This window comes from Carcharhinus amblyrhynchos, chromosome 14 (genome assembly GCF_965287045.1).
Source record: "Carcharhinus amblyrhynchos chromosome 14, sCarAmb.v2.hapA, whole genome shotgun sequence".
Classification (NCBI taxonomy): Eukaryota; Metazoa; Chordata; class Chondrichthyes; order Carcharhiniformes; family Carcharhinidae; genus Carcharhinus; species Carcharhinus amblyrhynchos.
The window spans coordinates 44,686-166,581 of NC_137337.1; the positions used below are offsets into that span (position 1 = coordinate 44,686).

At 44.4% G+C, this 121,896-nt stretch overlaps 2 protein-coding genes across 2 annotated transcripts; one reads left to right on the forward strand and one right to left on the reverse strand.

The window, feature by feature from the left end:
* Positions 1-3,346: 3,346 nt before the first annotated feature.
* On the forward strand, positions 3,347-4,555 carry LOC145352333 (putative G-protein coupled receptor 139; the record flags this gene model as incomplete). Its single annotated transcript, XM_080202088.1, has 2 exons — positions 3,347-3,696; positions 3,951-4,555. Coding segments are annotated over 2 exons (948 nt in total), but the record flags the coding sequence as incomplete, so codon positions are not given.
* A 7,235-nt stretch (positions 4,556-11,790) lies between these two features.
* Positions 11,791-114,231, reverse strand: syne3 (spectrin repeat containing, nuclear envelope family member 3). Its single transcript, XM_080202116.1, has 13 exons — positions 113,976-114,231; positions 113,323-113,474; positions 108,731-108,903; positions 108,198-108,507; positions 103,486-103,644; positions 87,300-87,626; positions 60,758-60,894; positions 57,234-57,408; positions 56,787-56,969; positions 47,117-47,263; positions 33,931-34,086; positions 20,764-20,799; positions 11,791-18,310 (listed from the first exon to the last, which is right to left on the reverse strand). The coding sequence occupies exons 2-13, from the start codon at positions 113,458-113,460 to the stop codon at positions 18,113-18,115; spliced, it is 2,139 nt and encodes a 712-aa protein (XP_080058242.1). The 5' UTR covers positions 113,461-113,474; positions 113,976-114,231; the 3' UTR covers positions 11,791-18,112.
* Between the last annotated feature and the right edge of the window lie 7,665 nt (positions 114,232-121,896).

Here is a 121,896-nt window from a genome sequence, read left to right on the forward strand (position 1 = left end):
CACTGCCTTACCCCCATCCACCTCTTTGGTCACTTTCTCAAAAAACTCAATAAGGTTAGTAAGGCACGACCTACCCGCCACAAAACCATGCTATCTCCAATCAACTCATTACTCTCCAAATAACTATAAATCCTATCCCTAATAATTTTTTCCAAAACCTTGCCCACAACAGAAGTGAGACTCACCGGTCTATAATTCCCAGGGAAGTCTCTGTTCCCCTTCTTAAACAATGGGACAACATTCGCTAACCTCCAATCATCTGGTACTATACCAGAGGCCAACGATGACCTGAAGATCAGAGCCAGAGGCTCTGCAATCACTTCTCTTGCCTCCCAGAGAATCCTGGGGTAAATCCCATCCAGACCAGGGGACTTATCTATTTTCAGACCCTCCAGAATATCCAGCACATCCTCCACATCCTCCTTATCAACTGTAACACTGTCAATTCTACTCCCCTGCAACCCAGTGTCCTCCTCAGCTATATCCATGTCCCCCTGCGTGAACACCGAAGAGAAATATTGGTTCAATGCTTCACCAATCTCCTCCGGTTCCACACATAACTTCCCTCTGCCGTCTATAACTGGCCCTAACCTTGCCCTAACCAACCTTCTGTTCTTGACATACCTATAGAACGCCTTAGGATTCTCCTTAACCCTATCAGCCAAAGTCTTCTCATGTCCTCTTTTAGCCCTTCTTAGCTCGCTCTTCAACTCCCTCCTAGCCAATCTAAAGCTCTCTAGTGCACTATCCGAGTGCTCACGTCTCATCCGAACATAAGCCTCCTTTTTCTTTTTAACCAACGAATCAACTTTTTTGGTGCACCACGGTTCCCTAGCCTTACCAAATCCTCCTTGCCTGACAGGGACATACCTATCACAGACTCGCAGTAGCTGCTCCTTGAAACAACTCCACATTTCGGACGTTCCCAATCCCTGTAATCTCCTAGTCCAACCTATGTTTCCTAATTCTCTCCTAATAGCCTCATAATTACCCTTCCCCCAGCTAAAACCACTGGCCCGAGGTAGGAATTAGTGGCCATTGATTGGGAGAGGCTGTTCGAGGGTAAATCCACATCTGGCATGTGGGAGTCTTTTAAGGAGCAGTTGATAAGGCTGCAGGACAGGCACGTGCCTGTAAAAAGGATAGGAAGTAGGATTCGAGAGCCGTGGATAACCAGGGAAATTGAGGGTCTGATCAAAAAGAAGAGAGGCGTATGTTAGTTCCAGGCAAATAAAAACATATAGAGCTCTGGAGGAATACAGAGAAAGTAGGAAAGAACTCAAACGGGGAGTTAGAAGGGTAAAAAGAGGTCACGAAATGTTCTTGGCAGACAGGATTAAGGAGAATCCCAAGGCATTTTATTCATACATTAGGAACAAAAGAGTTGTCAGGGAAAAAAAAAAGACCTCTCAGGGACAAAGGAGGTGAATTATGCTTAGAACCCAAGGGAATAGGGGAGATCCTAAATGAATACCTTGCATCAGAATTCACAAAGGAGAGGGATGTGTTGACTAGGAGTATCTCAGAGGGAGATGTTGACCCATTAGAGAGAATCTCCATTACAAGGGAGGAAGTGTTAGGTTTTTTAGGGAACATTAAAACTGACAAATCCCCAGTACCTGATAGCATCTATCCTAGACTGCTCAGGGAGACAAGAGATGGAATTGCTGGGCCTCTGACAGAAATCTTTGTCTCTTCACTGGTCGCAGGTGTGGTCCCTGAGGATTGGAAGATAGCGAATGTGGTACCGTTGTTTAAGAAGGGTAGCAGGGATAACCCAGGTAATTATAGGCCGGTGAGCTTGACGTCCGTGGTAAGGAAGTTGTTGGAGAGGATTCTTAGAGATAGGATGTATGCGCATTTAGAACAGAACGATCTCATTAGTGACAGACAGCATGGTTTTGTAAGAGGGAGATCATGCCTTACAAATTTGGTGGAGTTTTTTGAGGAGGTGGCAAAAACGGTTGACGAAGGGCTGTGGATGTCGTCTATAAGGATTTCAGTAAGGCGTTTGACAAAGTCCCTCATGGCAGGTTGGTTAAGAAGGTTAAGGCTCATGGATACAAGGAGAGGTGGCTAGATGGGTAGAGAACTGGCTTGGCCACAAGAGACAGAGGGTAGCAGTCGAAGGGTCTTTTTCTAGCTGGAGGTCTGTGACCAGTGGTGTCCTGCAGGGCTCTGTACTGGGACCTCAGCTATTTGTGGTATATATAAATGATCTGGAAGAAGGTGTAACTGGTGGTATCAGCAAGTTTGCAGATGTTATGAAGATGGCTGGACTTGCAGATAGCTATGAACATTGTCGAACAGCACAGCAGATATAGATAGGCTGGAAAATTGGGCAGAGAAATGACAGATGGAATTTAATCCAGATAAATGCAAGGTGATGCATTTTAGAAGAACTAATATAGGCGGGAGCTATACAATAAATGGCAGAGCCTTCAAGATTATAGAAACACAGAGGGATCTAGGGGTCCAAGTCCACAAATCCTTGAAGATGGCAGCACAGGTGGATAAGGTGGTGAAGGCGGCATATGGTAGGCTTGTCTTTATAGGAAGGGGTATACAGTGTAAAAGCTGGAGTCTGATGTTGCGGCTCTATAGAATGTTGGTTAGGCCACGTTTGGAGTACTGCATCCAATTCTGGTCGCTGCACTACCAGAAGGACGTGGAGGCTTTGGAGAGAGTGCAGAGAAGGTTTACCAGGATGTTGCTTGGTACAGAGGGTATTAGCTTTGAGGAGAGATTGGGTAAACTGGGGTTGCTCTCCCTGGAAAGACGGAGAATGAGGGGAGACCTAATAGAGGTGTACAAAATATGAAGGGTATAGATAGGGTGAACAGTGAGAAGCTTTTTCCCAGGTCGGAAGTGACAATCACGAGGGGTCACAGGCTCCAGGTGAGAGGGGCGAGGTATAACACCGATATCAGACAGATGTTTTTTAAGCAGAGGGTGGTGGGGGCCTGGAATGTGCTGCTAAATAGAGTGGTGGAGGCAGACACGCTGGCAACGTTTAAGAATTAACTGGATAGTCACATGAGCAGCCTGGGAACGGAGGGATACAAACGAATGGTCTAGTTGGACCAATGCGCAGCACAGGCTTGGAGGGCTGTGCTGTTCTTTGTTCACGTTAACAACAATGACATCACTGAATCTGTCAGAGCTGCAGAAATCATTATTTTTAAAAACTCTTTCTTAAACTAACATCACAATATTCATGCAAAAGCTCTTACAGTCTGTTTTATACTTAGGGTCAGTTTATTCTCACATTCTATTTTTCAGTGCAACAACAGAGCTAGAAATGTTCCACCAGATTGTGATAAACTGCTTCATGTCTGATCAGTAATCTGCCGGCTTTCTTCTCTCTCTTACAGTTAACTTGGTGGCAATTGTGATCCTGTCTCAAGGGAAGTGTGGTCTCTCCAAATGTATCACTTGGTACCTCGTGGCAATGGCAGTAGCTGATCTCCTGGTTGTTGTAACTGATCCAATTTTGAACTGGACTGCTAAGATCTATTTCCCAAATTCATTTATGGAAATTACTCCTGTGTGCAGTCTCATTATTTTCTTTAGGTTTGCAACCACTGTAGTTTCCGTCTGGCTCACAGTTGCTTTCACCGTTGATCGCTTTGTGGCCATTTGCTGTGAAAAACTGAAAACAAAATATTGCACAGAAAAGATGGCAGCTGTAGAACATAGAACATAACAGCGCAGAACAGGCCCTTCGGCCCACGATGTTGCGCCGACCAGCTTTTAAAAAAAACAACACTAACCCACTAATCTAAACCAATCCCATTTCGTCCATAAACCTATCCACAGATCTCTTAAACGCCCCCAAACTAGGCGCATTTACAACTGCAGCTGGCAGGGCATTCCAGTCCCTCACCACCCTCTGGGTAAAGAACCTACCCCTGACATCAGTCCTATAACTACACCCCCTTAATTTAAAGCCGTAAAGCTGTAGTTCTCGGAATAGTGAGCATGCTGGGCTGTTTAGTGCCTGTTCCCTGGTACTTTACATATGAACCAAAATACGTAATTAATAAGGTTCCCTGGGGTTGCATCTACAAACAGAGCTTTCTTACATCTCCTGCATGGGCAGCTTACGAATTGTTTCACCTCATTCTGACGCCTTGTATCCCACTATTTTTGATGTTGCTGCTCAATTTTCTGATGGTCAGACGTATTTTAGTGACCGGTAGAGTCCGCAAAAGACTCCGGGTTCACTGCGATGGAGAGAAAAATCAAGATCCAGAATTAGAAAACCGTAGGAAATCTATCATTTTACTCTTTAGTATATCTGGCAGTTTTCTGCTGTTATGGGTGACAAAGGTTTTATATCGGATTTATGTACGAATTACAGGTATTCGGTATTACAATACTCATACTGACCCTCGCTTTATCACACAACAGTCAGCAGCAATGCTGCAACTTCTTAGTACCTGCACTAACACTTGTATCTATGCTGTGACCCAGACTAAATTCAGAGAGGAACTGAAGAACATGATGAAATACCCATTCAATCTCATTGTTAAATTGGTTAAATAATAGAATGAGTCCAAACAATGGAATTAAATCCCATTTCATACACTCTCCCCAGGACGGAATGTGTATTGTACACTGTAGATTTTGGGATGGGTTTGCAGTAATCATTGTCATAGGTGTGAGTTTTGAGAAATGTGTGCTTTGCAGTTAACAGGAACAACAGAAACGGCAATAGCAACACTGCACAACGTGGAGTTTCTCAGAAAGTAAGTTTAATAGGGGGATTTTATTCACTAAATCAGGATATCTAACTAAAGGAACAACAGTAACAGAAGCAGTAACCTTTCAAATGTTAAAAGTATGAGTGAAGGTCAGAAATTACAGAAACATTGTGAATATGGTACTTACTTAATGTAAAAGGACACTGGTTACTGAAATTTGTAATTATTGATGGTAAACAGCATTTATAAATGACCCAACTTAAAGGGAGTAGGGTCATGATGTTTATATGTTTAGAAATGTTACAATAAACTATAATTAAAAGCAAGTATTGTGAGCAATGGCTACTTTCCCAACTTGGATGGATTCATAAGATCATTTGAAAACATGAATTTGGAGCAAGAATAGAACACTTGGGAGCACCAGTTCCCCCAGCCCTGATTAATAAAGAGAGAGGGCCATCAAAACTCATTATATCCACAGAAACACGAATAGCCCTTCCGAAGATGAACAATGCATTTTGATCAAAAATATCGAAACTAATTGTAACCAGAAACTGCGTGATCAATGGGAAACCTTACATGGCCAAGCTCCTTTGGCTTTTGGAAACTTTCCATGTTATATTCCTGGAGACCTATCAGAGATAATGAAGGGAACTTGTGTGTAGATGCAGACGGTGTGGGAAAGGGTTTTAAATGAATATTTTCTGTGTGTTTACAAAGGAAAGGGATTATGCAGATTAAGTATCCCAGGAGGAACACAGATATTGGACAGGATAATCATAAAGAGAGAGGAAGTACTCAAAGGGGTGGAATCCTTGAAAGTTGGTAAGTCACCAGGACCAGATGGACTGTTTCCCAAGATGTTGAAAGAGGTCAGGGAGGAGACAGCAGATGCTCTGAGGGTGATTTTCCAATTCTCACTAGATACCAGAGGAATGGAGAAATGCAAACCTAGTTTCATTGTTTAAAAAGGGATCAAAGAAAATGCTGAACAATTATAGACCAGTTAGCCTTACACTGGTAGTGAGAAAATTGTAGAAGAATCAATCCTGACAGATAGGATTAACTGCCACATAGAAAGGCCAAAAATTAACCAGCCAAGGGTGGCCAGCATGGAGTCATTAAAGGAAGATTTTGCCTCGCAAACTTGATCAAATTCTTTGAGGAACTGACAAAGGTTGTTGAAAGAGTGTGTTGGATACATGGACTTCAGCAAAGCGTTAGACAAGGTCCCATATGGCTGATTTGTCAAAAAAGTTAAAGCCCATAGGATACAGGGTAATGCGGCAAACTGGGTAAAAGTTGGCTATGTAACAGAACAAAAGGTAATGGTCGATGGATACCTGAGAATGGAAACATGTTTCTAGTGGGGTTAAAACATAGAAACTAGAAGCAGGAGTAGGACATCTGGCTCTTTGAGCCTGCTCCGTCATTCATTTTGATCATGCAGATCACCGAATTCAATACTCTGATCTCACCTTCTCCCCATATCCTCTGATCCCTTTAGCCCCAAGAGCTATAATTATTTCTTCTTGAAATCAGGCAATGTTTTGGTTTCAACTACATTCTGTGGTAATGAATTCCACACTTTACCACCCAACGGATGAAGAAACTTCTCACCTCAGTTCTAAAAGGTTTACCCCTTACCCTTAAACTATGACCCCTAATTCTGGACTCCCCCACCATTGGGAACATTCTTTCTGAATTTACTCTGTCTAACCCTGTTAGAATTTTCTATAAGATTCCCTCTCTTCTAAACTCCAGTGAATATAATTCTAACCGACTTAGTCTCTTTTCATATGACAGTCCTGCCATCCCAGGAATCAGCCTGGTAAACCTTCACTGAACTCCTTCTATAGAAGGACATCCTTCCTCAGATAAGGACACCAAAACTGCACACTACTCCAGGTGTGGCCTCACAAACTCCCTATACAATTGCAACAAAACATCCCTATCCCAATTCTCAAATCTTCTCGCTATGAAGGCCAATATACCATTTGCCTTCTTTATTGCCTGCTGTACCTGTGTGCTTACTTTCAGTGACTAACGTATGAGGATACCAAGCTTTCGCTGAGTATCCACCTCTCTCAATTTACCCCCATTCAAGTAATAATGTCTTCCTGTTATTGCTACCAAAGTGGATAACCTCACATTTATCCACATTATACTGCATCTGCCATGCAGATGCCCACACACACAACCTGTCCAAATCACACTGATGCATCACAACTCACCCTCTCACTCAACTTTGTATTGTCTGCAAATTTGGAGGTAACAGATTTAGTTCCCTCTTCCAAATCATTTATGTATGATATGAATAGTTGGGGACCTAGCACAGATCCCTACAGAAGCCCACTGGTTACTGTCAATCAGAAAAAGACCCATTTATGCCAACTCTTTGCTTTTTATCTGCTAACCAATTTTCTATCCATCTCAAGACATTACCTTCAACCCATGTGCTTTAACTTTACACAGAGATCTTGTTGAAAGCCTTCTGAAAGTCTAAATAAACCACATCAACTGGTTCTTCTTGGTCAATACCAATTACATCCTCCAAGAATTCCAACTGATTCATCAAGCATGATTTTTCTTTAGTAAATCCATGATGACTTTGTCTGATTATACCACTGCTTTCCAAATACCAAGTTACGAAATCCCTGAAAATGGACTCTAGCAACATCCCCAGCACTGATGTTAGGCTCACTGGTCTATAGTTCCCTGTTTTCTCTCTACCCACCTTTTTGAATAGTGGGTTTACATTAGCTACCCTCCAACCTGTAGGAGCCAGTCCAGAGTCCGAGGAAACCACCAATGGATCTACTATTTCCAGGTTCACTTCCTTAGGTACTCTGGGCTGAATATTATCAGGATCTGGAGATTTATCCTCCTTCAATCCCATCAATTTCTCCAAAACCATTTATCTATTAATGCTGATTTACATCAGCTCCTCGGCACAACCATAGAGTCATAGAGGTTTACAGCATGGAAATAGACCCTTCAGCCCAGCTTGTCCATGCCACCCATTTTTTTAAAACCCCAAACTACTCCCAATTGCCCACAATTGGCCCATATCCCTCTATATCCATCGTACCCATGTAACTATCTAAATGCTTTTTAAAAGAAAAAATTGTACCCACCTCTACTACTACTGCTGATAGCTTGTTCCACTCACCGTTCACTGTATGAAAATATTGCCCCTCTGGACACTTTCGTCTCTCTCTCCACTCACCTTAAACCTATGCCCACCAGTTTTAGACTCCCCTACCTTTGGGAACAGATATTGACTATCTAGTTGATCTATGCCCCTCATTATTTTATCAAATCCCAGTAGCATCCCAGTAAATCTTTTCTGCACTCTTTCTAGTTTAATAATATCCTTTCTAAAATAAGGAGACCAGAACTGTACACAGTATTCCAAGTGTGGCCTTACCAACATCTTGTACAACTTCAACAAGACGTCCCAACTCCTGTATTCAATGTTCTGACCAATCAAACCAAACATGACGAATGCCTTCTTCACCACTCTGTCCACCTGCAACTCCACTTTCAAGCAGCCATGAACATATACCCCTAGATCTCTTTGTGCTGTAACTCTCCCCAACGCCCCACCATTAACTGAGTAAGTCCTGCCCTGGTTCAATCTACTAAAATGCATTACCTCTCATTTGTCTAAATTAAACTCCATTTGGCATTCATCAGCCCACTGGTCCAATTCATCAAGATCCCGCTGCAGTTGGAGATAACTTTCCTCATTGTCCACTATGCCTCCAATCTTGGTGTCATCTGCAAACTAACTAACCATGCCCCTTATATTCTCATCCAAATCATTAATATAAATGACAAGTAACAGTGGGCCCAGCACTGATCCCTGAGGCACACCTCTGGTCACAAACCTCCAGTTTGAAAAACAACTCTCTACAACCACCTTCTGGCTTCTGTCAAGAAGACAATTTTGTAACCATTTAGATACCTCATCCTGGATCCCGTGAGATTTATGCAAGATACCATGCGGTATCTTGTCAAATTGAAAACCAGAGTTCCCATTATTCACTTCTCAGTACACAATTCCCATTCTAGAATGACCTGCTCTCTCGTTGGTTCCTCAACATTGGTCCAGAAAACCAGTCTTATACACTCCAGGAATTCCTCTTCTAAAGTAGTGTGACCAATTTCATTTGCACAATCTGTATGAAGATTAAAATCACCCATAATTACAGATATTCCTTTATTGCATGCATTTCTAATGTACTGTTTAAGGTATGACAACACGACAACAGTTTGGGGGCATATATACAACCCATACTTCAGTTTTTTGCATCATGGTGTTTCTTAGCTCTACCCAGAGTGAGATGGTAAAGTCACTATATTCCCAGTTGACCATAGTCTACTCTATCCTTTGAAGGGAAAAACTGACTAGTGGTGATTTAACCTGAGAACCATTACACATCAGGCAAGGGGCAAGGTTGAAAAGATGGAGCCTTCATGAATAACGTCAGCTGCTTTAGGAATTGAACTCACGCTGTTGGCACCACTCCACATCCTGAACCAGTTTTCCAGCCAACTGGAGCACCTTAGGCGGATGGCTCTAATAGGGATGAGAGAAGCCTCCTTGTTCCAGGGGAAACATCCGCTCAGTTCTATCCAAAACTTAATTAGATCATGCTGATCTATATCTGAATTTCATTTATTCACCTTCTTTCAATTTCATGCAGCACTTCTCATAGAACTATTGTTTTGCAGCAGGCCATTGTGTCTGCAATGTTTCTTCAAATGGGTTTCATGATTTATCATTCCTCACCTTTTCCCTACACATTGTTTTGATTTAATTAATACCCTTTTGAATGCCTCAATTGAACCTGCCTTCATCACACTTCCAGGCAGTACATTCCAGACCTGAACCATTGGTGTGAAAAAGCTTTTTCTCAGATTGTATTTGCTCCTTCTGCAAATCATTTTAAATCTGTACCCTCTCACTCTGAATCCTTTTACAAACAGGAACAATTTCTCCTTATCTAATCTATCCAGTCCCCTCATGGTTTTGAGCACTTCCATCAAATCTGCTCTACAAGAGAAAGATCCAACCTCTCTTCATAACTGAAGTTTCTTAATTCTGAAGCCATTCTTGTATACTTCTACACTCTATCCAACGTGTTCACATCCTTTCTATAATGTGGTGCCCAAAACTGTACATAATATTCCAGCTAAGGTCTAACTATGACAAGGTCCCTCATGGCAGGCTGCTGAAAAAGATTAAATCACATGGGATCAAGAATGAACTAGCGAGCTGGATTCAGGACAGGCTTGGCCATAGAAGACGGAGAACAGCACTTGAAGTGTGTTTTTCTGATTGGAGATCTGTAACTAGTGGTGTTCTGCAAGAAACAGTGCTGGGACCTCTGCTGTTTGTATTATACATAAATGACTTGGAAGAAAACGTAGCTGGTCTGATTAACAAGGTTGAGGATGATATTAAAATTGATGGAGTTGCGGATAGTGATGAAGATTTCAGAGAATACAACAGAATATAGACAGGCTGGAAAATTGGGCAGAGAAATGGCAGATGGAATTTAATTCAGATAAATGCGAGATGATGCACTTTGGTAGATCCAATACAGGTGGAAGTTACAAAATATATAGCAGAACCATCAGGAGCATAGACACACAGAGATCTGGGAGTACAGGTCCACAGATCCTTAAAAGTGGCAGCACAGGTGGAGAAGGTGGTGAAGAAAGCATGTAACGTGCTTGCCTTCATCGGACGGGGTATTGAGTACAAAAGTTGACAAATTATGTTAGTTATATAAAACGTTAGTTATGCCACATTTGGAATACTGTGTCCAATTCTGGTCACCACACCAACAGAAGGACATGAAGGCTTTAGAGAGAGTAAAGAAAAGGTTTACCAGAATGTTGCCTAGTATGGAGGGTATTAGGTATGAGGAAAGATTGAATAAAGTGGGATTGTTCTCCCTGAAATTTGGAGGCTGAGAAGCGACCTGATAGAAGTTTATAAAGTTATGAGGGGCATAGATAGGGTGAACAGTTGGAAGCTTTTTCCCAGGGCAGAAATGACAATCACAAGGGGCACAAGTTCAAGGTAAGTGGAGGGTAGGGGAAAGATTCAGCGGAGCTGTTCGGGGAAAGTTTTTTTTTACACAAAGGGTGGTGGGGGCCTGGACAGCACTACCAAGTAAGGTGGTTGAGGCAGATACGTTAGTAACATTTAGGACTTATCTGGATAGACACATGAACAGACGGGGAATAGAGGTTTACAGTTGGTTGGTTGAAATAGAACAATATGATCAGCACAGGCTTGGAGGGCCGAAGGGCCTGTTCCCATGATATACTGTTCTTTGTTCTTTATACATGTTTAGCATAATCTCCTTGCTTTTGTGCTCTATGACACTATCAATAAAGCCTAGGATGCTACATGCTTTAACTGCTCTCAGCACCTGTCTTGCCACCTTTAATGACCTATGCACATATACACCCAGCTCCCTCTGCTCCTGCACACGCTTTATAGTTGAACCCTAAATTCCTTTTGTCTCTCCATGTTCTTCCTACCAAATGAATCACCTCACACTTCCCTGCATTGAACTTCAACCGCCATCCATCTGCCACTCCACCAACTTGTCTATGTCCCTCTGAAGTTCTACAAAGTTCGCCTCACGGTTTTCAATATTCCTAAGTTTTGTATAATCTTCAAACTTTGAAATTTTCTTGCACACACACAGATCTAGATTATTAATACACATTAGAAACAGCAAGAGTCCCAATACTGACCCCTGGGGATCCCCATTCCCAATCTTTCCCCATCCTAAGAAATATTCATTAACCATTACTCTGTTTCCTACTATTCAGTCAGTTGTGTATCCATGTTGCTACCCTTTACCCAACAAGCATCTCAGTTTTGACATTTTCAATTAATCCAACAGCTTTTTGGAAGGGAAAAAGAATTCCAGGTTTTCCTTTGTGTGAATGAGTGTTTTCGTACATTACCCTTGAGTTGTCGCAAGTTAATTTTAAGATTAAACAACTGCTACCCACTGACCCCCCCACCCCAAATCATTTCTCTCTAACCACTCTGTCAAAACCTGTAGCATAAATAATTCAATTTGATCTCACAATCTTCTATATTCAAGGAATTATAAGCCTAGTTTAACTCCTCCCCTCAGGAATAACAATACTGTGATATACTGTTTACTGCTCCACTCGATTCCTTTATCCAATTCATTGATAACATTCAGTCCAAACTTTGGACAAAGGGTAAAGTCTTCAAATCAAAACTTTAATAAAGATATTAAAAGACACTATGAAATTGAAATATTTAATTGAGTTAGTGAAATATATATCATTTAACCTTTAATTAATTAAAAGCTTGGACTTATAAAACAGAACAAATAGCATCAGCACTCAAAACATTTTGGCCAGAATTTGCCGATCAGGATGAAGTCGAGTGGTGGGGAGACTCTCTGGAATTCTCTGCCCGTTGAAGTGATGGAGGCTGCCTCGCTAAATATATTTAAGACACGGGTAGATAGGTTTTTGGTAGGCAAGGGAATTAAGGGTTATGGGGAGAAAGCGGGAAAGTGGAACTGAGCCACTGCAGATCAGCCATGATCTTATTGAATGGTGGGGCAGGCTCGAAGGGCTAGATGGCCTATTCCTGCTCCTATTTCTTATGTTCTTCCCTACCGCTGAGCCATTGGAAATTGGCATGGTATGTTGTGACCCTGGCCTTATCAATTATGCAAAAGGGGATTTCCTACCCTAATGTTCTGTGCAGTGGGACAGTGAGCATTCCACCATCCTATCCAGACTCTGGCAGTTGAAAAATTGTGTCATGCTAGAGGGAAACCGATCTTTCAGCTCCCGCCACATTCTTTATCCACTCCTTCTCCCCCCAAACCCGCATTAACACCCTAAGGGGGAGAGGAGGTAAAACTGAAAAAAATCACTCCCTTTGAGTTTTCAACTGGTTTTCCAACAAATCTGAACAGCAAAATATTCACAGATGGAGAGAGAAGTAGGTCAGCAAAGATATTTAGGGAAGAAATTCCAAAGGTTCATTGAAATTATAGCACAGCCCAAACTGGACCATGCTGACAAAAATGCCCATCTAAGCTAACCTCTTTTGCCTGCTTTTGGCCAATATCCCTCTAAATTTCTTCTATCCACATATCTGTGCAAATGCCTTTTAAATGTTGTCAATATTCCTGCCTCAACCACTTCCTTCAGCAGCTCATTGTACATACGTACCACCCTCTATGTAAAAATGTTGCTCAAGTTCCCATTAGTTCTTTCCCCTCTTAACTTAAACCTGTGCCCTCTAGATCTTGACTCCCCAACCCTGAGAAAAACACTGAGTGCATTCACCCTATCCTTGCCTCTCATGATCTTATACCCTTCTGTAAGATCACCCCTCAGTCTCCTACGCTCCAAAGAAAAAGGAATCCTAGCCTGCACAATCTCTCCCTATAACTTATGTTTGTTTTTCGCGAGACTCTTCCGTCCTTAATACAAAAGCAAACATCAACCGCTGTCCGATTCAAAAGTTCTTTATTCTTCTTACATATGCAAGCTCGCAACCCTTTGCTACGTAACTTCCACCCAGTGCTGGGAATCAGGTAGCAAAGGTGCGCTGAATAATGGGACAGTACCCCTTTATGTAGCTTTTACAATTCTTACGATTATATGCAGTCTGAGACACGATACTTAATCGCAAGACACCTTTTGTTTAGTCAGGTTAACCATATCTAAGGTCGTAATATTGTTATGTTGAAAGAAAGAGAACTATTAAAGGGTAAGCTCGTTAATCACAGATGTCTTAACCTTGTCATTTTGAAAACAATACAAAAGTTCTTAGTTGCATGCCATGTTAATCCCTCAATATCTCATAATTCAGGCCCTTGAGTCCTGGCAACATCCTTGTAAATCTCTCTCCAATTTAATAACATCTTTTCTATTGCAAGGTGACCAAAACTGAACACAACACTCCAGGTGCAGCCTCACCAACGTCCTGTACAACTGCAACATAAGTTCCCAACTTCTACACTCAATGCCCTGACTGATGAAGGCCAGCATGCCAAAAGCCTTCTTCACTGCCCTATCTACCAGTGATTCCATCTTTACAGAACTGTGCACCTGAATTCCAAGGTCCCTCTGTTCCACAATAATCCCTAAGGTCCTACCATTCACTGTGAAAATCATATCTTGATTTGGCTTTTTAAAATACAACACTCCACACGTACCTGTACTGAACTCTTATTTGCTATTTCTCGACCTACTTCCCCAGCTGATCAAGTCCCTGTTGCAATTTTTGATAAAACTTCCTCCCTGTCTACAGCACCACCTATTTTACAGTCAACTGCAAACTTAATGATGATGCCCCGTACACTGTCACCAAAATCATTGATATAGATAGGAAACAGCACTAGCACAGACCCCTGAGACACACTAGTCACAGGTGTGGGTTTCCATGGGAACGTGTGTTTGCATATGGATTTTCAAAGTAAAATCCTCACTCAAAATTGGAATTAATTTTAGACAGGAAGTGAATAGGCATGTATATGTAATGTATATATTTGAGTATGAACCCTCCAAGCTGGTTAAGAGATTTATTTTAAGATTGCTCATTCTAAGTGTGATAGAGCATTTTACAGTTAGTCAGCTAACTAAATATCATTACTTGAAAATAATGTTGTTGCATCAAATTCACATTAGCAGTACTTTTTTTAAAAAAAAACAAGAACTGGCTTAAAACTATACTCACATCAGAAGCTTGCAAAATAGGACCCATTTTCAAAGCAAGTTAAAACAGATTTACAAGGATCCAGAATAAAATCTGCTTCTGCACTGTGAAGGTGTCATGATCAGATTATGAAATGCATGTATTAAAAGGACAGTGTTAGTGTGGATACAAAATTCACTATGCAGAGAGTAGTGGAAAGTATATATTGGTCCCCCCATATGTTAATAATCTGAACTTGGGTAAAGAGGGCAGCATTTTAGTGCAGATGACACAAAGCCTGGAAATGTAAAGACAGGGAGAAGAGACTTCAAAAGGGCATAATCTGGTGAAATGGGCAGGCAAATGGTAGGAAGTGATACATTTTGGGAGGAGAGACAATGCAAATCAAATAATATATTTTAAAAAAGGGATACAAGCATAGCTACTTGGGGTATATATACAATGGGTACAGTACAGCGCTTCTAGAAGTTGGCTCACCACCACTTTCTCAAAGGCAATAAATGCTGGCCTTGTTAGTTACAGCCACCTCCACGATGGGAAAAAATATATAATTCACTGGAAGTGAAGTAACTTGTACTTATATTTACTATATTAAAGCATCCCAAGATGATTCACAAGAGCATTAACAAAGAAGGTTTGACATGGGGTCACATAAGATATTGAAACATACGATCAAAAACTTGGCCAAAGAATTTAAGATGCATCTTAAAGGAGAGAGAAGTAGGTAGGCAAAGATATTTAGGGGAGAAATTCCGAAGCTTAGACCCTAAACAGCAGAAGCAGCTACCAATGGTAAAGTCATTAAAATTAGGGGTGTGCAGATGACCACAAATAGAGGAGTACAAAGATTTCAAAGCATAGTAGGAATGGAGGAGATTGGAGCAGAGAGGTTTTGATTTTAAAATTTTCATTCTTGATTTGATTTATTATTGTTACATGTATTAGCATACAGTGAAAAGTATTGTTTCTTGCACGCTTTACGGGCATACCATACATAGAACGGGAAAGGAAGGTGCAGAATGTAGTGTTATAGTCATAGCTAGGTTGTAGAGAAAGATCAGCTTAATATGAGGTATGTCCATTCAAAAGTCTGAAGGCAACAGGGAAAAAGCTGTTCTTGAGTCGGTTGGTATGGACCTCAGACTTTTGTTTCTTTTTCCCAAAGGAAGGAGAAAGAGAGAATGTCTGGTGTACATAGGGTTCTTAATTATGCTGGCTGCTTTGCCAAGGCAGTGGGAAATGTAGACAGAGTCAATGGACGGGAGGCTGGTTTGTGCGATAGACTGGACTTCATTCACAACCCTTTGTTGTCTTGCGGTCTTGGCAGAGCAGGAGCCATACCAAGCTGTGATACAACCAGAAAGAATGCTTCCTATGGTGCATCTGTAAAAGTTGGAGAGAGTTGTCGTGGACATTCCAAATTCCATAGCCTCCTGAGAAAGTAGAGGCATTGTTGGGCTTTCTCAACTAAAGCATCAATATGGAAGGATCAGGATAGGTTGTTGGTGATCTGGACACCTAGAAACTTGGAGCTCTCAACCACTTCCACTTCATTCCCATTGATGTGGACAGGAGCGTGTCCTCCACTATGCTTTCAATGACTATCTCCTTCATTTTGCTGACATGGAGGGAGAGATTATCATCACACCAGTTCACCAGATTTTCTATCTCTTTCCTGTATTTTGTCTCATCATTGTTTGAGATTTGATCCATTACGGTGGTGTCATCAGCAAACTTGAAAATTGAGTTGGACAGAAATTTGGCCACAGAATCATACGTGCATAAGCAGTAGTATAGGGGGCTGAGAACACAGCCTTGTGGGGCACTGGTGTTGCAAACGATCGCGAAGGTGGCGTTGTTGCCTACCCTTACTGATTCCGGTCTGTGGGTTAAGAAGTCTAGGATCCAATCGCAGAGGGAGTCGTCGAGCCCCAGGCCACAGAATTTGGAGATGAGTTTCGTAGAAATAATGGTATTGAAGACTGAGTGTAATCAATAAACAAAAGTCTGACGTAAGTGTCTTTGTTATCCAGGTGTTCCAAGGTTAAGTGCACAGCCAGGGAGATGATGCCTACTGTGGACCTTTGGCTGCGATAGGCGAACTGTAGTGGATCCAGGCAACATGGGAGGCCAAAGTTGATTCATGCCTTTTACTATCCTTTTGAAGGACTTGATAATGATGGACGTCAGAGCCACTGGATGATAGTCATTAAAGCACGCTGTCTGGTTTTCCTTTGGTATAGGCAATTGGTGGATCAGGAACCAATGTAGATCAGCGAGCACAGAAGTGCTAGTGAACAGGTCTAATTTCAGTCTAAATAGGCAAATTAAAATAAGGTCAGTAGAATGTTGGATGACCTCAAGTTTATGTAGATAGGAGGTTGGCAAAGACTGCATTAGAACAGTCAATAGGGAGGACAAGCTTTGCGAAGCCTGTTAAAAAAACATATACAATCCTTGGTTTTATTAGGAGAGGAATAGAAAACAAAACCAAAGAAGCTATGCTAAATCTGTGAGTTACTAGTTAGATCCCATTTGGAGCAGCGTGTCCAACTCTGGGTTTCAGGCTGGATGTCCAAACCTTGAGGAAGATACTGAAGCGATTCTTGAGCAATACTAGAACTGTACCAGGAATGAAGAACTTAATTTACGAAGAGAGATTGCAGAAGCTAAGAGTGGGAAAGGTTAAAGGGGAGATTTAATAGAGGTGTTAAAAATCGTAAAGAGGTTTTGATATAGTAAATGAGGAACTTTTTCCAGCGGCAGAAGGATGAATTATTAGAGGACATAGATTAAAGATAATTATCAGAAGAACTGGGATTGGGAGTAGGAAGAGAAATGTGGAGAATTCCTTTTTGTCCTGAGTTATGATAATTAGGAATGTGCTGCCTGAAAATAAGGTGGAATCGGATCCAATTATAACTTTCAAAAAGGGAATTGATAATTACTTGAAAAGAGGATGTAATTACAGGCCCGAGGAAAGAGCAGGAAATAAGGCAAGCCGTATAAGTTCTTTCAAATGTTGGCAGAGGCACAATGGATCAAATGATCCTCCTGTACTGACATGACTGAACTTTGTCCTAAACACCAAAGTCTCTGGAAATAACAAGAAGATAGTTGAACATCAGTGGCAAATTGTGGCTTATATTTATGATGCAACTCCTGCAATATATTTAAAATATAATACTGATTTGCAGTTTAGAACATTCCTTCATGTACTGGTTGAATGAGTAACTTCTGGTAACTTTGGTCAGCCACACTAAGTTACAAAAATACAAAGTAAATTCTCACCTTGGCAGTTACACCAATCTAAAATCAGATTTAAAATTGATCATTGCCCAAAGGAAGAGGAGGACTGGAACTTCAAACTTCAGTCAGAAACTGATATAAAAATGATTACTGGTTCTAAATAAATTACTTTCAGCTTCTGGCAACAGTTCATTATAGAGCCTTATCCTTAAGCAGGTATCTGTTAACATAAAGCTACAAATAGTAGGCTTCCTTAACAACACCTGCAAAATAATCAAGCAACTTCTGCCAAAGTTTGTCAGGAACTGAAATGTCAGTATGAACACTGACATTACAGCTACAAGAACAAGCTCTGTTCTCCAGCATTACTGAAGAACTGACTTTAGAGTGAATTCAAGGTGCCTGGCTATGTTGGAGGGGGACCCTGATATCTCAGTGTCAGGTAGAAAGAGCGTGCAAAGTTGTTAACCACGCTGCAGCTATCCTGTTCCTCGATCAGTGGCAATAGGAAGGCAAGGAGTAGTAAGAGGAGCAGGAATAGCTGGAGAGGGAGTGCGGCACAACAAGCACGGGACAGGTAGTGGTAAATCCCTCCTGAAGTCTTCTGGAAAACAAATCAGAAAAAGCAATTGATTAAAAGGCAGAGTATTAGATTTCAGAGTAGCATCAAGCATACAAACACTGCAATTTATCATAACTAATATTTTAACCTTCAAAATGTAATGTTTCATTAAACATTAAAGAAATTACTTTCCCAGCTAAAGTGTGGAAAGCATTGAACTATTATTTAATCAAGCTTTCCTCATTGAGTTTAGTGGCAAAGTTAAACAGTTAAACAAAATTATCTGGTCATTTATTTGATTATTTATGGGAGAAATAAAAATTACAATCATAGAATCATACAATGCAGAAGAGGCCCTTTGTCCCATTGTGTCTGCATCAACAACATGAGAAACACCTGAAACTCCCAGCTAATCCCATCTGTCAGCACTTGGCCCATAGCCCTGAATGCTTTGATATGCCAAGTGCTCATCCAATTACTTTTTAAAGGATTGGAGGTAACCCGCCTCCACCCTCTCCTATGCAGCGCATTCCAGACTGTCACCATCCTTTGGATAAAAAAAGATTTTCCTCAAAGCCCCCCCAAACCTCCTGCCCCTCACCTTGAACCTATGTCCCCTTGTGATTGACCCTTCAACTAAGAGGAACAGCTGCTCCTTATCCACTCTGTCCTTGTCTCTCATAATCTTGTACACCTAGATCAGGTCGCCCCAGTCTTCTCTGCTCCAACGAAAATAACCAAAGCCTACACAACCTCTCTTCGTAACTTAAATTTTCCATCCCAGGCAGCATCCTGGTGAATCTCCTCTGCACCCCCTCCAGTGCAATCACATCCTTCCGATAATGTGGCAATCAGAACTGCATACAGTACTCCTGCTGTGGCCTCACCGAAGTTCTATACAACTCCAACACGATTGCACTGCTTTTGTTGTCTATGCCTTGATTGATAAAGGCATGTGTCCCATGTACCTTTTTCATCACCTCACTAACATGTCCTTCTGCCTTCAGAGATCTGTGGATAAACATTTCAAGGTCCCTTCGTTCCACAGAATTGCCTAGTGTCATGCCATAACTATATAACTGTTATATAACTATAAATTGTCATAGTTATTAAATCTGTCGCCATATTTAATGTATTACATATTAAACAATTCGTAATACTAAAATTTTCTGAGCACCATAAAGGCAAAGATCAAAAGTAATAGGAAAAAAACAGTTGAGAAGGAGACATTATGAGTCTCTTAATTGTGTGTGAAAGTTTCATTTGACCATTGATCGGCGAGGAATGGGGATATTTAAACTTCAATTCTATTCAATTTGAATCACAGAATTACAAAAGTGCAGAAGGAAGCCGTCTGGCCCATCAAGCCTGCAATGGCAAATTGACAGAGCATCTTACTTACCCAGGCCCTCTCCCCTTCCCTATCCCCACAACCCCAAATATTTATCACAGCTAATCCATCTAACCTACATGGACAAATGTAGGTGATGTATCTTGAGGATCAAAGTCAAGTGTGAATTAAAATGTAAATGGCAGAATCCCAAGGAATGTTAACATAGAGGGATATAGGTGTCCAGGTCCACAGTTCCCCAAAAGTAGCAACACATGTGGCCAAGGCGATTAAGAAGGCATATAGTATGCTTGCCTTCACGGCTTCATCGACTGGGCATTGAGTACGAGACTTGATAATATAAAACCTTGGTTAGGTCACATTTGCAACATTGTGCGCAGTTCTGGTCCTCATTCTACTAGAAGGACGTGGCAGCTTTGGACCGGGTAAGGGCAGAAGGTTTAGTTTAGTTACAGCATCAGGATCAGCACGGACTCGGAGGACTGAATGGCCTGTTCCTATGCAGTACTTCTCTTTGTTCACATCTTGGGACACCAAGGGGCAATTTGGCACAGTCAATTCACCTAAACTGCACATCTATTGACTGTGGGAGAAAACCAGAGCACCTGGAGGAAACCCACACAGACATGGGAATAATGTGTCACAGAGACGGACAGTCCCCCAAAGTCGGAATTGAACTCAGGTCCCTGGTGCTGTGAGACAGCAGTGCTAACCAGTGTGCCACTGTCTCTCCAGTTTTGTGCAGCAACAAAACTGCCAGGGTCAGTGTTTCACACTGAATACACAATTTAAATTTGCTTTTGTTAGGTAGTATGTTCCAGGAATTTTAATCGTGCTTTAGAGAGCTCTATTCAATATTACCATAAAAATTGCAAACTAGTACTCTCCATATTGCCATAGAACTAGGCCTAGAGGCTACAGGTTATGGGTCCAAAGAATTCTCCACATAAGTCTTCTAATACTTGAAGGATGTGTTGAAATGAAAACCAATTAGTACACAACAGCAACAGAAAGTTGGTGAAAAACTTCCCTTCACTTGCCTCTTCAATGAGATCTCAGCAAAGCGCACCGTAACTTGACAAATTGGTAGGAACTGAATAAACTGATTCAAACACTCAAAAAAGATTTAACAAAATAAACTTACCTTCCTGAATTCATCTATCTCACCTTGGCCTTTAACCTGAAGAAACAAACACAAAAGTACAACACTGAGAAAGCAGCACACAGCCAGAGCAACGGAGAGGTAATAGGCAATGCAGTACAAATACTGGGCATTGTGGGGGCAACAACAATGCAGCAGAGATGGGGCATCACTTTGTAAGAACACCAACTGAAAGTACTACTTTGCACTATAATCAAGTAAAGATACTGTTACTTTGCCACATTTAATTCTACAAGGCCAAACATCATAAAACTAGAAGTAGGCCATTCGGCTCATCAAGTCTGCTCCACAATTCAATGATATTGTGACTGATCTGATGTGATAATCCTCAAAGCCACATTTTCACTTTATCCCCATAATCCTTATATCTAGATTAAAAAACTATTTCAGCCTTGAACACAACCTCTACAGCTTTCCGTGCTAAGGAATTCCCACAGATTAACTACCCTCATGAGAAAAAATTTCTCTTAAATGGGTGACCTTTACTCTTACTCAGATGGCACAGTGGTTAGCACTGCTGTCTCTCAGCACCAGGGAGCCGGGATCCATTTCCGGCTTGGGTTACCGTCTGTGTGGAATCAGCACATTCTCCCTGTATCTGTGTGGGTTTCCTCTGGGTGCTCCGGTTTTCTACAGTCTGAAAGATGTACTGGTTAGATGGATTGGCTGTGCTAAGTTCTCTCTCAGTTTACCTGAACAGGTGCTGGAGTGTGGCGATTTGGGGATTTTAACTAACTTTACTGCAGTGTTAACGTAAGCCTACTTGCTTACATTACTCGGAAACACTAATAAATAAACTTCAAAAACTTTAAACTTTAAAACTTTAGATTATGCTCTCTAGTACTAGACTTTCCAACAATGGGAACAACATCTCAACATCTACCCTGTCAAGCCCCGAGAATCCTATATGTCTCAATGAAGTCACTTCTCATTCTTCTAAATGCCAACGAGGACAGCCCAACCTATGCAACGTCTCTTCGTAAGAAAATCCTTCCATATCGGGATTAACTTAGCGAACCTTCTCTGGATTGCCTCCATTACCAGTATATCTTCCCTAAATAAGGAGGCCAAAACTGTTCTCAGTATTCCAGGTGTGGTCTAACTACTTCCTTGTATACATTTAGCAAGACTTCCCTATTTTTATACTCCACTCCTTTTGAATTAAAGGCCAAAATTCCATTTGCCTTTCCAATTACCTGCATGACAGCTTTTTGTGATTTATGCGCAGGGACCCCCAAATCCCTCTGTGCTGCAGCTTTCTCCATTGCTCTGTAGAACCTTTGTGTCATTCCTCACCACTTGCTGTCCCATCTATTTCTGTGTCATGCACAAACTTGGCAATAGTACATTCACTTCCCTCGTTCAAGTCATTAATATATTGTAAATGGTTGTGGCCCCAGCACTGATCCCTGTGGCACTCCACTAGTTACAGGTTGTCATCCTGAAAATGACCCTCTTTTCCCAACCTTCTGTCTTCCATCAGTTAGCCAATACTCTACCCAACAGAGTTGTCGTGACGGGAGACTTTAATTTTCCAAACATCAATTGGAATACCCCTAGGCTAAGGGGTTTGGATAGGGAGGACTTTGTTAGGTGTGTTCAGGGGGGTTTCCTGACACAGTACGTGGATAAGCCTACGAGAGGAGAGGCTGTACTTGATCTGGTACTGGCTAACGAACCTGGACAAGTGTCAGATCTCTTGGTGGGTGAGCATCTTGGGGACAGCGATCATAATTCTATCTCCTTCATGATAGCATTGGAAAGAGATAGAGTCAGGCAGGCTAGGAAAGTGTTTATCTGGAGTAAGAGAAAATATGAAGCCATCAGGCAGGAAATTAGACGAGTAAATTGGAAGGAGATATTCTTGGGGAAAAGTACTGAAGGAAGGTGGCGGATTTTCAAGGAATGTTCGTCTGAAGCTCTGCACGACAACGTTCTGATGAGACAGGGGGGTTTTGGTAGGTTACGGGAACCGTGGTGCACAAAGGTTGTAATGAACCTAGTCAGAAAGAAAAGAAAGGCGTACAGAAGGTTCAGGGAGCTAGGCGATGTTAAGAATCTAGAAGAGTATACAGGTTGTAGGAAGGAGCTTAAAAAGGAAATTAGGAGAGCCAGAAGGGGTCATGAGAAGTCTTTGGCGGGTAAGATTAAGGAGAACCCCAAGGCATTCTACGAATATGTGAAGAGTAAAAGGATGAGAAGTGAAGGGATAGGATCTATTAAAGGTGAAGGGGGAAAAGTCTGTGTGGAACCAGAAGAAATGGCAGGGGTGCTTAATGAGTACTTTGCCTCAGTATTCACTGTGGAAAATGATCTGGGAGGCTGCACTGCAAGTTTGCGGCGGACTGAAAAGATTGAGTATGTGAACGTTAAGAAAGAGGATACGTTGGAACTTTTAAATTCTATCAAGATAGATAAGTCACCGGGACCGGATGGGATGTACCCCAGGTTACTGTGGGAGGCGAGGGAAGAGATCGCAGAGCCCCGGCGATGGAGGCGGGACAGGTTCCGGAGGACTGCGGATGTAGTTCCTATTTTCAAGAAAGGGAACAGGGATAGCCCAGGAAATTACCGACCGGTGAGTCTGACCTCAGTGGTTGGTAAGTTGATGGAGAGGATACTGAGGGGCAAGATTTATGAACATTTAGAAAAGTTTATTATGATCAGAAATAGTCAGCACGGCTTTGTCAAAGGCAGGTCTTACGAGCCTAGCTGAGTTCTTTGAAAATGTGACTGAACACATTGACGAAGGAAGAGCAGTGGATGTGGTTTACATGGACTTCAGCAAGGCATTTGATAAGGTCCCCCATGCAAGATTTCTTGAGAAGGTGACAGGGCAAGGGATCCAAGGGGCTGTTGCCTTGTGGATCCAGAACTGGCTTGCCTACAGAAGGCAGAGAGTGGTTGTGGATGGGTCTTTTTCTGCATGGAGGTCGGTCATCAGTGGAGTGCCCCAGGGATCTGTTCTAGGACCCTTGCTGTTTGTGATTTTCATAAATGACCTGGATGAGGAAGTGGAGAGATGGGTTAGTAAGTTTGCCAACAACACGAAGGTCGGTGGTGTTGTGGATAGTCTGGAGGGATGTCAGAAGTTGCAGCGAGACATAGATAGTATGCAAAACTGGGTGGAGAAGTGGCAGATGGACTTCAACACGGATAAATGTGTAATGATCCATTTTGATAGGTCCAATGGGATGAAGGAGTACAATATCAAGGGGAGGACTCTTAGCAGTGTTGAGGAGCAGAAGGACCTTGGGGTCTGGGTCCATAGGACTCTTAAATCGGCCTTGCAGGTTGAGGTTGTAGTCAAGAAGGCGTATGGTGTGCTAGCCTTCATTAATCGAGGGGTTGAGTTTAGGAGTCGGGAGGTAATGCTGCAACTTTATAAGACCCTTGTCAGATCCCACTTAGAGTACCGTGCGCATTTCTGGTCGCCGCACTACAGGAAGGATGTGGAAGCTATTGAAAGGGTGCAGAGGAGATTTACAAGGATGTTGACTGGATTTCAGATCAGCCATGATCTTATTGAATGGCGGGGCAGGCTCGAAGGGCTAGATGGCCTACTCCTGCTCCTATTTCTTATGTTCTTATGTTCTTATTAGGAGGCATGCCTTATGACGATAGATTGAGGGAGCTAGATCTTTTCTCCCTGGAGAGACGAAGGTTGAGAGGCGACCTGATAGAGGTTTATAAGATGTTGAGAGGTATAGATAGGGTGGACTCTTATAGGTATTTCCCAGGGCTGAAATGGTCGCTACGAGAGGACACAGGTTTAAGGTGCTGGGGAGCAAGTACAGAGGAGATGTCAGGGGTAAGTTTTTCACTCAGAGGGTGGTGAGTGAGTGGAATCGGCTGCCGTCGGTGGTGGTAGAGGCGAACTTGCTGGGGTCTTTTAAGAAACTTCTGGAGGAGTACATGGGATTTAATGGGATTGAGATTTATAGATAGGCCTGGTAGGTAGGGATATGATCGGCGCAACTTGTGGGCCGAAGGGCCTATTTGTGCTGTTGTGTTCTATGTTCTATCCTTCTGTAGTGTGGCGAGCAGAAGTGAACACTATATTCCCAGTGCGGCTTAACTAAAGTTCTCTAAAGCTGCCACATGATTTGCAATCTTTAAACTCAATGCCCCGGCCGATGAAGGCAAGCATGCCATGTGCCTTCTTGACTACCTTCTTCACGTGTGTTGTCACTTTCAGTAACTTATGTACGTCCAGATCCCTCTATCAATCAGAACTCTTATGGGTTCTGTTATTTACTGTATATTTCCTATCTGTATTAGGCCTTTCAAAATGCCTCACATTTGTCCGGATTAAACTGAATCTGCCATCTCCCCACCAAGTCTCCAACCATAGAAAATTTCAGCTCAGAAACAGGCTTTTTGGCTGTGCTGAACCATTTTTTGCCTAGTCCCACTGACCTGCACTTGGACCATAATACGCCACACCCCTCTCATCCATGAACCCGTCCAAATTTTTCTTAAACGTTAAAAGTGACACCGCATTTACTTTATCTGGCAGCTCATTCCACACTCCCACCACTCTCTGCGTGAAGAATCCCTCCCCTAATATTCCCTTTAAACTTTTCTCCTTTCACCCTTAACCCATGCCCCGTGTTTTTTCTCCCCTAGCCTCAGTGGAAAAAGCCTGCTTGCATTCACTCTATATGTATCCATCAAAATCTTATACACCTCTATCAAATCTCCCCTCATTCTTCTACACTCCAGGGAATAAAGTCCTAACCTATTCAATCTCTCTCTGTAACTCAGCTTCTCAAGTCCCAGCAACATCCTTGTGAACCTTCTCTGCACTCTTTCAACCTTATTTACATCCTTCCTGTAACTAGGTGACCAAAACCGTACACAATACTCTAAATTTGACCTCACCGATGCCTTATACAACCTTACCATAACACTCCAACTTTTATGCTTGATAGTCTGATTTATAAAGGCCAATGTACCAAAAGCACTCTTTACGACCCTATCCACCTGTGACGTCACTTTTAGGGAATTCTGTACCTGTATTCCCAGATCCCTCTGTTCAACTTCACTCTTCAGAATCCTACCGTTTAGCCTGTACGTTCTACTTTGGTTTGTCCTTCCAAAGTGAAATACCACACACTTGTCTGCATTAAATTCCATTTGCCATTTTTCAGCCCATTTTTCTAGTTGGTCCAAGTCCCTCTGCAAGTTTTGAAAACCTTCCTCACGGTCCACTACACCTCCAATCTTTGTATCATCAGCAAATTTGCTCATCCAATTTACCACATTATCATCCAGATCATTGATATAGATGACAAACATCAATGGACCCAACACCGATCCCTGCGGCACTCCACTAGTCACAGGCCTCCACTCAGAGAAGCAATACTCCACAACCACTCTCTGGCTTCTTCCATTGAGCCAGTGTCTAATCCAATTTACAACCTCCCCATCTATACCTAGCAACTGAACTTTCCTAACTAACCTCCCATGAGGGACCTTGTCAAAGACCTTGCTGAAATCCAGGTAGACAACATCCACCACCTTCCCTTCATCCACTTTCCTGGTGACCTCCTCGAAAAACTCTAGTAGATTGGTCAAACATGACCTACCATGCATGAAGCCATGTTGACTCTCCCTAATAAGTCCCTGTCTATCCAAATATTTGTAGATCCTATCCCTTATCACACCTTCCAATAACTTGCCCACCACCGACGTCAAACTTACCGGCCTGTAATTTCCCCGATTCCTTCTGGAGCCTTTTTTAAGCAACAGAACAACATGAGCCACCCTCCAATCATCTGGCACCTCTCCCGTGAATATTGACTTTTTAAATGTGTCTGCCAGGGCCCCTGCAAGTTCAACACTAGCCTCCCTCAAGATCCGTGGGAATACCCTGTCCGGTCCTGGGGATTTATCCACTCTGATTTGCCTCACGACAGCCAGCACCACCTCCCCTTTAATCCGTAGAAGTTCCATGACCTCCCTACCTGTTTGCCCAATTTCCGTAGACTCCATGCTCGTTTCCTCAGCAAATACGGATGCAAAAAACCCATTTAGTAACTCCCCCATCTCTTTTGGTTCCATACACAGTCTACCACTCTGGTCTTCAAGAGGACCAATTTTATCCCTCGCTTTCTTTTTGCTCCTTACATACCCATAGAAGCTCTTTCGATTTTCCTTCACTCTGTCTGCCAAAGCAACCTCATGTCTTCTTTTAGCCCTCCTGATTTCCCTCTTAAGTATCTTCTTGCACTTTTTATCTTCCTCAAGCATCTGATCTGTTCCTTGCTGCCTGTACATTTCATATAACTCTCTCAAACTCTTAATCAGTGTTACAATCTCCCTCAAGAACCAAGGTTCCTTATCCCTATTTACTTTGCCTTTAATCCTGACAGGAACATACAAACTCCGCACTCTCAAAATTTCTTCTTTGAAGGCCTCCCACTTTCCATTTACATCCTTACCAGAGAACAGCCTGTACCAATCCACACTTCCCAGATCCCTTCTCACTTCATCAAATTTGGCCTTTTTCCAGTTCAGAACTTCAACCTGAGGATCAGATCTATCCTTATCCATGATCAGGTTGAAACTAATGGCATTATGATCACTGGATCCAAAGTGTTCCCTCACACTCACATCCATCACCTGCCCTAACTCATTTCCGAATAGGAGATTCAGTATCGTATCCCCTCTAGTTGGCACCTCTATATACTGATGTAGAAAATTCTCTTGAAACATTTAACAAACCGATCTATATCCTGCTGTATCCTTATCGCTTTACACAAATCCCCCAACCTTTGTGCCGTCTGCAAACTTACTAATCAAACCAGTTACATTTTCTTCCAAATCATTTAATATTACTAACAGCAAAAGTCCCAGCACTGATCCCTAAGGAATGCCACTAGTCATAGCCCTCCATTCAGAAACACACTCTTCCACTGCTATCCTGTCTTCTATGACCGAGCCAGTTCTGTATCCACCTTGCCAGCTCACTTGATCCCATGTGACTTCATCTTCTTCTCCAGTCTGCCATGAGGGACCTTGTCAAAGTTCTTAATGAAGTCCATGTAGACAACATTCACTGCCCTGATCAATCATCTTTGTCACTTCCTTGAAAACCCAATTATGTTAGTGAGACATGACCTCCCCTTCACAAAATCATGTTGCCACTCACTGATGCATCCACATATTCCCAAGTGGGAGTAAATGCCGTCTCAAAGAATCCTCTCCTAGTCCTGGACTCCCCGACCACTGGGAACATTCTTTCGGAATCTACCTTATCTAACTCCGTTAGAATTTTATGTTTCAATGAGATTCCCTCTCACTCTTCAAACGTAAAGCTCACCAGCCTGTAATTACCTGAATTATCTTTGCTACCCTTCTTAAACAAAGGAACAACATTGGCTATTCTCCAACTCTCAGGGACCTCCCCTGTAGCCAATGAGGATAGTTAGATGTAAATAAATGTTGCAGTTGTTCACCTAACTGGTGATCTGGAATTATTACATTGGCGACAGAATAAAAGAAAAAAGCGGTCTCAAGATCTTCAGTATTAAACTCAAAAAGTTCAGTTCAAGTTGAGAAACAAAATAGTGCAGATATTCCCCTATTTGGCTAGACCCTTTTGATGCTCTATAAAGGATTGGACATAATACATTGAATGTTTGGACTACTAGTTTCAGCCAATGGAATAGAGATGGAGGGGATGAGAAAAGCAATCCTTCTGAGCATGTGTGGGATCAAGGCCTACAACGTAGTATGCAGCCTCACATCCCCAAGCGCGCCCGATTCCCAGTCACTCACTGAAATATTGAATTGGTGAAAACACACAACCACCTGAAGCCAGTAATATCACAATGATTTAAACTCAACTCAACTGGGAGAGCTCCTGGGGAGACTATTGCAACTTATATTACCAAGAAAGATTTCAGATCATTGCGACTTCGGAGCCACTCTCAATGAGTATGCTGCAGGGATCTGTAGGGATAGGACATATTCAGGAATAGTGATGGTGGCGCCTGGGACATTGTCTGTAAGGTATGGTTCAGAGAATGAGCATGAATACGAACTAGTCAATGAGACAGCTCTCCCAGTTTTGGGACAAAACTTCCAATTTTGGCACAACCTCCCAGAGGAGGATTTGGTAACGGGACAGAAAATACCCAGAGATGATGTTTCAGATATTGTCTGTCAGGTATGATTTCAGAGTATGATTATGCTTGGCCTTTGTTTAAGTGGTCTGTGAGATAGCTCCTCCAATTTCAACAATAACCTGGAGATCATATTGACCAGAAATGGAACTGGACCAGTCATATAAATACTGGCCAAGAGAACACTTCTCATTTTATGATGGAAGGAAAGTCATTGACAAAGCAGTCAAAGGAAATTGGGTCTAGGGTCTGAGGAGCTTTTGCAGCAACGTCCTGTGGCAAAGATGATTGGCCTCCAAGAACTACAACCATCAGAGGCTTTAAATTCTGCAGCGAGTAACTCATCTCCTGTTCACCCTCTACAGGACACAAGTGTGATGGAATATTCTCCACTTGTTTGGATGAGTGAGCCTCCAACAAAACTTAAGAAGCTCGACAAGTCCAAGACTCTTAAATCGGCCTCGCAGGTGGAGGAGGTGGTCAAGAAGGCGTATGGTGTACTGGCCTTCATTAATCGAGGGATTGAGTTTAGGAGTCAGGAGGTAATGCTGGAACTTTATAAGACCCTTGTCAGGCCTCATTTAGAGTATTGTGCGCAGTTCTGGTCGCCTCACTATAGGAAAGATGTAGAAGCTATTGAAAGGGTACAGAGGAGATTTACAAGGATGTTGCCTGGACTGGGAGGCATGCCTTATGAAGTTAGGTTGAGGGAGCTGGGACTCTTTTCCCTGGAGAGACGAAGGTTGAGAGGCGACCTGATAGAAGTTTACAAAATGTTGAGAGGAATAGATAGGGTGGACTCTCAGAGGCTATTTCCCCGGGTTGAAATGGTCGCTACGAGAGGACACAGATTTAAGGTGCGGGGAGGGAGGTTCAGAAGTGATGTTAGGGGTAAGTTTTTCACTCAGAGGGTGGTGAGTGAATGGAATCGGCTGCCGTCAGTGGTGGTGGAGGCGAACTCGCTGGGGTCTTTTAAAAGACTTCTGGATGAGTATATGGGGTTTAATGAGATTGAGGGTTATAGATAGGTCTGTAGGTTGGTAGGTGATGATGTGATCGGCGCAACTTGTGGGCCGAAGGGCCTGTTTGTGCTGTAGTGTTCTATGTTCTATGTTCTAAGATAAAAGCAGCCCACTTGACTAGCACCACATCCACCACCTTACACATTCACGTCCAAGTGCATTGTGCAGCAATGTTTCCAATTTACAACCATGCAATTCTAACCAAGATTCCTTAAACACTACCTCCCTCACCCACACTCTGTACCAGCTAGAATGACACAAAAGCTGAACCACATGATAACACAAAAAACTGCAAGATCTCCTCCAATTCGCCCACCATCCTTCACTAACAATGGATCAAAATCCTGGAACTCCCTTTTTAACATCACTGTAGATGCACCAACACCATAGGCACTGCAGCAGCTGAAGAAAGCTGCTCACCGCCACATCCTCAAATATAATTTTCATTTTAACATTGTAAAACAGTTGACTCTAATCACACAATAACAAAATCAAGACCATAATTAAGACATTGTAAGAAGTCTTGAATAAAGTCCAACAGGTTTATTTGGTATCATGAGCTTTTGGAACACTGCTCTTTCATCACCGAATGAAGGAGCAACACTCCAAAAACTTGTGATACCAAATAAACCTGGTGGACTGTAACTTAGTATTGTGAGACTTCTTACTGTGCCCACCCCAGTCCAACGCCAGCATCTCCACATCATCTTAAGACATCAGTATTATTAGGTTCCAGCATTTATCATAAAAACATAGACACCAGAAGCAGGAGCAGGCCATTCGGACCTTTGAGCCTGCTCCACCAATCATTTTGATCATGGCTGATCATAAATTCAATATCTTGATCCCCCTTCCCCCCCATATCCTTTGATCCCTTTAGCCCAAAAGCTATATCTAATTTCTTCTTGAAATCACATAACTTTCTGGTATTTGGTTCTGCGGTAGTGAATTCTACACATTCACCACCCTCTGGGTGAAGACATTTCTCCTCACCTCAGTCCTAGAAAGTTTACCCCTTATCCTCAAACTATGACCGCTGGTCTTGGACTCCCCCACCACTGGGAACATTCTTTCTGTATCTACCTTGCCTAATCCTGTTAGAATTTCATAAGTTTCTACGAGATCCCCGCTCTGCTAAACCCCAGTGAATATAATCCTAACCAACATAGTCTCTCCTTACATGACAGACCTGCCATCCCAGGCATCAGCGTGGTAAACCTCTGCTGAATTCTCTACACAGGATGTCCTTCCTCAGATAAGGATACCAAAACTGCACACAGTACTCCAGGTATGGCCTCACCAATGCCCTATACAACTGCAGCAATACATCCCTATCCCTAGGCTCAAATCCTCTCGCCACAAAGGCCAACATATTATTTGCCTTCTTCACTGCCTGCTGTACCTGCGAGCTTACTTTTGCATGAGGACTCCAAGGTCCCGTCGAGTATCCACCTCTCTCAATTTGCACCTATTCAAGTAATAATCTGTGTTCCTGTTATTGCCACCAAAGTGGATAACCTCACATTTATCCACATTATACTGCATCTGCTATGCCGATGCCCATGCCCACACACACAGCCTGTCCAAATCATGCTGAAGCATCTCTGCATCCTCCTCACAGCTCACCGTCCCATCAACTTTGTATCATCTGCAAATTTGGAGATAATACATTCAGTTCCCTCTTCCAAATCATTAATACATAATGTGAACACTTGAGGTCACAGCACAAATCCGAGGAAACCCACTAGTCACTGACTGCCAATCAGAAAAAGACCCATTTGTGTCATTCTTCGCTTTCTCCCTGCATACAAGCTTTCTATCCATCTCAAGACAATACCTGCAATCCCATGTGCTTTAACTTTACACAGAGTCATAGAGGTTTACACATACGGAAACAAGCCTTTCAGCCCAACTTGTCCATGCCACCTTTTTTTTTGAAACCCCTAAGCTAATCCCAACTGCCTGCATTTGCGCCATATCCCTCCACACCCATCGTACCCATGTAACTATCTAAATGCTTTTTAAAAGATAAAATTGTACTCGCCTCTACTACTATCTCCGACAGCTTGTTGTAGACACTCACCACCCATTGTGTAAAAAAATTGCCCCTCTCGACACTTCTGTATCTCTCCCCTCTCACCTTAAACCTATGCCCTCTAGTTTTAGGCTCCTCTACCTTTGGGAAAAGATATTCACGATCTACCTTGTTTATTTTATAGACCTCTATAAAATCACTTCTCAGCCTCCTACGCTCCAGAGAAAAAAGTCCCAGTCTATTCAGCCTCTCCTTATAACTCAATCCATCAAGTCCCGGTAGCATCCTAGTAAATCTTTTCTGCACTCTTTCTAGTTTAATAATATCCTTTCCACAATAGGGTGACCAGAATTGCACACAGTATTCCAAGTGTGGCCTTACCAACGTCTTGTACAAATTCAACAAGACGTCCCAACTCCTGTATTCAATGTTCTGATCGATGAAATCAAGCATGCCAAATGCCTTCTTCACCACTCTGTCCCCCTGTGACTCCACTTTCAAGGAAGTATGAACATATACTCCTTGATCGTAGTAATCTGTTACGTGTGACCTCGTCGAAAGCCTTCTGAACGTCTAAATAAATCATAACTAGTGGTTCTCCTCAGTCAACTCTACTACTTACATCCTCAAAGAACTCCAAAAGATTCATCAAGCATGATTTCCCTTTTGTAAATCCATGCTGACTTTCTCTGATTATATCATTGTCTTCCAAATGCTAAGTTATAAAATCCTTGATAATAGACTCTAGCAACTTCCCCAGTACTGACGTTAAGCTCACTGGTTTATAGTTCTCTGTTTCTCTCTACCTCCCTTTCTGAATAGCAAATTTAATTAGTTACCCTCCAATCTGTAGGAACTATTCCAGAGTCCAAAGAATTTTGGAAACTAACCATCTGCTACTTCCAGGGTCAATTTCTTAAGTACTCTGGGCTGAAGATGATCGGGATCTGGAGATTTATCCTCCTTCAATCCCATCAATTTCCCCAAAACCATTTCTCTACTAATGCTGATTTCCTACAGCTCCTCATTAAAACATGCTTCTCTCAGCACTTCTGGTACATTATTCACGTTTTCCTTTCCATCTGATGAGAATCAGGCAAACTGTCCTGTAGTTTCTTCAGGGTCTCTCTCTGTGAGATAGTAGAGAGGTAGATTGGAGTCTTGTCAGTGTGTACATACGGAACCTGATCCTCTGGAATAAATCATGCCAGATATTCAAAGCTGACCCATACCACCTCCTGCACGAGCACCTGGGTTTGATTTATATCACCTGCATTAAAATGGCCACTTCTGTACAGAGACATGTGACACAGTGGTCAGCGCTGCTGCCTCAAAGCACTAGGGACCTGGGATCGATTCCTGACAGCATGGTGGCACAGTGGTTAGCACCGCTGCCTCACAGCACCAGGGACCCAGGTTCAATTCCTGGCAGCACGGTGGCACAGTGGTTAGCACTGCTGCCTCACAGCGCCAGGGACCCAGGTTCAATTCCTGGCAGCACAGTGGTTGGGCACTGCTGCTTCACAGTGCCAGGGCCCCAGTTCAATTCCTGGCAGCACAGCGGCACAGTTGTTAACACTGCTGCATCACAATTCCCGTTTTGATTCCTGGCTTGGGTCACTACCTGTGTTGAGTTTGCATGTTCTCCCTGTGTCTGCATGGGTTTCCTCCAGGTGCTCCGGTATCCTCCCACAGTCCATGAAAGATGTGCTAGTTAGGTGTATTGACGCAAACAGGCGCCAAATTGTGGCGACTAGAGGAATTTCACAGTAACTTCATTGCAGTGTTAACGTAAGCCTTACTTGAGGCTCATAAATAAACTTTAAAGACACACCAAGATCCATACAATTTTGTGAACTGAATTGTATAAATCACAAAGGACCGCTGACAAATGAAAAACTAGCATAATTCAGAGAAATGCTATTCAACAGCTTCTGTAAAATCAATTCATCGTACGCACCAAGAGCTCCCCAGCCTCCTTCAACTTTGCCTTATACAATATCCATCGGTATCGCAGATCTTCCAGCTTTGTCTCTTCTTCATTCATGCCAGCAAACTCAGCACTGATGAGCTTTTCAAACATTTTCTGGCCATTAGGAACATGTGATTGCAGCACCTGGAAACAATGCCAAACTCTTCAGAAAGGTTAAAAACCTCTACTACTTTATGCACGTAACTAGAACAAGTTGTTTATTGAACAAACAGAAAACTGAATCCTCCCTACTGGCATTGGGCCATTTTGAGCCCACAGCATTAGTGGTTATATTATGATGACACTAAATGTTTACTCCAAGCAATCAGAATGGTATCTACATCTCATCATTCTGTCATACAGCCTGCTGAGGAATATTTTTGACAAAAAGTATTCTGATTGGATTAGAACTCATGAGATTGCAATTATTATAAACATGCTATGAATACTGTGTATACGACTCTTACGTGTCTAGTGGATTATAGTTTGTGCGTCAATAGTTTCAATTCGTGGCTCCACCTACTCAAGACAAGACAACCACGTTCAAAGGTGCAAGGTCTGTCTTCAACACAAGTCTCTCAATATTTCCTCACATAAAGCTCAGACTGGCTTATGAAGGAGGCTAAGTTTGCTTCATGGAGTGGGGCCAGTAACAGCAAATCTGAGGAATTATTTTCCAAAGCATCCCTACAGTGCAGAAGGAGGTCATTCTGTCCATCAAATCTGCACCAACCACAATCCCACCTATCCCTATTTCCTTAGCCCCTATTATTTACCCTGCTAGTCCCTCTGACATAAGGGGCAATTTAGCATGGCCAATCAATCTGACCTGCACATCTTTGGATTTCTCAAATTAATCTGATTCTTTGTATTTTTGAACAAGTGTGATGGACATTACTCAACCTTGGTATTAACATTTCCTGAAACCATTTTAAAGAAAATATCTTTTTTTTTCGGAATTCCTTAGAGCGTCATTTACTGTCAGCCCCTCTTTAAACACCTCAGTCAGAAGAACCTTCTTGGTTCAGGACTGCTCAACAGTTGCTTTACCCTCCCAGTCACCCTGAAATCACAGGAACTTTGATTTAATTTTATTTGTTATCACGTATTGGGATACAGTGAAAAATATAGTCTCTTGCGTGCTCGTTCACAGAGAAGGAAAGGGCTATTCAAAAGTCTGATGGTAGCAGGGAAGAAGCTGTTCTTGAGTCAGTTGGTACATGTTTTCAGACTTCTGTACCTTTTCCCAATGGAAGGTGGTGGGACAGAGTATGTCCAGAGTGCATGGAGATTATGCTGGCTGATTTCCCAAGGCAGTGGAAAGTGTAGACAGAGTCAATGGATGGGAAGCTGGTTTGGGTGATGGACTGGGCTACATTCATGACCCTTCATTGTTTTGGACAGAGCAGGAGCCATCCCAAGCTGTGATATATCTGGAAAGGATGCTTTCCATGGTGCATCTGTAAAACAATTGTGGAGAATCATAGTGGCCATGTCAAATTTCCTTAGCCTTCTGAGAAAATAGTGGTGTTGGTGGGATTTCGAACTACAGTGTCAGTGTGGAGGGACCAGGACAGGTTGTTTGTGATCTGGACATCTAGAAACCTGAAGCTCTTGACCAGCTCCACTTCATAACCGTTGATGTACATGAGGCACGTCCTCCCACTACATTTCCTGAAGGTGATGACTATCTCCTTCATTTTACTGATGTTAAGGGATAGATTATTGTCGTTGCACCATTTCACTAGAATGTCTACCTTTCTCCACCGACCCACTGTGGTGGCGTCAATTTGAAAATGGAGTTGGACTGGAATTTGGATCCGCAGTCATAAGTGTAGAAGGAGTGTACTCAGTAGACTGAGCTATGGTCAACATAGAGTCAGACATAAGTGACCTTGTTATCCAGGTGTTCCAGGGTTCAGTGCAGGGCTAGGGAGATGGCTTCTGCTGTGGACCTGTCAAGGCAATTGGCGAATTGCAATGAATCTGGAAAACTGGAGTTGATGTGTGCATTAATAACCTTTTGAAGCACTTCATAATAGATGCCAGAGCCACTGGGTTGTAGTCACTAAGGATGGTATCTAGCTTTTCTTTGGTATCAGAATGACGGTCATCCTCTTGAGGCAGGTAGGAATCTCAGATTGGAGTAAGGTGAGGTTAAAGATGTCTGCAAATACCCCTGCAAATATGTCTGAAAGGCATGCTGATTAGGTGCACTGACCCGAACAGGCACCGGACTGTGGCGACTCAGGGAATTTCACAGTAACTTCACTGTGGTGTTAATGTAAGCCTTACTTGTGACGAAATAAATGTTACTGCCAAGTCGTCCGGGCCAGTCGCTTTACATGGGTTAACTTTCAAGAAGGCCAATCTAAAGTTCACGATGGTGACCTAGGATACCGGTTCGGCTTAGGCTTCTGGGACGTACAACATGTCTTCGCCTTGTAGCCTGTTCTGTCATACAGACCTTGCCATAATCGGTGGGTGTTTGTGTAGCTAGCCTGGGACTCTAACTTTGTCCGGTATTGTATCTTGGCATCTCTGATGATTCTCCATGGATTTTATCTGAATTTCCTGTATAGGTCAGGATTAGCCAACTAGAACACCTCAGACCTGGATTTCAGTAAGCAGTGGATGCCCCTGTTCATCCATGGTTTCCAACGAGACACTCTGGTTTAGTCTCTTTCTACGTACTTATCAACAAAGTCTGTCACTGGAATGTATCAATTCTATCAAAATCTTTCACAATTTAAAAATTTACTGCCAAAGTCATAGTGAAAAATCAAACTAATATACACGGACTTACAAAAGGCATTCGTACAGGAAAGAGATGGAGAATCACGTGAACTGGTGCAACAACTATACTCTCTCCCAATGTCAACAAAACAAAGGAGATCGTCATCGACTCCACGAAGTGCAGTGGAGAACATGCCCCTGTTTACATCAATGGGGGTGAAGTAGAAATGGTCAAGAGCTTCAAATTTTTAGATGTCCAAATCACCAACAGCCTGCCCTGGTCCCTCCACGTCGACACTACAGTTAAAAAAGCCCACCAACACCTCTACTTCCAATGGAGACTAAGGAAATCTAGCATGTCAGCTAAAACTCTCACCAACCTCTACAGATGCATCATAGAAAGCATTCTTTCTGGTTCTATCACAGCTTGGTATGGCTCCTGCTCTGTCCAAGATTGCAAAATCGTACAAAGGGTCATGAAAGTAGCCCAATCCATCACGCAAACAGCCTCCCACCCATTGACACTGTCTACACTTCCGCTGCCTCAGAGAAGGAGCCAGAATAATCAAAGACCCCATGCACCCCAGACATTCTCTCTTGCACCATCTTCCATCAGGAAAAAGATACAAAAGTCCGAGGTCACGTACCAGGCAGCACAGTGGCACAGTGATTAGCACTACTGCCTCATAGCTCCAGGGATCTGGGTTCGGTTCCTGGCTTGGGTCACTGTCTGTGTGGAGTTTGCACATTCTTCCTATGTCTGCATGGGTTTCCTCCAGGTGCTCCGGTTTCCTCCCACAGTCCAAAGATGTGCGGATTAGGTTGATTGGCCATGCTAAATTGTCCTGGGACGCACAGATTAATAGAATTAGCAGGGAAATGTGTGGGGTTACAGGAACAGGGCCTAGGTGGGATTGTTGTCGGTGCAGACTTGATGGGCTGAATGGCCTCTTTCTTCACAGAAGGGATTCTGTGATTCTACCGACACAAGAACAGCTTCTTCCCTGCAGCTATCAGACTTTTGAATGGACCTACCTCGCATTAAGTTGATACTTCTCTACATGCTAGCTATGACTGTAAGCATTCTGCACTCTCTTCTTTCCTTCTCTATGAACGGTATGCTTTGTGTAGTATGCAAGAAACAATATTTTTCACTGTATACCAATACATGCGACAATAATAAATCAAATCAAAGATAAAGTGCCAACTAAAAGGTTTGTCAGCAATATAGGGGTGGTGTTGAAGAATGTTTTTCAGACTGCAGAAGGGTACACAAGTTGCTTCCCAGTGATCGCTGATAGGATCACTCCTTGCCTTCAGAGTACATTAGGCATACAGGACATAATTTCAAAAGTTACATACAAAACAAACTTGTAATATAATGAACTGTGGGGAGGACAGTGATTAAAATAAAAGACAACAGGATCCTGGGCTAAAAGCAAGGAATTTCTGATGAACCTTTGAAAACTATAATGTACAGACAGCCTCAACAGAAATATAGAACACAGAACACTACAGCACAAACAGGCCCTTCAGCCCACAAGTTGCACCGATCACATCTATACCTACCAAGCCATAGAACTATCTGTAACTTGCAATCCCATTAAATCCCATGTACTCATCCAGAAGTCTTTTAAAAGACCCCAGTGAGTTCGCCTCTACCACCACCGACAGCAGCCGATTCCACTCACTCACCACCCTCTGACCGAAAAACTTACCCCTAACATCTCCTCTGTACTTGCTTCCCAGCACCTTAAACCTGTGTCCTCTCATAGTGACCATTTCAGCCCTGGGAAATAGCCTCCGAGAATCCACCCTATCTATTCCTCTCAACATTTTATAAACCTCTATCAGGTCGCCTCTCAACCTTCGTCTCTCCAGGGAGAAGAGACCTCGCTCCCTCAACCTATCTTCAAAAGGCATGCCTCCCAATCCAGGCAACATCCTTGTAAATCTCCTCTGCACCCTCTCAATAGCTTCCACATCCTTCCTGAAGTGAGGCGACCAGAATTGCGCACAGTACTCCAAGTGGGGTCTGACAAGGGTCCTATAAAGTTGCAGCATTATCTCCTGACTCCTAAACTCAATCCCTCGATTAATGAAGGCCAGTTCACCATATGCCTTCTTGACCACCTCCTCTACCTGCGAGGCCGATTTGAGAGTCCTATGGACCCGGACCTTCTGCTCTTCAACCCAGTGAAGACTCCTACCCTTGATATTGTACTCCTGCATCCTGTTGGTCCTGCCAAAATGGACCACTACACATTTATCCACATTGAAGTCCATCTGCCACTTCTCTGCCCAGTCTTGCATCCTATGTCACGCTGCAACTTCTGACATCCCTCCAGTCTATCCACAACACCAGCAACCTTTGTATCGTCGGCAAACATACTAACCACTCTGGATTACTACCTGAACTGCGTGCAGATGGGCGTAGGGTAGATAGGATTAAAGAGGTGAATGGGTGGCTCAGGGATTGGTGTGGGAGGAATGGTTTTGATTTATGGGGCACTGGCACCAGTATTGGGGCAGGTGGGACCTGTTCAGGTGGGATGGTGTTGGTCTGAACCGTGCTGGGACCAGAGTCCTGGCGAATTGTATAAATAGGACTGTGGGTAGGGCTGTTGTGGAATTACAGGGTCTAAAGTAAAGGAGAGGGTACAGGTACGGGAAGAGGCCAAGGATGTCCCAATAGTAAAGGGAGTAGGGGGCATGAGTAAGGTTGGTAGCGTTCCTTCAAATAGGGTCCAGGTGAAGGCTGGGATGAAGACACTTTATCTGAATACACGAAGCATTCGGAACAAATTGAATGAGCTGGTGGCGCAGATCAGCACAAATGGTTACAATCTGGTGGCCATTACAGAGACGTGGTTGCAAGGTGACAGGGACTGGGAGCTGAATGTACAGGGGTATCAAGTGTTTAGGAAGGATAGACAGGAGGAAAAAGGGGTGGGGGGGGGGTAGCTCTGCTGATTAAGGATAGTATCAGGGTGGTAGTAAGGGAAGATATAGGAGTCAAAGAGCAGAACGTGGAATCGCTGTGGGTGGAGATTAGGAACAGCAAAGGGAGGAAGACGCTGGTGGGTGTCGTCTATAGGCCCCCAAATAATGACCTGGAGGTGGGGCGGGCTGTTAACGCGCAAATAAATGCTGTGTGCAGAAATGGAACGGCAATAATTATGGGGGATTTCAATCTACATATTGATTGGTCGACCCATGTTGAACGCGGTGGGCTTGAAGAAGAGTTCTTGGAATGCTGCCGGGATAGTTTCCTTGAACAGGGTATGTTGGAGCCGACGAGGGAGCGAGCTATCTTAGATCTGGTGTTATGTAATGAGGCGGGTAGAATTAGGGACCTTGTTGTGAAGGATCCTCTTGGGAAGAGTGATCATTGTATGGTGGAGTTTCTGATGCAGATGGAGGAGGAGAAAGTAGGATCCCAGACCTGTGTCCTTTGTTCGAACAAAGGGGAGTACGATAGGATGAGAGAGGAATTGGCGAATGTTGATTGGGGGCGCAGATTGGGAGGTAGGTCTGCTGAGGAACAGTGGAGGATCTTTAAGGAGATCTTTCTTGGTGCTCAGCAGAAACTTATTCCGATGGTAAAGGAGGATCGTAGGAGAGGTGATAATCAGTCGTGGATAATGAAGGAGATAAAGGAGAGTATTAAATTAAAAGCTGATGCGTTTAGAGTGGCTAAAAGTAGTGGGCGAGAAGAGGATTGGGAGAGGTTTAAATATCAACAAAGAATGACAAAGAAGTTGATAAAGAAAGGAAGGATAGACTATGAATCTAGGCTAGCGCTAAATATAAAAAAGGATAGTAAGAGTTTTTATAAATATATAAAGAGGAGGAGGCTGGCTAGGGTGAATGTTGGACCCTTAGAGGATGAGAGGGGGGATTTAGTGGTGGGGGATGAGGAAATGGCTGAGGCCTTGAAGAACTTTTTTGCTTCGGTCTTCACGGAGGAGGACGCGAATAGTTTGCCGGGTGTTAACGATGGAAAGATGGTAGGAGTGGAGGGCCTGAATGAGATCATTGTTACTAGAGAGGCAGTACTCGACAGACTAGAGGGAATGATGGTGGACAAGTCCCCAGGACCAGATGGAATGCATCCAAGGATTCTGAAGGAAATGGCAGAGGTGATAGTGGATGCCTTGGTGATTATTTTCCAAACCTCGCTGGATTCCGGGGAAGTGCCGGAAGATTGGAAAATGGCTCATGTTACGCCACTGTTTAAAAAGGGTAGCAGGTAAAAGGCAGGGAATTATAGGCTGGTTAGTTTAACGTCTGTTGTAGGAAAAATGCTTGAATCTGTAATCAAAGAGAAAATAGCGAGGCATCTTGAGAAGAATTGTTTGATAGAGCAGACGCAGCACGGATTCATTAAGGGGAAGTCATGTCTGACGAATTTATTGGAATTCTATGAGGATGTGTCGAGTGCGGTGGATAGAGGGGAACCGGTGGATGTGGTGTTTCTCGATTTTCAGAAGGCGTTTGATAAGGTGCCGCACAAAAGGTTGTTACAGAAGGTTAGGGGGCATGGAGTTGGGGGTAAGGTGTTAGCGTGGATAGGGGATTGGCTGTCAAATAGGAGGCAGAGAGTGGGTGTCAATGGGTGTTATTCGGATTGGCGGTTGGTGACTAGTGGAGTGCCCCAGGGATCGGTGCTGGGGCCTCAACGATTTACCATTTATATAGATGATCTGGAGGAGGGAGCCGAGTGTAACGTGTCGAAATTTGCTGATGACACAAAGATAAGTGGAACAGCAAATTGTGCGGAGGGTGTGGAAAGTCTGCAGAGGGATCTAGATAGGCTGAGCGAGTGGGCGAGGACCTGGCAGATGGAATACAATGTTGGCAAGTGTGCGGTTATCCACTTTGGTAGGAATAATAGTAGGAAGGACTACTACCTACAGGGCGAAAAGCTGCAGCATGCTACGGTGCAGAGGGACCTGGGGGTCCTTGTGTGAGAGTAGCAAAAACCCAGCCTACAGGTGCAGCAGGTGGTCAAGAAGACAAATGGGATGCTGGCCTTCATAGCAAGGGGGATTGAATATAAAAGTAGGGAGGTCTTGCTGCAACTGTACAGGGCACTGGTGAGGCCGCAGCTGGAGTACTGTGTGCAGTTTTGGTTGCCGCACTTGCGCAAGGATATTTTGGCCTTGGAGGGAGTGCAGAGGGGGTTCACTAGGCTGATACCGGAGTTGAGGGGGTTGAGCTATGAGGAGAGGCTGAATAGACTGGGCTTGTACTCGTTAAGAGTTTAGAAGGATGAGGGGGGATCTCATTGAGACGTCTAAGATGATGAAAGGGATGGATAGGGTAGAGGTGGAGAGGTTCTTCCCACTCAGAAAGGTCAGCAGGACTAGAGGGCACAGCCTCAAGATAAGGAGGGGGCAGTTTAGAAAAGAGTTGAGAAGGAACTTCTTCACTCAAAGGGTGGTGAATCTCTGGAATTCTCTGCCCGTTGAAGTGGTGGAAGCTGCCTCGCTAAATATATTTAAGACGCAGGTAGATAGGTTTTTGGTAGGCAAGGGGATTAAGGGTTATGGGGAGAAAGCGGGGAAAGTGGAACTGAGCCACGTCAGATCAGTCATGATCTTACTGAATGGCGGGGCAGGCTCGAAGGGCTGGATGGTCTACTCCTGCTCCTATTTCTTATGTTCTTATGTTCTTAACCCATCCCTCCACTTCCTCATCTAGGTCATTTATGAAAATGACAAACAGCAAGAGTCCTAAAACAGATCCCTGGGGCACTCCACTGGTGACTGACCTCCATGCAGAAAAAGACCCATCCACAACCACTCTCTGCCTTCTGCAGGCAAGCCAGTTCTGGATCCACAAGGCCAAAGGCCCTCAGATCCCATGCCCTCTCACCTTCTCAAGAAGTCTTGCATGGGGGACCTTATCAAACGCCTTGAAGTCCATGTAAACCACGTTCACCGCTCTTCCTGCGTCAATGTGTTCAGTCACATTTTCAAAGAACTCAACTAGGCTCATAAGGCACGACCTGCCTTTGACAAAGCTGTGCTGACTATTCCTGATCATTCTAAACTTCTCTAAATGCTCATAAATCTTGTCCCTCAGAATCCTCTCTATCAACTTTCCAACCACTGAGGTCAGACTCACCGGTCGGTAATTTCCCGGGCTATCCCTGTTCCCTTTCTTGAAAATAGGAACCACATCCGCAATCCTCCAATCCTCTGGAACCTCTCCCGTCTCCATCGACGATGCAAAGATCATCGCCAGGGGCTCTGCAATCACTTCCCTCACCTCCCACAGTAACCTGGGATACATCCCATCCGGTCCCGGCGACTTATCTATCTTGATAGAATTTAAAAGTTCCAACACATCCTCTCTCTCAATATCCACATACTCAATCTTTTCAGTCTGCCGCAAACCTGTAGTACAACCTCCCAGATCACTTTCCACCGTGAATACTGAGGCAAAGTACTCATTAAGCACCTCTGCCACGTCTTCCGGTTCCACACAGACTTTTCCCCCTTCACCTTTTACAGGTCCTATCCCTTCTTTTTTCATCCTCTTACTCTTCACATATTTGTAGAACGCCTTAGGAGTCTCCTTAATTTTACCCGCCAAGGCCTTCTGTAGAAGAAATTAGATTCATATAAGCAATTAGGTTGCATAGAAAAGTAAGTCTGTTTTTAAACGGACTTGCTATAGTAGGGGCTAAAGCTGCAGCAGTAGCTAAAGGGTTAATGATTCACTATATACTCACCATTATACTGAAAATCAAGAAACTAGCTGAAGCAGGCAGGGTTAGAAAAACAGGGCCTAGCAGACACTCAAGGTCTAAAGGCCAGATAACGGGCCATCTGCCTTTAGGAGGATAGAAAAATAAACCACCATTCTTCTTCTCTATCTAGTTACGGTAAATCACAAGGGACAGGGACTGTAGGATGATTTAGGCCAAGGACACTATAGATAAGTCCTAGGACCATAGTTTTAATTCATGGGACAATGATTAAAGGGGTAATAGAGATAGTAAGGATAATAGGGAGTATTGTAACCTGCTTGCAGAGTTGTTTATTTCACTGTATAAAAATAGCGCGGGTTTGTTCAAAAATTCAGAGTTCTCTCGGTGTTGACTGAGGTGTACTCTCCGTGATATCACGACAATAAACTCTCCTGACGCCTGACTCTGAACGTCTCTGCCTGAGTTATTCTGAGCTAGGAATTTCCTTGACACCTTCTCATGTCCCCTTCTGGCTCTCCTAATTTCCTTTTTAAGCTCCTTTCTACAAGCCTTATACTCCTCTCAATCCTTAACATCTCTTCGCTCTCTGAACCTTTTATACACCTTTCTTTTCTTCCTGACCAGGTTCACCACAACCTTCACGCACCACGGCTCCTGCGACCTACGAAAACCTCCTTGTCTCATCGGAACATCGTCGTTCAGAGCTCCAGTCAAACATTCCTTGAAAATCCGCCACCTTCCTTCAGTACTTTTCCCCAAGAACACCTCCTTCCAGTTTATTCGTCCAATTGTCTGCCTAACGTCATCATATTTCCCCTTACTCCAGACAAACACCTTCCTAGCCTGCCTGATCCCCTCTCTTTCCAATGCTATCATGAAGGAGATAGAATTATGATCTCCATATTGTATTCAATTCCGGGAACCACAATTAGAAAGGGTTTGATGGCTTGAGTCAGGGTACAGAAAAGATTCACGAGAAACATTGCAGAGACAAAGAACTCACTTACGTGGAAAGACAGGAGAATAACCCCAGCTTTCCCATAGAGAAAAGGTTGAGAGGAGATTTGCTGAAGACATTCAAAATCATGGTGGGTCTAGATGGAGTAGATGGGGAGAAATTGTTCCCGCTGTGGAAGGTTCAGGACCCAGGGGAAACCAAATAAGGCAACAAGCCAAAGAACCAATGGTGACTTGAGGAAAAACATTTAAATGCAGTGATTAGGATCTGGAATGCACTGCCTGTGTGATGGATGCAGATTTAATTTGGCTTTCATAAATGAATTGAATAAGCACCTAAAAAAAGTTTTGGGAATTACAGAGAGGGGATTAGTCTGGGTGGGTTACTCTTACAGAGCACTAGCAAGGCCACATTAGGCTTTCCTTCTGTACTATAATCAATGAATTTATGATTCTTGATTTTACACTCAAAATCTCTTGCAATGGGGTCCAACGTTGCGTTGCCTTGCTAGCAATTTTACCACATTCAAGGTAGATTTAAATGATTTATCCTCTGGTTGTTTGACTTCCTGTTACTCTTCCACCTTTTGTTACTAGCCGTGCTAGCATTACTGCTAAACAAGTCAGATCTCAAGAGTGGAACCTGCTTGTTCCTAGTTGTTTGAAGAAACTGTGGAGGGCTGTTACTGAACATGTTCACAGGAGTTTGCCAGTGAACTTTTAATACAAAGAATAAAATGTTTGTTAAATAAAAAAAATGAACTATATTACACTTGACAAAAAAAAAGGTTGGAAAGATTTTAGTTGAGACACCAGTAAATAAGTCAAATCACATTATTCCTTCACCCCAACTATATCTCACAAATTTGTAAAGATGATACAATTTACAAAATCTAGCTAATACTATTCAGGATATCAGCACCTGTAAACTAATAGGTGAACTGTGGTCAGACACACCATGTTCCAAAATGAGTGACAGATGCCAACAGAATATCCAGGGATTTCTCAGCAGCTTCTCCAGGCCAAGTGGTCTCACTGAAACATTGAGTCTAACATCAGGACTTGTTGGCCACAGGAGGAGCGTTCATCACAAGGTTCAACATGCTGATAATCAGCTAGGAAATCCTTCCACCACTTCCCCTACAATTCCTTAAAAGATAAGGAGCAGTGTGTAGGTGTGAAGGTATGGTTAAAAAAAACCTGAAATTCGGTGTTTAACAAGAGGGCTTCCAATCTCCATGCTTGAAGAGCTCGCCTTAGAATTCTCTCCCAAAATCTCCCTTTCAATTGGACATCTTTAACAAGAATCCATCTCCAGGATTTGAAACTCGCCTCCCAATGTTTTTTCTTCGAGATCTCTGCACACACTTAATTTGCAACTTCCAGGCTCACTCTCAGATACTTAGCCATGCCAGGCTGAACACCACTGCTCCAGAAGTCTGCAGTTACACGTCAACAATCTTCAGCTGCCTCCTCTGACTTTTCCCACGACCACTTTATTTCAAGTCTACTCTCCGGAGTTCTGTCTTTAACTTGGAGATAATTGCTTCACACCTTTTTTTTAAAACTTAACAGGACCTGTTTCTGTCCTCTTTCTGTATCCTGCTCTTTAGGACACCTGCTTTGGAATGGCATCCCTTTTCCAGATCACCTGACCTCTTTTTTGTACTATTTCACGTTTGTTGTTTTTTCTTCTTCAGCCAGGAAACCAACCCTGCACCTGTGAGAAAAAAAACTCGAACTGCATAGGTCTCTTTCCTGGCCAGGAGACATGGGAATCAACTAACTACACATGTGCAAAAATCTCAATAAAAAGTCCCAGCTGGTCTAAGTAACATTTGTTCCAACAGAGCTCCCTCTTTGTCCAGAACTGGTGCCAGTGACCAATGAATCAAAACCCCTTATTTTCACATCATACCATGCATTCAACCTTGTGGTCTGTTTGACCCAATGCCAATTACCCATGGACTAGGCAATAAATCAATTATAACCCTTGTGGTTCTGCTTAACTTGGACCCTAGCTCCTCAAACTTCCTCAGCAGAACCTAACTCCTAATTTCATTCATGTTTTTGGTTCCTGTTTGGACTATGACAACTGGATCTTCTCTCGCCAACTCCGAGTTCTTTTCCAGCAGGAAAGGTAACATAACCAATGGAGCTGTCCGTATGGCTACATAGAACAGTACCTATTCCCTGGACTACACTGTCTCATTCCATTACCACATTTTTTTACTCTTTCCGCTTGAATGGCCTCTTGTTATATGCTGTCATTACCATTTTGCTCATCCATTCCAAGATTCCCCTCATCCACACAGACAAGAATCTGCTGGATAATGGCAAAGGTCAAATAATGCTTTCCCCCCCACTAATGTTCTGCCACAGGTTCTAACTCAACAACTCTTAGTTGACATTCCTCAAGGTGCAGTCATTTACTACAGTTACAGTTGTGAGGAATTGCAATGCTACCCACAAAATCAACATGCTGCAATTGCTGAGTTAGTAGCCTGTGGCTTCAAATCCCACTCCAGAGCCTTGCTTACAGAATCTACATCAGTGCTAGAAAGGCAGTGCAGATGGAAGACCACACTGCTGGACTGTCATAGTGCTCTCTGGCACAATTCTGTGCTGCAGCTTAACACGGTTTGGTAACATGCTATTGCATCACTCTTTGATACCACATTACCTTCTAGTAATACATAGACACTCACAAATATTACAGGTTAATGAACTGGCAACTTAAGGGTCCCAAATTTCTCTGACCTTTAGACTTTGTTTTCTGTTTTTTCTTCCTCTGCTGTTCCTGGCACTTCCATCAATTAAAATATTTGTCAGCTTCAGATCTTCATTCTTTAGCCACTCTTCAAACTTCAGCAACAGCTTATGATCAGCAGGATCTCGACAATTTACCTGTCAAAGAGTAAATTGGACTTTATGATTCATCTAAAACAGTATATGGACTGTAGACACTTGAAATAAAATCAGAAAATGCCTGAAATACTCAATATTAAGTCTTACATTTCTAATATTTACCACTTCTGATTAGAAGTCAATAACGTTAACTCTGTTTCGCAGATGCTGCCAGTTCTGCTGAACAACTCTACAGTTTTTGCTTTTATTGGTTTGAAAATCATGGACCATTGACACTGTATTCAAACTATGGAAATTAATCTTGTGAGATTAAGTTCCAAGAAAAGCAAACCCTGCAGTTAAGTCCGTCTTATAAGACCATAAGACATAGGAGCAGAATTAGGCTACTCGGCCCATCAAGTTTGCTGCGCCATTCAATCATGTATGATATTTTTCTCATTCCTATTTTCCTGCCTTTTCCCCATAACCCCTGATCCCCATATTAATCAAGAATTTATCTCTGTCTTAATGACACTCAATGACCTATCCCTCAGTGGCAAAGAGTTCCACAGATTCACCACTTTCCAGTTGAAGGAATTCCTCCTCATCGCTGTTTTAAATATATAAAGGGCAAAAGAGTAACAAGGGAGAGAGTAGGGCCTCTTAAGGATCAACAAGGTCATCTATGTGCAGATCCACAAGAGATGGGTGAGATCCTAAATGAATATTTCTCATCAGTATTTACTGTTGAGAAAAGCATGGATGTTAGGGAACTTGTGGAAATAAATATTAATGTTTTGAGGAGTGTATATATTACAGAGGAGGAGGAGCTGGAAGTCTTACAGCGCGTCAAGGTAGATAAAACTGCGGGACCTGATGAGATATATCCCAGGATGTTGTGGGAGGCTAGGGAGGATATTGCGGGTCCCCTAGCCGAGATATTTGAATCATCGATAGTCACAGGTGAGGTGCCTGAAGACTGGAGAGTGGCAAATGTTGTGCCTTTGTTTAAAAAGGGCTGCAGGGAAAAGCTTGGGAACTACAGGCCAGTGAGCCTCACATCTGTGGTGGGTGAATTGTTGGAAGGTATTTTGAGAGACAGAATCTACAGGCATTTAGAGACGCAAGAACTGAGTGAGGACAGTCAGCATGGATTTGAGAGTGGAAAATCATGTCTCACAAATTTAATAAGAACATAAGAAGTAGGGGCAGGAGTAGGCCATCTAGCTCTTTGAGCCTGCCCTGCCATTCAATAAGATCATGGCTGATCTGAAGTGGCTCAGTTCCACTTTCCCGCTTTCTCCCCATAACCCTTAATTCCGTTGCCTACCAAAAACCTATCTACCGTGTCTTAAATATATTTAAGAAGGTCGCCTCCACCACTTCAACGGGCAGAGAATTCCAGAGATTCACCACCCTTTGAGTGAAGAAGTTCCTCCTCAACTCCGTTCTAAACTGCTTCCCCCTTATCTTGACGCTGTGCCCTCTAGTCCTGCTGTCCTTTCTGAGCGGGAAGAATCTCTCTATCTCTACCCTATCCATCCCTTTCATTATCTTATACGTCTCTATAAGATCCCCCCTCATTCTTCTAAACTCCAACGAGTACAAACCCAGTCTATTTAGTCTCCCTTCATAGTCCAACCCCCTCATCTCCGGTATCAGCCTAACGAATCTCCTCTGCACTCCCTCCAAGGCCAAAATATCCTTGCGCAAGTGCAGCGACCAAAACTGCACACAGTACTCCAGCTGCGGCCTCACCAATGCCCTATACAGTTGCAGCAAGACCTCCCTGCTTTTATATTCTATCCGCCTCGCTATAAAGGCCAGCATCCCATTTGCCTTCTTGATCACCTGTTGCACCTGCAGACTGGGTTTTTGCGAATCATGCACAAGGACCCCCAGGTCCCTCTGCACCGTAGCATGCTGCAGCTTTTCACCCTTTAAATAGTAATCCCTCCTACTATTATTCCAGCCAAAGTGGATAACCTCACACTTGAAGTTTTGAAGGGGTAGATGAGGGCAGTGCAGTTGATGTTGTCTACATGGACTTTGACAAGGTACCGCATGGTACGTTGTTGGATAAGGTTAAACCTCATGGGATCCAGGGTGAGGTATCTAAATGGATACAAAACTGGCTTCTTGACAGAAGTCAGAGGGTGGCTGTAGAGAGTTCTTTTTCAAAATGGAGGCCTCAGGGATCAGTGCTGGACCCACTGTTATTTGTCATTTATATTAATGATTTGGATGAGAATATAGGGGGTATGGTTAGTAAGTTTGCAGATGACACCAAGATTGGTGGCATGGTGGACAGTAAGTATCTCCAAATGCAGCAGGATCTTGGTCACTTGGGCCAGTGGGCTGACGAATGGCAGATGGAGTTTAATTTAGACAAATGCGAGGTGATGCATTTTGATAGACTGAACCAGGGCAGGACTTACTCAGTTAATGGTTGGGCATTGAGGAGAGTTACAGAACAAAGGGATCTAGTGGTACATGTTCATTAGGGTTAGGGTTGACCCTAACCCTAATCCTTGAAAGTGGAGTCACAGGTGACAGAGAAGTGAAGGAGGAATTCGGCATGCTTGGTTTCATCGGTCAGAACATTGAATACAGGAGTTGCGACGTCTTGTTAAAGTTGTACAAGATATTGGTATAGCCACACTTGGAATACTGTGTGCAATTCTGGTCACCCTATTATAGAAAGGATATTATTTAACTAGAAAGAGTGCAGAAAAGATTTACTAGGATGCTACTGGGACTTGATGGAATGAGTTATATGGCAAGGCTGAATAGACTGGGATTTTTTTCTCTGGAGCGTAGGAAGCTGGGGAGTGACCTTATAGGGGTCTATAAAATAATGAGGGGCATAGACAAGGTAGATAGTCAATATCTTTTCCCAAAGGTAGGGAAGTCTAAAGGTTTAAGGTGAGAGGGGAGAGATACAAAAGTGTCCAGAGGGGCAATTTTTTCACACAGAGGGTGGTGAGTGGTTGTAACAAGCTGCCAGAGGTAGTAGTAGAGGCAGGTACAATTTTATCTTTTAAAAAGCATTTAGATAGTTACATGGACACAATGGGTATGGAGAGATATGGGCCAAATGCTGGCAATTGGGATTAGGTCAGGGGTTTTAAAAAAAGGAGCAGCATGGACAAGTTGGGCCAAAGGGCCTGTTTCCATGCTGTAAACGTCTATGACTCTAAAGGATCATCCCTTTTTTGCCCACTCTCCTAACCTGTCCAAGTCCTTCTGCAGCCCCCCTGCTTCCTCAATACTACCTGTCCCTCTACATATCTTTGCATCATCTGCAAACTTAGCAACAGTGCCTTCAGCTCCTTCCTCCAAATCATTAATGTATATTATGGAAAGTTGTGATTCCAGTATTAATCTCTGAGGCACACCTCTAGTCACCAGGTGCCATCCTGAAAAAGACCCCTTTATCCCCACTTTCTGCCTTCTGCCAGTCAGTCAATCCTCTATCTATGCCAGGATCTTACCCTTAACACCATGGGCTCTTAACTTATTTAACAATCTCCTATGCGGTCTTGTCAAAGGCCTTCTGGCCCAGCTCAGCTCCGCTCCTGGAATTACAACAAAACCTACTGTAGCATAACAGTTTACGCAACAAAAACACATTGATAAGTGCCTATTTAAATGAAATATTCTGGGCCATATTAGTCCCGCTGTCTCTGATTGACGAACGTGAAACACATTCGCTTAGTAGCAGAAGACCATTACTTAATGTGCACTGCTCCTTTTATTTGCTGCAGGACACTGTAAAAAGTTTGATAAATCAATGAATTCAGATCAATTAAACATCTGGACTGATTAATCTATGTTCCCAGATATCACGTTGCCCTATTTCAAATAAAGCAAAAGTCAAAACCAATCTCACTTACATTCCATCCATAACCTATATAACCTTTAAGTACTGCCAACTTTGTAACCTTTGTTAGTTTTAAGGTTATAAGCAATTTTATCACTCTATTCTTTGTTTTAAATTACAGTAATCATTCTAAATAATCACAGCAAGAAATAACATCACCCATCAAACGGCCTATCTCAAGGGTCTAATTTAATGAGAATCTTGCACCAATTTTAAAAAGTTTGAGACAGTGAGCTCAAGGTATTATTTATGAGGGCCCTAACTTACATAAATAGTAAGGAAGATGTCATTAAAGATCATTTATCTTAGCAAGATGTTACAGGAACAACCTTAAAGACATGGGTGAGATGCCTGAAGATTGGAGAGTGTCAAATGTTGTGCCTTTGTTTAAAAACAAAAAGTCTGGGAACTACAGGCCAGTGAGCCTCACGTCTGTGGTAGGTAAGTTTTTGGAAGATATTTTGAGAGACAGGATCTACAGACATTTAGAGATGCAAGAACTGATTTGGGACAGTCAGCATGGCTTTGTGAGTGGAAAATCATGTCATACAAATTTGATTTGAGTTTTTTGAAGGGGTAACCAAGAAGGTACATGAGGGCAGTGCAGTTGATGTTGTCCACATGGACTTTAGCAAGGTATCATATGGTAGGTTGTTGCATTAAGTTAAATCTCACGGGGTCCAGGGTGACGTATCTGAATGGATACAAAATTGGCCTCTTGACAGAAGCCAGAAGATGGTTGTAGAGCAATTCCCAGCTTGGGTCACTGTCTGTGTGGAGTTTGCACATCCTCCTCGTGTCTGCGTGGGTTTCCTCCGTGTACTCTGGTTTTCTCCCACAGTCCAAAGATGTGCAGGTTAGGTTGATTGGCCACGCTAAGAAATTGCCCCTTAGTGTCCAGGGATGCACAGGTTAGAGGGATTAGTGGGTATAATATAGAACACTACAGCACAAACAGGCCCTTCCGCCCACAAGTTGCGCCGATCACATCTATACCTACCAAGCCATTGAACTATCTGTAACTTGCAATCCCATTAGATCCCATATACTCATCCAGAAGTCTTTTAAAACACCCCAGCGAGTTCGCCTCTACCACCACTGACGGCAGCCGATTCCACTCACTCACCACCCTCTGACTGAAAAACTTACCCCTAACATCTCCTCTGTACTTGCTTCCCAGCACCTTAAACCTGTGTCCTCTCGTAGCGACCATTTCAGCCCTGGGAAATAGCCTCCGAGAATCCACCCTATCTATTCCTCTCAACATTTTATAAACCTCTATCAGGTCGCCTCTCAACCTTCGTCTCTCCAGGGAGAAGAGACCTCGCTCCCTCAACTTATCTTCATAAGGCATGCCTCCCAATCCAGGCAACATCCTTGTAAATCTCCTCTGCACCCTCTCAATAGCTTCCACATCCTTCCTGTAGTGAGGCGACTAGAACTGTGCACAGTACTCCAAGTGGGGTCTGACAAGGGTCCTATAAAGTTGCAGCATTACCTCCTGACTCCTAAACTCAATCCCTCGATTAATGAAGGCCAGTACACCATATGCCTTCTTGACCACCTCCTCCACCCGCGAGGCCGATTTAAGAGTCCTATGGACCCGGACCCCAAGATCCTTCTGCTCTTCAACCCAGCCAAGACTCCTATGTAGGGATATAGGGGTAGGGCCTGGGTGTGATTGTGTTTTGTACAGACCCAATGGGCCGAAGGGCCTCTTTCTGCACTGTAGGGTTCTATGATCTATGATCTAGAGAGCTGTTTTTCAAACTGGAGGCCTGTGACCAGTGACGTGCCTCAAGGATCAGTGTTGGGTCCACCATTATTTGTCATTTATATTAACGATTTGAATGAGAATATAAGAGGTATAGTTAGTAAGTTTGCAGATGTCACCAAGGTTGGTGGCATAGTGGACAGTGAAGAAAGTTATCTCTGATTGCAATGGGATCTTGATCAATTGGGCCAGTGGCAGATGGAGTTTAATTTAAACAAATGCGAGGTGATGCATTTTGGTAGATTGAACCAGAGCAGGACTTGCTCAGTTAATGGTAGGGCACTGGGGAGAGTTACAGAACAAAGAGATCTAGGGTACATGTTCATAGCTCCTTCAAAGTGGAGTAACAGGCAGACAGAGTAGTGAAGGTGGCATTCAGCATGCTTGGTTTATTGGTCAGAACATTTGAGTTGAGGAGTTGGAATGTCTTGTTGAAGTTGTACAAGACATTGGTAAGGCTGCACTTGGAATACTGTGTGCACTTCTGGTCACCTTATTATAAAAAGGATATTATTAAAGAGTGCAGAAAAGATTTACTGGGACTTGATGGGTTTGTGTTATAAGGAGAGGCAGGATAGACTGGGACTTTTTCCTCTGGAGCGTAGGAACCTGAGGGGTGACCTTAACATAGAGCATAGAACACTACAGCACAGACAGGCCCTTCGGCCCACAAGTTGCGCCAATCACATCTATACCTACCAAGCCATAGAACTATCTGTAACTTCCAATGCCATTCGATCCCATATACTCATCCAGAAGTCTTTTAAAACACCCCAGCGAGTTCGCCTCTACCACCACCGACGGCAGCCGATTCCACTCACTCACCACCCTCTGACTGAAAAACTTTCCCCTAACATCTCCTCTGTACTTGCTTCCCAGCACCTTAAACCTGTGTCCTCTCGTAGCGACCATTTCAGCCCTGGGAAATAGCCTCCGAGAATCCACCCTATTTCCCTCAACATTTTATACACCTCTATCAGGTCGCCTCTCAACATTCGTCTCTCCAGGGAGAAGAGACCTAGCTCCCTCAACCTGCCTCCCAATCAAGGCAACATCCTTGTAAATCTCCTCTGCACCCTCTCAATAGCTTCCACATCCTTCCTGTAGTGAGGTGACCAGAACTGCGCACAGTACTCCAAATGGGGTCTGATCAGGATCCTATAAAGTTGCATTACCTCCCAACTCCTAAACTCAATCCCTCGATTAGTGAAGGCCAGTACACCATATGTCTTCTTGACCACATCCTCCACACGCGAGGCCGATTTAAGAGTCCTATGGACCCGGACCTCAAGATCCTTCTGCTCTTCAACCAAGCTAAGACTCTTAGCCTTATGGAGGTCTATAAAATAATGAGGGGCATAGACAACGTATAGTCAATACATTTTCCCAAAGGTAGGGGAGTCTAAAACTAGAGGGCATAGGTTTAAGGTGAGAGGGGAGAGATACAAAAGTGTCCAGAGGGGCAATTTTTCACACAGAAGGTGGCGAGTGTCTGGAACAAGCTGCCAGAGGTAGTAGTAGAGGCGGGTACAATTTTGTCTTTTAAAAAGGATTTAGATAGTTACATGGGTACAATGGGTATAGAGGGATATGGGCCAAATGCCGACAATTGGGATTAGCTTAGCAGTTTAGAAAAAAGGGTGACATGGGCAAGTTGGGCCGAAAGGTCTGTTTCCATGTTGTAAACCTCTATGAATCTACGAGAAGGATAGTCCCACGAGTCATTGACATCTGAGAAGGTCCATCAGGGCCCAATGGAAAATGAAATCAATAGGTGTCCATCACCCTCAGGAAACCAATCACAGATTGATCATGCACCCTTTAAACCAATTAAGAAACAGCCTCACCTCATTTAGACCAATCAGAATGAAATAGCTCTTATCACAGTATGGATGGTGGCTTGGAATGAATTAACAAGCACCGACCAAGGCATGGGTCAAGTTTGAAACAAAAGTTTGTTTGCAGAAGTAGAAAGCAGCGGTCATAGTATGCTCTTCAAATCCTGCCCAAGTTTTCATCTATAACTTATTAAAATTTCCTGATTCACTTCACCAAAATATCTCCTTTTGCCGAAATGATTGAAATCTCAAATAAACAAAATTGGAATTTAAATTCAAATAATCCCTCAAACTTAGAGCATTAATCACTAAAGTTTGTTTGCAGGGACAGCAAGTGATTCGGAAGACAAATGGAATACTGGCATTTCTTGCCAAGGGAACGGAAGGCAAAACTTTATTACGGCAATACAGAACTCGGTGAGACCACGTCTGAAATACTGTGCACACTTACGGTCACCTTAAGTAATTATATGTGTAAAAAGGCAGTTCAGGGAAGGTTCACTCAATGGATTCCCAAGATGAAGGGTTTATTTAAGATGAAAGGTTGAACAGGCTGGGCCAGTATCCATTACGTTCAGAAGGATGAGAGACGATCTTATTGAAACATTGATCATTCTGATTCAAGATAGTGCCAGAGCAAGGCGATTTCTTGCAAGCCGTGCCCAGCATACCTTCTAATTCTATTTTTTACTGTCATTCTATCTTCTAGAACTTCATTCTCTTTGTTTTAAACTCTCTAACAATGCTTTAATTCAATCTCTTATAGATTTTGCAATCCTTAGGCCCTTGGGGACCTCGACCTGAAACTGGGCTAGCCACCCAGACGAGCTGTCCTCGTGGAACCTGCAGCCCCCGAGCTGGGGATTTCCCTATACTGGCTCCCAGTGCACGGGAAAATGACCTAGAAGCCAGGGCCTCCAATTTGCCAGCATCCCAGACAAAGTCCCACTGTCTTTCAGGTTGGAAAAAGATGCAAAAGTCTGAGATCATGTACCAATCAACTCAAAAACAGCTTCTTTCTTGCTGCCATAAGACTGCTGAATGGACCTACCTTGCATTAAGTTGATTTTTCTCTACATCCTAGCAATAACTATAAAACTATATTTTGCACACTCTCACTTCCTTCTCTATGAACAGTATGCTTTGTCTGTATAGTGTGCAAGAAACAACACTTTTCACTGTATACTAATACATGTGACAATAATAAATCAAATCAAATCACAAAAGATCCTGACTGGACTTGATAGGGTGGATGCTGAAAGGATACTAAAATCCTGTACTGAATGCTGGTACCAGTAATGACGGCCAAGAAACTATCATTGATTGTTTGGGCGGCACAGTGGACTGCACTGCTGCCCCTCAATACCATGGACCTGGGTTCAATTCTGGTCTTGGGTGACTGTGTGGAATTTGTACATTCTTCCTGTGTGTGAATGGGTTTCCTTCAAGTGCTCCGGTTTCCTCCCACACTCCAAAGATACGTAGGTTAAGTTGATTGGCCATGTTACATTGCCCCTTAGTGTCAGCGGAACTAGGAGGGTAGATACATGGGGTTATGCGGATGGGGCCTGGGTGGGATTGTGCAGGCTGGATGGGCTGAATGGCCTCCTGTGGCACTTCAGAATTGTGTGACTTGTGGCGGGGGGGGGGGGGGGGGGGTAGTGGAAGGAGACTAAAGATGGAGAGACAGTTTTTTTTTAAAAAAAAAAGAGGTCTCCCTTTTATAATTGAGAGAAGAATTTCTTTCCTCCTCAGAGGCTTGTTAGACAATGAATTCCCTTCCCTAGAAAGCAATGATGACTGAATAATTGGAATTATTCAAGACCAAGTTCAATAGATTTTTGATAGACAAAGGAGCCAAAGGTCATGGGACCGAAAGGAAAATGTTCAGAATACAAGTAACGAATTGAGTTCAGGTTTGAAATGCTAACAGTCAACCCTTGCTCCCAAGTCTTATCTCCTATGTATGATGCATCAGCTGCACCTTGTCCCTGACATTCAATAAGGAACACAGATCCTGCAATCTCCCTCTGTGTTGAGTATGGGCTGGTGGCTGCTCATTAATACTGATAGCAATTGTATAATTACCTGCAACTCTCTCCTTCTCTGTAACAGGCCATCAGTGAGGAATTTCTGTTGCTGAATGGCCTCCTTTAGCTCAGACTCAAAGGCTGCACTTTGTTCTTCACCATAGATCCTGCTCAATACTCCCTCTAGTCCCTGAAATCTGTCAAGTTGGACTTTTAGTTTGTTGCCACGAGTAAGATGGTCCTGAGAAAAACAACCAAAGGTAAGTCTTCAGATTACGTCATACCAGGAGAATTTCTGCCATTATCCTCAGCAACTTTGGCTCCTGGGCAATAACTTCAACAGAATTGCAATCAGGTCGGGGGAGGTCTGCAGTGGGTGGTCAGTCCACCCAAACCCCACATCACTCAGTCATCTGGTCGGTCTTCCCCTGGACCCACCTCCTCCCACGTCACGCAGTCATCTGGTCAGTCTTCCCCAGATCTCTCACACCACACTGTCATCTACCTCAATGCTCTGCAGATATGTCCTGGTCAGTGCTCCATCTTTGGTGTCGAGCGACAAGTGTAGCAGGCTCCGAGTGCTGCTCCTCCATTCGTCAAAGACTTGTAACACCTCCTGGAAGCTGCACCGTAGTCTTGCCCCAAGGTGACTACACCTCTTTGCAATCTGTCCTTTTACTCTGAAACATAGAAACTCAGGTTCTGAGCCACTGAATCTTTAGCCATCACAAATTGGGGGGAATAAAATGATAATGTATTCTACAGAGGTTTGAATAACAGCTCCTGACTATACAAATGCATCTGCTTGACTGTGCTATCATAGGCATTGGGCATGAGATACAATTCAACATTGATCTGATATTGAACAGAGACTGACATTTGGGTCATGTTTAGCTGATTCAGTGAATTGTGCATCGACTGACATTAGAAGCATATGTCAAACCATCACCAGTAAACGTCACAATGCTGGTCAAACATTGTGCAGCTAGTAATTCTCAATGATATCTGAAGAATCCCTTGTACTTAATAATGAGGAAGTCACTCGCACATCACTATTAAACTTCTCAACACCAACAAAGCTTATGTTTCATTCCATCTAATCATGGTGGAAATAGCAAATAAAAATCTGACACTAATTGTGATTGCAGCCTCTGAGGGAATTACACTGGTTTATGCTTTTGGACTTGCTACACAGCACCATCCAGAGGCTGCAATCAGCTGTTAGGACACCAAATCTTTCTGTTCTTAAGCAATGTCACTGAGCACAGGGGTAGTATTACAGGTAGTGGAGTGACCTCAGAAACCAGGACTTGATTTTCAAGAGGATTGTGCAGTGGAAAATCATACCAATGTCATCATGGATAGGTGCACCTGCGACAGATAAATTGAGACAGCAAGGTCAATTAAGTTATTCTATATCTCATGGACAACTAGAGACAGACAATAAATGCTGGCCTTGCCTGTGATGGCCATGTCCATAAATTAATTTAAAAAAAGATGTGAGGAGGACGCAAAGAGACTGCAAAGAGATATGAAGAGATTTAATAAATGGACAACAAGGTGCCAAATGGAGTATAAAAACTGCAGCAGGCGTCGGTGCAGAGGGACCTCGGGGTCCTTGTGCATGAGTCGCAAAAACCCAGCTTGCAGGTGCAGCAGGTGGTCAGGAAGGCGAATGGGATGCTGGCCTTCATAGCGAGGGGGATTGAATATAAAAGTAGGGAGGTCTTGCTGCAGCTGTATAGGGCATTGGTGAGGCCACAGCTGGAGTACTGTGTGCAGTTTTGGGCGCCGCACCTGCGCAAAGATATTTTGGCCTTTGAGGGAGTGCAGAGGAGGTTTACTAGGCTGATACCGGAGTTGAGGGGGTTGAGCTATGAGGAGAGGCTGAATAAACTAGGCTTGTACTCGTTAGAGTTTAGAAGAATGAGGGGAGATCTCATTGAGACGTATAAGATGATGAATGGGATGGATAGGATAGAGGTGGAGAGACTCTTCCCGCTCAAAAAAGACAGTAGGACTAGGGGGCACAGCCTCAAGATAAAGGGGGGGCGGTTTAGAACGGAGTTGAGGAGGAACTTCTTCACTCAAAGGGTGGTGAATCTCTGGAATTCTCTGCCCGTTGAAGTGGTGGAGGCTGCCTCGCTAAATATTTTTAAGAAGCGGGTTGATGGGTTTTTGATAAGAGAGGGGATTAAGGGTTATGGGGAGAGGGCGGGAAAGTGGAACTGAGCCATGACAGATCAGCCATGATCTTATTGAATGGCGGGGCAGGCTCGAAGGGCCAGATGGCCTACTCCTGCTCCTATTTCTTATGTTCTTATAATGTAGAAATGTGAGAACATAAGAAATAGGAGGGGTAGGCCATCTAGTCCCTCAAGGCTGCCCCGCCATCCAATAAGATCATGGCTGATCTGAAAGTAGTTCAGTTCCACTTACCTGCCTACTCCCCATAACCCTTAATCCTCCTACTGATCAGAAATCTATCTACCTGTGACTTAAACATATTCAACGAGGTAGCCTCCACCGCTTCAATGGGCGAAGAATTCCAGAGATTCATACCCTCAGAGAAGTTCCTCCTCAACTCTGTTCTAAACTGACTCCCCCTTATTTTGAGGCTGTGTCCTCTAGTTCTTGTTTCCTTTCTAAGTGGAAAGAACATTTCTGCCTCTACTCTATCTAGCCCCTTCATTATCTTATATGTCTCTATAAGATCACCCCTCAGCCTTCTAAACTCCGAGTACAGGCCCAATCCACTCAATCTCTCCTCATAAGCTAACCCCCTCATCTCCGGTATCAACCTGGTGAACCTTCTCTGCACTCCCTCCAAGGCCAATATATCTATTTCAGCACTAAGAATAGAAAAAGTGAATATTTATGGAAAGATGTCTAAATTATAAATGTTGATACTTGGTTGTATGCAAACAGCAAATATAGGAAGTTAGCAAGTACAGCAATTAACTAGGAAGCCAAATGGCACGTTGGCTTTTATTGAAAGGAGTAGAAGAAAATGGAAATCTTGCTACAATTGTATATGGCTTTGGTGAGATCACACAGCAAAGACTGTGCACACTTTGGGTCTCCAATCTAAGGAATGATATTAAAATAAAAGACGCTGGAAAATATCAGCAGGTCTGTGGATAAAAAAACTGAGCTAATGTTTCAAGTTGGATGACTCTTCATCAGAACTCTAGAAGGATATACTTGCATTAGAGGTACTGCAGCAAATATTAATCTAATTGGTTCTTGGGTTGAGAGAGTTGCCCTATGATGATGGGCTAAGTAAATTGAGCCTATACTCTCTGGAGTTCCTTGGCTGGAGAATCTAGAACATGGGGGCACAACTTCGAGATTTAGCATTAGTCATATGATTGGTCATTTTAGAACTGAGATGTGTTTCTTTACTCTAACGGTTATGGAAACTCTCTACCCCATTGGATATCTATCCCTTCTACCTGAATACACTATTCTCCCATAGGATGGAGAACAGTATATTAAAGATGTTAGATAGGTTTTTGAGGTCTAAGGGAATCAAGATGTATTGATAAGCAAGCAAGGAAGTTGAGTTGAGCTTCAAGATCAGCCACAATTGGATAAAACGGTGATGAAAGGTTCGAGGTGGTATATGCTCTATTCCTGCTCCTACTTCTTTTATTCTGATGTAACTCAGTGCAGAGAAATAGGACACAATGATAAGTCATACGCTAAATGGCAACTGTTGGTATCATCAAAAAGAATAAAGCAACAGCTGAGAAAAATGTACCTACCACTGATGGAACATTAGGGCATGGAATTCTATCCCCTCTCTCCACCACAGGAACAGCGGCCAAAGTTGTACTCAGCATTGCTTTTTTTAAAGCAATGAAGTGGGCAAATATTTGAAGGAATCAGTGAAGGAGATTTGGTGAAAATGTAAAGAAATGGAACAAAGTGGATAGGTCCTTCAAAGAGCCACGAAGGCACAATGAATATTCATCAAACAGCAGTGTATTTGCATGTTGATCAATTAGGACTAAAGAATGCTGTTACCTTTTATATTCTCGAATGACACTCAGGACTTTGTCAGAGAACCGTTCTTCATTCTGTGGGAATCTGCACAGTTCTTTCAACTTCAGCTGAAACTCCTCCACTCTTGGCTCTTCCGCTAAAATTGAAGACCTGGCAATCTGGAACATAAAGGAATTAAAAACGTAGATTAACAAGTATTGCTGGCATTGGAGAAAGGTGACAAAGCTTCACTTTGGGCTTTTTGTATGTATTTTTCTGACTTTAGACTTCAGCACTGAAAACAGCCTTCAAAACTGGGGCTGGAAACAGAGTTTCGGCAAGCTGCAAAGACTATTGGAATATAAAAAACTCCTAATTTGGTTCCATTACCCAAATTTAGCCCACAATCCTGCAAATTAGCCATCTTCAAGTATATGTCCAAGTATATTGTCCAGTTTTTGAAAGTTCTGATTTCATTCTGGCACACCAACCTAATAGTGTGTGTGAAAACAGACCTGGCAACTTAAGGCTGATCAGTTTAACATCAGTAGTGGGCTAAGATTTGAGAAAATACCAGCAGGCATTTGATGAGGTTTGAGCAAATTAAGGAGGGCCAGCAGGGATTTGTAAAAGACACATAAATTAAGTGACCTAATTCAATTTTTTGATAAAGCAACAGATGAAGGGAATGCAGCAGATGTTTTCTATGTGGTTTTATGGAAGTGTTAGACAAAATATAACAGGTTGGTTAAGAAAATTGAGGCTCATGGAATTGGGGTTCATTGTCTAATTGGAGAAAAAACCCACTAAATGACAGAAATGAACAAGCTGTGGTAAAATATTGTTTTTTCAGGCAGAAGGATGATAGAGACTGGTGTTCCAAAAAGAGCCAGTGCTTGGTCTGCTTTTTTATTTACATTTATAAATGAATTGGGTATTGGAAAGAAGTGAAAAATTTTAAAATTTGTTGATGATACCTGTTGTATGTGGTATCTGTCACTTTAAGACAATTCAACAGAAGAGTGTTACCTGACCTGAGGGACCAATGAGAACCAAGAGTGAACTCAGGCATTTTACTTCTGGAAGATGTTGTAAATGTGTAGACCTGGTCTCTGCCTCAAGGCTTGCAGAGACCTCCTGTACCTAAGTTTCTCAGATCAATAAATACCCATTCTGAACAAGTCTGAACTCAACTGACAATCTTGTAATAGCCACAACATAACAAAATCACACATGGTAAATGTGAAATTATCCATTTTGGCAGAAAGAATAAAAACACTTATTTTCTAATTGGTGAGAGATTGCAAAGCTCTGAGTTGCAGAGAGATCTGGGTGCCTTAATGCATGAATTACAAAAGTCTAGTCAACAGACATAGCAAGTAATCATGAACGATAGGGAGCGGAATAGCTTGACCTTAGGTTCGGACATAGCTCGGCACAACATTAAGGGCCAAAGGGCCTGTACTGTGCTGTGTTCTATGAAAGCTAGTGGGTGGGATTCCCACACAATGCACCTTGTGTTTTGTGATAGCGGAGGCAGCCAATTGTTGACCGGCAGTGGGATCTTCCCACCATTGTCAACAAGGTTTTCCGTTTGATTTTCTTTTTAAAATTCATTTTTATAGGGTGTGGGAGTCGCTGGCTAGCATTTATTGTCCATCTCTAGTTGCCCTCGAGAAGGTGGTAGTGAGGTGCCTTCTTGACCTACTGCAGTCAGAGGTTTGATTTGATTGGATTTATCGTCACATGTACTGTCCAGTGAAAAGTACTGTTTCTTGCATGCTATACAAAGCAGACCGCACATAGAGAAGGAAAAGAGAGGGTGCAAAATGTAGTGTTACAATCATAGCTAGGGTATAGAGAATGCGGGATAGGTCCATGGGGCTTCAGTGGATTATGGAGATAATGCATTTCATCACCTGTTTAAAGTTGGTAATTATTTGAAATAAAGTTCCTACAGGAACAAGGGTGGTGAGGGATTGGAATGCCCTGCCTGCTGCAGTTGTAAATGCGCCTAGTTTGGGGGCGTTTAAGAGGTCTGTGGACAGGTTTATGGACGAAAAGGGATTGGTTTAGGTTAGTGGGTCATTGTTGTTGTTTTTTTTTTAACTGGTCGGCGCAACATCGTGGGCCGAAGGGCCTGTTCTGCGCTGTAATGTTCTATGTTCTATGTACATTTCTGTTTCACATTCTGATTTGTTGCTTCCTCAGCTGAACCACTAAAGCATTCAGATTCTGTAGATTTACATTGGTTAATTAAAGTGCAAATCTACCATTTAGTGGAAGTTGCTTGAATTGGGCACATCTGGGCAACTGCTATGTCCCCTCGTGTTAGCCCACATCTGGGCTAACATGAGGGGACATAGCTTTAAATTAAGGGGTGGTAGGTATAGGACGGATGTCAGAGGTAGGTTCTTTACTCAGAGGGTAGTAAGAACGTGGAATACCCTGCCTGCAGCAGTTGTGGACTCGCCAACTTTAAGGGCGTTCAAACGATCAGTGGATAGACATATGGATAACATTAGAATAGTTCAGGTTAGAGGGTCATTAGATTGGTTCCACTGGTCGGTGCAACATCGAGGGCCAAAGGGCCTGTACTGCGCTGTAATGTTCTAATGTTCTAAAAGTCTGATGGCAGCAGGGTTCTTGAGTTGGTTGGTACATGTCCTCAGACTTTTGTATCTTTTTCATAACGGAAGGTGGAGGAAGAGAGTATGTCCATTGTGCATGGGGTCCTTGATGATGCTGGCTGCTTTTCTGAGCCAGCAGGAAGTGTAGACAGAGTCAATGGATGGGAGGCTGGTTTGAGTGATGGACTGGGCTACATTGTGGTTTCTTGCAGTTTTGGGCAGAACAGAAGCTATATCAAGCTGTGATACAACCAGAAAGAATGCTTTCTATGGTGCATCTGTAAAAGTTGACAGGAATTGTAGCTGACACACCAAATTTCCTTAGTTTTCTGAGAAAGTAAAGGTGTTGGCAGGCTCTCTTAACTTTAGTCTCAGCATGGGGGGATCAGGACAGATTGTTGGTGATCAGTACACCTAAAAACTTGAAGTTCTCGACCATTTCTACTTCGTCCCCATTGATGAAGACAGGGGCATGCCCTCCACTACGCTTCCTGAAATTGGTGACAATCTCCCTTGTTTTGTTGATATTGAGAGAGAGATTATTGGCGTCGCACCAGTTCACCAGATTCTCTCTTTCCTATACTCCATCTCATCATTGTTTGAGATTTGACCTACCACAATGATGCCATCAGCAAACTTGAAAATCGAGTTGGAGGAGAACTTGGCCACACAGTCATAGTGTATAAGGAGTATAGTAGGGAGCTGAGAACACAGTCTTGTGGGGCACCAGTGTCATGGATGATCGTGGAGGTGGTGTTGTTGCCAATCCTTACTGATTGTGGTCTGTGGGTCAGGAAGTTCAGGATTCAGTCACAGAGGAAGGTGCTGAGGTCTAGGCCACAAAGTTTGGAGATAGGTTTCGTAGGAATAATGGTGTTGAAGGCTGAACTGTAGTCAATAAATAGGTGCCTGACATACGTGACTTTGTTATCTAGGTGTTCCTCGAATGAGTGCAGGGCCAGAGAGGCATCATCTGCTGTAGACGTGTTGCAGTGGTAGGCAAACTGGAGTGGATCCAGGCAATCTGAGAAGCCGGAATTGATTCATGCCATGACTAACTTTTTGAAACGTAACAATGGATGTCAGAGTCACCGGACAATGCTCATTAAGACACGCTGCCTGGCTTTTCTTTGGTACTGGGATGATGGTCATCTTCTTGAAGCAGATAAGGACCTCAGATTGGTGTAAAGAGTGGTTGAAGACATAGAAAAGCTACAGCACAAACAGGCCCTTCAGCCCATAAGTTGCGCTGATCCATACTAGGCTTACCTATAATCCTCAATCCTATTAAGTGCCATGTACTCATCCAGAAGTCTCTGAAAGGACCCTATCAAATTTGCCTCCACCACCACCGACAGCAGCCGATTCCACTCACCCACCACCCTCTGAGTGAAAAACTTACCCGTGACATCTCCTCCGTACCTACGCCCCAGCACCTTAAACCTGTGTCCTCTTGTGGCAACCATTTCAGCTCTGGGAAAAAGCCTCTGAGAATCCACCTGCTCTATACCTCTCAACATCTTATACACCTCTATCAGGCCATCTCTCATCCTTCGTCTCTCCAAGGAGAAAAGACCAAGCTCCCTCAACCTATCCTCATAAGACATGCCACCCAATCCAGGCAACATCCTTGTAAATCTCCTCTGCACTCTTTCAATAACTTCCACATCCCTCCTGCAATGAGGCGACCAGAACTGAGCACAGTACTCCAAGTGGGGTCTGATCAGGGTCTTATAAAGCTGCAGCATTATCTCCCGACTCCTAAACCCAATCTCTCGATTGATGAAGGCCAGTACACCATACATCTTCTTAACTACATCCTCTACCTGCGAGGCCGATTTAAGAGTACTATGGACCCGGACCCCAAGTTCCTTCTGATCCTCTACACTGCTAAGAGTCTTACCCTTGATATTATACTCCTTCATCTCATTTGACCTGCCAAAATGGACCACTACACATTATGCGGGTTGAAGTCCATCTGCCACTTCTCCGCCCAGTCTTGCATCCTATCTATGTCACACTGCAACTTCTGACATCCCTCCAGACTATCCACAACACCACCAACCTCCGCCATCCTATCAGCCTGTATCATACACTCATCCTCAAAAACATGGCCCCTCTCCTTAGTGAACACTGAAGGAAAGTATTCATTCAATGCCTCACCTTTCTCTTCTGACTCCATGCACAAGTTCCCACTACTATCCTTGACTGACCCACCACCCACCACCCACCACCAACCTCGTGTCGTCAGCAAACTTACCAACCCATCCCTCCACTTCCTCATCCAGGTCATTTATGAAAATTACGAACAGCAAGGGTCCCATCTGTGAATACTTCTGACAGCAGATCCACGCAGGATCTGAGTGCTCATCTGGTACCCAATCCAGGCCAGTTGCTTGGTTAGGTGCACTCACAGTGCTGTTAGGGAGGGAGTTCCAGGATTTTAGAACATAGAACAGTACAGCACAGTGCAGTCCCTACGGCCCTCGATGTTGTGCTGAACTATGTCCAAACCCAAGATCAAGCTATCCCACTCCCTATCATTCTGGTGTGCTCCATGTGCCTAAACAATAACTGCTTGAAAGCTCCTAAAGTGTCCGACTCCACTATCACAGCAGGCAGTGCATTCCACAACCCAACCACTCGCTGAGTAAAGAATCTACCTCAGACATCCCTCCTATATCTCCCACCATGAACCTTATAGTTATACCCTCTGGTAACAGCTTCATCCACCCGAGGAAATAGTCTCTGAACATCCACTCTATCTATCCCCCTCATCATCTTATAAACCTCTATCAAGTCGCCTCTCATCCTCCTCCGCTCTAAAGAAAAAAGCCCCTGCTCCCTCAACCTTTCCTCATAAGACCTGCCCTCCAAACCAGGCACAATCCTGGTAAATCTCCTGTGCACTCTCTCTAATCCTTCCACATCCTTCTCATAGTGAGGTGACCAGAAGTGCACACAATATTCCAAATGTGGTCTCACCTAGGTCCGGTATAGTTGCAACATAACCCCATGACTCTTAAACTCAAACCCCCTGATAATAAACGCTAACACACTATAAGCCTTCTTCACGGCTCTGTCCACTTGAGTGGCAACCTTCAGAGATCTGTGGATATTAACTCCAAGCTCTCTCTCTTCCTCCACATTCCTCAGAACCCTGTCATTGACCCTGTAATCGGATTCAAGTTTGTCCCACCAAAATGAATCACCTCACACTTATCAGGGTTAAACTCCATCTGTCACTTTTCTGCCCAGCTCTGCATCCTATCAATGTCTCTTTGCAGCCAACAAGACCCCTCCCCCTCAACCACTACTCCATCAATCTTGGTGCCATCAGCAAATTTACTAACCCACCCTTCAGCCCCCTCTTCCAAGTCATTGATAAAAATCAAAAATAGCAGAGGACCCAGCACTGATCTGTGTGATCCACAGCTGGTAACCTGCCTCCAATCTGAAAATTTTCCCTCCACCACCACCCTCTATGTTCTATGAGACAGTCAGTTACTAATCCAATCAGCCAAATTTCCTTCTATCCCACACCTCCTTACTTTCTTCATGAGCCTACCATGGGGAACCTTATCGAACGTCTTACTAAAGTCCATGTATACGACATCAACTGGTCTACCTTCATCCACCCACTTAGTTACCTCCTCAAAGAATTCAATCAAATCTGATAGGCAAGACTTACCCCTCACGAAACTGTACTGACTATCCCAGATTAGGCTGCATCTTTCCAAATGGTCATAAATCCTATCGCTCAGGACCCTTTCCATTAACTTACCGACCACCGAAGTAAGACTAACTGGCCTATTATTACTAGGGTCATTCCTATTTCCTTTCTTGAAGACAGGAACAACATTTGCCACTCTCCAGTCCTCTGGTACAATCCCCGTGGACAGTGAGGACCCATAGATCAACGCCAAAGGCTCTGCAATCTCATCCCTTGCCTCCCAGAATATCCTAAGATGTATCCCATCTGGCCCAGGGGACTTACTGACCCTCAGGTTTTTCAAAATGGCTAATACATCTTCCCTCAGAACATCTACCTCCGCCATCCTATCAGCCTGTATCACACACTCCTCCTCAAAAACATGGGCCCTCTCCTTAGTGAACACTGAAGAAAAGTATTCATTCAACGCCTCACCTATCTCTTTTGACTCCATGCACAAATTCCCAGTACTATCCTTGACTGACCCTAACCTCACCCTAGCCATTCTTTTATTTCTCACATAAGAATAAAAAGTCTTGGGGTTTTCCTTTATCCGACCCACAAAGGACTTCTCATGCCCCCTCCTAGCTCTCTTAAGCCCCTTCTTTACCTCATTCCTAGTTACCTTATAACCCTCCAGCAACCCAACTGAAATTTGTTTCTTCATCCTTACATACGCTTTTTCCCCTTAACAAGACATTCAACCTCCTTTATGAACCATGGTTCCCTCACTCAGTCATTTCCTCCCTGCTTGCCAGGGACATACCTATCAAGGACACGCAGTATTTGTACATAGAACATAGAACATAGAACATTACAGCGCAGAACAGGCCCTTCGGCCCACGATGTTGCGCCGACCAGTTACAAAAACAATGACCCACTAGCCTATACCAATCCCTTTTCGTCCATAAACCTATCCAGAGAACTCTTAAACGCCCCCAAACTAGACGCATTTACAACTGCAGCAGGCAGGGCATTCCAATCCCTCACCACCCGCTGGGTAAAGAACCTACCCCTGACATCCGTCCTGTAGCTACCCCCCCTTAATTTAAAGCCATGCCCCCTCGTGCTAGCTTTCTCCATCCGAGGAAAAAGGCTATCACTATCCACCCTATCTAAACCTCTAATCATCTTATATGTTTCAATAAGATCCCCTCTTAGCCGCCTTCTTTCCAACGAAAACAACCCTAAATCCCTCAGTCTCTCCTCATAGGACCTCCCCACCATACCAGGCAACATCCTAGTAAACCTCCTCTGCACCCTCTCCAACGCCTCCACATCCTTCTTGTAATGCGGGGACCAGAACTGCACACAGTACTCCAAGTGCGGCCGCACTAGAGTAGTGTACAGTTGCAACATTACACTGCGACTCCTAAATTCAATCCCCCTACCAATAAACGCCAAGACACCGTACGCCTTCTTAACAACCTTATCTACTTGATTCCCAACTTTCAGGGATCTATGTACACACACACCTAGATCCCTCTGTTCATCCACACTATTCAAAGTCCTCCCGTTAGCCCTATACTCGACACATCTGTTGCTCCTACCAAAGTGAATTACCTCACACTTCTCCGCATTAAATTCCATCCGCCACCTCTCGGCCCAGCTCTGCAACCTATCTAAGTCTCCCTGCAGACTATGACACCCTTCCTCACAATCTACCACACCTCCAACTTTGGTGTCATCAGCAAATTTACTAATCCACCCAACTATACCCTCATCCAGATCATTAATAAAAATTACAAACAACAGTGGCCCCAAAACAGATCCCTGAGGCACACCACTCGTAACTGTACTCCATGATGAATATTTACCATCCACCACCACCCTCTGTCTCCTATCTGATAGCCAATTCCTGATCCAACTTCCTAGATTACCCACAATCCCATACATCTGCATTTTCTGCAGAAGCCTACCATGGTGAACCTTATCGAACGCCTTACTAAAATCCATGTATACCACGTCAACTGCCTTGCCCCCATCCACCTCTTTGGTCACCTTCTCAAAAAACTCAATAAGGTTAGTAAGGCACGACCTACCCGCTACAAAACCATGCTGACTATTTCTAATCAATTCATTACACTCCAAATAACTATAAATCCTATCCCTAATAATTTTTTCTAAAACCTTGCCCACAACAGAAGTAAGACTCACCGGTCTATAATTCCCGGCAAAGTCTCTGTTCCCCTTCTTAAACAATGGGACAACATTCGCTATCCTCCAATCCTCCGGGACTACACCAGAGACCAATGACGACCTGAAGATCTGAGCCAGAGGCTCTGCAATCACCTCTCTAGCCTCCCAGAGAATCCTAGGGTAGATCCCATCCGGACCAGGGGACTTGTCTATTTTCAGCCCCTCAAGAATTTCCAGCACATCCTCTTTATCAACCGTAATACTGTCTATTTTACACCCCTGCAACCCAATGTCCTCCTCAGCTATATTCATGTCCCCCTGCGTGAACACCGAAGAGAAATATTGGTTCAATACTTCTCCAATCTCCTCCGGTTCCACACACAACTTCCCCCTGCTGTCTGTAACTGGCCCTAATCTTGCCCTGACCAACCTTCTGTTCTTGACATACCTATAGAACGCCTTAGGATTCTCCTTAATCCTATCAGCCAAAGTCTTCTCATGTCCTCTTTTAGCCCTTCTCAACTCACTCTTCAACTCCCTCCTAGCCAATCTAAAGCTTTCTAGTGCACTATCTGAGCCCTCCAATCTCATCCGAACATAAGCCTCCTTTTTCTTTTTAACCATCGACTCAACTCTTTTAGTGCACCACGGTTCCTTAGATCTACCAAATCCACCATGCCTGACAGGGACATACCTATCAAGGACTCGCAGTAGCTGCTCCTTGAAAAAACTCCACATTTCAGACGTTCCCAGTCCCTGTAATCCCCTAATCCAATCCATGCTTCCTAATTCACTCCTGATAGCCTCATAATCGCCCTTACCCCAGCTAAAATTGCTGACCCGAGGTTCATGCCTATCTCTTCCCATCACTAAGGTGAACGTAACCGAATTGTGGTCACTATCACCAAAATGCACACCAACTTCCAAGTCTAGCACCTGGTCTGGCTCATTTCCCAGCACCAAATCCAATATAGCCTCACCTCTAGTTGGCCTGTCTACATACTGAGACAAAAAGCCTTCCTGCACGCTTTGTACAAACACTGACCCCTCTAGCGAGCTAGAACTATAGCAACTCCAATCAATATTCGTAAAGTTAAAGTCCCCCATAACAATTACCCTATTACTTTCACTCCTAACCAGGATTGTCTCCGCAATCCTTTCCTCAACCTCTCTAGAACTTTTAGGAGGTCTATAAAAGACTCCCAACAGGGTGACCTCTCCTCTCCTATTTCTAATCTCCGCCCATACTACCTCAACTGACAAGTCCTCATCAAACTTTCTCTCCGACACTGTGATACAGTCCTTGACTAGCAATGCTACCCCACCCCCCCTTCTACCTTCTTCTCTACTCCGACTAAAGCATTTGTACCCCGGAACCTGCAACATCCATTCCTGACCCTGCTCTATCCATGTCTCAGAAATGGCCACAACATCAAAGTCCCAGGTACTGATCCACGCTGCAAGTTCATCCACTTTATTGCGAATACTCCTCGCATTAAAGTACACGCATTTCAAACCCTGCTCCGCCCCACCCCCACTATGCCGTGCCTTGCATTCCCCAACTATGCCCCCCTCACTTTCACCCCCTTTCCTCACTATCCCTCCCCCCCTCCGAATCAGTTTAAACCTTCCTGCATCGCTTTTGCAAATTTACCCCCCAGGATATTGATTCCCCTCTGGTTCAGGTGTAGACCATCCCTCTTATAGAGGTCCCACCTTCCCCAGAATGAGCCCCAATTGCTCAAGTACCTGAACCCCTCCCTCCTGCACCATCCCCTCAGCCACGAGTTCAAACTTTCCCTCTCCCTATTCCTCTCTAAACTATCCCGTGGCACAGGCAAGAGTCCAGATATAACTACTCTTTCTGACTTCGCCTTTAGTTTCCACCCCAACTCCATAAATTTTTGCTTAATATCCCCTTCCCTTAATCTCCCTATGTCATGTGTCCCCACATGAACTATAACTTGGGGTTGATCTCCCTCTCCCCTAAGAGTCCTGAATACTCTGTCCGATACATCCTGGACCCCAGCCCCTGGTAGGCAACACACCAGCCCAGAGTCCCTACCCTTACCTCCAACTCTCCTATCCGTCCCCATAACTGTGGAGTCCCCAATCACGAGGCCCAATCTCTTACCCCTAACCACCTGAGGCTTGCCAATAGGCTCACCCCCAGAGACCTGCTCCCTTTGGCTATCCCCAGTTGATTTCTCCTCAACTGTAGCCTCCAGGACCGAAAACCTATTTTGGAGGGGAACAGCCCCAGGGGATTGTCCCCCCAACTGCTTTTTGCCCCTCTTCCTGGCAGTGACCCAAGACTTATTCCTAGGAGTGACTATCTCCTTATAACTCCTTTCTATGTCCGCCTCCACTTCCCGAATTATACGGAGCTCCTCTAATTCCCCTTCCAGCTCCTTGAAAAAGCTCCATTTTTCGTTTGTGCACAAAACTGACATTTTCTGTTCCCATCTTATGCTCCCTAATTCTTGCCTAATCGCATCATAATTACCCCTGCCCTAATTATAAACCATGACCTGCCGTGTGACCCCATCCCTCTCCATTGCAATAATGAAGGATACCGAATTGTGGTCACTGCCTCCAAAGCGCTCTCCCACAAACAAATCTAACACTTGGCCCGGTTTATTACCCAGTACCAAATCCAATGTGGCCCCACCTCTTGTCGGCTTATCCACATATTGTGTCAGTAAACCCTCCAGTACTTTACAAAAAGTGTCCCATCTGAACTATTCGACCTATAAAGTTTACAATCAATATTTGGAAAGGTAAAGTCACCCATCATAACTACCCTGTGACCTCCACACCTATCTATAATCTGCTTTGCCATTTCCTCCTCCACATCTCTATTACTGTTTGGAGGCCTACAGAAAACTCATAACAACGTGACCGATCCTTTCCCATTTCTAAGTTCAGCCCATATTACCTCAGTAGGCAGATCGCCCTCGATACGTCTTTCAGCAGCCGTTAAACTATCCTTGATTAACAATGCTACTCCTCCACCTCTTTTACCACCTTCCCTACTTTTACTGAAACATCTATACCCAGAACTGCCAACAACCATTCCTGTCCCTGTTTTAACCATGTCTCCGAAATGGCCACAACATCATAGTCCCAAGTACCAATCTATGCTCCAAGTTCACCTACCTTATCCTTGATGCTCCTTGCATTGAAGTAGATACACTTCAACCCACCATCCTGTCTGTCTGTACACCCCTGCGACCTTGATACCTTCCTCAGTACCTCACTACCCTCAACACTGGCTTTTGGACTACAGCTCATTTTCCCATCCCCCTGACAAATTAGTTTAAACAACCACCCCCACCCCCCGAAGAGCCGTAGCAAATGTCCCTCCCACTATATTGCTGCTCCTCAGGTTCTGGTGCAAACCATCCTGTTTGTACAGGTCCCACCTTCCCCAGAACGTGCCCCAATTATCCATGTAAATGAAACCCTCTCTCCTACACCATCCCTGCAGCCACATGTTAATCTGCACTCTCTCCCTGTTCCTCAACTCACTAGCACGTGGTACCGGAAACAAACCAGAGATGACAACATGCTTTGTCCTGGCTCTCAGCTTCCATCCTAGCTCCCTAAATTCCTGTTTTAAATCCCCATCCCTTCTCTCACCTACGTTGTTGGTACCGCTGGCACCACGACCTATGACTGATCCCCCTCCCCCTTAAGGATCCTGAAAACATGGTGAGATGTCACAAACCCTCGCACCCAGGAGTTTTTTTTTCTTTTAAAAGGTACTTTACCTTAAAGGGTTCAACCTCATTGTTTCCAGAGGAGCAGCTGGAGTGGTGAGCTTGTAGGTAAGAGTGATTTTTACCTTACTTTTTTCTGAGTTTTTTTTCTACACCGACAGTGTAAAACCAGAAGTGAGACCTGAGAAGTTGTATTTTTTTGCCCAATAAATTTGAATGGGGAGGAAACCTGAGACTCTACGCGTCTAGACACCCACCCTCCCCTCTCCTCTCACCTAAAAAAAATTTACTCACATACCCTTCAGCCCCCTCTTCCAAGTCATTGATAAAAATCACAAATAGCACAGGACCCAGCACCGATCCCTGTGGTACACCACTGGTAACTTGCCTCCAGTTTGAGAGCAGGTAAGCTTTCTTCTTTCAGCTTATTCCTCTAACCTAAGAGGGTGAGGAAATATCAGGCAAGATCTTTCTTTCTTTTTATCCAGAGGGGAAGGCAGTGCAATGTTCATCTTGCAGAATGTTTGAGATGAGAGATGCTGTCAGTGTCCCTGCTGATTTCACCGTGGGAAGTGCATCCATCTCCAGCTCCTCAAAAACCGCATTACGGAACTGGAGCTGGAGCTGGAGCTGGATCTGGATGAACTTCGGATCATTCGGGAAGCAGAGGTGATCCTTCCAACGTTCCGACGAGACAAGGATGTTCTGGTAGGTCGCGGGAACCGTGATGCATGAAGGTTGTGATTAACCTAGTCAGGAAGAAACGAAAGGTGTACAAAAGGTTCAGAGGGCTAGATGTTAAGGATCTAGAGGAGTATAAGGCTTGTAGAAAGGAGCTTAAAAAGGAAATTAGGAGATCCAGAAGGGGACATGAGAAGGCCTTGGCGGGTAAGATTAAGGAGAATCCCAAGGCGTTCTGCAAATACGTGAAGAGTAAAAGGATGAGAAGTGGAGGGATAGGATCTATAAAAGGTGAAGGGGGAAAAGTCTGTGTGGAACCGGAAGAAATGGCAGAGGTGCTTAATGAGTACTTTGCCTCGGTATTCACGGTGGAAAGTGATCTGGGAGGTTGTACTACAGGTTTGCGGCGGACTGAAAAGATTGAGTGTGTAGACGTTAAGAAAGAGGATGTGTTGGAACTTTTAAATTCTATCAAGATAGATAAGTCGCTGGGACCGGATGGAATGTACCCCAGGTTACTGTGGGAGGTGAGGAAAGAGATTGCAGGGCCCCGGCGATGATCTTTGCATCGTCGATGGAGACAGGAGTAGTTCCGGAGGACTGTGGATGTGCTTCCTATTTTCAAGAAAGGGAATAGGAATAGCCCGGGAAATTACCGACCGGTGAGTCTGACTTCAGAGGTTGGAAAGTTGATGGAGAGGATTCTGAGGGACAAGATTTATGAGCATTTAGAGAAGTTTAGAATGATCAGAAATAGTCAGCATGGCTTTGTCAAGGGCAGGTCATGCCTTACGAGCCTAGTTGAGTTCTTTGAAAATGTGACTGAACATATTGACGAAGGAAGAGCAGCGGTCGTGGTTTACATGGACTTCAGCAAGGCGTTTGATAAGGTCCCCCATGCAAGACTTCTTGAGAAGGTGAGAGGGCATGGGATCCAAGGGGCTTTGACCTTATGGATCCAGAACTGGCTTGCCTGCAGAAGGCAGAGAGTGGTTGTGGATGGGCCTTTTTCTGCATGGAGGTCAGTCACCAGTGGAGTGCCCCAGGGATCTGTTCTAGGACCCTTGCTGTTTGTCATTTTCATAAATGACCTAGATGAGGAAGCGGAGGGATGGGTTAGTACGTTTGCCAACGATACGAAGGTTGGTGGTGTTGTGGATAGTCTGGAGGGGTGTCAGAAGTTGCAGCGTGACATAGATAGGATGCAAGACTATGCGGAGAAGTGGCAGATGGACTTCAACGCGGATAAATGTGCAGTGGTCCATTTTGGCAGGACCAATGGGATGAAGGAGTACATCAACGGTAGGAGTCTTAGCAATGTTGAGGAGCAGAAGGATCTTGGGTCCAGTCCATAGGACTCTTAAATTGGCCTCGCAGGTGGAGGATGTGGTCAAGAAGGCGTATGGTGTACTGGCCTACATTAATCGAGAGATTGAGTTTAGGAGTCGGGAGGTAATGCTGCAACTTTATAAGACCCTTGTCAGACCCCACTTGGAGTACTGTGTGCAGTTCTGGTCGCCTCACTACAGGAAGGATGTGGAAGCTATTGAGAGGGTGCAGAGGAGATTTACAAGGATGTTGCCTGACCCATATCCCTCTATACCCATCGTACCCAGTAAACTATCTAAATGCTTTTTAAAAAACAAAATTGTACCCACCTTTACTACCTCTGGCAGTTTGTTCCAGACATTCACCACCCTCTGTGAAAAAAATTGCCCCTCTGGATACTTTTATATCTCTCTCCTCTCACCTTAAACTTATGCCCTTTAGTTTTAAACTCCCCTACCTTTGGGAAAAGATACTGAATATCTACCTTATCTATGCCCCTCGTTATTTTATAGACCTCTATAAGGTCACCCCTCAGCTTCCTACGCTCCAGAGAAAAAAATCCCAGTCTATTCAGCCTCCTTATAATTCAATCCATCCAGTCCCAGTAGCATCGTAGTAAACTTTTTCTGCACTCTTTCTAGTTTAATAATATCCTTTCTATAATAGGGGGACCAGAACTGTACACAGTATTCCAAGTGTGGCCTTACCAATGTCTTGCACAACTTTAACAAGACGCCCCAACTTCTGTACTCAATGTTCTGGCCAATGAAACCAAGCATGCCGAATGTCTTCTTCACCACTCTGTCCACCTGTAACTCCACTTTCAAGGAGCTATGAACATGTACCCCTAGATCTCTTTGTTCAGTAACTCTCCCTAACGCCCTACCATGAACTGAGGAAGTCCTGCCCTGGTTCAATCTACCAAAATGATCACCTCGCATTTGACTAAATTAAACTCCATCTGCCATTCGTCAGCCCACTGGCCCAACTGATCAAGATCCCGTTGCAATTGGAGGTAACTTTCTTCAGTGTTCACTATGCCACCAATCCTGGTGTCATCTGCAAACTTACTAACCATGCCCCTATATTCTCATCCAAATCATTAATACAAATGACAAATAACAGTGGGCACACTGCTGGTCACAGGCCTCAAGTTTGAAAAAGAACTCTCTACAACAATCCTCTGGCTTCTGTCAAGAAGCCAATTTTGTATCCATTTCGATGCCTCACGCTGGACCCCATGAGATTTAACTTTATGCATCAACCTACCACACGGTACCTTCTCAAAGGCCTTGCTAAAGTCCATGTAGACAACATCAACTGCACTGTCCTCATCTACCTTCTTGGTTACCCCTTCAAAAAAACTCAATTAAATTTGTGAGACATGATTTTCCACTCACAAAGCCATGCTGACTGTCCCAAATCAGTCCTTGCATCTCTAAATGCCTGTAGATCCTGTCCAGGTAGTGCTGTTCCCAGCTATCTGTTGCTCTTGTTCTTCTAGATGGTAGCTGCTGTGGGTTTGGAACGTGCTGCCTAAGCAACCTAGTTGAATTCCAGGACTGCAATGGTAACTGCCAGGATGCTGATAGTGGCGGGTTAAGCAATGGCAATGTCACTGAATGTCAAAGGGTGATGGTTCACTCCTCTCTTGTTGGAGATGGTCACTGTCTGTGGCACAAATGTTACTTGTCATTTGTCAACCCAAACCTAACTACTGTCCAGACCTTGTTGCATTTGGACTTGGACTGCTTCACTATCTGAGGAGTCACAATGATACTGGATATTGTGCATCAGTGAACATCCCCACTTCTAACCTTATGATGGAATGTCACTGGTGAAGCAGATGAAGATATTTGGGTCAAGGACACACATCCTGAGGGATGCCTGCAGTGATATCCTGGAGCTGAGATGATTTGATCTCCAATCACCACACTTTGTTTATGCCAGGTATAACTCCAATCAGCAGAGAGATCCCCCCCCCCCCCCCCGCCGGCGATTTCCATCCAATTGCTAAGGCTCTTTGATGCCACACTTAATCAACTATAACCTTGATGTCAAGGACAGTCACTCCCATCTCACCTCTTGCATTAAGCTCATTTGTCCATGTGTGAACCAATGCTGTAATGAGGTCAGGAGCTGAGTGACCCTAGCTGAACCCAAACTGAGATTTCATGAGCAGATTACTTTATTTATTTTTTATTCCTTGGTGGGACATGGGTGTCGCTGGCTGGGCAGCATTTATTGCCCATTCCTAGTTGCCCTTTAGAAGGTGGTGATGAGCTGCCTTCTTGAATATCTGCAGTCCATGTGCTGTGGGTTGACCCACAATGCCAATAGAGAAGGAAATCCAGGATTTTGATCCAGCGACCGTGAAGGAATGGTGACATATTTCCAAGAACATAGAACATTACAGCACAGTACAGGCCCTTCGGCCCTTGATGTTGTGCTGACCAGTGGAACCAATCTAATGACCCTCTAACCTAAACTATTCCAATGTTATCCATATGCCTATCCACTGACCATCCGAACGCTCTTAAAGTTGGTGAGTCCACAACTGCTGCAGGCAGGGCATTCCATGCCCTTACTACCCCCTGAGTAAAGAGGCAGTATATATCTGCTGCCCTTGTCCTTCTAGATGGAAGTGGTCATAGATTTGGAAGGTGCTATCTGAGGATCTTTGGTGAATTGCTGCAAAGCATCTTGTGAAAAGTAAAAAGTTTTTTTCTTGAAGTTTTTATTTATTAATCACAAGTAAGGCTTACATTAACACTACAGTGAAGTTACTGTGAACTTTCCCGAGTCGCCACAGTCCAGCACCTGTTTGGGTCAATGCACCTAACCAGCATGTCTTTCAGAATGTGGGAGGAAAGCAGAGCACCAGAGGAAAACCATGCAGACAATGAGAGAAAGTGCAAACTCCACGCAGACAGTGACCCAAGCCAGGAATCGAACCCGGGTCCCTGCTGCCCTGAAGCAGCAGTACTAACCACTGTGCTACTATGCACACTGCTGCAACTGAGCCTCGGTGGTGGAGAGATTGAATGTTTGTAGACGTGGTGCCAATCAAATGGGCTGCTTTGTCCTGGATTTGCTAATGCTCTTCATGAGGGTTCAAACTAATTCAGCAGGGGGATGGGAACTTGAATTGTAGCTCCAGTGAACAGGAGGTTGAGAGTAGTGAGGTCATGAATAAGGTTTCAAGATTGCAGGAGTGTACCAACTGGCAGGAAGGTGGTTTGAAGTGTGTCTACCTCAACACCAAGAGCATCCGGAATAAGGTGGGTGAACTTGCAGCCTGGGTTGGTACCTGGGACTTCGACGTTGTGGCCATTTCACAGAAATGGATAGAGCAACGACAGGAATGGTTGTTTCGGGTTCCGAGCTTTCGATGTTTCAGTAAGATCGAAGCATCTTGAAGGGAATTGCTTGATAGAGCAGACGCAACACGGTTTCATTAAAGGGAAGTCGTGTCTGACAAATTTACTGGAGTTCTATGAGGATGTGTCTAGGGCAGTGGATAGAGGAGCGCCGGTGGATGTGGTCTTTCTGGATTTTCAGAAGGCGTTTGACAAGGTACCTCACAAGAGGTTACTGCAGAAGGTCAGGGGACATGGAGTTGGGGGTAGGGTGTTAGCGTGGATAGAGGATTGGTTGTCAAATAGGAGGCAGAGAGTGGGGGTCAATGGGTGCTATTCGGATTGGCGGTTGGTGACTAGTGGAGTGCCCCAGGGGTCGGTGCTGGGGCCTCAGCTATTTACCATTTATATAGATGATCTGGAGGAGGGAACCGAGTGCAGGGTGTCGAAATTTGCTGATGACACCAAGATTGGGGGAAAGGCAAATTGTGCGGAGGGTGTGGAGAGTCTGCGGAAAGATCTAGATAGGCTGGGCGAATGGGCCAGGAAATGGCAAATGGAATTTAATGTTGGCAAGTGTGAGGTGGTCCACTTTGGTAGGAAGAATGGTAGGAAGGACTATTACTTACGGGGCAAAAAACTGCAGCAGGCGACGGTGCAGAGGGACCTCGGGGTCCTTGTGCATGAGTCGCAAAAACCCAGCTTGCAGGTGCAGCAGGTGGTCAGGAAGGCGAATGGGATGCTGGCCTTCATAGCGAGGGGGATTGAATATAAAAGTAGGGAGGTCTTGCTGCAGCTGTATAGGGCATTGGTGAGGCCGCAGCTGGAGTACTGTGTGCAGTTTTGGGCGCCGCACCTGCGCAAGGATATTTTGGCCCTGGAGGGAGTACAGAGGAGGTTTACTAGGCTGATACCTGAGTTGAGGGGATTGAGCTATGAGGAGAGGCTGAATAAACTAGGCTTGTACTCGTTAGAGTTTAGAAGAATGAGGGGAGATCTCATTGAGACGTATAAGATGATGAATGGAATGGATAGGATAGAGGTGGAGAGACTCTTCCCGCTCAAAAAAGACAGTAGGACTAGGGGGCACAGCCTCAAGATAAAGGGGAGGCGGTTTAGAACGGAGTTGAGGAGGAACTTCTTCACTCAAAGGGTGGTGAATCTCTGGAATTCTCTGCCCGTTGAAGTGGTGGAGGCTGCCTCGCTAAATATTTTTAAGAAGCGGGTTGATGGGTTCTTGATAAGAGAGGGGATTAAGGGTTATGGGGAGCGGGCGGGAAAGTGGAACTGAGCCACAACAGATCAGCCATGATCTTATTGAATGGCAGGGCAGGCTCGAAGGGCTAGATGGCCTACTCCTGCTCCTATTTCTTAAAAGAGGAGGTGGTGTGGTATTGTTAGTCAAGGACAGTATTATGGTGGCAGAAAGGACGTTTGATAAGGACTCGTCTACTGAGGTAGTATGGGCTGAGGTTAGAAACAGGAAAGAAGTCACCCTGTTGGGAGTTTTCTATAGGCATCCAAAAAGTTCCAGAGATGTCGAGGAAAAGATTGCAAAGATGATTCTGAATAGGAGCGCAAGTAACAGGGTAGTTGTTACGGGGGATTTTAACTTTACAAATATTGACTGGAAATGCTATAGTTCGAGTACTTCAGACGGGTCAGTTTTTGCCCAATGTGTGCAGGAAGGTTTCCTGACACAGTATGTAGATAGGCCAACAAAAGGCGAGGCCACATTGGATTTGGTATTGGGTAATGAACCAGGTCAGGTGTTAAATTTGGAGATAAGTAAGCACTTTGGTGATAGTGACCACAATTACATTTACTTTAGCTATGGAAAGAGATAAGTATATATCGCAGTGCAAGAGTTATAGCTGGGGGAAAGAAAATTATGATGTGATTAGGCGAGATTTAGGATGCATAGGACGTGGAAGTAAATTGCAGGGGATGGGCACAATTGAAATGTGGAGCTTTTTCATGGAACAGCTACTGCGTGTCCTTGATAAGTTTGTACCTGTCAGGCAGGCAGGAAGTGGTCAAGCGAGGGAACCGTGGTTTAGTAAAGAAGTTGAATCTTGTGAAGAGGAAGAATGGGCCTTATGTAAGGATGAGATGTGAAGGCTCTCTTACAGCACTTGAGAGTTACAAGTTAGCCAGGAAGGACCTAAAGAGAGAGCTAAGAAGAGCCAGTAGGGGACATGAGTTGTCTTTGGCAGGTAGGATCAAGAAAAACCCTAAAGCTTTCTGTAGGTATGTCAGGAATAAAAGAGTGACTAGGGTAAGATTAGGGCCAGTCAAGGACAGTAGTGGGAAGTTGTGCGTGGAGTCCAAACAGATAGGAGAGGTGTTAAATGAATACCTTTCGTCAATAATCACACAGGAAAAAGACAATGTTGTCGAGGAGAATACTGAGATACAGGCTATTAGACTAGATGGGATTGAGGTTCATAAGGAGGAGGTGTTAGCAATTCTGGAAAGTGTGAAAATAGATAAGTCCCCTGGGCCAGATGGGATCTATCATAGGATTCTCTGGGAAGCTAGGGAGGAAAATGCAAAGCCTTTGGCTATGATCTTTATGTCTCATTGTCTACAGGAATAGTGCCAGAAGACTGAAGGATAGCAAATGTTGTCCCCTTGATCAAGAAGGGGAGTAGAGACAGCCCTGGTAATTAGACCAGTGAGCCTTACTTCTGCTGTGGGCAAAGTTTTAGGGAATGATAATAAGAGATAGGATTTATAATCATCTAGCAAGGAATAATTTGATTAAGGATAGTCAACACGGTTTTGTGAAGGGTAGGTCGTGCCTCACAAACCTTACTGAGTTTTTTGAGAAGGTGACCAAAGAGGATAAAGCAGTTGATGCAGTGTATATGGATTTCAGTAATGCATTTGATAAGGTTACCCCCGATAGGCTTTTGCAGAAAATACGGAGGCATGGGTTTGGGGGTGATTTAGCAGTTTGGATCAGAAATTGGCTAGCTGTAAGAAGACAGGTGGTGGTGGTTGATGGGAAACGTTCATCCTGGAGTTGTGACTAGTAGTGTACCACAAGGTTCTGTTTTGGGGCCACTGATGTTTGTCATTTTTATAAATGACCTGGATGAGGACGTAGAAGGATGGGTTAGTAAATTTGCAGATGACACTAAAACTGGTGGAGTTGTGGACAGTGCAAAAGGATGTTGCAGGTTACAGAGGGACATAAATAAGCTGCAGAGCTGGGCTGAGAGGTGGCAAATGGGTTTAAATGTGGAAAAATGTGAGGTGATTCACTTTGGAAGGAGTAACAGGAATACAAAGTACTGGGCTAATGGTAAGATACTTGGTAGTTTGGATGAGCAGAGAGATCTGGGTGTCCATGTGCATAGATCCCTAAAAGTTGGCACCCAGGTTGATAGAGTTGTTAAGAAGGCGTTAGCTTTTATTGGTAGAGGGATTGAGTTTGAGCCATGAGGTCATGTTGCAGCTGTACAATATTCTGGTGCAGCCGCATTTGGAATTTTGCATACAGTTCTGGTCTCCACATTACAGGAAGGATGTGGAAACATTCGAAAGGGTGCAGACGGGATTCACCAGGATGCTGTCTGGTATGGTGGGAAGGTCCTTATGAGGAAAGGCTGTTTTCTGATTTGAGGCTGTTTTCGTTAGAGAGAAGGTTAAGAGGTGTCGTAATAGAGGCATACAAGATGATTAGAGGATTAGATAGGGTGGACAGTGAGAGCCTTTTTCCTTGGATGGAGATGGCTAGCACGAGGAGACATAGCTTTAAACTAAGGTGTGATAGATATAGGACAGATGTCTGAGGTAAATTCTTTACTCAGAGTAGTAAGGATAGTAAGAATCGTGAGCTCTACAGAACCTTTGTTGACCTGGCAAAAGCCTTCGACACTGTCAGCCAACAAGGTCTGTGGAGGATCATATCAAAGTTCGGCTGTCCCCCCAAATTCATTCAAAAGGTACGCCACTTCCATGATGGCATGATGGCCAGAGTTCTGGATGGCGGAGAATCCTCTGAGGCATTCCCAGTCACCAATGGTGTCAAACAGGACCGTGTACTCGCACCCACACTGTTCAGCATGATGTTTACTGCCATGCTGAATGATGCCTTCCAGGACAGTGTTGCTGGAATCAGTGTCAAGTACAGAGTGGATGGGAAACTCTTCAACCTGAGGAGACTTCAAGCTATTACCAAAGTGAAGGAGACTGTTCTGAGAGACTTCCTCTTTGCCGATGACTGCGCCCTGTATACTGGCTCAGAGCCAGCGATGCAAGTCAGTATGGACAAATTTTCCATAGCTCGTGACAACTTTGGACTCACCATCAACATTACAAAGACTGAAGTCATGCACCAGCCTGCTCCTCATGCACTGTACACAGAATCCATAATCACAAAGGGCAGAAACTACAGGCAGCGGACCAATTCATTTATCTTGGCAGCACTCTTTCCAAGCAGCGACTATTGATACAGAAGTTAATTGCAGAATAGCAAAGGCAAGTTCTGCTTTCAGTAGACTGCACTCCACTGTAAGGGAACATCCAGGAATCAGCCCAACAATAAAACTGAAGGTCTACAGTGCCATGGTACTCACCACCCTCCTGTATGCCTGTGAAACATGGACTGTGTATCGAAGGCACGCAAGACAGCTCAATCATTTCCACATGTCTTGTCTTCGCAGAATATTACGCATCCAATGGCAAGGCAAAGTACCAGGCACTAGAGCTCTCTCTTGAGCAAGTCTACCGTCAGTCCACACACTGCTGATGAGAGCACAGACTCAGTGGGCAGGTCATGTCACCTGTATGCCAGATGAGTGCCTACCAAAGCAGCTCCTTTTTGGGGAACTCTCTGCTGGAAGACGTTCGCGTGGAGGGCAGAAGAAACATTTCAAAAACACACTCAAGGCCTCGCTGAAGTCACTTGACATAGGCATGACTGGGAAACACTGGCACAAAACCACCCTACCTGGCGCTGCCTCATCCACAAGGGCTGTAAAGCTTATGAAGCAAGGTGTATTGCTGAAGCACAACTTAAGCGCGAGCTGCGCAAGTCCACAGCCAACCAGCGCAACAACTACAGTGTCTACACAAGTCTGTCCAGTATGTGCCAGGACATTCTGTGCCCAAATTGACCTGATCAATCATCTTTGGACACACTGCATCCAGCCTCAAAATGACTAACGGTGTCGAGGTCTCATCGATGACGATGGACGAACAACAACAGTAAGGGTGTGGAATGCTATACCTGCAACAGTAGGGGACTCGCCAACATTAAGGGCATTTAAATGGTCATTGGATAAACATATGGATGATATTGGAATAGTGTAGGTTAGGTGGGCTTTAGATTGGTTTCACAGGTTGGCGCAACATCGAGGGCCGAAAGGCCTGTACTGCGCTGTAATGTTCTATGTTCTGCTCTATGGATGGTGTCAAACTTCTTGAGTGTTGTTGGAGCTGCACCCATCCAGGCAAGTGATGAATATTCCATCACACTCCTGACTCGTATCTTGTAAATGGTGGATAGGTTTGGGGAGTCAGGAGGTGAGCTCCTTGCTGCAGTATTCCTAGCTCTGACCTGCTCTTGTAGTTCTTGTGTTGTTGTGGTGAGTCCAGTTGAGTTTCTGGACAAAGGTAACCCCCAAGGATGTTGAGAGTGGGGGATTCAGTGATGGGAACACTGCTGCTTGATAGCGCTGTTGATGACCCCTTCCATCACTTTGCTGATGATCGATAATAGACTGATGGGGCAGTAATTGGCTGGGGTTGATTTGTCCTGTTTCTTCTGTACAGGACATACCTGGGCAATTCTTCTCATTTCTGGTTAGATGCCAGTGTTGCAGCTGTACTGGAACAGCTTGGCTAGTAGCATGACAAGTTCTTTGGTAGCTTTCAAAAATGAAAAGGGACAAATAGTTAAACAAGGAGGAATTCCAGGAAAGAATGGGCATGTGGGGCTAACTGGATTGCTCTTCAAAAGAGCCAGCGCAGACTCGATGTGTCTTGGGTCTCCCTTTCTTCTATGTTATTCTATAATTTTATTTTGATGATTTTGCAAGTCCTTGCAGTCAGAAACATCTATTCACCACAACTCTGTGGTGTTGGTCTCCTGACCTCTAGCCACTTACAAACCCAAGTTATCACCAGCCCTTTAGACATCTATTTTCTAACAAGCCACTGAAGCAGATTCAAACATAGCTTTCAAAAAACTGGATAAACTGGATAATTATCTGAAGAGAGCCTTGGATAAAAGGTTGGTCAGTGAGATTAGCAAATTAACTCTAGCAAAATGAAAGCATGGACATGGCAGATCAAACTGCCTCCTCCCTCCTTTGTTACAGTTTATCATTCTATGATTTGATTTAAAAACATGGAAATGGGAGTAACAAAGAAACATCCCTATTCCTTTCATTTTGAACATGGTTGATCATCAAATTCAATATCCTGATCCCGCCTTCTCCACATATCCTTTGATCCCTTTAGCCCCAGGAGTGAAATCTAATTTCTTTTCGAAATCAGATGTTTTGGCCTCAACTACTTTCTGTGGTAGTGAATTCCACACATTCACCACCCTCTGGGTGAAGTGATTTCTCCTCACCGCAGTCCTTATCCTCTAACTATGACCCCTTAGTTCTGGACTCCCCCACCATCAGGAACATTCTTTCTGAATCTACCCTGTCTAACCCTGTTAGAATTTTATAAGTTTCTATGAGATCCCCTCTTATTTTTTAAATTCCAACCAATTTAGTCTCTCCTTATATGACAGGCCTGCCATCCCAGGAATGCCAGGAAGGGTAAACCTTCACTGTACTCCCTCTGTAGCAAGGATATCCTTCCTTAGATAAAGACACCAAAACTGCACACAGTACTCCAGGTGTGACCTCACCAGCATCCTACACAATTGCAGTAAAACATCCCTATTCCTATGCTCAAATCCTCTCACTATGAAGGCCAACATGTCATTTGCCTTCTTTACTGCCTGCTGCACCTGCGCGCTTACTTTCAGCGACTGATGCAAGAGGGCACCAAGATCTCATTGGGTATCCACCTTTTTCAATTTACACCCATTCAAGTCATAATCTGTCTTCCTATTATTCCCTAACCCTCCAGTCACTGAAGCAGCCATCTGTCATCATCCTCTGTCTTCTATTGCTAAGCCAATTAAGAATCCACCTTAAAGGATCACATAAGAACTAGAACATAAGAAATAGGAGGAGTAGTAGGTCGTCCAGCCCCTCGAGCCTGCCCCACCATTCAATGAGATCATGGCTGATCTGAAGTGGATCTGAATCACCCCGTGGCCCATGTCAATCTACCTTCTTTACAAGTCTCCCATTACGTACCAACCAACTCAAAAACAGCTTCTTCCTTGCTGCCATCAGACTTTTGAATGGACCTACCTTGCGTTAAGTTGATCTTTCTCTACACCCTAGCTATGACTGTAACACTACATTCTGCACTCTCTCGTTTCCTTCTTTATGAACGGTATGCTTTGTCTGTGTAGTGCTCAAGAAACAATACTTTTCACTAATACATGTGACAATAATAAATCAAATAAAAAAATCAAATGTGGGACTTTGTCAAAGGCTTTGCTGAAATCCATGTAAACTACATCAACCGCACTCCCTTCACTCACACACTTCGTTACATTCTCAAAAAACTCAATCAAATTTGTCAGGCATGACCTCCCTCTGACAAAACCATGCTGACTATTCCTGATCAAGCCTTGCCTTTCCATAGATTCTCTCCCTCAGAATCTTCTCCAGAAGTTTTCCAACCACAGACATGACACTCACTGGTCTATAGTTCCCCAGCTCGTCTCTGCAACTTTTCTTGAATAGTGGGACCACATTAGTTGTTCTCCAGTCCCCTAGCACATACCCAATGGCCAAGGAGGAATTAAAAATTTGGGTTAGAATTCCTGCAATTTCCTCCCTTGCCTCCTACAACAGCCTGAGACACAAATCATCTGGACCTGGCAATTTATCCACTTTTAAGCTTGCCAATGCCTCCAATACCTTGTCACACCCTACGATAAGTTTCTCTAGAACCTCACAGTCTCTCTCTCTCCGAGTTCCATAACTACCTCCTCATTCTCATGGTTGAAGATAGATGTGAAATATTAACTTAACACCCTACCAATGACTTCTGCTTCCACCCACAGATTTCATCCTTGGTCCCTAATAGGCCCTGCTTATCCTCTTCCCATTGATATACTTATAGAACACCTTAGGATTTTCCCTATTTTCACCAGCCAGAGAATTTTCTCCAATCCACTAATGCCTTTGCAGAATTACTCCCCTTTTACGTGTTAAAAGCCTCTCTTTTGTTTCTCATTGTATCTGAATGTCTCTGGTCATCCATGGTTTTCTGGGTTTGTTACACCTTCCTATTACCCTAGAGGGAACATCTTGGGCCTCTACCCTCCACATTTCATCTTTGAACCTCCCCACCCCCAGCTCTTCCAAAGATTTCCCCACAACTAACTCATTCCAGTCTACCTTGGCCAGATCCTACCTCATTTTGTTAAAATCTACTCTCCCCCAATCCAAAACCTTTTTTCTGCAATTGTCTATTTCTCTGTCCATAACAAATTTGAATTGAACCATATTGTGGTCGCTTTCACCAAAATGCTCCCCCACCAACGCAACCACCACCTGTCTGGCTTCATTCCCCAGAATTAGGAACAGCACTGTGCCATCCCTTGTTGGATCCTCTACATATTGACCTAAGAAGTTCTCCCGTATACATATTAAGAACTCTACTCCATCTAAGCCCTTAACGTGATGGCTATCCCAATTAATGTTGAGAAAGTTGAAATCACCTAATATAATTACCCTCTTATTTTTACACACCTCTGCGAATTGCACATTTTTGCACTTCAATTTCCCACTGACTATCTGGGGGTCTATAACAAACACGTAGCAACATAGCTGACCCGTTTTTATTATTGTTATACTATTTAATGTTTCCCAATCCATCATGGCCAATTCATGTCTCATACCATCATTTCTAACTTACCAGACATTTACGCAATTCAGCTTCCAGCTCTTCTTCATCTACAGGCTGCACATCCAGGCGATGTAACCAGTCCTGAAAATCAGCAACTTCTCTCTCCAGCTGCTCTGCCCTGGACTGTGATTCAAGCACAGAATGGAGTCCAAGCTGCAGTGGTCTCTGATCCTGATTACACCTTAGTTTTAGAGTATCCCAGTCTGTCCGTAGCTGTTCCAGCTCTCTGGTGATATTCTCAGCACCCTTGGGAGAGGTGTTGTGTATTACAGCTTTTGCCTGAACCTGCAGCTTGTCCAGCTCTTCCTCCTTGTTGCTGAGTGCATCACTTAACTCCTGTAAATGGAGGAATGAAGATTAGTCCAAGTTAATCAAAGCACCTGAAGCAGAAATTCACAGGGTCTGGCCTGAAATGCAACACTGGCCTTCATTTCAATGGGGATGGAGGTTAAAACAGGGAGATCATGCTAAAACTATACAAGGTACTAGTTAGGCCACACCTGGAATACTGGGAACAGTTTTGGTCCCAATTTTGGTATATCTGAGGAAAGATATACTATTATTGGAGACAGTCCTAAGAAAGTTCATTGGGTTGACCATTGTTATTTGTCATTTTTATCATTCATATTAATGATTTGGATGAGCATATAGGACGCATGGTTAGTAAATTTGCACATGACACCAAGATTGGTGGCATAGTGGACAGTGAAGAAAGTTATCTCTGATTGCAATCTTGATCAATTGGACCAGTGGGCTGATGAATGGCAAATCGAGTTTCATTTAGATAAATTCAAGGTGGTGCACCTTGTAAGTCAAACCAGGGCAGGACTTACTCAGTTAATGGTAGGGCATTGGGGAAAGTTACAGAGCAAAGAGATCTAGGGGTACAGGTTCATAGTTCCTTGAAAGTGGAGTCACAGGTAGATAGAGTGATGAAGGCGGCATTCAGCATGTTTGGTTTCATTGGTCAGAACATTGAGTGCAGGAGTTGGGACTTCATGTTGAAGTTGTACAAGACATTGGTAAGGCCACACTTGGAATACTGTGTGCACTTCTGGTCACCCTATCATACAAAGGGTGCAGAAGAGATTTACTAGAATGCTACTGGGACTTGATGGTTTGAGTTATAAGGACAGACTTGATAGACTGGGACTTTTTTCTCTGGAGCATAGAAGGCTAATGGATGATCTTATAGAGGTCTATAAAACAATGAGGGCATAGATCAGCTAGATAGTCAATATCTTTTCCCAAAGATAGGGGAGTCTAAAACTAAAGGGCATCGGTTTAAGGTGAGAAGAGAGAGATACAGAAGTGTCCACAAGGGCAATTTCTTCACATACAGGGTGGTGAGTGCCTGGAACAACATAAGAACATAAGAAATAGGAGCAGGAGTAGGCTATCTAGCCCTTTGAGCCTGCCCCGCCATTCAATAAAATCATGGCTGATCTGTCGTGGCTCAGTTCCACATTCCCGCCCTCTCCCCATAATCCTTAATCCCCTCTCTTATCAAAAACCCATCAACCCGCATCTTAAAAATATTTAGCGAGGTAGTCTCCACCACTTCAACGGGCAGAGAATTCCAGAGATTCACCACCCTTTGAGTGAAGAAGTTCCTCCTCAACTCCGTTCTAAACCGCCCCCCCTTTATCTTGAGGCTGTGCCCTCTAGTCCTACTGTCCTTTCTGAGCGGGAAGAGTCTCTCCACCTCTATCCTATCCATCCCATTCATCATCTTATACGTCTCAATGAGATCTCCCCTCATTCTTCTAAACTCTAACGAGTACAAGCCTAGTTTATTCAGCCTCTCCTCATAGCTCAACTCCCTCAACTCCAGTATCAGCCTAGTAAACCTCCTCTGCACTCCCTCCAAGGCCAAAATATCCTTGCATAACTACGGCGCCCAAAACTGCACACAGTACTCCAGCTGCGGCCTCACCAATGCCCTATACAGCCGCAGCAAGACCTCCCTATTTTTATATTCAATCCCCCTCGCTATGAAGGCCAGCATCCCATTTGCCTTCCTGACCACCTGCTGCACCTGCAAGCTGGGTTTTTGCGACTCATGCGCAAGGACCCCAAGGTCCCTCTGCACCGTCGCCTGCTGCAGTTTTTCGCCACGTAAGTAATAATCCTTCCTACCATTATTCCTACCAAAGTGGACCACCTCGCACTTGCCAACATTAAATTCCATTTGTCATTTCCTGGTCCATTCGCCCAGCCTATCTAGATCCTTCTGTAGAATCTCCACACCCTCCGCACAATTTGCCGTTCCACCAATCTTGCTGTCATCAGCAAATTTCGACACCCTACACTCGGTTCCCTCTTCCAGATCATCTATGTAAATGGTAAATAGCTGAGGTCCCAGCACCGGCCCCTGGGGCGCTCCACTAGTCACCATCCGCCAATCCGAATAGCACCCATTGACCCCCACTCTCTGCCTCCTATTTGACAACCAGTCCTCTATCCACGCTAACACCCTACCCCCAACTCCATGTCCCCTGACCTTCTGCAATAACCTCTTGTGAGGTACCTTGTCAAACGCCTTCTGAAAATCAAGAAAGACCACATCCACCGGCTCTCCTCTATCCACCACCCTAGACACATCCTCATAGAACTCCAGTAAATTTGTCAGACAAGCTGCCAGATGTAGTAGTAGAGGTGGGTACAATTTTGTTATTTAAAAAGCATTTAGACAGTTGCATGGATAAGATAGGTATAGAGGGATATGGGCCAAGAGCAGACAATTGGGACTAGCTTAGAGGTTTTTTAAAAAAAAGCAGAATGGACAAGGCCTGTTTCCACAAAACCCCTATGACTCTATGGAAGGATTTTCTTAAGAGGAGAGTTGAGTAGTTTGGACCTGTACTCATTGGAGATTGGAAAAATGAAAGGTGACCTTATTGAGACACATAGGATTCTCAAGGGGCTTGACAGGGTAGATGCTGAGAAGTTGTTTCCCTTTGTGGAAGAATTTATGACCAGAATGTATAACTGCAGAATGAGGAATTGCCCATTTAAAAAAAAAGGAATTTCTTGAAAAATTCGTGAAATTCTTTACCACAGGGCACTATAGAGGCTGGGTCATTAATTATGATTCAACACTTTTTCCATACTGATTTTCAGGATGTGGGCACCACTGGCAAGCCAACTATTATTGCCCATCCCTAATTGTCCTTCAGGAGGTGGTGGTGAGCTGCCTTCTCAAATCTCTGCAGTCTCTGAGGTATTGGTACACCCACAGTGCCACTGGGGACGGTATTACAGGATTTTGATTTTGTGACAGTGAAAGAGTAGCAATACATTTCCAAGTCAGGATGATGATTTATTATTGCCACAAGTATGAGTATACTGTGAAAAGTTTTTTTTTGCACGCTATACAAAGCATAACATATGTAGGGAAGGAAAGGAGAGAGTGCAGAATGTAGGGTTACAGTCATAGCTAGGGGGTAGAGAAAGATCAACTTAATACGAGGTGGGTCCATTCAAAAGTCTGATAGCACCAGGGAAGAAGCAGTCCTTAAGCCAGTTGGTACATGACCTCAGACTTTCGTGTCTTTTTCCTGACAGAAGGTGGGAACAGAGCACGTCCAGAGTACGTGGGGTCCTTAATTATGCTGGCTGCTTTTCTGAGGCAGTTGGAAGTGTAGACAGAATCAATGGATGGGAGGCTGGTTTGCGTGATGGACTGGGCTTCCTTCACGACCCTTTGTAGTTTTTTGCGGTCTTGTACAGAGCAGGAACCCACACCAAGCTGTGATACAACCAGAAAGAATGGCGAATGGTTTGGCGGGGTAACTGAAGGTGGTGGTGGTCGTATGCTGCTCTGCTCTTGCCATTCTAAATGATAGGGCTCATGGGTTAGAACATAGGACACTACAGCACAAACAGGCCCTTCGGCCCACAAGTTGCGCTGATCATATCCCTATCTACTAGGCCTACCTATAGCCCACAATCCCATTAAATCCCATGTACTCATCCAGGAGTCTCTTAAAAGACCCCAACATGTTCGCCTCCACCAACACCACCAACAGCAGCCGATTCCACTCACTCACCGCCCGCCGAGTGAAAAACTTACCCCTGACATCTCCTCTGTACTTACTCCCCAGCACCTTAAACCTGTGTCCTCTTTGTAGCAACTATTTCAGCCCTGGGAAATAACCTCTGAGAATCCACCTGACCTATACCTCTCAACATCTTATAAACCTCTATCAGGTCACCTCTCAACCTTCGTCTCTCCAGGGAGAAATGACCGAGCTCCCTCAACCTATCCTCATAAGGCACGCCACCCAATCCAGGCAACATCCTTGTAAATCTCCTCTGCAGCCTTTCAATAGCTTCCACATCCTTCTTGTAGTAAGGTGACCAGAACTGCGCACAGTACTCCAAGTGGGGTCTGACAAGGGTCTTATAAAGATGCAGCATTACCTCCCGACTCCTAAACTCAATCCCTCGATTAATGAAAGCCAGTACACCATACGCCTTCTTGACCACATCCTCCACCTGCGAGGCCGATTTAAGAGTCCTACGGACCCGGACCCCAAGGTCCTTCTGCTCCTCAACACTGCTAAGAGTCCTACCCTTGATATTATACTCCTTCATCCCATTGGACTTGCCAAAATGGACCCCTACACATTTATCCGGGTTGAAGTCCATCTGCCACTTCTCCACCCAGTCTTGCATCCTATCTATGTCTCGTTGCAACATCTGATATCCCTCCAGACTATCCACAACACCACCAACCTTCGTGTCATTGGCAAACTTACTAACCCATCCCTCCACTTCCTCATCTAGGTCATTTATGAAAATGACAAATAGCAAGGGTCCCAGAACAGATCCCTGGGGCACTCCACTGGTGGCCAGCTTCCATGCAGAAAAAGACCCATCCACAACCACTCTCTGCCTTCTGCAGGCAATCAGTTCTGGATCCCCAAGGCAACAGCCCCTTGGATCCCATGCCCTCTCACCTTCTCAAGTAGTCTTGCATGGGGGACCTTATCAAACGCCTTGCTGAGAAGGCATGGGATCCAAGGGACTTTGGCCTTGTAGATCCAGAACTGGCTTGCCTGAAGGCAGAGTGTGGTTCTGGATGGGTCTTTTTCTGCATGGAGGTCGGTCACCAGTGGAGTGCCCCAGGGATCTGTTCTCAGACCCTGCTGTTTGTCATTTTTATAAATGACCTGGATGAGGAAGCGGAGGGATGGGTTAGTAAGTTTGCCAACAACACAAAGGGTGGTGGTGTTGTGGATAGTCTGGAGGAATGTCAGAAGTTGCAGCATGACGTAGATAGAATGCAAGACTGGGCGGAGAAGTGGCAGATGGACTTCAACCCAGATAAATGTGTAGTGGCCCATTTTGGCAGGTCTGGGGAGCAGGTACAGAGGAGATGTCGGGGTAAGTTTTTCACTGAGGGTGGTGAGTGAGTGGAATCGGCTGCCATCGGTGGTGGTAGAGGTGAACTCGCTGGGGTCTTTTAAAAGACTTCTGGATGAGTACATGGGATTTAATGGGATTGGGAGTTATAGATAGTTCTATGGCCTGGTAGGTATGGATATGATCGGCGTAACTTCTGGGCCAAAGGGCCTGTTTGTGCTGTAGTGTTCTATGTTCTATAACTTCCCTATCTTTATGCTCCATTCCCTTTGAAATGAAATCCAACATTCTATTACAGAGTATAGCTCCCTCTACACTGTCCCCATCAAATACATACAGGACAGGTACAGCATGGGATTAGGTACGGAGGAAAGCTCCCTCTACACAGACCCAACACTTCCTGGATAAGTACAGCACGGGGTTAGACAGAGTAAAGCTCTCTTTACAATGTCCCTGTCAAACACTCCCAGGACAGGTACAGCACGAGGTTAAATACAGAGTAACGCTCCCTCTATACTACCCCATCCAACACTTCCAGGACAAGTACAGCATCGGTTAAATACAGAGTAAAGTTCCCTCGGCACAGTCTCCATCAAACAGTTCCCAAGCAGGTACAACACGGGGTTATATATAGAATAAAGTTCCCTTGACACAATGCCTGTTGAACACTCTCAGGGAAGGTACATCAGGGAATTAGATACAGGTTCAGCATGCTAGATGAAGATTTTTCCAAGTGCACTAACTTTGTGATTATAGTACTGTACGAACAACCTAAAATTCACAAGTGCAACTCCCACTAAAGTTATGAAACAATTCTTCCTGTCAGCAAGCAGCAATGGAGCTTATTCTTGACAATAACCATCTAGAGGAAGAAGGTGCTTCAGGTATTAACACAAATGCTCATTCTTCATGCGTGTCCTCAGGTGAAAAGTATCAGCAGCATTTACAACCATCGAGTACAATCCTATTCTGACCACTGAGGAAAATAAAGGTTTGATAGCTAGGGGGATTTAAGATGCCCAGAAATTTAACAAAAGGATAATTGATCAGGCTGGAGTTAGGATCTGTTGAGAATTGAATTTTGATAGCCATGTGTTTGAAAGAGACAATGGTTATTGTTCTGAAAGGATTATTTACAAAGAAAATTACAGGAACAGGCCTTTTGGCCCTCCAAACCTGCGCCGACCATGCTGCCCGGCTGAACTAAAACCCCCTACCCTTCCAGGGACCACATCGATCTACTTCCATCCTATTCATGTACTTGTCAAGACACTCCTTAAAAGTCACTACTACATCCGCTTCCACGACCTCCCCGGCAATGAGTTCCACGCACCCACTATTCTCTGTGTAAAAAATCTGCCCTGTACATGTCTTTTAAACCTTGCCCCTCGCACCTTCAACCTATGCCCACTGGTATTTGATTCTTCCACCCTGGGAAAAAGTTTCTGACTATCCACTCTGTCCACGCCTCTCATAATCTTGTAGACTTCTATCAGGTCACCCCGCAACCTCCGTCGCTCTAGTAACAACAAACCAAGTTTAATAGAACACTACAGCACAAACAGGCCCTTCGGTCCACAAGTTGCGCCGATCACATCACCTACCAACCTACAGACCTATCTATAACCCTCAATCTCATTAAACCCCATATACTCATCCAGAAGTCTTTTAAAAGACCCCAGCGAGTTCGCCTCCACCACCACTGACGGCAGCCGATTCCATTCACTCACCACCCTCTGAGTGAAAAACTTACCCCTAACATCACTTCTGAACCTCCCTCCCCGCACCTTAAATCTGTGTCCTCTCGTAGCGACCATTTCAAACCGGGGAAATAGCCTCTGAGAGTCCACCCTATCTATTCCTCTCAACATTTTGTAAACTTCTATCAGGTCGCCTCTCAACCTTCGTCTCTCCAGGGAAAAGAGTCCCAGCTCCCTCAACCTAACTTCATAAGGCATGCCTCCCACTCCAGGCAACATCCTTGTAAATCTCCTCTGCACCCTCTCAATAGCTTCTACATCTTTCCTATAGTGAGGCGACCAGAACTGCGCACAATACTCCAAATGAGGCCTGACAAGGGTCTTATAAAGTTCCAGCATTACCTCCCGACTCCTAAACTCAATCCCTCGATTAATGAAGGCCAGTACACCATACGCCTTCTTGACCACCTCCTCCACCTGCGAGGCCGATTTAAGAGTCCTGTGGACCCGGACCCCAAGATCCTTCTGCTCCTCAACACTACTCAGACTTCTGCCCTTGATAGTGTACTCGTTCATCCCGTTGGTTCTGCCAAAATGGACGACTACACATTTATCCGCGTTGAAGTCCATCTGCCACTTCTCCGCCCAGTCCTGCATCCTATCTATGTCCTGCTGCAACTTTTGCCATCCTTCCAGATCATCCACAACACCACTGACCTTCGTGTCATCAGCGAACTTACTTACCCATCCCTCCACTTCCTCATCCAGGTCATTTATGAAAATGACAAACAACAAGGGTCCCAGAACAGATCCTTGAGGCACTCCGCTGGTGACTGACCTCCATTCAGAAAAAGCCCCATCCACAACCACTCTCTGCCTTCTGCAGGCAAGCCAGTTCTGGATCCACAAGGCCAAAGGCCCTTGGATCCCATGCCCTCTCACCTTCTCAAGAAGTCTTGCATGGGGGACCTTATCAAATGCCTTGCTGAAGTCCATGTACACTACGTCCACGGCACTTCCTTCGTCAATGTGTTCAGTCACATTATCGAAGAACTCAACTAGGCTTGTAATGCACGACCTGCCCTTGACAAATCCATGCTGACTATTCCTGATCATGTCAAACCTCTCCAAATGTTCGTAAATCTTGTCCCTCAGAAGCCTCTCCATCAGCTTACCAACCACTGAGGTCAGACTCACCGGTCGGTAATTTCCCGGGCTATCTCTGTTCCCTTTCTTAAAAATAGGAACTACATCCGCAATCCTCCAATCCTCTGGAACCTCTCCCGTCTCCATTGACGACGTAAAGATCATCGCCAGGGGCTCTGCAATCTCTTCCCTCGCCTCCCACAGTATCCTGGGGTACATCACATCTGGTCCCGGCGACTTATCTACCTTGATAGAATTCAAAAGTTCCAACACATCCTCCTCCTTAATATTCACGTACTCAATCCTTTCCATCTGCTGCAAATCCATAACAAAATCTCCCAGATCGGCTTCCACCGTGAATACTGAGGCGAAGTACTCGTTAAGCACCTCCGCCATTTCTTCTGGTTCCACACAATCCTTTCCCCCCTCACCTTTTATAGGTCCTATCCCTTCTCTTCTTATCCTTTTACCTTTCACATATTTATAGAAGGCCTTGGGATTCTCCTTAATCTTACCCGCCAAGGTCTTCTCATGACCCCTTCTGGCTCTCCTAATTTCCCTTTTAAGTTCCCTCCTACAGTCCTTATACTCCTCAAAATCTTTAACATCTCCTAATTCCCTGAACCTCTTGTACACCTTCCTTTTCTTCCTGACTAGGTTCAACACATCCTTTGTGCACCACGGTTCCCTCGACCCACCAAAACCCCCTCGTCTCATCGGAACGTTGTCATTCAGAGCTCCAGACACACATTCCTTGAATATCTGCCACCTTCCTTCGGTACTTTTCCCTAAGAACGCCTCCTTCCAGTTTATTTGTCCAAGTAACTTCCTGACTTCTTCGTATCTCCCCTTACCCCAGACAAACACCTTCCTAGCCTGCCTGATCCTATCTCGTTCCAACGCAATTGTGAAGGAGATAGAATTATGGTCACCATATCCAAGATGCTCTCCTACCGAAAGATCCATCACCTGCCCTGGTTCATTCGCCAGTACCAGGTCAAGTACAGCCTCTCCCCTCGTAGGCTTGTCCACATACTGCGTCAGGAAACCCTCCTGAACACACCTAACAAACTCCTCCCCATCTATACCCCTTACCCTAGGGATATTCCAGTCGATGTTTGGGAAATTGAAGTCTCCCATCACGACAACTCTGTTATTAAAACATCTCTCCAGAATCTGTTTCCCTATTTGCACTTCAACTTCCCTGTCACTATTGGGCGGCCTATAGATTACACCCAGCAAAGTTTTTGACCCTTTGCTGTTCCTAACTTCCACCCACAGAGATTCTGTAGACAATCCCTCCACGACATCCTCTTTCTCTGTAGCCATGACACTATCCCTGATCAACAGTGCCACGCCACCACCCCTTCTGCCACCCTCCCTGTCCTTCCTGAAGCACCTGAAGCCTGGCACCTGAAGTACCCAGTCCTGTCCCTGAGACATCCAAGTCTCCGTAATGGCCACCACATCACAATCCCAAACAGTAATCCACGCCCTAAGCTCATCTACCTTATTCACTATACTCCTTGCATTAAAATATATACACTTCAGCCCCTCAGTCTGGGCATTTCCCATCTCCACCGCCTGTCTAACCTCCCTCCCATACTGCCTGCGGTCCTCCCCTACCTGGGAGCGAACCTCCTCCGTCCCAGTTTCCCCAACACAGTTCCCTCCCCCCATCCTTTCTAGTTTAAAGTTTGAGATAGTCAGCATGGTTTTGTAGCGGGAAGGTCGTGCCTTACTAACCTTATTGAGTTCTTTGAGAAGGTGACCAAAAAGGTGGATAGGGGTAAGGCAGTAGATGTGGTATATATGGATTTTAGTAAGGCGTTTGATAAGGTTCACCATGGTATGCTTCTGCAGAAAATGCAGATGTATGGGATTGGTGGTAATTTAGGTACTTGGATCAGGAATTGGTTAGCAGATAGGAGACAGAGGGTGGTGGTTGATGGTAATTATTCATCATGGAGTTCGGTTACGAGTGGTGTGCCTCAGGGATCTGTTTTGGGGCCACTGCTGTTCGTAATCTTTATTAATGATCTGGATGAGGGTATAGTTGGGTGGATTAGTAAGTTTGCTGATGACACCAAAGTCGGAGGTGTGGTAGATTGTGAGGAAGGGTGTCGAAGTTTGCAGGGTGACTTGGACAGGTTGCAGAGCTGGGCCGCGAGGTGGCGGATGGAGTTTAATGCGGAGAAGTGTGAGGTAATCCATTTCGGTAGGAATAACAGATGTGTTGAGTATAGGGCTAACGGGAGGACTTTGAATAGAGTGGAGGAGCAGAGGGATCTAGGTGTATGTGTACATAGATCCCTGAAAGTTGGGAATCAAGTAGATAAGGTTGTTAAGAAGGCATACGGTGTCTTGGCGTTTATTGGTAGGGGGATTGAATTTAGGAGTCGCAGCGTCATGTTGCAACTGTACACAACTCTGGTGCGGCCGCACTTGGAGTACTGTGTGCAGTTCTGGTCCCCACATTACAGGAAGGATGTGGAGGCTTTGGAGAGGGTGCAGAGGAGGTTTACCAGGATGTTGCCTGGTATGCAGGGGAGGTCCTATGAGGAGAGACTGAGGGATTTGGGGTTGTTTTCACTGGAAAGAAGGCGGCTAAGAGGGGATCTTATAGAAACATATAAGATGATTAGAGGTTTAGATAGGGTGGATGGTGATAGCCTGTTTCCTCGGATGGAGAAATCTAGCACGAGGGGGCATGGCTTTAAATTAAGGGGGGGTAGTTATAGGACGGATGTCAGGGGCAGGTTCTTTACCCAGAGGGTGGTGAGGGACTGGAATGCCCTGCCTGCTGCAGTTGTAAATGCGCCTAGTTTGGGGGCGTTTAAGAGATTGGTGGATAGGTTTATGGACGAAAAAGGAGTGGTTTAGATTTGTGGGTCAATGTTTTTTTTTAAAAATAAGACTGGTCGGCGCAACATTGTGGGCCGAAGGGCCTGTTCCGCGCTGTAATGTTCTATGTTCTATGTTCTACTCTACCCGTGTAGAGTATCGGGAATCCCCTCCGGTCTAATTTATAGTCGGGTGAAAAAAAAACGTGACCCGAGTGCCCTCGCAACTACTTCCGGGGTCAAACCGGGGTCAAGCTTAAAAAAAATCAATCAAAAAAAAACCCACTAAAAAATAAAGTTTCTCTAATCTCTCCTTATAACTAATGCCCTTCATACCAGAAAACATCCTGGTAAATCTTTCCTGTATCCTCTCCAAAGCTTCCACAACCTTCTGATAGTGTGGCAACCAGAACATAGAACATTACAGCGCAGAACAGGCCCTTCGGCCCACGATGTTGCGCCGACCAGTTAAAAAACAATGACCCTCTAACCTAAACCAAACCCTTTCCATCCATAAACCTATCCACAGATCTCTTAAACGCCCCCAAACTAGGCGCATTTACAACTGCAGCAGGCAGGGCATTCCAATCCCGCACCACCCTCTGGGTAAAGAACCTACCCCTGACATCCGTCCTATAACTACCACCCCTTAATTTAAAGCTATGCCCCCTCGTGCTAGCTTTCTCCATCCGAGGAAAAAGGCTATCACTGTCCACCCTATCTAAACCTCTAATCATCTTGTATGTTTCAATAAGATCCCCTCGTACCTGCCTTCTTTCTAACGAAAACAACCTCAAATCCCTCAGTCTCTCCTCATAGGACCTCCCCTCCATACCAGGCAACATCCTGGTAAACCTCCTCTGCACCCTCTCTAAAGCCTCCACATCCTTCCTATAATGTGGGGACCAGAACTGTACACAATACTCCAAGTGCAGCCGCACCAGAGTTTTGTACAGTTGCAACATGACGCTGCGGCTCTTAAATTCAATCCCCCTACCAATAAACGCCAAGACACCGTATGCCTTCCTAACAACCCTATCTACTTGATTCCCAACTTTCAGGGATCTATGTACACATACACCTAGATCCCTCTGTTCATCCACACTATTCAGAGTCCTACCGTCAGCCCTATACTCTACACATCCGTTATGCCTGCCAAAGTGAATTACCTCACACTTTTCCGCATTAAACTCCATCCTCCACCTCTCGGCCCAGCTCTGTAACTTGACCAAGTCTCCCTGTAGACTAAGACACCCTTCCTCACTATCTACCACACCTCCGACTTTGGTGTCATCAGCAAATTTACTAATCCACCCAACTATACCCTCAACCAGATCATTTATAAAAATTACAAACAGCAGTGGCCCCAAAACAGATCCCTGAGGCACACCACTCGTAACTGAACTCCATGTCGAATACTTACCATCAACCACCACCCTCTGTCTCCTATCCGCCAGCCAATTCCTAATCCAATTTCCTAGATCACCCTCAATCCCATACATCTGCAATTTCTGCAGAAGCCTTCCATGGTGAACCTTATCAAACGCCTTACTAAAGTCCATATATACCACGTCAACTGCCTTACCCCCATCCACCTCTTTGGTCACTTTCTCAAAAAAACTCAATAAGGTTAGTAAGGCACGACCTACCCTCCACAAAACCATGCTGACTATCTCTAATCAATTCATTATTCTCCAAATAACCATAAATCCTATCCCTAATAATTGTTTCTAAAACCTTGCCCACAACAGAAGTAAGACTCACTGGTCTATAATTCCCGGGGAAGTCTCTGTTCCCCTTCTTAAACAATGGGACAACATTCACTAACCTCCAATCTTCTGGCACTATACCGGTGACCAACGACGACCTGAAGATCAGAGCCAGAGGCTCTGCAATCGCCTCCCTTGCCTCCCAGAGAATCCTAGGGTAAATCCCGTCCGGCCCAGGGGACTTATCTATTTTCAAACCCTCAAGAATATCTAGCACATCCTCCTTATCAACTGCAATACTGTCCAGTTTACAACCCTGTAACCCAGTGTTCTCCACAGCTACATTTATGTCCCCCTGCATGAATACCGAAGAGAAATATTGGTTCAATGCCTCTCCAATCTCTTCCGGTTCCACACATAAATTCCCACTGCTATCTCTAACTGGCCCTAATCTTGCCCTAACCAACCTTTTGTTCTTAACATATCTATTGAACGCCTTAGGATTCTCCTTAATCCTATCAGCCAAAATCTTCTCATGTCCTCTTTTAGCCCTTCTTAACTCTTTCTTTAACTCTCTCCTAGCCAATCTAAAGCTTTCTAGTGCACTACCTGAGCCCTCGAGTCTCATCCGGACATAAGCCTCCTTTTTCTTTTTAACCAGCGAATCAACTTTCCTAGTGCACCACGGTTCCCTAGCTCGACCAATTCCTCCTTGCCTGACAGGGACATACATATCAAGGACTCACAGTAGCTGCTCCTTGAAAAAACTCCACATTTCGGACGTTCCGAGACCCTGCAGTCTCCTAGTCCAACCTATGCTTCCTAATTCTCTCCTAATAGCCTCATAATTACCCTTCCCCCAGCTAAAACTACTGACCCGAGGTTCATGCCTATCCCTTTCCATCACTAAGGTGAACGTAACCGAATTGTGGTCACTATCACCAAAATGCACACCAACTTCCAAGTCTAGCACCTGGTCTGGCTCATTTCCGAGCACCAAATCCAATATAGCCTCACCTCTAGTTGGCCTATCAACATACTGAGTCAAGAAACCTTCCTGCACGCTTTGTACAAAAACTGACCCCTCTAATGAGCTAGAGCTATAGCTATTCCATTCAATATTAGTAAAGTTAAAGTCCCCCATAACAATTACCCTATTACTTTCACTCCCGGATCGTCTCCGCAATCCTTTCCTCAACCTCTCTAGAACTTTTAGGAGGTCTATAAAAGACTCCCAACAGGGTGACCTCTCCTGTCCTATTTCTAACCTCAGCCCATACTACCTCAACAGACAAGTCCTCATCAAACTTCCTCTCTGACACCGTGATACAATCCTTGACTAATAATGCTACCCCACCCCCCCTTCTACCTCCTTCTCTACTCCTACTGAAGCATTTGAACCCCGGAACCTGCAACAACCATTCCTGACCCTGTTCTATCCATGTCTCTGAAATGGCCACAACATCAAAGTCCCAGGTACTGATCCACTATATTCACTATAACTGAACACTATATTCCAAGTGAGGCCTAAAGTTCTATAAAGCTGCAACATGACTTGCCAATTTTTAAACTTTATGCCCCCGCCAATGAAGGCAAGCATGCCATATGCCTTCTTGACTACCTTCTCCACCTGCATTGCCACTTTCAGTGACCTGTGTATTGTATACCCAGATCCCTTTGCCTATCAATACTCTTCAGGGTTCTGCCATTTACTATTTCCTATCTGTATTAGGCCTTCCAAATGCATTACTTCACATTTGTCCAGATTAAACTCCATCCACCATCTCTCTGCCCAAGTCTCCAACTGGTCTATATTCTGCGATGGTCCTCATCACTTATCCACAAATCCACCAACCTTTGTGTCGTCCGCAAACTTACTAATCAATCCAGTTACATTTTCCTCCAACTCATTTACATATATTACAAACAGCAAAAGTCCCAGTACTGACCCCTGAGGAACACCATTTGTCACAGCCCTCCATTCAGAAACACGCCCTTCCATTGCTACCCTCTACCTTCTTTGACCGAGCCAGTTTCGTATCCACCTTGCCTACGCACCTCTGATCCCATGCGACATTACTTTCTGCATCAGTCTGCCATGAGGGACTTTGTCAAAGGCCTTACTGAAGTCCATGTCGACAACATCCACTGCCCCACCCTCAATCATCTTCATCACTTCCACGAAAAACTCGATCAAGTTCGTGAGACATGACCTCCCCTTCACAAAACCACGTTGCCTCTCACTAATACGTCCACTTATTTCCAAGTGGAAATGAATCCTGTCTCGAAGAATCCCCTCCAATAATTTCCCTACCACTGCTGAAAGGTTCACCGGCCTGTAATTACCTGGATTATTCTTGCTACTCTTCTTAAACAAAGGAGCAACAGTGGCTATTCTCCAATCCTCTGTGACGTCCGCTATAGGCAGTGAGGATACAAAGATTTCTCACAAGGTCCCAGCAATTTCCTCCCTTGCCTCTCTCAGTATGAGGGATATATCCCATCAAGGCCTGGGAACTTGTCTACCTTAATGTTTCTCAAGAACCCCAATATTTCCTCCTTTTTGATCTCAACGTGACTCAAACTGTCTACACATCCTTTCCCAGACTCATTTTCCACCAAGTCCCTCTCTTTGGTGAATACTGACGCAAAGTACTCATTTAATACCTCACCCATTTCCTCTGGCTCCACACATAGATTCCCTCCCTTGTCCTTGAGTGCGCCAATCCTCTCCATGGTTACCCTCTTGCTCTTTATACATGCATAAAAAGCCTTGGGATTTTCCTTAATCCTGCTGGCCAATGCTTTTTCATGACTGCTTGTGTTCCCAGCCTCCTGGCTTTGACAAATGCTTCCTTTTTCTCTTTGACTAGGCTCACAATATCTCTCATTAACCAAGGTTCCCAAAACTTGCCATACTTATCCTTCATTCTTACAGGAATGTGTCAGTCCTGAATCCCTATCAACTTACACTTGAAAGCCTCCCACATGCCAGATGTTGATTTGCCCTCAAACATCCACCCACCCCCCCCCCACCCAAATCTACATTCTTCAGTTCCTGCCTAATATTGTTGTAATTAGCCTTCCCCAATTTAGCACCTTAATTTGAAGACTACACTCATCTTTATCCATCAGTACCTTAAAGCTTACTGAATTGAGGTCACTGTACCCTAACTGCTCCCCTACTGAAACACTGACCACCTGGCCAGCTCATTCCCCAACACCAGGTCAAGTACGGCCCATCCCTAGTTGGACTTTCTACATCCTGTTTCAGGAAGCCCTCCTGAATGATCCTTACAAACTCTGCCCCACCCATGCCCCTAGCACTAAGTGAGTCCCAGTCATTATAGGGGAAATTAAAATCTCCCAACACAAAACCCTATTACTTTTACACCTTGCCAAAATCTGCCTACATATCTGTATTTACCTTCAATTCACTAAGTGATCCCTCCATGTAATCCCTGCTGGCTTTCCCGGCATTGTTATATTTTTCCTTCATGGAGTGCAGCCAGTTTTGGAATTTCTCCAGATTGTCCGTGTATTCCTGATGTTCTTGGACAACTGCTTCCAAAATCATCACCCTTTTCTGAAAGAGGAAAATCAGATCTGAAATCAAACAGCAGTTCATTCGCTTTCAGTTTATTCCTTTTCCAGTTGTTTATCTCTGGGGCAAAAGTCAGCACTCTCCCAGGGTCGACAAATGCCCCTCCCACCCTCAATTGGAGCCAGACTCCTCTCCGCCACAATCTTTCCAGTGTTATAGACAACCTTCCTCTCCATCATGTTTCCCATCCTCTGCTGAGGCCAGACTCTGCCCACCAAACCCCCAACCTCACTCTGTCTTTTGAGGCCAGCATCAGCCTTCTGCCACCGCCTACTGGTGCTGACATTTCTAATGTGTCTTCGTTTTCCCTCAACACATAATTCTTTGCCCACCAGCAGGACATTATTCCAGGATGTAACTAGTAGAGTTGATGAGGGGGATGTAGTTTATTTGGACTTTCAGAAGGCTTTCAACAAAGTTACAAGTAAGGGAAGGCGATGGCCTAAGTGGTATTATCGCTAGACTATTAATCAAGAAACTCAGTTAATGTTCTGGGGACCCAGGTTCAAATCCTGCCATGGCAGGTGGTACAATCTGAATAAAATAAATCTGGAATTAAGAATCTACTGATGACCAGGTAACTATTGTCGATTGTCGGAAAAACCCTCTGGTTGACTAATGCCCTTTAGGGGAGGAAATCTGCCATCCTTACCCGGTCTGGCCTACATTGTGACTCCAGAGCCACAGCAATGTGGTCAACTCCCGACTGCCCTGCAGGGGCAACTAGGGATTGGCAATAAATGCTGGCCAGCAGTGATGCCCATGTAACACAAATAAATTTAAAACATTAGCATGTAAAATTAAAGTGCATGGGATTAGGAGTAGTGTATTGAGGTGGCTAGAAAACTGGTTGGCACGCAGGGAACAAAAGGAGTAAGGATAAACAAAGCTTTTTCCAAATGGCAGAAGTATATACTGGGATACTGCAGGGATCAATGTAGGACCCAGCTATACACAATATATATTAATGATTTAGACGAGGAAACTAAATGTAATATCTTCAAACTTGCAAATGACACAAAGCTAAGTGGGAGGGTGAGGAGGATGTGAAGATGCTTTAGGGTGATTTGGACAAGTTGAGTGATGGTCAAATGCATAGCAGGTGCAGTATAATGTGGATAAACATGTTATCCACTTCAGCAGCATAAATAGGAAAGCAGATTATCTAAATGGCTATAACTTGAGAGAGCAGAATGGGCAACGAAACCTAGCCGTCCTTGAACACCAGTCACTGAAGGCAAGCATGCAAATGCAGCAGGTGGTAAAGAAGGCAAATGGTATATTGACCTTCATAGCAAGATGATTAAAGTACAGGAGCAGGGATGACTTGCTGCAATTTTGCAGGGTCTTTGTGAAGCCACACCTGGAATATTGTGTGCTGTTGGAGGTAATGCAGGAAAGGTTTACCAAACTGATTCCTGGGATGAAGGGACTGACATACAAGGAGATTGAGTCGATGAGGTTTGTATTTGCTAAAGTTCAGAAAAACAAAGGGGAATCTTTTCAAAACCTATAAAATTCTAACAGGCTAGACACAGGAAGGATGTTCAGAACCAGCGGTGACAGATATGGGGTAAACCTTTTAGGACTGAGATGAGGAGAAATTTCTTCACCCAGAGTGGAAAGCCTGTAGAATTTTCTACCACAGAAAGCAGTTGAGTTAATACATTATATGTTTTCAAGAAGCTGGCTACAGCTCCTGGAACGATGGAGATCAAAATATATGGCAGGAAGGCAGGGCCAGGCTACTTAGTTGAATAATCAGATGTAGTCAAGTAGAGACATAGAAAATAGGAGCAAGAGTAGGCTGTTTGACCCTTCAAACCTGCTACACCATTCATTTACGAGCTGACTGAATGTTGGCTGAACATTCAACTAAGTAGCCTGGCCCTGCCTTCCTGCCATATATTTTGATTTCCATCGCTTCAAGAGTTATAGCCAACATTTCTGCTCTCTACCATTCCCTTTTTTCCCAGAACCATGATAGGACCACGTCCTCACATTCCACACCAACAGTCTCATTGAATGAATCATCCTTCATTACTTTTGTTTGGCATAATGCCAGCAAAAGCATCTTCCCCCTCCTCTCCCAGCATTGTAAATGGACCATTCCATCTGTGACGCACCCAACTCCAACACCACTCCCAATCCCAGCACCTTTCCTTGCAAGCTCAGGAGGTGTAAAACTACTCTTTTACCTCCTCCTTCACATTGTCCAAGGCCCCAAACACTCCTTCCAAACGAAGCAGCGATCTGCAAATTTGCAGGTGTGATAGTAATTTTTAAGGGGCGTCTTGACAAATACGTGAATAGGATGGGAGTAGAGGGATATGGTCCCCAGAGGGTAGGGGGTTTTAGTTCAATCAGGCACAATGGTTGGTGCAGGCTTGGAGGACTGTTCCTGTGCTCTAATTTTCTTTGTATATGTATTTCAATTTACTGAAATGTATTCACTGTTCAACCTGCTTTGCTCTATAGTAGGAAGAGCAAACAGATAGAACACAGAACGCTACAGCACAAACAGGCCCTTCGGCCCACAAGTTGCACCAATCACATCTATACCTACCAAGCAACAGAACTATCTGTAACTTCCAATGCCATTAGATCCCATATATTCATCCAGAAGTCTTTTAAAACACCCCAGCGAGTTCGCCTCTACCACCACCGACAGCAGCCGATTCCACTCACTCACCACCCTCTGACTGAAAAACTTACCCCTAACATCTCCTCTGTACTTGCTTCCCAGCACCTTAAACCTGTGTCCTCTCGTAGCGACCATTTCAGCCCTGGGAAATAGCCTCCGAGAATCCACCCTATCTATTCCTCTCAACATTTTATAAACCTCTATCAGGTCGCCTCTCAACCTTCGTCTCTCCAGGGAGAAGAGACCTCGCTCCCTCAACTTATCTTCATAAGGCATGCCTCCCAATCCAGGCAATATCCCTGTAAATCTCCTCTGCACCCTCTCAATAGCTTCCACATCTTTCCTGAAGTGAGGCGACCAGAACTGCGCACAGTACTCCAGGTGGGGTCTGACAAGGGTCCTATAAAGTTGCAGCATTATCTCCCAACTCCTAAACTCAATCCCTCGATTAATGAAGGCCAGTACACCATACGCCTTCTTGACTACCTCCTCCACCTGCAAGGCCGATTTAAGAGTCCTGTGGACCCGGACCCCAAGATCCTGCTGCTCTTCAACCCAGCTAAGACTCCTACCCTTCATATTGTACTCCTGCATCCCGTTGGTCCTGCCAAAATGTAGGACTTCTTTGCAGACACCTGCATTCTATCTACAAGCATGACCAAGATTCCAATTGTTTGTTATTTTAATTCTTCATTTTCAACGACTGATGCAAAGGTGCATGTGAATATTGGAGAATTTTCTTGTAGTTTCATTGGAGCTACATACGATGTACAGTTCTGGTCACACTATTATAGAAAGAATATTATTAAACTAAAAATAGCGCAGAGAAAAGATTTAGTAGGATGCTACTGGGACTTGATAATTTGAGTTATGGGAGAGGCTAGATAGACTTGGACTTTTTTCTCTAGAGCATAGGAGGCTGAGGGGTGACCTAATAGAGGTCTATAAAAAAATGAGGGGCATAGATCAGCTAGATAGTCAATATCTTTCCCCAAAAATAGGGGGGTCTAAAACTAGAGGGCATAGGTTTAAGTGAGAGGAAGAGATACAAAAGGATCCAGAGGGGCAATTTTTTCACACAGAGGGTAGTGAGTGTCTGGAACAAGCTGCCAGTAGTAGTAGAGGCAGGTACAATTTTATGTTTTAAAAAGCATTTAGGTAGTTACAAGGGTATGATGGGTATAGAGGGACATAGGCCAAATTCGGGCAATTGGAGTTAGCTTAGGATTTTTTAAAAGGACAGCATGGAGAAGTTGGGATGAATGGCCTGTTTCCACGCTGTAAACCCCTTTGACTATGATTATTGAATTATGGAGGCCATACGGTCAACTGAGTATTAGCCAATAATTGAGCTAATTCCTTTGAGAAAGTTACTGTTGAATTTGATTCTGCATAGTTCAGAACCAATACATTTCAGATTATCACAACACTGAACAAAAACATCCTATGATGCCTCTAGATTTTTCCCAATTTCCTTCCGTCAGTGTCCTGTGGTTACTGATCCTTCTGCCGCTATGAAGTTCTGTTTTATTTATTCAATTAAAACCTCATGATTTTGAGCACCTCTTATAAAATCTTCACATTCTGGTTCAGTTAATGATAGAGCTAAGAACAACTAATCTCTAAGTAACAAAATTTCTGTAACCTTTCTAGTAAATACCCTCTGCACTATCTCCAAGGCCTTGACATCGTTCCGAAAGTGTGGGGTCCAGGTTTGAACACAATATTCTGGGTGGAGCCTAACCAGGGATATCTTCCTGTGCTGATTTTTCACATTTACATGTACAAAGAATTAAATTGAAATTTATAGCACAGAACAGGCTATTTGGCCAAACCCAGCTGAAAGGCACACAGACAACCTTACATTACAGAGAAGAGGAGCACACTTAACCTTTGCTTTTATTTCAAGTGCTTCATGATCAGCTTTTAATTTCTGTTGTGCTGCCTCATTGAAGCTCTCATCTTCAGTCTTTGCGAACAAGGATGCAGATTCCTGGATCAGTCGCTCCAGCAGGGTAGCCTGGTTCAAGATGTTACTGAGTAGGATTGTGTAGTGGCTTAGCTGTAATTTCTTCTCCTTTAGACCCAGCTGGGATTCAAAATCAGACTCCAACTTCTGCTTTATATTTATCAGCCAAATAAAATAGTCTTCCCTTGCTTTCAAATACTCAGACCAATGCAGCAAAACCCACTCGAGCCGACTGTAAAAAGATCAATAAAATCATGTTAATTCCAATCAGGAACATTCTCCCCACTCGTGTAAACAGAAACTGAATTGTTTGATGATACACAACTTGAGTTTATCAATGACATGTTATGAAGAGTTATGATGCAAGAGGAGAGAGACCTTGCCAATAAATTCAGGATTCTGAACCTGAGCAGCAAGCAGTCATAATATCTCTTTCAGATCGGAAGAGCTGCTACCTGTGACAATGGACCATATTGATCTGTGTATCCTCCCATTTGGTTTTGATCTGTTTCAGTGATTTCAGAATCTTGTGCTTCTCATCATCACTGCTGTCCTGCAAGAGAATTTCTGCCTTCGACAGCACTGTATCCAGCCGGAGTCTCCCTTCAGGCTCCTCTGACAAGATAACCTGTTCACAGAAGAAATGCATGTTCATAGTGCTCAATGCATGTAACATTACCAATGATAAATTGTCACAGCAGATAAACAAATTCAGAGATCAACAAATAAAATCACAGATTATTGCTGGTCTCAGGCACCAACCAACATATGATTTCATCCCACAATATCTAATGCTCAAAATGAATATCATAAGAATCCCTACAGTGCAGGAGGCAGCCATTCGGCCCATCGGGCCTACAACAAACAGCAATCTCATCCAGGTCCTATCCCTGTAACCCCATATGTTTATCCTGCTAATCCTCCAGACACTAAGGGGCAATTTAGCATAGCCAATCAACCTAACCCACACACCTTTGAACTGTGGGAGGAAACCAGAGATCCAGAGGAAATCCATGGAGATACAGGGAGAACATGCAGATTCTACATAGACAGTGACCCAAAACTGGAATCGAACCTGGGTCCCTGGTACTATGAGGAGGCAGTGCTAATCACTACGTGAATTACAGCAACAGTGATTCCATTGGCAGCGCGGGCGCACCACAACGCGCCATGCAATGTTTTTGTTGCCGTAGCAATTTCTGCTCAGAATTATTGAACTGGATGCCAAACTGCGAACTCTTTAGCACAGAGTTATTGTCAGAGAGTCAGAGGTTTACAACATGGAAACAGGCCCTTCGGCCCAACTTGTCAACGCCGCCTTTTGTTTTAACCACAAAGCTTGTCCCAATTGCCTGCATTTGGCCCATATCCCTCTATACCCATCGTACCCATTTAAGTATCTAAATGATTTTTAAAACATACCTCCACTATTACCTCTTGCAGCTTGTTCCAGACACTCACCATGCTATGGAAAAAATGCACCTCTGGACACTTTTGTATCTCTCCCCTCTCACCTGAAATCTATGTCTAGTTTTAGATTCCCCTACCTTTGGGAAAAGATATTGATTAACTACCTTGTCTATGCCCCTCATCATTTTATAGACATCTATAAGGTCACCCCTCAGTCTCCTATGCTCCAGAGAAAAAAGTCCCAGTCTATTTAGCCTCTCTTCATAACTCAAACCATCAAGTCCCAGTAGCATCCTAGTAAGTCTTTTCTGCACGCTTTCGAGTTTAATAATATCCTTTTTATAATAGGGTGCCCAGAATTGCATACAGTATTCCAAGTGTGGCCTTACCAATGTCTTGTACAACTTCAACAAGACGTACCAATTCCCGTATTCAATGTTCTGACCGATGAAACCAAGGATGCCGAATGCCTTCTTCACCACCCTGTCCACCTGTGTCTGCACTTCCAAGGAGCTATGAACCTGTACCCCAGATTGGTTTGTTCTGTAGCTCTCCCCAACGCTCTACTGTTAACTGAACCAGGGCAGGCCTTAATCTACCAAAATAGATTACCTCGCATTTGTCTAAATTAAACTTCATCTAACACTCGTCAGCCCACTGGCCCAACTGATCAAGATCCCAATGCAATCTGAGATAACTTTCTTCACTGTCCACCATGCCACCAATCTTGGTGTCATCTACAAACTTACTAACCATGCCTCTTAAATTCTCATCCAAATTATTAATATAAACGACAAACAACAGTGGACCTAACACCGATCTCTGATGCACACTGTTGGTTACAGGCCTCCAGTTTGAAAAACAACTCTCTACAACCACCCTCTGGCTTCTGTCTACGTGGTACATTGTCAAAGGCCTTGCTAAAGTCCACGGAGACAACATCGACTGCACTGCCCTCATCTATCTTCTTGGTTATAGAACATAAAAAATAGGAGCAGGAGTAGGCCATCTAGCCCTTCGAGCCTGCCCCGCCATTCAATAAGATCATGGCTGATCTGAAGTGGATCAGTTCCACTTTCCCGCTTTCTCCCCATAGCCCTTAATTCCCTTGTCTATCAAAAACCTATCTACCTGTGACTTAAATATATTTAGCGAGGTAGCCTCCACCACTTCAAAGGGCAGAGAATTCCAGAGATTCACCATCCTTTGAGTGAAGAAGTTCCTCCTCAAATCCGATCTAAACTGCTCCCCCCTTATCTTGAGGCTGTGCCCTCTAGTCCTGCTATCCTCTCTAAGCGGGAAGAATCTCTCTACCTCTACCCTATCCATCCCCTTCATTATCTTATACGTCTCTATAAGATCCCCCCTCATCCTTCTAAACTCCAATGAGTACAGACCCAGTCTATTTAGTCTCTCTTCATAGTCCAACACCCTCACCTCCAGTATCAGCCTAGTGAACCTCCTCTGCACTCCCTCCAAGGCCAATATATCCTTCTGCAAGCGCGGCGACTAAAACTGCACGCAGTATTCCAGCTGCGGCCTCACCAGTACCCTGTACAGTTGCAGCAAGACTTCCCTACTTATATATTCTAACCCCCTCGCTATAAAGGCCAACATTCCATTCGCCTTCTTGATCACCTGCTGCACCTGCAGACTGGGTTTTTGCGAATCATGCACAAGGACCCCCAGGTCCCTCTGCACCGTAGCATGCTGCAGCTTTTCGCCTTTTAAATAATAATCCTTCCTATTATTCCTGCCAAAGTGGATAACACAGTAAAAAGTCTGACAACACCAGGTTTTAGTCCAACCTATTTATTTGATAATATACTCACAAGCTTTCGGGGTTAGTCCCTTCGCCAGGTGAATGGAGAGTTCTGGCCTCAGACAGAGCATATAAAGCAGACAGTTTAGAGATATGTCTGTGTCGATATGCGCAGATCAGATTGCGCATATCGACACAGACATATCTCTAAACTGTCTGTGCTTTATATGCTCTGTCTGAGGCCAGAACTCTCCATTCACCTGACGAAGGGACTAACCCCGAAAGCTTGTGAGTATATTATCAAATAAATAGGTTGGACTAAAACCTGGTGTTGTCAGACTTTTTACTGTGTTTACGCCAGTCCAACGCCGGCATACCCACATCATGACAAAGTGGATAACCTCACACTTGCCAACATTATACTCCCTTCAGAAAACTGAATCAAATTTGAGACACAAGATTTTCCACTCTCAAAGCCATGCTGACTGCCCCTAATCAGTCCTTGCATCTCTAAATGCCTGTAGATCTCTTCAGATCAGGGAGGAGAAAGCTTATCTGAACATTTTATTTCAGAAGGTGGGCACACTCTTTAGGATAGGATTGTTTAATTTGCTGAGCGGTCAGAGGCAGGAAGATGTGTGACTGCAGGTGAGGCATGTGAGGGGACCCTGGATCCTTGATCTGTGCAATTGCCCAACATGTTTGAAGTTTTTTTTTCTGGATAGCAAGGGGGTGCTGCTGCTGGATGGATGAGCTAACTGAAGATGGCACCATGGTATATGAAGCCATATAAGCTGGCGGTGTAACAAGCAATGTAGTGGTAGTATGGAACAGTATAGTCAGAAACAGGTCTTTTGGCCCTTCTTGTCTGTGCCGAACCATTTTTTGCCTAGTCCCACTGACCTGCACTTGGACCATATCCCTCCACACCCCTCTCCTCCATGTACCCATCCAAGTTTTTCTTAAACGTTAAAAGTGACACCGCATTTACCACTTTATCCGGCAGCTCATTCCACACTCCCACCACTCTCTGCATGAAGAAGCCCCCCCTAATATTCCCTTTAAGCTTTTCTCCTTTCACCCTGAACCCACGCCCTCTGTGTTGTGAAAAAGATATTCCCCCTTCTGAGAGAATCTAGGGCTAAGGATCACTGCTTAAAAATCAAGCAGTAGCCCATTTAAAACAGAAATGAGGCCATTCTTGATCTCTGAGGGCATGAGTCTTTAGAACTCGCTTTCAGAAAAGGCAGTTGATGCAAAGTCTTTTAACAGTTTCAAGACAGAGGTAGATACATTCGAGGTAGGCAAGGGGTTTATAGACTATCAAGGGTACGCGAGATGCAGATCAGCGATTATCTTATTACAGGGCAGTGTAGACTTGACTAAACAAATGACCTAATTCTGCTCCTTGTTCTTAACAGGGGAGGTGGTAACATTGTGGTATTGTCACTGGCCTAGTAATCCAGAGACAAAAAGGTAATGCTTTGTGAACCCAGATTCAAATCTCACCGCAGAAGATGGTGAAATTGCAATTCAATAAAAATCTGGATTGTGACCATGAAACAATCGTCGATTGTCATATAAAAAAAACCTGCCACCCTTACCTGGTCGATATGCAACTCCACATCCAGAGTTATGGGTTGACTTTTAAATGCCTTCTAAAATAGTCATGTAAGCCACTCTGTTGAAGATAGCTCAGTGATGCGCAATAAATGCTGACCCATGAGTAAAAAATTGATCCCAGTCCAGTACACACATTAACATTGATCCCAGTCTAGTAAACACACACCCTCCCCACCCCAATCTCACATGCCTGATACATCAAGCCAACGATCCAAGAAGGATGGATGTTTCTTCCTCCAGTGCACTCCTCACCTCTGTCTCCTTCAGCCTGTCTTCTAAGGCGATCTTTGGCCCTTGTATATTGTCACTTGCTTGTAAGCGTTCCTGGATCATTTGTATCCAGCTCTCAGCATTTGCTAAGCACCTTCCAAAATCTTCCTCTGGGCTCATCTCAGCAACTGCAGCTACAGAAACAGAACAATGCAGACCTGAGACACAGACTGTTGGTAGTTTCAAGACCACTAGTTTTAGTGTGACTATCATTAACAACCTGAATTGTGAGCCACGAACCCCCACCCCGACCCCGTCTCCCCCCTCCCCACCCCGACCCCGTCTCCCCCCTCCCCACCCCGACCCCTTCTCCCCCCCCACCTCCCCCCTCCCCACCCCGACCCCACCTTCTCCCCCCCCCACCCCGACCCCACCTCCCCCCTCCCCACCCCGACCCCACCTCCCCCCTCCCCACCCCGACCCCACCTCCCCCCTCCGACCCCACCTCCCCCCTCCCCACCCCGACCCCACCTCCCCCCTCCCCACCCCGACCCCACCTCCCCCCTCCGACCCCACCTCCCCCCTCCCCACCCCGACCCCACCTCCCCCCTCCCCACCCCGACCCCACCCCGACCCCACCTCCCCCCTCCCCACCCCGACCCCACCTCCCCCCTCCCCCCAGCAGCGACCCAGACCTTTCCCTCGAGGCTGGAGCAGGCGGCCGACGGTGACTGTGGATGGGCAGGGCTGTCAGGGCAGGAATAGGCCCAGTGTGTCGGGCGGCCTCAGGAGTTGTGAAGCGAGGTTTTTAACTGGCCTCCAAACACAATTAGGCCAAAGCCTCGGTCTCTCCCAGATCCAAACCACAACCTCAGCAGTCACACCTCCACAGAGAATCCGCGCCGCTGGCCCTCACAAAGCTGCCACCTGTCAATCACAGTCGCCGGAAGGCGCGGGGCCAGATAGGGGCGTGGTCAGTCAGGAGGCGGGTCCGCGGGGCTGGGAGTAGGCGGGGTCACAGGGGGCGGGGCCGGGGTCTGGTTCGGGCCTTCAGCATTTTGAAAGCTACCCCGCTCACTCAAATCTCTGCTGCCCATATCCCTACTTGCAGCAAGTTCTGTTCCCTTATTATCCCTGTGGCCTCTGACCTACATTGACTCCTGGTCAATCAACATCTTCACTTTAAAATTCTTATCCTTGTTTTCAAATATTTCTACAGCTTCACCCTATCTCTGATCTCCTCCAGCCCCACAAACTCTGAAATATCTCAACTCCTCTAACTCTTCAATAAGGCAAGGCAAATGAACTCAGAGCGTGGATGCGTACATGGGTCTGGGATATTATAGCTATTACTGAAACATGGCTAAAGGAGGGACAGGACATGCAGCTCAATGTCCCAGGGTACAGATGCTATAGGAAAGATCGAGCAGGAGGTAAGAGTGGAGGGGGAATTCAAATTCTTATTCGTCCCAAGTAGTCTTACGTTAACAATGCAATGAGGTTACTGTGAAAATCTCCCACTCGGCACATTCTGGCACCTGTTCGAGTACACGGAGGCAGAATTTAGCAGGGCCAATACATCTAATCAACACGTCTTTCAGACTAAGGGAGGAAACTGGAGCACCCGGAGGAAACCCACGCAGAAATAGGGAGTGTGCAAACTCTACACAGACAGTGACCCAAGCCAGCAATCGAACCTGGGTCCCTGGTGCTGTGAGGCAGCAGTGCTAACCACTGTGCCAACCCCATCATATCCATGCTGACTCTCTCAAGAGCTACTAACCTAGTTCTGTTTCTTCACATTACCTCCATTAGTCTGCAAATTTGTTCTCTTACGTTGCGTTTTAGATTTGGGAAAACATCACAGCAGTACTGAGGGGATATTTCTGAGAGTTCACCCACTGAGTCTATATGGATAGAACTGAGAAGTAAGAAGGGGGAAATAACTTTTATGGTTGTACTATAGGCCCCAAAATAGTGGGAAATTGAGGAGTGAATATGTAAGGAGATTACAGATAGCTCCAAGAAAAATAGGATGGTAATAGTAGAGGATTTTAATTTTCCCAATATGGACTGGGACAGCCATAATATTAAAGGCTTGAATGGAGAAAAATTTGTTGAATGCATTCAGGAGGAATTAGAACATAAGAACATAAGAAATAGGAGCAGGAGTAGGCCATCTAGCCCTTCGAGCCTGCCCCGCCATTCAATAAGATCATGGCTGATCTGTGGTAGCTCAGTTCCACTTTCCCGCCCTCTCCCCATAACCCTTAATCCCCTCTCTTATCAAGAACCCATCAACCCGCTTCTTAAAAATATTTAGCGAGGCAGCCTCCACCACTTCAACGGGCAGAGAATTCCAGAGATTCACCACCCTTTGAGTGAAGAAGTTCCTCCTCAACTCCGTTCTAAACCGCCTCCCCTTTATCTTGAGGCTGTGCCCCCTAGTCCTACTGTCTTTTTTGAGCGGGAAGAGTCTCTCCACCTCTATCCTACCCATCCCATTCATCATCTTATACGTCTCAATGAGATCTCCCCTCATTCTTCTAAACTCTAACGAGTACAAGCCCAGTTTATTCAGCCTCTCCTCATAGCTCAATCCCCTCAACTCCGGTATCAGCCTAGTAAACATATTGAATGAATTCCTCATTCAATATGTGGATGGCCTGACTAACAAAGGGACAAAACTTGACCTCTTGGGAAATAAGGAAGGGCATAGAACATAGAACATTACAGCGCAGAACAGGCCCTTCGGCCCACGATGTTGCGCCGACCAGTTAAAAAACAATGACCCTCTAACATAAACCAAACCCTTTCCATCCATAAACCTATCCACGGATCTTTTAAACGCCCCCAAACTAGGCGCATCCACAACTGCAGCAGGCAGGACATTCCAATCCCTCACCACCCTCTGGGTAAAGAACCTACCCCTGACATCTGTCCTATAACTACCACCCCTTAATTTAAAGCTATGCCCCCTTGTGTGAGCTTTCTCCATCCGAGGAAAAAGGCTATCACTGTCCACCCTATCCAAACCTCTAATCATCTTATATGTTTCAATAAGATCCCCTCGCAGCCGCCTTCTTTCTAATGAAAACAACCTCAAATCCCTCAGTCTCTCCTCATAGGACCTCCCCTCCATACCAGGCAACATCCTGGTAAACCTCCTCTGCACCCTCTCCAAAGCCTCCACATCCTTCCTATAATGTGGGAACCAGAACTGCACACAATACTCCAAGTGCGGACGCACCAGAGTTTTGTACAGTTGCAACATGACGCTGCGGCTCTTAAATTCAATCCCCCTACCAATAAACGCCAAGACACCGTATGCCTTCCTAACAACCCTATCTACTTGATTCCCAACTTTCAGGGATCTATGTACACGTACACCTAGATCCCTCTGTTCATCCACACTATTCAGAGTCCTACCGTTAGCCCTATACTCTACACATCCGTTATTCCTGCCAAAGTGAATTACCTCACACTTTTCCGCATTAAACTCCATCCTCCACCTCTCGGCCCAGCTCTGTAACTTGACCAAGTCTCCCTGTAGACTAAGACACCCTTCCTCACTATCTACCACACCTCCGACTTTGGTGTCATCAGCAAATTTACTAATCCACTCAACTATACCCTCATTCAGACCATTTATAAAAATTACAAACAGTAGTTGCCCCAAAACAGATCCCTGAGGCACACCACTCGTAACTGAACTCCATGTCGAATACTTACCATCAACCACTACCCTCTGTCTCCTATCCGCCAGCCAATTCCTAATCCAATTTCCTAAATCACCCTCAATCCCATACATCTGCAATTTCTGCAGAAGGCTTCCATGGTGAACCTTATCAAACGCCTTACTAAAGTCCAAATACACCACGTCAACTGCCTTACCCCCATCCATCTCTTTGGTCACTTTCTCAAAAAACTCAATAAGGTTAGTAAGGCACGACCTACCCTCCACAAATCCATGCTGACTATCTCTAATCATTTCATTACTCTCCAAATAACTATAAATCCTATCCCTAATAATTTTTTCTAAAGCCTTGCCCACAACAGAAGTAAGACTCACTGGTCTATAATTCCCGGGGAAGTCTCTGTTCCCCTTCTTAAACAATGGGACAACATTCGCTAACCTCCAATCTTCTGGCACTATACCGGTGACCAACGACGACCTGAAGATCAGAGCCAGAGGCTCTGCAATCTCCTCCCTTGCCTCCCAGAGAATCCTAGGGTAAATCCCATCTGGCCCAGGGGACTTATCTATTTTCAAACCCTCAAGAACAACTAGCAAATCCTCCCTATCAACTGCAATACTGTCCAGTTTACAACCCTGTAACCCAGTGTTCTCCACAGCTACATTTATGTCTCCCTGCGTGAACACCGAAGAGAAATATTGGTTCAATGCCTCTCCAATCTCTTCCGGTTCCACACATAAATTCCCACTGCTGTCTCTAACTGGCCCTAATCTTGCCCTAACCAACCTTTTGTTCTTAATATATCTATAGAACGCCTTAGGATTCTCCTTCATCCTATCAGCCAAAGTCTTCCCATGTCCTCTTTTAGCCCTTCTTAACTCTCTCTTTAACTCCCTCCTAGCCAATCTAAAGCTCTCTAGTGCACTAGGAGCCCTCGAGTCTCATCCGGACATAAGTCTCCTTTCTCTTTTTAACCAGCGCATCAACTTTCCTAGTGCACCACGGTTCCCTAGCTCGACCAATACCTCCTTGCCTGACAGGGACATACATATCAAGGACTCGCAGTAGCTGCTCCTTGAAAAAACTCCACATTTCGGACGTTCCGAGACCCTGTAGTCTCCTAGTCCAACCTATGCTTCCTAATTCCCTCCTAATAGCCTCATAATTACCCTTCCCCCAGCTAAAACTACTGACCCGAGGTTCATGCCTATCCCTTTCCATCACTAAGGTGAACGTAACCGAATTGTGGTCACTATCACCAAAATGCACCCCAACTTCCAAGTCTAGCACCTGGTCTGGCAGGTGACAGAGGTGTCAGTGAGGGATCACTTTGGGACCAGTGACCATAATTCCATTAGTTTTAAGATAGATACAGCGAATGATAGGTCTGGTCCAAAAGTTAAAATTCTAAATTGGGGACCTATACAAGAGAGGCGCGTTACACCTGAACAACAAGGGGACCAATATACTTGCAGGAAGGTTTGCTAGTGTTATTGGGGAGCGTTTAAACTAGATTTGCAGGGGGATGGGAACCGGAGTGCCAGAGCAGATAGTGGAGTGGGGGTAAAAAGACAGGTTAGTTCAAGCAATATCACAAATGGAAGGGTTGAGTGTGGTGGAAATAATCTTTTTAGGTGTGTCTATTTCAATGCCAGGAGTATTGTGGGGAAGGCAGATGAGCTGAAGTCTTGGATTGACATGTGGAAGTATGACATTGTAGCCATTAGTGAAACTTGGCTATAGGAGGGGCAGGACTGGCAGCTCAATGTTCCAGGGTTCCAATGTTTCAGATGTGATAGAGACAGAGGGATAAAAGGTGGGGGAGGTGGCATTGTTGGTCAGGGAAAATGTTACGGCGGTACTCAGACAGGAGAGGTTAGGGAGCTTGTCTACAGAGGCCCTATGGGTACAGCTGAGAAACAGGAAAGGTATGACCACATTAATGGGGTTGTATTACAGACCACCCAATCGTAATCAAGAATTGGAGGAGCAAATCAGCAGAGAGATAGCTGACAACTGCAAGAAACACAAAGTTGTGATAGTAGGGGATTTTAATTTTCCACATATAGATTGGGACTCGCATACTGTTAAAGGTTTAGGTGAGGTAGAGTTTGTAAACGTGTTCAGGAGAATTTTCTACATCAGTATATAGAGGTGCCAACTAGAGAGGATGGATATTGGATCTCCTATTGGGAAATCAGTTAGGGCAGGTGATGGATGTGAGTGTGAGGGAACACTTTGGATCCAGTGACCATAATGCCATTAGTTTCAACCTGATCATGGATAAGGATAGATCTGATCCTCAGGTTGAAGTTCTGAACTGGAAAAAGGCCAAATGTGACGAAATGAGAAGGGATCTAGGAAGTGTGGATTGGCACAGGCTGGTCTCTGGTAAGGATGTAAGTGGAAAATGGGAGGCCTTCAAAGAAGAAATTTTGAGAGTGCAGAGTTTGTATGTTCCTGTCAGAATAGAAGGCAAAGTAAATAGGAATAAGGAACCTTGGTTCTTGAGGGAGATTGTAACACTGATTAAGAGGAAGAGAGAGTTGTATGAAATGTACAGGCATCAAGTAACAGATCAGATGCTCAAGGCATATATAAGGTGCAAGAAGCTACTTAAGAGAGAAATCAGGAGGGCTAAAAGAAGACATGAGGTTGCTTTGGCATACAGAGTGAAGGAAAATCGAAAGAGCTTCTATAGATATGTAAGGAGCAAAAGGACAGTGAGGGATAAAATTGGTCCTCTTGAAGACCAGAGTGGTAGACTGTGTACAGAACCAAAAGAGATGGGGGAGATACTAAATGGGTTTTTTGCACTCGTATTTACTGAAAAAACAGGCATGGAGTCTACGGAAGTAGGGCAAACAGGTAGGAAGGTCATGGAACCTTTACAGATTAAAGGGAAGGTGGTGCTGGCTGTCTGGAGGCAAATCAGAGTGGATAAATCCCCAGGACTGGAGACGGTAGTCCCACAGACCTTGAGGGAGGCTATTGTTGAACTTGCAGGGGCCATGACAGACATATTTAAAATGTCAGTATTCACGGGGGAGGTGCCAGATGATTGGAGGGTGGCTCATGTTGTTCTGTTGTTTAAAAACGGTTCCAAAAGATATCCGGGAAATTATAGGTGAATAAGGTTGACGTTGGTGGTGGGCAAGTTATTGGAAGGTGTGATAAGGAATAGGATCTATAAATATTTGGATAGACAGGGACTTATTAGGGAGAGTCAACATGGCTTTGTGCGTGGTAGGTCATGTTTGACCAATCTACTAGAGTTTTTCGAGGAGGTCACCAGGAAAGTGGATGAAGGGAAGGGGGGTATGTTGTCTACCTGGATTTCAGCAAGGTCTTTGACAACGTCCCACATGGGAGGTTAGTTAGGAAGGTTCAGTCGCTAGGTATACATGGGTATGTAGTAAATTGGATTAGACACTGGCTCAAAGGAAGAAGCCAGAGAGTGCTTGTGGAGGATTGCTTCTCTGAGTGGAGGCCTGTGACTAGTGGAGTGCCACAGGGATCAGTGCTGGGTTCATTGTTGTTTGTCACCTATATCAATGATCTGGATAATAATGTGGTAAATTGGATCAGCAAATTTGCTGATGATACAAAGATTGGAAGTGTAATGGACAGTGAGGAAGGTTTTCAAAGCTTGCAGAGGGATTTGGACCAACTAGAAAAATGGGCTGAAAAATGGCAAATGGAATTTAACGCACTTTAGAAGGACAAACCAAAGAACGTACAGGATAAATGGTAGGATTCTAAAGAGTGCAGTTGAACAGAGGGATCTGGGAATACAGGTACAAAATTCCCTAAAAGTGACATCACAGATGGATAGGGTTGTAAAGAGTGCTTTCGGTACATTGGCCTTTATAAATCGGAGTATCGAGTATAAAAGTTGGTATTAAGGTCAGGTTGTACAAGGCATTGGTGAGGCTGAATTTAGAGTATTGTGTACAGTTTTGGTCACCTAGTTACAGGAAAGATGTAATAAGGTTGAAAGAGTGCAGAGAAGGTTCACAAGGATGTTGCCGGGACTTGAGAAGCTGAGTTACAGAGAGAGATTGAATAGGTTAGGACTTTATTCCCTGGAGTGTAGAAGAATGAGGGCAGATTTGATAGAGGTGAATAAGATTTTGATGGGCATAGATAGAGTGAATGCAACCAGGCTTTTTCCACTGAGGCTAGGGGAGAAATAAACAGAGGGCATGGGTTAAGGGTAAAAGTAGAAAAGTTTAAAGGGAATATTAGGGGGGGCTTCTTCACGCAGAGAGTGGTGGGAGTGCGGAATGAGCTGCCGGATAAAGTGGTAAATGTGGTGTCACTTTTAACATTTAAGACAAACTTGGACAGGTTCATGGATGAGAGGGGTGTGGAGGGATATGGTCCAAGTGCAGGTCAGTGGGACTAGGCAAAAAATGGTTCGGCACAGACAAGAAGGGCCAAAAGGCCTGTTTCTGAGCTGTAATTTTCTATGGTTCTATGGTAACACCAATTTTGATGGTATTAGATTGGAACTTTCAAAAGTTGATTGGGGGAGTCTGTTAGCAGGCAAAGGGACAGCTGATACGTGGGAGGCTCTCAAAAGCATGTTAACCAGGATTCAGGGTAAGCACATTCTTTTCTTTGTCAAGAACAAGGCTGGTAGAAGTAGGAAACCCTGGATGACTTGAGATATTGAGGCCCTGGTCAAAATGAAGGAGACACATGACATGCATAGGCAGCTGGCATCAAGCAGATCCCTTGACAAGTATAGAGGGTGCAGGAATAGAGTTGAGAGAAATCGGGAGGGCAAAATGGGGACATGAGATTGCTTTGGCAGATAAGGCAAAGAAGAATCCTAAGAGTTTCTACAAATACGTAAAGGACAAAAGAGTAACTAGTGAGAGAGTAGGGTCCTTTAAGGATCAACAAGGTCACC

What these genes read in the sequence shown, in the direction of transcription:
- syne3 (XM_080202116.1), bottom strand. Translation starts at nt 113,460, where the DNA reads ATGAGCCCAGAGGAAGATTTTGGAAGGTGCTTAGCAAATGCTGAGAGC. An exon ending in CACTTGAAATAAAAGCAAAG is followed by an intron (nt 103,645 to 108,197) that starts GTTAAGTGTGCT and finishes TTCCTCTTTCAG; the next exon opens with AAAAGGGTGATGATTTTGGA. An exon ending in ACAGAAAACAAAGTCTAAAG is followed by an intron (nt 34,087 to 47,116) that starts GTCAGAGAAATT and finishes CATTGTTTCCAG; the next exon opens with GTGCTGCAATCACATGTTCC.